The following is a 144,179-nucleotide window of genomic DNA, read 5'->3' as shown; positions in this document are numbered from 1 at the left end:
TTTCTAATTATTTAGCGTGATTTTGATGTAATATAACATAATATAATGCAATATAACCCAACCCTACACAAAAAAAATAAATCTTTTTTTTTTTTGGTCTGTTTTGGCTCAGCTCTGACCGCGTTGCATGCAAAATAAACATTATGCCAACATTATTTTTTCCATTGGAAGGAAAGAAGAAAGGACGAAGAAAAGTAAGGAAGGAAAAAAGGAAGAAAGGAAGGAAGGAAGGAAGGAAGGAAGGAAGGAAGGAGCGACATAAGGACAAAGAAAGGAAAGAAAAAACTAAAGAAGGAAGGAATTAAGGAAGGACAAAAGAAAGAAAGGAAGAAAAGAAGGAAGGAAGTACAGATGGGAAGGATGGATAGATAGAAGGAAATTAGGAAGGATGAAAAAGTAGAAAGGAAGGAAGGAAAGAAAGAAAGAAAGAAAGAAAGAAGGAAAGAAAGAAAGGAAAGAAAGAAAGAAAGAAAGAAAGAAAGATAAAAGGAAGGATATAAGGAAGGATTAAAGAAAGAAAGAAAGAAAGAAAGAAAGAAAGAAAGAAAGAAAGGTAAGAAACAAAGGAAGGACAATAAGAAAGAAGGAAGAAAGGAAAGACGAAAAAGAATAGAAGAAAAAATGAAGGAAAGAAATACAGATGGAAGGAAATCAGTAAGAACGGAAGACAATGAGGAAGGAAAGAACAAAAGAAAGGAAGGAAAGACAAAAAGACATAAGGGAGAATGAAAGAAAGGAAAGAAGGAAGGAAGGAAAAAAGCAGGTGAAAGAAAGAAGGAATGAAGGAAGGAAGGAAGGAAGGAAGGACAGATGGAAAAAAATAAAGACCGTCAAAAGAAAGAAAGGAAGGAAAGAAAGAAAGAAGAAAGGAAGAAAGGAAGGAAAAGACAGAAAGAAATAGGAATGTATGAAGGAAGGACCAAAGGAAATAAGGAAGGAAAGAAGGAAGGTGGGAAGGAAGGACAGGAAAAAGGAGGAAGAAAGGAAGGAAGGAAGGATGGAAGATGGAAGGTAAAAAGAATGAAATAAGGAATGAAGAAATTAAGGAAAGAAGGGAGGATGGAAGGTAGGGCTGAAGGAAATAAGAAAGGATCAAGGAAAGGAAGACAAATGGGTGGAGAGACTGACGGACAGATGGGTAAATAAACGCATAATTTTCCTGATCGTACAAATCTAAACAGTACAATACTCTGAGAATATATTCCCCTTTTTATTTGCTCATTTGTAGTAGCTTATTTGTAGAACGTCACTTGTTCAATAGGAAAAGAAAGGCAATTCAAGCTCAGAGGCTTCAGTCAAGCTGCATCTGCTATTTTTTTACAGCTTGGCATCCACAAATGAACTTGCAAACAAATCAGTGTCCATGAATTACAGAGGGAAAATTCCCAGACAACATCCAGTCAAGTTCTGGAGCGAATTACTGAGCGGTTTCAAGTCCAGTGTGAATTCTTACTCTACTGAATGAAAACGCAGACAAAAGGCACAACTTTTCCAAACGCACCGTTCTGTCAAAATCAATTTCAATAAAAAAGATTCACATTGAATTTAATGGCATGAACTTTCAAACAGGAGCGCTGCTATTTTTCCCTCACAGAAGCCCAGTCACTAAAATAAAGGATGTTTAGAGCTTGAACACGTTTAGCATTTCAGAAGCCCGTCTATAATGGTTTTACAGTCTGCACCAATCCTTCGGGATAGTTTGCGAGCGGAGCGGAGTGCTATTAAGGAGCAGAGATTATATTCTACACACGTTCAGCTGTTTTCGCTGGCACAGGACTGTGTTTACATAGTTGTGGGAATGGTGAGAGATGCCGTGCTCCGATGTGGAAATCCACTGTGCTCGTGGAAACTGAAAAGGCATCTACCTTAGCCCTGAGGTGACAAGCCACTTCCAAAACAGTCAACAAAGTTTAAAAAGGCAAAGCTTTTAAATCCAGATGTGCTTCTGGCATTGTCTCTGTTTAAAGTAAGTGTCATTGCAAATGTGCTTCGTTTCCCCTTAATCGGTGCGATCAGGCCATTGAAAATGACCAAGTGCCTTTGTCTGGACAATATGATTGATATAATTAGGAAAGATGCCATGGTTATTCATAGTGCTGTGTTAAGTTGAGAATCTACCCGTGTGTTTGGAAGTAAGCACTTGGAAGCCATCTGTCATGCCAAATATGGCATTGAGAAAGTATTGGGTTGGAGAAAGTGGGGAGGAGAAGGTCCTCTGTGATTAATTAGAGATCCTGATGGCAAGGACAGGTGCAGTCAGGAGAGAGAGAGAGAGAGAGAGAGAGAGAGAGAGAGAAAGAGAGAGAGTCTCTCTGACTGGGGTACCCTTTGGGAACAAAACACTCTAGTACATGCAAACACACACACAACATTCTGTCTGAGCACTTAGAAAGGGCACCTCGCTTTAATCGCCAACACTTCTGGAGACACACAGGCACTCATTTATCTTGATGCCATCACGTTTTGCTCACAGTGGGGAAAAACACAGCAGTTACGTACATCTGTGACTACTAATATGATTAGAAATATTATTCAGTTGTTCATCTATCTATGGATCTTTCAAAACTATGAACTATCAAAGCCATTTTGTCATTTATATGTGTTTTATTTTGTGTTATTTCTATTGTTCTATCTATTATTCCATTGATCATTTTTAGGGTGCTTTCACACCGAGACTTTTGTTTCAGAACCCGTTTCGTTTGCCCAGTTAGCACCGTTTGTTTGGCATATGTGAAACAAGCAAAGCGCTCGGATCTGAGCCAAATCAAAAGGTTCGAGATTGCCTAAATGAGGTGGTCTCGGCTCGAATAAAACAAACTCTGGAGTCAATCAATCAATCAATCTATCTATCTATCTATCTATCTATCTATCTATCTATCTATCTATCTATCTATCTATCTATCTATCTATCTATCTATCTATCTATCTATCTATCTATCTATCTATCTATCTATCTATCTATCTATCTATCTATCTATCTATCCATCCATCCATCCATCCATCCATCCATCCATCCATCCATCTATCCATCCATCCATCCATCCATCCATTTGTAATACTGGTATTTCTTATATTACTGGAATCTTTGAATAATTGTGGTTAAATTAGTCAGCACAACACATTTAATCGGGTATCTTACAGATAACCTGTAATGGAACACCGAATTATTCTGTAACCAATAATGTAAATGTGTTCATTTGTTTGTGTCCACAGGTGTTGCGCTCAAGGATCCTATGTAAAACAATGGCTGTCAGTCTAACGGGTGTTTTTGAACGCCTCTGGCCTGGCTGCACTTCAGTCAACAGTTACAGTGCTGAGCCTGCACTTGAGTTCTTGCAGGTTTGTTCAGTGTCAGTTCTTGTTTGTGGCAGAGAGAAAAATGGGAGAGGGAGATGACATGGAAGAACAGATAAGGTTAAGTGCACGTCTGAACAGATTGATGCATGCAGATAAAGATCAATTTCTGCAGAGAATCGCACACGCAAGTTTGAGACGGAAGATTGAGAATGAAGTAAAAAGTGAGAATGGATGGGGAAATCTTGGAGAGGGGGCCAGACAAAAGAAGAGGACGAAGAAAAGCAGAAGAGAGTGCTTGTAAATGATTTAGTGAGTGACGGGAAATCCAAAATTTCTGCTAAAAGGTTTCGGTCTGTATACAGAATGCATTTATAAAGAACTAGCTGATGTCTTGTGGATGAGATCGGAGTTTGGTCTCTTTTTGTTTTAAATGTTTAAACTTATGATATGTGAAATGTAAATGTATATATATATATATATATATATATATATATATATATATATATATATATATATATATATATATATATATATATATATATACATTTAAGATGTGTTTGTATTTGAAAGTATGTTTGGCAACGTTTTATTAATTATTTTTGGTATGTTCAGAAAAGTACTATTTATAAATGAAAGTTTTCTGTTTTCTATTTTAATTTATTTAAAAAATTGGAATTTTCTTTCTGAAATTTCTCCAGTCCTTAGTGTGACGTGATCAAAAGTAAAAACTCAAATAAAATATATTATTTTTATTCGGCAAGGATTCATTAAATAGATTGTGACAGTTAATAATGTGACTAAAGATTTCTATTTCGAATAAGCGCTTATATTTGTGCATTAAATAAGAATAGAATAAATACATTGCATAATATAATCAAAATGAATCTGCTTATTCATAAATGGAACACTGTAGACTTCATATTATTATGAAATTTAGGAGGAACATTAAAAAACTATATTATGTGTCATAATGTATTGAAGAAACCTTTGAATTGAAAGAAAACTACTGCAAATTTATTGTTGCTGTCCATGAATGAAACAATCACAGTTTTGTCATCACATAACTAAATCCCATTTTAAAATAATAATATTAAAAACATTTACATCTTGATACAGTTTCTGCAGCCTTGCAGAGAAGACGATGCTTCCTTTAAAACATTTAAACCATAGATATTTACACTAGATATCACATACGGACCCTTAGAATTCATCAATAGTGCCGCCACATTTGTACAGTGCTCCATGGACAAGCGTCTAGTCAAGACCAAAGCCAGTCTGAAGATGCTGGACTTTAGCGCTGCGTAGGGGTGTAGCAATGCCCAAACAAAGGAAACAAAGCACAAAGGCAAAACATTTCATAGGAAAGATCTTTTTTTACGAATTTTTGTGCTCAACAAGTATTGATGATAACACAGTCTCTTACTCTAATACAGTAGCACCAACTCACACTAAATACTAAGCTTATGCTAGAGTTGTTGAATAAAATAAGCGAACAATGTAAATGAAATATGACAGCAAGATGCTGCGGTGGCAGAAACTTGTATTATTGTCGTCGGCTAAGTGAACAAGTTGTACATTACGGAGATTCATTCACAAACGAATCACTCCTTTCATTAGAATAAGAAGTGAACGTAGGAGAGGTGGTGTGTTTCAGGACATGGATTAGATCAAATTTAACAGGTAGGGAGGAAAATACATTTCCATGCACACAAACACACACTCTTTATCAGGAATGCCCATGTAGTCACTATCCATCGATGTAGAAAAGTGATGTAAAATTATAATTTTTGTGATTTAAATGAATATTTGCACACTGACCACTGGGAAAACTCCTAATCGTATGTTTATATATCGCTGGCTCTGGATGGCCAGTCCTCCACTGCACATTGGTTCACATTCATTTTAAAGGAGCGCGACTCTGTACTAAAATAGCGGCTCTTGACGCATTCCTTCCAATAGAGAACAACCGTGTAGGTGACATCTAATGTAAATATCGATGCATTTTAACAATTAACAATGAACTTGAATGAGAACCAAAATATCCAACGCTATCTCTTGGCAATTCATAACTTTCTGGGTTAGTGGCTATTTCGAATGAATTGTTACGATCTCATTCGTACAATTTGCGTCAGTACGATTTGCTTATCCTCCAATGACGGTTGGGTTTAGGGGTGGGGTTTAGTGCCACACTACCTTTTTAAAATCGTACTGAACAAATTTGTATGAATTAGCCACCAAATTGACAAAATGTAAAATAGTTGCGTTTCCTCGTGAGACCAGGCTGAAATATCACAAGGTTTTAACAAAATAGTTTAAATCTAATATAATGTTAGCATAATATAATTGATTTCCAAAAAGGAGCCTAAAAAAGAGAAGGTCTTGGAGACGGTTCTCTTTCCAACATACTTTCCAAAACACTTTAGTTTAAAGGTCCCGTGAAGTGCTTTGAAATGTACATTTTTGTTCGATGTGTGACATAATTTGAACTGAAACACGAAGACAGGTTAGGATATAGAGTAACTCCTTCCCCTTTTTAAATGAGCCAATAGCATTTAGTTATTATCACAGCTCTGCCAATGAGATTGGTTGAACTCAGGCACATACAGCAATTGAGGAAGGGGCAGAGCAAATCAGATACTAGAGAGCATTTGATTTGTCAGGATTTTTTTATTAGAAACTGAAGAATGAAGTGACGCCAAAAAAAAAAATAGCTGATCCATTAAAAGGAAATTGACAACCTTTGGATGTTTATATCTTCCAAATGCACAATTTTAGCACTGTTTTTTGAGCAAACTAGCTTATTGATATCCTTGAGACTAACATACTGATACTATTATCTCATTTTTGAATTCCCAGGGACTTTAAGCAAAGTATGAAAATAAATAAGAAAAGCTTGAATCTGGAGAAATGCAGTGAGTAAAAAGTAACAAAAAGACTGACAGACGTGTGGGAAGAAGAAGAAGAGGAGGAGAGGAACTAGAGAAGAAAAGATAAAGCAGCAGAATTCCACAGAAAGCCAGACATACTGAGTGAGATAGATGAAGGAATGGTTATCACAGAGATTGAATGAGGGACAGACCAAAACAGAAAGCAAGGAGACAGAACGCTCTGACTGGATCTGTTTCAGGGACATGGTGAAAGGGCTTGGTTTCAGCAAGGCTCCATGTAGAGTGTTTTTCCCCGAGCAGTCGTTTCTCAAAGCCTCTCCTAGAGGTGAGGACAGAGGCCGTCTGGCACATGCTCAACAGATGTCTCTCCAGGAACTGCCTTTTAACTACAAGGACCAAACTATCTGTTTGCCAGCCTGGACACTCCAAAGGCTGAGAGCAATTAGCCTGGAAAACCTAGCAATGGATCAAAGACTTGTTTTGAATAGATATACTGCAAAAAAAGCTTTTCTTAGAGTTTTTAAAATTTCTTTTATTTTGAAGCATTTTATAATAGGGTAAAAAAATATTGTTTTATTTTCAGATATAATTTTTTATTTAATTGATTTTCTTAATAAATTAAAAAAAAATACACTAATGAATAAAATAAAATTACAAAAACAATTATATTAATTTAATAAAAAAATTAATAAAAAAATAAATAAATAAAAATGAAATCAATAATAAAGAAATAAAATACTTAAATAAATGAAATTGAAAGAAAAGAAAAAGAAAAAGAAAAGAAAAAAATGAAAACAATATATATAAATAAAGAAAAAATAAATAAAATAGATACAAATAAAAAAGAAAAAAATTATCAATTAATTAAAATAAAACAAAAATAAAAAAAATAAATACATATACATATATATATATATGTACTTTTATTTTATTTTTATAATATATATAGTTATTTATTTACATGTATAGAAAATGCTTCTTGAACTACTGCTTCTTTTTACATATTTGGTTAAGAAGCAAGCTTTTTTTTTTTTTTTTTTTTTGCAGTGTATAGAAATCAGCTGCCTGCTTTATTGCTTTATATTTAGAGAATCTGTTTTCTTTTACCTGTCATTCAGAGTCTACTTGTATATCCCTAATTAACTGGTGTTCATCCCTCCAGGCTTTTACTATTGGGTTCACAGACAATGACAATCTTGCTACAGAATGAACTATAAAACACAGAGTTCAACATCAGGCTGAGACGTGCGCATGAATGTGGACTGTGTTGTCACACATTCTTGAAGGAAATGAAAATGAAGTCATCGTTTATGGTGTTGCTCTAAAGGTATCTTGGGAAGTTTAAATTATTCCAGCATAAAAACATGCGGGAAAAGAACTGTTTTCTTTGCAAGTAGTGTGGGCATTGGGAGCTATGTATCGAATTAAGGTCTATTTTAAGTCTAATTGCGTTTTAGTAGACAGATAAATACAAAATGATGCAAAATAACGGACTTGATGGGTATCCTTGAAAACAGTGTGTCTTTTTTTATTTGATTTGATTTATTTTAAACAGAATAGCATACACTTTTCTTTAAACAAATTTTTATCATAATCATCAAAAATATTTACATATACAAATTAAGTTAGTTGTTTCAAAATGGAAGGAGGTTGAAGCATAAGCTTGTTATAGTCATTTAGAAAGACATTGTAAAATAACGGCTGTTAAATGTTAGACATTTACCATAAAATAAACAGATGGCAAATTACAGAAATTTATTAAAAAAAACATAAAATAACAGATTTTTTTTTCTGATGTTAATCAACTTGAATACCTTAAAAAATTGTCTATATTGAATTTAATTTGTTTATATTGAACTGCAAAAATTAAATTTTTCGAGTCCCGGCTGGGTCAGTTGGCATTTCTGTGTGAAGTTTGCATGTTCATTCTGTGTTGGGTTTCCTTCGGTGCTCCTTAGTCCTCACAGTCCAAAAGACATGCGCTATAGGTGAATTTATTAAACTAAATTGGCCGTAGTGTGTGAATGTGAGAGAGCATGGGTGTTTCCCAGTACTGCATTAAAGCTGGAAGGGCATCCGATGAGTAAAACATATGCTGGATAATTTGGTGGTTCATTCCGCTGTGGCAACCCCTGATGAATAAAGAGACTAAGCTGTAGCAAAATAAATGAATGAAATTTATGTTACATTTGATTTTTCAAGGTCTGTTCTAGAGTATTCTGTTAGATCTTCCTGAGAAACGTATGTCATGGTTAATTTCATTTGTATGTTTGTACTATTTTGTGGCCGAGCCAATGGCATTGAGCTATGCAAGTACTTAAAAAAAATCCTTCAACTTTCTTCTAGGAGATAAATATGCATGTTGTGTTTGTTGCAACAAGATATCGTGCTCATCTGTCAGCTTTCATTCTGACTTTCATCTGACAACAGGAGCTCTCTCCAGAAGATTTCCAAGAGGAAACAGCAAAGATACAGATTTGTTCGTTATAGTTGGTTAGATTCCTAAATGTGCAGCCGTGCGTGAGGACAAAATGCTATTAGGGCGCATTTCAGAATTAACTTTCTACCATATACCCCGTGACAGTCAAAAACAAGATGTCTAGGGGTTAATTAACCCAAAAAGCAACACATATCATATGGCGTTGCAAATGCAATTGACCTCAAACGATCCGTGACTCCTCTAGAGAGGCGAACTTACTCCAGAGAGAGCAAAGAAACAAACAAACTCCAAACTGACTAATTAAACAATTATCCTTTCAGCCAATCAAAACTCACCTATACTGGCACACTGGGATAAGGAGATAAAAGAAGATGTAGCTAAACAAGAAACTAGAAAGAAAGAAAGAAAGAAAGAAAGAAAGAAAGAAAGAAAGAAAGAAAGAAAGAAAGAAAGAAAGAAAGAAGTTTTTCCCTCCTCTATATCTTCAGATTGCGGGTGGTCACAGCAGGTAGAGAAGAAAGCTAGAGGTTCAGAGTTTCACGTCTGCCAGCTTTCATGCCAAAAGCCAAATCCGTCCCCCCTAAGAGTGTCCTGTGACCGCAGGGTCAGAGAGGGATCAGGAGAGGGCCAGAAACTCAAACCCAGAGAGGCTGAATGGCGAGAGCTAGACTTCCTCCTGATCTTCACCTCAGAGTAGGTGCAGACGGCCTATTAGAGGCGCTCATGGTCTCACAGGCCGTCTTATCTCAGAAACATGAGAAAAGCTGTTTGTCAGGGGAAAGGGGTGCAATCCTCCCCAAATCTGCTTTGGATTTTGGTTACAGCCTTCATTTCATTTTAGCTCTGAGTGCTTGCAGAAGCTTGATATAATTGAGGTGTGCTTTGCGTGGTTTGATCATAGTCACGTTGTTTTCTACTCCTTGAATAGAATGTTTAAATTATAAAGATGTGAATCGCTGCAGTTTGCATATTCGACTACTATGACTTGTGGTGTTTAAATATTACCTCTTAAGTTGAAGGCCATAAAATTTTTGTTTGCTCAACTGTTTAAATGCATAGTCAAAATATTGATTAAAAATGCAGGGGAAAATATGTACCCAAACTAATTCAAACTAAAAAATTGCTAAAATCAAAAACATAAAACCAACAAAACAAAAACAACTAAACCGAACAAAAACAAAAAAACTAAACACAAAACCAACAAAACAAACAAAAAAACTAAACCAAACATAAATACAAAATATAAAACCAACAAAAATACAAAACATGGGATATGAAAACAAAACAAATAAAACCAAACTAAATTCAAACTATGAAAACTAAAAAAATTAAAACTAAACCAGCAAAACAAAAACAACTAAACCAAACAACAACCCAAAACACAAAACCAACAAAACACAAAACATGGAATATAAGAGTTAAGCAAAAAATAAAAATTAAACCATGTAAAACCATAAACCATATGTATAAATAATATATAACAAATCAAAAACATAAAACCAGCAAAACAAAAACAACTAAACCAAATAGAAAAACAAAAATTCAAAACAAAAATTAAACCAAAGTAATTTGAACACCAAAAACAAAATACCAGCAAAAGAAAAATCAACTTAACAACAACAACAACAAAATTGAAAACAACAAAAATACAAAAACAACAAATCAAGGAACTCCAAAACCAAATAAACAACAACAACAACAACAACAAAATACAGACCAAAGGACAACAAAAAATAATAAAAAAATAAACCAAACAACAATTACACACAAAACAACAAAAACAAACCTAGCAAAAAAAAAAAAAACTTAACCAAACAAAAACAAAAACAAAAACAAAAACACAAATCAACAAAAACACAACACATGGATTATGAAAACAAAACAAAATAAACCAAACAAATTCAAACAATAAAACAAAACAACTTCAAAAACATAAAACCAGCAAAATAAAAACAACAAAAACCAAACAAAAATCCAAAACACAAAACCAACAAAAATACAAAACATGGAATATCAAAACAAAACAAAAATGGAATCAAACAAATTCAAACAATAAAACAAAACAACTTCAAAAACATAAAACCAGCTAAATAAAAACAACAAAAATCCAAAACACAAAACCAACAAAAATACAAAACATGGAATATCAAAACAAAACAAAAATGGAATCAAACAAATTCAAACAATAAAAACAAAACAAATCAAAAAACATAAAACCAGCAAAACAAAAACAACTTAACCCCCCCCCCCCCACACACAAAAAAACAAAAACAAAACAACAACTACAACAACAAAAAAACAACAACACAAGAAACACCAAACAATAAACAATATATATAAAAAACTAAATGTTTTAATCAAGAATAAACCAAACAACAGAACTTGAACGCAATACAACTAAAACAAAACAGCTAAACAAAAACAAAAGGGCTGTTAGAAGATCCAAGTTTGGTGTTCAACATCTCAGGTTCTAATTCCCCACATTTACATTCCCCCTTTCCCAACTCGCTGGCCTCAGCTTTGCCCTTGGCTCTCTTATACGACTGTGACATTCCACAGGACAACCTGGAGCCCTGTGACGCCCTTCACTTCCTCCGTACCGAGATGGGAAAACAACCTTCACTCCAAGAAGCCTTTGGGCTCTGCGTCCAAAACCAGAAAATCAAGATCAACCAACACATGCTGCAGATTAGCAGCTATTTTCAGAAATATGAAGTTTTTTTTTTTTTGCAAAGTTTGGAATAAAAAAACCTAATATTTTGAAATGCACATAGTCAGTAATGCATTCAAGACAGACGTTGAGGTGTTGTGTTGTGTAGTTGTCCTCCATTTTGTCCCCTTCTTAATCATTGTTTGTTATTTCAGTATTCCTGAGTAAACATCAACCCAGAAGATGAGACCTTTCCCTACCCCCATCCAACCCAAACACACTGTTCCACCACCAAATGCCAAGCAGGAAACAATTTAGATATTTGCTTGGTCCACAACCACCCACAATTTGTTTTACATTCCAATCAATGATCTCACACAATTACGATGAGTCCTTCAAGTAGGTAAATTAAGGTATATACAGTTAAAATCAGAATTATTAGCCCCACTTAGATTTTTTTTTCTTTTTTTAAATATTTCCCAAATGATGTTTAAATGAGCAAAGACATTTTCACAGTATGTCTGATAATATTTTTTCTTCTGGGGAAAGTCTTATTTGTTTTATTTCGGCAAGAATAAATGCAGTTTTTAATTATTTTAAAATCATTTAAGGTCAATTTTATTAGCCCCTTTAAGTTATTTTGTTCGATAGTCTACAGAACAAACCATCGTTATACAATAATAAAGAAATGCCTAATTATCCTAATCTGCCTAGTCAACCTAAATAACCTTGTTAAGCCTTTAAATGTCCCTTTAAGCTGTATAGAAGTGTCCTGAAAAACATCTAGTCAAATATTATTTACTGTCATCAAGCCAAAGATAAATTGAATCAGTTATTAAAAATAAATTATTAAAAATATTATGTTTAGAAACGTGTAGAAAAAATCTGCTCTCCATTTAACAGAAATTGGAAAAAATAAACAGGGGGCTAATAATTCTGACTTCAACTGTATATTCCCTGGCCAAAATGTGTTAAATACATTTTTTAAACTACTTATTTAAAATGAGCTTAAACAACACAATTGTGGAGATTTTGAGGTATAAACGCATTTTTTTTATGTTCAATTCACTTAATTTTGATGCGTTAACTTAATGCATTTGTGTTAGGACAACATGAATGAGTTGTGTGGGATCCTGCATCTTTTGCAGTGTAAATGTTGTATCTACAATTATATTTAATTTTAACCAAAATATATTTTAGGGTGAGGAAAACACATTTCCAACCTTACAGAGTGTGTATGGAGATTAAAGTACCTATTATTTAAAATGTATTTAATATAAGTAATAATTACAATAATAATAATAATAATAATAATAATAATAATAATAATAATAATAATAATAATAATAATAAATAACATTCTTGTTTTGTATATTTGCTAATATTTTTCATTATATATATATTACCAAATAGGAACATTGATGCTACACTGTTAAAAGAAATTGTACTGCCTTAACATTTTTAGTTGAATCAAATGATCTTTTTTAGTCATCTTAACTTACATCAGTCTAAATTACAAAAAAACATTAGGTTAAACTTAAAAAAAAAAAAGATTGAAACCTGATGAACTTATTAAAACAAGTGACAGTAACAAAAGCTGCTGTTGTGATAGCTTTTTGTAATATTATGTTTTAGAGTTTATGATGAACCCTATAGGTTTTGTTTGTTTAGATGGTTTCATAAGTACTGAACAGAAATCCTGTGGGTTAATATTGGTTTAAAGAGTGTCAAAAGAGATGATGATGTTAATGAGAGATCTGCCATTTACAGTCAAGAGTCGATGCTGTTGTTTTAGTCAGCAGGATGATGAACTGTAAAGAAGTGATGCAGAGCAAAAGTCAGAAAAGAACACAAATCAGGTGTAAAACCGCACTTGTCAAAATGCCAGATATTTCCCTTACTTGTGAAAGAAGGCAAACAATGTGTGACTATGAGCCATTAAGTCCCATAGCTCTGAAACAAACACCTTGAGCAGCACTAGGACTCAGAGTTCACTGGAAATAATACAAAAACTCAATTTGCACTCATATGGAAAGCTCCACAGCAGCTCAGTTGTACTCGACTGGAACCAGAAAAACAGAGAGAGAGAGAGAGAGAGAGAAAGAGAAATAATACTCTCATGCCTGGTCCTGCACAGACTGTCGCAACTCTATATAGATCATTATAATAATACTGATTGTTAAAACAAGCAGTTCTCATAAAACAATGTTGAAGTTAATGTGAAAACCGTCTGAAGCACTGTCACAATCATCAAAATATGATTATGTTAATTTTAAGTTTTAATATTATCTTAAAATAGGAGTTTTTATTTAAATTTTTAAAAATATGTATTCCTGCAATGACAAATATGCATTTTCACCTTCAAGAGCATATAGAATTAATGAATGAACGACAAACAAACGAATTAATCAACCAACCAACCAACAAAACAACAAACCAGCCAACCAACCAAACAACAAACCAACCAACAAACAAACAAACCAACCAACCAGCCGACAAACCAACCACCTAAAAACCAACCAACAAACCAAACAACAAATCAACCAACCAACCAACCAACAAACCAACCAACCAACCAACAAACCAAACAACAAAACAACCAACAAACAAACAAACCAACCAACCAGCCGACAAACCAACCACCTAAAAACCAACCAACAAACCAAACAACAAATCAACCAACCAACCAACCAACAAACCAACCAACCAACCAACAAACCAAACAACAAAACAACCAACAAACAAACAAACCAACCAACCAGCCGACAAACCAACCACCTAAAAACCAACCAACAAACCAAACAACAAATCAACCAACCAACCAACCAACAAACCAACCAACCAACCAACAAACCAAACAACAAAACAACCAACTAAAACCAACTAACAAACCAAATAACAAACCAACCAACTAAAACCAACTAACAAACCAAACAACAAACCAATCAAATAAAACCAACTAACAAACCAAACAACAAACCAATCAAATAAAACCAACTAACAAACCAAACAACAAACCAATCAAATAAAACCAACTAACAAACCAAACAACAAACCAATCAAATAAAACCAACTAACAAACCAAACAACAAACCAACCAACTAAAAACCAACCAACCAACCAGGGGAGAAGAAAATGAGCAAAACTGAATTATAAAAAAGTGACACCAAAGACAGGAGTTTTCCTTAGGATAATTCATAACAGGAATAAATTACACTTGAAAACACATTTTTTTGCTAATAATTCAAATTGAATACTGTAAAAAGCAATTAGTTAAGCAGCTTTAAAAAGTGAGTACGCCCATTGTCTTAAAAGTTGATTAATTTTCATAGCTATGCACATATTTTTTTTACTTAATAATTACAGGGCAACACGTTTACTTTTTATTTTAGATGAAGTCAGCTAATCACAATGTAAGTGTAATATTTAAATTCTAATGTCTATGTTTATATACATAAGAGAAAACTGAAGTCATTGCATTTGGGAACAGAGATGAGGTTCTTAAGGTGAATGTGTACCTTGGCTCTAGGGGTCCAAAAACTAAAAATAAGGTCACTTCAAAGAAGTAACTAAATCAGCATACTATCATCTCAAAAACATTGCAAGAATTAGATGCTTTGATTCAAGTGAGGACTTAGAGAAACTTGTTCATGCTTTTATCACCAGCAGGATGGATTACTGTAATGGACTCATCACCGGCCTTCCCAAAAAGATAGTCAGACAGTTGCAGCTCATCCAGAACACTTCTGCCAGGACTCTGACCAGAACTAGAAAATCAGAGCACATCACATCTGTCCTCAGGTCTTTACACTGGCTCCCAGTTACATCCAGAATAAATTTTAAACTACTATTACTGGTCTGAAAATCACTAAATGGACTTCAATACATTACAGATAGGCTCACTGAAAACAAATCTAACCGATCCCTCAGATCTTCAGCTACTACGCCACCCTGAAATGTACTATATAAATAAACTTGCCTTGCCTATATAAAGAGATACATGTGTTTAAAACTTTCTAATATATAATGGTGAACGAAGTAGAAAAACAGGATGCTGCTCAAGTTCTAAACAATTCCTCCGTTAAACAGGCTGTTCATTGACAAAAAGCATAATCTAACCTAATAGAAGAAGGTTTGCAAACCCTTGGCTCACATCTTAGTCTTTGACATTAAGTCCCCTGAAATCATCCGCATCCGGACCTCAAAAGAGCAGCTGACATCAGTATGTGCAGCAAACTTCCGTTCTGTCAATTATATCCAAAGACCAACGCTAATTAAAGCCTCGCTAATAGGGCAGAGAAGGGACCAGATTGACTTTATGTGATGGGCAGACCAGGCGGTGAGGGACTTAAGTGTGCTTGACCTGTTTTGAAAGCAAGCCTGGAAACTGCACCGAGAGTCTAATTAAGGTTAGATTGGAAGTGAACTCGGTAGGGATGAACTGCAGCAACAAGACTCCAAAAAAAAGGGATTAAGGAGGAACAGGAATAAGCAGACTTTCCATCACAGACCTGACAAATAACAAATGGCAGTGGCAGTTTGAGGTCATGTGTGTGTATTTGTGTTTTTAAGACCCCTAAAATAAATATTACACTTAAGTTGACAACGAACACTCAAAAATATCAAACTGTTGAGAGTCTTGAGACGATTAGACTCACACCTGGTCTATAATAATTATGCTAAATAAAGCATGAACAACCTAAAATCATTGTCGTCCACTAATCTAATCTGCATTATATTTATGCATACGTACTGTGCAATTTATTTTTAACAACTTTCATAAATGGTTTGTACATCAATATCATGTGCCTATTGATTGCTTCCCTTTAAACAACAGCAGTGGTGTTTATCTGGATTACAGTATCATTCTTTACTCAGGCGAAAAAAAAAAGGGGTTTGTGTATCGTCTGGCCATATAATAGTCGGATGATTTGGGTTTTCTTCACGGTGCAATGTGTGAGGACTTCCTATAAACAATCGCAAAATATAGCCCCTTTCACACAGTGATACCGGTAAATATCTGGAAAATTTCCGGAACGACTTTACCGTTATATTCAAAAAAGCGATGTTCACACAGGCGAGGACGTTACGGAATTTTTTTGTAAAAGAGCATTCACACATCCATTCCTAAAATACCGGTAAATTCTGACATCATTCACCACAAATGAGCTTTAAACGGCTGCGCTTGTATTTGTAAACATTTGACTAAATTACAAACTCTGTGGATGATCAATATTGTGAACAACTTTCGCAGGATCACTTTCGCATGTCGAGATGTACATGATATGTGCGTGTGCAGGCGCTCACAGGCTGTTTTTACAGGCACACGCAAAGCTTGAAGGTAAACAAACAACGGCTTATCATAAGCATCTCATCGATGATTATTTACACAGTTAGCATTAAGAAGAACATATAAACGAGATCTGACTAACTTCTAGCAGCTTAATGTGTCTGGAAAAATATTCAAAGGCTTTTATTCTCATAAACCGCGCGGACGTAAACGCGTCTGACTGTTGTGATTGGCTAAAGCAGACGTCTCACGTCAGCACGTTCTAGACGTGCACGCGCTTATTACGGCAATCTTCCTTCTGCATTTACACAGCGCAGCATTCCGGCAAATTGCCGGTAATGTTACAACTTCTCTTTCCGGAAAATAGCCAGAACGAATTTGCCGGTATTTTCAAAAAGGACCTGTTCACACATACAACCTTTGCGGAAAATTGCCGGCAATTTTCCGGAAAGGTCTGTATGTGTGAAAAGGGCTTATGACAGAGCTTGAGTTTTAATGATAGACAAAGATGTCTCAACCCAAGATCATTATATGTGTATGTAATTTACATTTGTGATGCAGTTTAGTATGTTTGATAATCTATGTACATTATTTGCTTGGATTTTTATTTCATTTGGTTTTCGGAAAATTTTGCATTTAGTATTTACTCAACATGAATAATTACTTGCAATAATAAATCATGATTTGTTATGTGAAAACATTATTCGTAGATTTTTTAATGCACATATTTGCGCGTACTTAATTTACGCAATTAATTAAAAAGACAGACTGACTTGTAACAACAACCTAATGCACTAGTAATACTTTACAATAAAGTTCCTTTGGTTAGTGTTAATTGTTAACATGAACAAATAATGAACAACAATATTAAAACATTTGTTCAACTTGGGAGGAAAATGTCATTCAATGTTTCTTGGTAACTCACGGTGAATTATCTAATGTTAACAAGCTCAAATTTTTAATAACATGTATAGTAAAATTTGAACTATTAACAAATGCTGTACAAGTAATCCAAGTCGTGTAATGTTAATAAATACATTAAAAGGCACTTATTATGAAAATCATCATTTCGAAGCTGTCATATTGGAGTGAAATAAACATAAGTCTTTTTTTAATTTCTCAACGTTGAAATAGGATGAAAATCCCTCCCATTTTGAGGCCGACAGCAACATGGCAAAGGAGTGCGGTTTTCCTGCCCATCGATTTGATTTACAGCAACGTATTAACATGTCTCTGTAGTAGGGTTGACGTGATACTATTAATTCATTACGTGACTATACCAGCTGAAGTATCGTGATACCAAGTCGTATTGCAATACTGTAATTCACAACTCAAATTTATGAAATAAAGAAAATTGTCAGAAATACTTTATTTTATATGCTATAAAAGGCCTACTTAAATTGAATTCATAATTCCCTAATTATTGAAAAAAATCACTTCACCTAAAATGCATTAGTTTTTTTTGTTTATTTTGTAAATAACTGACCAACAAAAAATACATTAAAATAAAGATACAAATTATACAGAACAAAATTCGTTACAAAAAGAGCAATAGGCTACCATAAAAGGTGTGAATTCTCCAGTTTTGCAACCTTAAAGTGCTCCACAAACTGTTAAAATAAAATGGTCTATTGTTGCACAAGCATGTGAGCATTTTTGTGAATTTTCCTCATGCAACATTATGCATTGTATATAGACAGCTAATGACGATACTACCATTGACAAAGTACAGTGGCACCGCCAGTATTTTGGAGCCAAAGTATCACAATACTACCAAAGTACCGGTAAACTGTGCAACCCTACTCTGTAGTAAGACGTATAATCTTATCCACAAGACAGTACGTGCGCAAAGCAACTGGGATTAAAAGATCTGTTCAGCTCTCTGTGACCATCAATCATCATCAAATGAGATCAGGAATGAGTTTTACGAGTTTAAAACATTTTTAAATCAGTGCATATTTGTAATGAATTCCATCGATTTCACAGTCTTTACTTTATCACCACAGCCGCATGTCAGCACAATTCTAAAAGAAGATGTTCAATGGCGGTTTGTGGACGTTAAATCAGGTTTATTTTGTAAATTAGCATGATGGATGTCCATACAGTAGTGGATATTAATGTGTATCCTTTCACATTTGCCGTGCAAAAACAGTGCAAAGTTAAACGTGCGCACAGTGTGTGTCTGTGTGTGTGTGTGTGTGTGTGTGTGTGTGTGTGTGTGTGTGTGTGTGTGCGCGTGAAATTTGTAACAACATAGTGTGTAACTCATCATTGCAGAAAGGCTTGAATTAACTCCACAACAAATACATCAAATAATCATTGGGAAAGTTCTCACTGCACTATCTCTCACAACGTTATATAAGATCTGTTTCCTTCATGTCTGTCACTGTGCTGTTTATCTGATGCACACAGCTAGAGATTGAGGTACATACTGATAGGCACATGGTAATGTTTGGTGGGGAGATCTAGCATTAAAGGCACAGGCAACAAAAACAGCTACATGTTGTTCAAAGCAGAAAAGTTCAATATTCTGAATTGGTATAATAAATAATCTGATGGGTGTTTTGAGCTGAAACTTTAAAGATGCATTCTGGAGACACTAAAGACTTATCCTAAATCTAGAAAAAGGGATAAAATAGGTGCCCTTTAACTAATGTAAACTTATTCTAAAGTCGTACCCAATGTAATATTAACCATTACAATACCTTCAAGGGCTCATTTTTACTTTCTCATTTACTTGTAAACCTTTATGAGTTCCTGTTTTCTGATAAACAAAAGAAGTTATTCTTAAAAATGCTGATTGATGGTGCGCACTGACTTCAACAGTATAGAAAAAAGACTATTGTCATAATATAAGTCAATGAGTGCCATTAACCAGCATTCTTCAGAACATTTGCTTTTGTTTTCAACAGATGAAAATGAAACTCAAACCGGTTTTGATCAAGCAAATAATTCCAGAGATATCATTTTTGTGTTCACAACACAAGTGAGCGCTCAGAAAAGCAGAACAACATGCAAAAATGACCTTGTGATTTAACATAGAATGAAGAATAAAGAAAAAAAGCTTCTTGCTAATAAAAAAATAGGATATTTTAGCTGACATAAAATGCAGACTAAAGAAAAGAGCTTCTTGCCACTTAGAAATTACGACCGTTTTAGCTGACTCAGACTGGATGTAAAGAGCAATGTGTTTTACCCAATGTAATAAGAGACCCTCTCTGCACATCAACGGGCTCTTTGTTTTGGTCAAAGGGCAGAGTTTAAGTGTGTAGGGTACACAGAAAGCAGGGTGCATATCTGGTGCTGGTCTGGCTTGCGAGTTAACACCCCCTCCCACCCCCTTTAATGAAACATTAATGACTTCTTGCGCATGCATTCTTGCCAGGGGCCGAATATGCGGGGAAGCAATGAAAAGAATCCATTGGCTTTAGCTTTACAGAGACGTGAGTCATATGAAATGTCTATAAACCTACTGACCCTCTCACATGCCACGAAATAGATTGCTCCGTCACAAGCCAAACCTCAGACTATCGATCCAGGAAGAGCGTGAAGGAGTGGTTTTCCTCGAATCGTCACGCTCACGATATATAACTCAGGTGATACGCGATACGTCATGGCTATGAGTGGATCGGTTTCTGAAATTCTAACACCCTGAATGTAATTAAATCTCTCGCTACTTTTGGCAAGAGTCTCAGCTAGATTGATTAAGACTTTAGGGTGGCACATGTGTGTTGTTCATTTGGCTTTGAAGCCATCTTAAACGATCTGTGAATCAACACGGACAAAGAAATCAATGCGGTGTCAGTGTCAGAAAGCCACCTCTGACCTGCAGTATTTAGAAACAAACTACCTGAGATTTGATCTCTCTTCAGGAGTGTTTCACTGCTCTGGGTCAGTAGCTATCCATAAACTGTTATGCACATTTGGAATATCGCATAAAAGATGCTAAAAGGAAATGCCATGGTGTGCATACATTTAAAAAATGTGCATAAAATGTTATCTGATAATAAATATATTTAAATAAACTACAATGGAAACGCATTTACTAAACAAATACCAGCATGCGATTTTGTTTTAACACATCATGTGATAACAAAAATGGGTTTGATAGGACGACATTAACAGACAAACCAGTGGACCGACCACATTGCACAAGATTTGAAATGTTATTTTGGTCATTTTTAAAAACTTTCAGTTAAAGTCCTTCAGCAAAGTGTTTTGTTGTTATACCTTCAAGCGTCAGAACTATCTGAGTGGTTGCACCTCCACAAGCCACTGCACAATCATTTCGATTTGAAGCGCAAATAATTTATTATATTGAAAAAAGGCCCTATGTGGCTTCCTCTACCCCAGCAAACTCCACTTTTCTTTTTGATATTTTGGCAGTTTATCAGGAAGTGACCATTTTGGTCTTTTTGACTCACTGGATGGAAACTGCACTTTATTCAGAAACTTTTACTGCAATGATTTTGCAAAAAAAAAAAAAATAATAATAATAATCTAATTTGCATGTTTGAATGAAAACATACAGCTGGGAAAATAAGTATTGAACACGTCTTTTTTTTTTTGAGAATAATATTTCTAAAGGAGCTGTTGACATGGAATTGAACCAGACTTCGGGTAAAATCCAAACAATACAGATATAAAAACAAAACAAACAACAACAAAAAAAGAGTTCTGTGTAAAAATTACACAAGGAGAAAGTACTGAATTGCTGAAACGCAGTTAATACTTTATGGCAGTTTAAAGACACTTCTCATATGGAGAATGAAGTGACAAGAATTGCTCAGGAGTGAGTTTTTCACAGACTTCAACAGAGTGTTAAAATCTTGACAGTTCTGAGGGATTTGTCTGTCAAATCTGATCTTTAAGTTGTATTTTATAATGGATTCAAGTCAGGTGATTAGCTGGAAAAATCTACAGCTTGATCTTTTTCTAAAAGCATTTGAAGCTGTGTTTTGGATCATTGTCTTGCTGATAATGTAGATGTTGGACTGAAGCAGCGGAGATTAATTTACAATCACGAAAAGGGCAGAGGTTTACAGAATGAGAGATTTCAGCGGCTGTCTGGGCTTTTACTACCTTATTACACCTTCCTTTCTTCATGTGTTCAACAGTTTTCCCGTGTCATTTCATTTTATTAAACTTAACTTAATTTGTAAACTAATTAGATTTGTTTTCTTTGCATATATGGATTTTTGGGTTGTTACCAACATCTAATTTCAAGTCAACAGCACCTTTAGAAATATGTTTTCTGAGAAAAATGGTGATGTGATCAATACTAATTTCCCAGACTATATCTAGTGATGGGATGCGATACTTGCTTTCTCTATTAAAATATTATAAAAACTCCATTATGCCATAATAAAATCGAATTCCAGATGTTTAATGATGAACATGTTTCACAATTCAGAATTCAAAATTTTATTACTCATTAATAAACAGTGATATGGTGAGCTACAGTTACTATATTTTAACATATAAATGTGCATATTAGTATAAACATAATATATCAATTATTAATCAATAATTAATAATAGAATACCTTTATGCAACTGTTAAAGGTGTAAAATTCCAATTTCTATGATTTTAGCACATAAACTAGATTATTTCATTTTCACGGTTTATTTTTTATATTTACTTTATTGCACAGACAGGCAAAATATTGAAATATACAACAGAGAACAACACATTGTCTGCCCTTTTCCTTTTTAAAGCCCAAGTTCGAACTATACTTTTCAAGTTATCCAAGTACCCACATCCACCCACAGACGTCTCAGGATGAATAAGGATCAAATGAGAAATCTTTCAAGACTCTTTTAAATGTACACAAAACAAACTATGACACTATATATTAAAGTGTAAATACATAAATACAATTCAGGGAGAACACTCGCACAACCAGATGGCACTGTACAACATAAAGACAAATTTACCCCTGAATCTAATGAGGTCAAAGACTCAAAAAAGGCAAGAAGCCCTGAATGGAATACTTCACTTTTTCTAGAGAAAGAAATGACAAAGCATGTAATAACTAATTATTAAGAGGAGGAGATGGACACTTCCACCAAAGCAAAATGTGTCTTCTCACAACCAAGTAAATGCATATAACATTGGATTGCTGTTTAGAGAGAAGGTAACATCATAGACTATTTTAATGTCATTAAGGCTCAAACATCTACGCTCATGAAGCCCGAAATGTCAGTTTGGGACAGACTGACCTCTCTCTCTCTCTATCTCTCTCGGTCAGATGTGAGTTAATCTGCACTACCCTTGTCTCCCAGCATGTGTATAGTCTTACCTTTTATGCCCCACTGTAAATAGGATTAGTGTTTCAGTTGTCTGTGGGATACATAAAGGCCTTAAAGCGCTGTTAGGGGTCCTTGTCTGTGAAGAGCAGGTGGAAAAAGGGAAAGAGAGAAAACGATCTACAAGCTGACTCTAGGTTTTCAATTGTGCGAGGTGTGCGCGTGTATGTGTGTCGGTTTGTGCGCAGACTTGAGATGAATAGGGGAGATAAGCCCATGAGATTAAAATGTATGGCAGAAAGGGGTTTCTGCTGTCATTGTGTACGTGTGTTTGGGGGCAGCTCTGTGAATTAGGTCAGGGGCCCAGGCTGTCTGCTGTCGAGAGTCGCGGAGCCGGTTCTGTCAAGGTGTCAGAAAAGTGATGTTTCTGTGCTTTAAAGCTGCAAAGTGAAAGTCTCAGTGCAAACACATCCAGTAACAAGGTATTGACGGACAGGACTGACTAGACGGCTGAGGAAAGTCAGCTGGGTAGCATTAGCCTGTCAGCGTTCAAGCTAATGCGTCCAACTAATTGCACTTTGAGTGTGGAATTCGGGATATGCAATAAGCCTTTGATTGATATGAATCAAAGTTCTGGTTCTTATTGTAAGTCTTTCCACCAAAAATGGTATAAGTGCACTTGAGCGAGCCAATTCACTTCTGGGAGCCTCAAGAGTGCAGTAAATCTCACTTTCCAGGCTTCACTTTTCTTTGCACATGGTGATAAACAACTGGGGTGCTCTTTGCCCCGAAAGAATGGTGTGTCAAGACTTGTCACATCAGGTTTGAAGTCACTGACATGAAGTGTAGTTGGTTTTTGAAAGTCTTGTCAGTAAAATCAGGCCTGGTGTGGTGGGTGTTAATAGTCTATATTTAAATATGGACAAGTGTACACGATATTTGTAAGAGCATCTTATTTGAAGTTAGCTCTTCTGTTTTTTCAGTTGTTCTGATAAATAAATTAAATACAAAAATTATTGGCTTGATTAATTTTTAAAAATTTAGATTTTTTTTTTTTTAAGTTTTAGCACTGTGCAGTAGTTTTTTTTAGCTAGTATTTTAGTATATAGAGTGACACCTGTGACCATTTAATCTATGTAAACTGGAAGTTGCTGAGACTTTTTTTTCAGTGTGTCAATGTACTTCCAACTGAAAAGCAATATTGAGTAAGGGGGCTTTCTTTTTATTGCACTATTCCACTGTAGAAAACTAACAGTAAGAGGGGCGTGGTTACGAATATTGTGGCTGAAGCCATCAAACTGACGTCAACAGAGAAGGACCGCCCCTGAATGCGATTCAATTCTCCAATATACTTGCTTTAAATATTTAGGTGAGTTTTTAAAAATGTGCTCTCAATAACAAAATAAATCCAGAGGAACAATGAAAAACAGCGGTTAAGAAAGCAACTGATCAGCGAGTTGGATGTGTTTATGGATAGTTTGTGATATTTTGGCAACTCAAGACAAACTATAGATAAAAACTAGAAATATTATCTGAAGTAAAATAAGTGTAACTTCTTATAAATATACAACTAATAGTTGCATGACTACATTTTATTAAAGATTTTCCAGGTGCTTTTCAGCGACAAGTAATTTTATGGAAAATATGTCTGTCAATAGTGGAAGGATGGACGGATATTGATTTAATTTGAATTGATTGTCATTGTCATTTCCAGTTTGACTTTCATTTTTGCTAGTATAAAACTAAATAACTATTTAATTATTTAGTTCAATTGTAGTTTAAACTACTTAAAACCTTATTTATATTCGTACTTGCATTAAAAATTCACATATATTTATGTAGACTTTGCTAGTCTTCAGCACTAATGTTAAAAACGGACGTCTGAACCAATAAAACAAACATGTTTATAGCGTATAACAAACAGAAAGAACATACACTGTAAAAAAATATGATCAGATACTGATGACAGCATGTTTAAGGTAATTGTAACTTATTGAACTGAGGTAATCACGTTCTTACTTAATTTTATAAGTTATGCAAGCTATTTTAAGTCAGCTTAACATAATATAAGTTTAATTGATTTATAAGGTTAATTTGATTCAGCTTAAAATTTTAAGGCAACCAAGGTTTTTTTTTTTTTTTACAGTGAATATTTTGTCCTTATTGTCCTTTTGTTAAAAGAAATTTAAATAAAATAAATCTTAACTACATGGCAATGAAACCAATCAATGATCGCGTTTGCGCGTTCATTCGTCCCCTGATGTGTAATTTACTTTGGCCCTCTGGAAGTGAGAGAGGAGCAGCAAGAATGTGAGTGAGTGGAGGGACCGGTGGGGGCCGCGCGTCTCAGCCAATCAGCGGAGAGAATCGCTCATGTCATTTCAGCGCACTGAACACACAGGCTCTTTAACTGACTGCACACTGCATGTTTACTCATCGCAGCTGGGATTCAAACTGGCTTTCTGCGTCTCCGCTATGCTGACCCATTGCTTCGCGATATTTGGATACTGAGCCCCTCCGCGTCCTTTACAAAGACCGCTGGTTTACTTTCTGACAGCTGTACGGGAGCAAATGACACCAGTTGTGAATATTTTCTAACAGCAACGGGAATAAAATACCTCACTTCGTCACCGTAAGTGTTTTTGCGCACTCTCTTTAAACATTTGATGATTTGTTTCTTTTTAAATAGTGCGATGGTAAAATATAAAGCATCATGGTGTTTAAAAAAAACCTGCATATTTTTTTCTACTGCGTAGACATGAATTAAAGATAAACAGCTACCATAGCCTAACAGAAAGACAACAAATTGGGTGAACTTGCGGGTGTGGGTCAATGCTTAATGGCAAAAAAAAAAAAATTCTTAACCACTCAACCAAAATGTTTTTAAATCAGTAACGACAGTGACCAAATTACGGGGTCTAAAGTTGTGCGCTATGTTTTATGGTTTTGATTTCACAAGAAAACTTTTTATGTTGGCTGTGCTACACTGACTTTTAAAAAAGATAGCAAAAAAGGTAAAAGGATAACAATATATTATAGACTATGCCAAAAAAGGTCAACAATTCCCCAGACAGCAAAACCACTCAGGACTCTACTTTACGCAACTGATAATTTAGAAACTGAAAATATTTCGTATGCATGCCATTTTCATTTATTGAATTGGACAACCCAATAGACTAGCCTGTGATATCTTTGAAAGCAGTCAGTGATATGATTGAATATTTCAAGAACTAGATCTAACTGCAATTAGGCAATATAAAAATTAACTCTATATGGGCATCACTTACACTGTAGTAGCCTGACACAGGACTTCTACCAACTAGTGCGTAAAAACGCACGATGGGTTCCAGCATATGGGTTTCTATAGTGTGCGCCCTGCGGGTCTCCAGATGTGTGTGTGTACACACACATACACACACACACTCAGCTGTTCCTTGTCACTCAGGTCACTGCCGACATTAAAGTTTCTCTCTTTCCTGTCAGTCAGGGCGCCGTTTGTCTCCTGACATACAGTTCACCAAACAGTGACCCAAAGACTCGCCTTTTCCGTAATAAAAAGCAAAGAATGTTAGTTACATGTTAAAGACTCGCCTTTGGGGACAATCTCCATATAAGGCAAACGAGACTTAACCTTCTCAAAACTTCCTGAAAGATTTCTAAGCGCTCACATTTGCCTGAATGACGCAATTACTCCTTGAATACCTTTCGCGAAAGTGAGTGTTTTAATAAAATGCACTCTTTGCCTGTAATTTATTTATGAGGAGAAGCTTGCTGTACATTAGGTGTGGGTGTCCCCTAGCGGTTGTTCTGATTTGTGAAGATTTGCCTGACCGTTGCTCAGCAACAGACACGAAGAAAACCTGTTAAATTATAAGATATGCCCAAATTTACATAGGCTACATTCTAGTATACACATTTGCAGGCCTATTTTGGATGAAGACAGGTTCAAAACTAGTTTAGTATTTTTTAAATAAATTATTTTATTAATTTATTAAATTTTGTAGAGTAAAATGTTGTATATAATCATGCAAATTATATATTAAAATATAGCTCTTGTGTCTGAAAAATATTTGAAATACTTAAAACAGAAGTGTCTCTGTGTAAGTTTAAGTTCTGATCAAATAGAGATTTTAGACTCAGCCCTGGAAGAAAAAACTCTTTGGAAAAACAGCTTTTAAAATATGTATTGCAAGTGAAATCTACAGACAAGCAATAAAAAAAAACACTTAAAAGTGTATTTTGGTGTGTTCCCTATTAAACTATATATATATATATATATATATATATATATATATATATATATATATATATATATATATATATATATATATATATATATATATATATATATAAACACATTTTAAATACATAAAACCCAAACAACATCTCAAAATAGACAGGTGTCCTGCAGGATCTTGCTTTAATTTCAGCAAATCATTTCATTAATAAAGCACATACATATTTACCTCCAAAATTAAATGTCTTTTTTTCATCCTCATGTTGTATTACACTGAAGTAACATGCAATAAATAAATAAATTTGGACTGTAGCAACATGAGGCTGGTTAAATAACATCAGAATTAGCTTGTTGGATGAACTACCCTTTCAGCAATGCCAGGTATTTTACAAAAGACTCCATGTGGGAGTCAATGACAAACCAGTTAACTAGACCCCTGGGGCTTCTCAGGTGACTCGAGTGGAAGTGGCAGATTTCCAAATGTGGCACCGAACAGAGATCTGAGATTGTTATGAAAAGACTCGGTTAATAGATGAGCCATTACGACCACATGTGAAGCTTGGTTTCAGCTGACTATTAGAGAGCGGAGTAGTGTTTATCCTCCTGGCTTAGTCTAAATATTTCTAAGGACTGTTTGAAGTTGTTGTGCAGCTGACAGTTATGGAAATGGTTGCAAAATGGGAGTGCAAGAGATCAGGACTGCATTAGAGTAACAAGAAATGAGAGTGAGCATATGTGAATTCCTATGGCTGTTTGCACAAGATATATAAGATTTCATCAATCAGATCACAAGAGGATGAAGCTAAATAAAGGTCTAATATATTTTGAGCTTGTCCAAGTTCGACCACCTCCAAAGGTAAATGCATTTAAATGAATGGTTTAAGATTAAATGCTCGTCTGGTTAAACAAATGATTGCAATTTTGATTTAATTTGCATTCCTGTTGACTTGTTAGCTTTATAACATTCTTTCAAAAGCTCTAATGAGCCACACTGACCAAGCATAATGTCAAATCTGAGGAAATATAAGGGATAGTTCACAAAACTGCTCAAAATAATTTAAAAAATAATGAAAGGTGGAAATATTAAATGATTGAATCACAGAAAATGCATTCCAGCAGGGAAACAAGTGGTTAAAGATGGAAAACTCTTTGTCTAGAACCAAAAAAGCTGCATTTTTTTAAGCAGTGTTGTTTAGAGCCGTGTTTGCAACTCGTATCATATGACAAATAAATTAGTCTAGAATGTGAAACAGAAGGATATTTGTGTGCGAACAAGTGTTCGTGTGTGCGTCTGGTCTAGCTGCAAGAGCGACAGAAAGAGCGTTTTTAACCCCTGGATCCTGGCCGACAGGATATGCTCAGAGGAGTGCTTGTATATGTATCTGTGTTGATTTACTAGCGGTCAGCAGAGGTGGCTCACAGTGGCCCGTTTATGCTGGGAGGCCCTGAAGTGTGCTAACCTATGCAAATCAGCCCACACCTCGCGCACACTTGGCAGCTTTCTATCTGCCGGCCTTTAAACGCTGCCAGGCATGGAGACGACGGCAGAGACAAGCTGCTCTTTAGTTGCGCTGAAAGAGTCAAGCAGTCAGAAGCTGATACAGGCCAGCTGCTATTTAAACTAGCAGACCACCTCTTAGACAACTGATATTTCTTTAGATAGCAATGAGAGAAACATTCAAGCGAAGCCAAACAGTCGAAAGCAGAGCCGAAAGTCAAAACTAGAAGCTCTTTGGTACAGTATACAATTAATGATACCAATGTTGGCTTTAGAGTTTGTTCATTCATGGCCACCCACTTTTAAAAGGCCCCGTGATATTAAAATACAATTTTTAGATGTTAGTTTCAGTCTTTCAGTTAGTTTCAGTGCTCCGAAATTTGCGTTTGGAATATATCAAACTGATATAAACATCCAAAGCTTTGCAGTTTGTCACTTTCACCTAAATGGATCAATATTGTTTTTTCATGCCACGTTTCCTACTTCAGTTTCTCATCAAATCCTGACCAATCAAAAGCTCTCTAGGATGACATGCCCTGCCCCCTTCAAGACGCCTCTCATTTGATGCTCTAAACCAGGGGTGTCAAACTCAATTCCTGGAGGGCCGAAGCCCTGCACAGTTTAGTTCCAACCCTGCTCCAACACACTTACCTGTAGGTTTCAAACAAGTATGAAGGACTCAATTAGTTTGATCGGGTGTGTTTAATTAGGGTTGAAACTAAACTGTGCAGAGCTGCGGCCCTTTTGGAACTGAGTTTGACACCTGTGCTCTAAACCATTAGCTAAGTCTCCATCCAAAAATGCTAAGTAAATTTATCCGCAAAAGTGGAATATCGCAATAAAGACGTGTGAATAAGTGAAGTTTCTTAAACTAATTTCGAGAGGAGCACGTGATAGGATCGACTACAACTGATCTCTATCCCTAATCACTAACTAGCCAATCAGATCACTCTAAATTCAATATAAATATTTAGCATAAACTTGATGAATGAATTCCTTCATTCCTCCTTCATCCACCCCCCCCCCCCCCTCCAGTGGCTAGCACTGTTGCCCCACAAGAAGGAAGTTGTTGGTACAACACTAGCTGAGCCAACCGATACTCTATGTGCGGAGTTTGCATGTTCTCCCCATGTTCGCGTGGGTTTTCCCCTGGTACTCCGGTTTCCTCCCACACTCAAAAACCATGCAACAAAAGTTAAAGTCACAAGCACTTAATACAAATAGCGCAAGTAGCGGTCTATTTTGGGAAGTATTTTGGGAAGTTATCGAGAACTACCTGATCTCATATCCCTCCTAATGCTTATTGACCAGGCCTTGGGCTCATCTATCTCCGAGCTCATGGTTCTCTCCCGGGACAGCATGCCAAACTTGCTTAAATAGTCAAGCATTATCTAAGCGTGAACTCTTGAAAGTATCGTTTTCATATATCGAGTCAAAGAGAACAAAATAGTCACTTCCTGATTAACTGTCGCCAAATATCAAAGTAAAAACAGAATTTGCTGCAGTAGGAGAAGCTGCGTGAATCTTTTCTTTATTTAATAAATAACTTGCATCTAAGAAGATGATGCCGACATGCTACAAACGATTGGTGCTGTTTGAAGCCTTGAGATGTGGAGCACAGACACTCTTGACAGTTCTGGAGGTCATTAATAATATAATAACACTAATACTGAAATGGTTAAGGCATTTTAGAATAACCAAAACAACATTTTAGACGTTTTACAGTGTGTTCAGCTTGCTGGTTTGTCCATTCACACACATTTTTATCATCACATGATCTTTTATAACAAAATCACATGACCTTTTCTTAATGAGCATAATATGGCATTTTAAAATACTTTCAAATAGAAAGTGTTTATTTTAAACAGGTAAAAAAACTTCAGAACGGATGTGCATTGTGGCATTTTTATGCAAGATCTTTAATAGCAATATGTTCTAAGCTTTAACAACCTCAATATAACAAATTTTGATCTGAACCAATGAGGTACATGAAAATATGACAGCAAGATATAATAAGCTTTAATGTGGCAAAGAACTACAATCTTATGAAGCACTATGAATGACAAAATAGAATTAAAACAGATGGAGAAATGTAAATTTAGATTGTTGGTTTTATCTATGGAAACAACATGTAATTTTTAAAAATATATATATTTTAGCTAAATATGCAGTCACACTTTGTTGAATTTAAGATACATTGCATCTACATGCCAACTAATTCTCATTAGATTATAAGTAGACTGTTAGGTTGGGGTTAGGGGTTAGTGTAAGACATGTACTCAAAAAGTAAGTTAAATGTTTGTTTAGCAGCAGTATCAACATATATTAAGCAGACAGTCTACTAATACTCAAATGGACCATCAAAATAAAGAGTTACCAAATAAGCAAATATATACCAAAACTTAAGTTTACTGAAAGCTAGTCAGACGGACTCAATTTCGGAATTTGCAGAGCTATATGGGAGTGGGGGGGCTAAATATATGTGGGGAACTTCACTTGCTAAGGGTGCACTCACACTATGTTATCCGGTTTAGTTGGCCAGCCCTGGCCCCGTTGGAAGAGGTGTGCCAAAGGGCTTTGGCGCAGTACGTTTGTAGAGTGAGTGCAAAGTGAGCCTGAAACCGTAAACACAACGTCACTTTTAAGGGACTGTTTCATATGGATTTATTAATCATTCTTACTTTTCAATTGACTCCAACTGTCGTAGTTTATTAAAGACGCAAACCCCTCAATGCACGTCAGCTACACTTTCCGAAAATCTCCTAATATACATACAGCACGAGGGCTTTTATGATCATCTATGAGAGTGAAAAGTTGTGGATCTACTTGGCAAAATATTTGACTGCGAGTCACTGCATGCCAAACGACTATAATGATATAACTAACGCAATTTCTACTGTACTGAGCGAGAGTACAGGCTTCTGTGCCTGTTAAACTTAACAGTCGCATCATCGATGATGTAATTGTGCTCAGGTTCAGATAGCAAAATGCAGTGTGAGTGCAGGCCATAAGGGGAGAGGGGAGGGGGGACCAATCACGCGACGGCATTGTTCAACTGTACCTAGAGTGAGTACTCCCTAATTGGCAGATATTTTTCTATAGCATCAAGGGTAATGCTGTTTTTCGTTATGAATTCTACTGTTAAAACATGATTGCTTAAAAATAAACAATGATAAAATAAAAAAAAGCCACCCAAAGTCCTGTTGAAAATGAAGGACAGCCAAACTGCACAGAAACTGAGAAAATGGAAATAATCCACCATGACTGACAGCTCGTAGGTCAACACTCTTGCCTGGCTCAGAGTGGGAGATGCTCGAATTGTTTCTAATTACTCGGTGCCTGAAAATGAAACACAAATGTCTGGCCTTGGCTTTGCGCACGAAACCACATCGTATTCACGAACATGTTGTGGAACAGCGCCTCGATATTAAAACACATCACATCCCCATGATCCAACTTGAAAGAATACACAAGGCAGGAGACAGAACATTGAGTAAGGAGGATGAGGAAAGAACAAGTCAATCTTTTGCAAAGCTAAAGGGATCAGAGAAAAATGATTCGATTTCCTTGTTTAGTTTTTTTGTAAATGCAAGTGAGAGCAAGTTGATTTGGCACCGCAGTAATAATTACCCACAACAGGCAGTATCAGAGCGCGAGATTAAAGGCAGGTAATGATTTGGCTCAGTCAGACAGACGGCTGCCGGCAGCTGCCTTATAATCAGAGTGTGAGGATGAGAGAAGGTAAACACGTGCGGCAGACGTTCAGCAGCCGGCCGCTTCCGACAGCGTGGAGATAAGGCCATCTCAACCGCTGCAGAGGTGAGCACACACTCATCCCGACAGCTGAAAGGCGGCACGCTGCTTCAATTACCGCCGTTTACATTAAGAAGTTAGCACAGATCAAGGCTCCCGCTGATATGATAAATTATTGGCATTGAGATTAAATATACATTTACATTTGCACAACTGTAACTGTTTTAGAAGCGCAGGTGTGATATTTCATATACAGATTTCTTGGCTTTTGCGCATTTGGATCTCCTGCTTCTGATTAGCTTACTCTCATGTCAGTGTTTTCACATTCCCAGGCCTTAAAAAGCCAACGCTGATCGAGTTGCTGAGCAAATTTAATCAAGATGTCTGCGTCTAAATTGCATAGTGAAATCAAATAGGCGAGATATGGCTTAACACATGTTTTCAGACACATCATGATGGCAATATGATTAAGCATGCAACATTCCACAATCCTGCTCATCCCATCGTCTATTGAGCCTTAAAAAATAAATTGTGGCACAATTTACAAATCCAAAGGAATTAAGAGTGTAATGGCACACACAACATGAGATTTCCGCATGTTCACTACCTGACAAAAGTCTTGTCACCTATGTAAGTTTTAGCAACAACAAATAATAACTTGACTTCTAGTTGATAATTTGGTATCAGAAGTGGTTTAAATGAAAGGCAAAGGCCTCTGTATTACGCTTTTTTTGCTTATTTTTTCTCCTTCCTCTTACCCCAGACATGCTCAATAATGTTCATGTCGGGTGACTGGGCTGGCCAATCCTGGAGCACCTTGACATTCTTTGGTTACAGGAACTTTGATGTAAAGGCAGATGTATGAGAAGGAGCACTATCCTGCTAAAGAATTTGCCCTCTCCTGTGGTTTGTAACGTAATGGGCAGAACAAATGTCTTATTACGTCAGGCTGCTAATGTTGCCATCCACTCTTGCGTGCCTCCATACTGAATGTAACCCCAAACCATGATTGTTCCTAACCAAACATGACTGATTTTTATGAGAATCTCGGGTCCACGTGGGTTTCAATAGGTCTTCCGCAGTATTTGTGATGATTGGGATGCAGTTCAACAGATGGTTCATCTGAAAAATCTACTTTCTGACACTTTTCCAAATGATCAGCTAGAAGTCAAGTTATTATTTTTTTTCTCCTAAAACTGGGATCATCGACGTTTACCAGGTAGTGTACACTGCTTTAACAATTGAAAGCAAGTTGTTTCATTGACATTTTTGTGTAGGTTGAAATCTGAGAGAGCATGCAAGACGTTCCTTTAGGTTTAGTTTGTGCTATAACTAGTGGTAAAGAGCATTCACTCGTTATCAACCTTTTGAACTGAAGCACCAATACAATGATCTGTCATTCCATATCAAAAAAGTGTCAGAACAGCCTTTATTTGATACATTTCTATGAAAAAATGGCCAGAAATTAAACAAGAAGACTTTGTTTCTGATTGAAAGTAATAACCAGAGATTCTTGAGATTCTTGGATGGAATCTATGCTATGTAATGTCCAGTTACTAGCTCATTAGTAGTGAATGAGCTGAAAGAGCATTGACTAAGAAAATTAGAAATAGTTATTGAATTAACAGAATTAAAATATGTAAAACGCTGAATGCTGAATTACACTCCAAATGTGAAATGGGTACTTAGGCATACCAAATCGTCACCTTAGAATTATAAAGTTATATCTGACATTTTTGTCAAAATTTAATTATTAACATATTCTTATTAAATGGCAACTTATATACATTATGGGATGCTTTTTTATAAGTTGTTTACATTTTAAAACTTAAAAAAAAACAAATGTTACACACATATACTCTTTGCAATGGAATGCAAAAACTTTGAAGCTCAATATCTCAAAATCCTTCAGAACTGAGATAGAACCTTATAATTCTAAGGTGACGAAACGTAGCTAAAAAATCAGAATATGATGTTTTCAACCTTAAATTTGCAATGAAACTATTTCCCTCACCACATTTTCATGTACATTCATGGTCAAAAGGTGTGGGAACCCTGTATACAGACATCTTTCTCTCTGCATATAAAAATTTACATTTAAAAAACAAAGAGATACATGTTTCTCCATTAGGATACTATAATAGCTTTTTCCGCATAGCATGGAAGAAGACATGCTTATAAATTTTCTGTGGTTTGCTAATGAATGCTCGGGGCTTTCCAGCACACCAAACAGAGATTTTATTGTGTGTGCTTGTTTGGGTAGTAAAGGTATGGGGGTTTAATAGCTAGCATTTGAATCAAGTTATAAAGAATCATTCTGTGTGCGAATACGAACCAACCTCGGAAACCAGATCGTTTGCTTTTCTTGGAAACGCAAAATGTCAGGACGAGATTCATTATCTAAACCAATTCAGCTGTGAAACGCAACATGCGAAGGCTTGTTTTGGAGTCTCATCCTTTCTGCTTGCATGATTTTCACGCTGTGCAGCTGCTGAAATTCACACTGTACTGTATACATGTATGCGTATGCATGCAGTTTGCTTTCCTGAGAAAATCCCCAAATCCCCTTCAGAGGTTTTTACCTTTCAATAACACTTGTTGCTCCTCAGAGAGGCTTGATGAAGATACTATCCAGTCCCATGATCCATTTTTTCCGTGCCTAATGAGCTGAAATCGGTTTCTCTCGAGTATCTGCACACAAAAAAAGAGGAACAGGTTCATTTAAGCATACATTAGGACCAAAGTAGAACAAATTATCATTATCAAGTGACAAAGATGTGCCGTATCACTTTACAATAACCACATGCCCACAAATATATTAGCCAACAGAGGAAGTAAAGCTTCAGCCTAGCTTTAAAGGACAGAATAGCATTACTTTGTCTGAGGGGCCCTTGACACAGACAGGCATTATGCGAGGATTACTATATCATCCCATGGTGTTCAATTACATGTCATCACCGCCACCCCAAAACAGCCCTATCCTAACAGGTTTAAATAACCTCGCAGTGACAGTAAAGTACAGCCTTGTTTGCGAGTAAGGTAGGATCTGTGATTAGCAACAGGCTTGTCATGTTACCAGTTTATGAATTATGTGGATTGAATAACAGCGTATGTGTGTTTTAAGCCCAAACAATCAACCTGCCCCGGGGGTCTAGTGTCATTACTGTTGCATACTCCCCTCTCTTTGAGTTCTTTTGGCTTGTATTTCCCTGTTGAGAGAGAGGAGTAATTACCTTCTAAATGGAGATGATGCAAGATAACATTAACAGTTGCACAATTTAACATTCGAATGACTGAGGCCTGTGTTTGGTAGGTGGCCTCCGCTACCCACATCGCTTAATTGACCATATATACAAAAAAAAGGATAGCTGGCCACACTTGATTTTATTTAAGACTACATTTAACGTTTAAATGAATGCATAGCGATATTCATTTACCTATTTTGACATACACTTGAGTACAGCCTAATGTATTATTCAGTTTTTATGCATGTACTAGGGTCTGTGTACTGTACACATAAATTCTGTCATCAGGAGAGTGTTTGCATACTGTACCCCAAACTTGGGTGCTTTTTGCGATCGTGCATGGAATGTGCACTTTCTTATTTGGCCACAAGGTGTCAACACACAGACTGTTCATTTATAGTCACAAAATCAATGAAGGCAGAACAAGAACTCTTTAAAAAAAACTATTGAAGATGGCAAAAACAAATCGAGATGTTTCACTTTTGAAGAGGAAAATAAGCATTAGATATGAATACAGCTTTGTAGAGTGCAAGTGTCGAGCGTTTGCACAAGGCTTTGCGTTCTTCTATGTATTTTAAAAACTATACTTTGGATTTAAAATAGCTTACAGAAAATGTAGACATGAGGATGGGGTTCTGTTAATCGGTATTGAATAAAAGCAGATATGAATGTGAGCTTTAAGTTGATTTTAAGAAACGGCGCAGGTTTTAAGTAAGCAAATTGATTGGGCACTGATTCATTTTTTATATATATATATATATATATATATATATATATATATATATATATATATATATATATATATAAAAGTTCATAAAAATGAAACAATATAAAAAAGATGAGGGTTAATCGTTGCAAAAGTTATTAATAATTTACATGAATGTCCATTTATTGCCAATTTTATCTATTAAAAATGTGTTTCTATGTGTTTTCTTGACATAAGTAGGCCCACACAGAATCTGCGCGTGCAGAATTCCACAGATTTTCCGCAGATTTTTAGCCCATCATTAATTCTGTTTATTTTCTTGAGTAAATGTGTGTAAATCTATATTTATTCACTTTTTAAATTAATTACAGTAATAATATTGACTAAAATGAAAATGTTCATCTGATTTATGTACAGTGCAGTGTGTACAGTAATATGTTCTGTCTTTTAGTAGATATATTATATGAGAGACTTTCTTTGTTTACCAAATAAAGTGAATCTAATTGGTTTTGCATTTTAAACATCAAATGAAAGTTAAAAAGATTTTTTTTTTCACATATTAAATAAAAGGTTTTATTTCACATATTAAGGTTAAAAATGTCTGCAGATTCCGTCTGGCCCTACATATAAGTTACCAGGTTTGTATAATTACATGAACATAACATATTACAAGGAGACTTAGGAGGACCTTGCCCCATGTTGACATGAATTTCCATTTCTTACAATTTTAACTATTAAAAATAAGTGTCTTGGTGCTTTTTGTGACATATAAGGACCTAAACTTGCATAATTATACAAACATGACAAAGATATTACGAAGAAAAGGTGACTTAGGAGGACATTGCCCCATATTTACACGAATTTCCATTTCTTGCCAATTTTAACTTTTAAAAAAAAATGTGTCACAGTGGGTCGCACAATTGGCTCACAGCAAGAAGGTCAATGATTCGAGCCTTGGCTCGGTCAATTGGCATTTCTGTGGGGAGTTTGCATGTTTCCTACAGGTGCTCCGTTTTCCCCCAGTCCAAAGACAAGCGCTATAGGTGAATTGAATAAGCTAAATTGTCCGTAGTGTATGTGTGTTAATGAGAGTGTATGGGTGTTTCCCAGTGATGGGTTGCAGCTGGAAAGGCATCCGCTGTGTAAAATATTCTGGATAAGTTTGCGGATTCATTCAGCTGTGGCGACCCCAGATTAATAAGGAAAAGAAAATGAATGAATCAATAAAAATGTGTGTCTGCATGTTTTTGTGACATAGAAGGACCTACATTTGTATAATTACATGAACATGACGTAGATATTACAAGGAGAAGGTGAGTTGGAGAAAGGTGGTGTGTATGTATATATATATATATATATATATATATATACACATACACACACACACACACACCTTCACTCAATCCACATCTAAGGTTTTTAAGTGATTAAAGAATGTAATAAATTGTTGCCATTTTTAAAAAAAAACCTTATCCCCTACCTCTGATATTGTATTTAATTTGTATTTAAAGTTTTAAAAAGAAGACCAAATCTTTGAGCCACAATGAAATAGAGGGGATTGTGGGGAGATCCCCGCTTAGCAAGAAGAGATGCAAAAGTCACAATGTCAGCGTTTCTCCAGTTTAAAGGTTGACACTGAGAGGGAACACCAAAGATAGTGATTAAAGGGCAAACAGTTAACTTGACCCCCAGAATATCAGAAACAATCTTAAAGAAAGTTATCCAGTTTTGCAACTTGGGACAAAATATAAACATATGACTAAGGTAACATAGTGAAAGTTTACATTTATCACACATATCTGAAACATTGGGATATATTTTAAAAAGTTTGGCCTTTGAGATATGAGCTCTGTGAATTGTTTTAAATTGTATAAAAATAAATAAAAAGAGTCTAGTGCACAAAGTGGAGGTGCGCACATTGTCTTGTTGTTTGTTTTAATGACAAACATATGGCATCAATAATCCATCCGAAACTACTATTATTTGTGCAAAGATTTTTTCAATTCTTTTTTAAATGAAAGAGTCAATAACATCCAAATCACCAGTCAGGGTGTGCAAAGATTTTACAGTATCTTAAAAACACAAAAATACAAGACACTGAAGTATTTCGATGCAAAATATTAAGCCATTTCCATCAGCTCTATCAAATACAATTTACAAAATACTATTTAGTTTTTAATATACATATTTGAAATACATGCATCAAAAATACTGCCTATCCCTGGGTATATGATTAGCATTAGTGTTGCAATGCAACTGGTTACATAAATGGTGTGTGTGTTTCTCGCATTCAACTTGACAATTACATTTTAAATCGAAACAAACATTGTTCATTTAAACCCTGTATATTACTGAAACGCACTGCTAAATATGCTGTGCTATTTTTATTACAACAGAGAGCTTCGTCAACACATTAAATCAATGATCTCTTCATCAGCACCTGGTTAAACTGCATGCCAGGTTTCGGAGCCAGGAAAAACCAACTAATGAACTAGCAAAACATATCGAGCTCATTGCTTCAACATGTTGCAGTGTATCCTCGCTAATAAAAACAAATCGCACGGACTTGTACCTCTCCATGTTATTCCTGTCTGTTGCGCTTCCTCTGTGTGTCGACCCGGGAGTAAAATCTCTTTAATAACCGCAGTCGGCAGCATTAGGAGCAGATGTTGTGTGTTCATTTGGTATGAGGCAAATGATTGTAATTAGGAGATGCAGAGGTTCGGGGACGTTGCGCTCCGTGGAGTTCCAGGAGGCCTGTTTTTTGGGCTGGGTGGTCTTCGGGGTTCTATACGAGTCCCTCAAGATATTTTTTTAGACCACCTGTAATTATACATGATTTTGTGGTCGCAGGACTTTGAAAGCATTACGGGTATCCTCATTATGAGTAATGAAGGCACAGATGTGTAGCATATACACATACATTTACATCTTGTGGGTCCACATGAGCAACTTGTAGTCCATTTAATTCTGGTTATACTCATTTCTCTCAGTATGACTGGGTGAATCTTAGACATAGAGAACGTGTTATTATTATTATTATTAATAATAATAATAATATAATTATTATTATTATTATTATTATTATTATTATTAATAATAATAACGTTAATAACGTGTTGTTATTATTATTATTAATAATATTAACGTGTTATTATTATTATTATTATTATTTTTACTTTTATTTTTATTTATTTATTTTTTTATAATTTAAAGCCTAACCAGGGACGAGGGCTGCAAATTAGCTTTATGCTATATGCCCTATGTACACAACATCGGTTATCTTTGTATAACAATGTCAAGTGTATTGTCCCTGTAAAATAAACAAGCAAATAAAAAAAAAGTGTAGGGGTCCAGTTCCACCTTCAAAAATCAATCATTCAATCAGTCTGTCTTTCTATCTATTAGTCTATGTATCTGTCTGTCTGTCTGTCTGTCAGTCTATCTATCTATCTATCCATCCATCCATCCATCCATCCATCCATCCATCCATCCATCCATCCATCCATCCATCCATCCATCCATCCATCCATGTATCTGTTTGTCTGCCTGTCTATCTATCTGTCTGTCAGTTGGTCTACCTGTCTGTCTGTCTGTCTGTCTGTCTGTCTGTCTTCTTTATAATAAAAAAAAATATTTAATTAATTTTAATTTTATAATCATTAAAAGAAATCCTAAAAATACAATCAAACATTGTTTATTTTTACAGTCAAACTAATTGGAAAGAAGAATAAAGATATTTTAATACTTTCAAGCACAAAAAGTGTCATCATTCATATAATAATACAATTAAATAATTGATACTAATAAAACAAGGTAATATTATGATTTTTATTGTAGTGTTTGAAATAATTATAATAATAATTTAGTGGAGCAAAGATTAAATGAGATGAATCACATCCAAGTTTGTTATAACATAATAAATACATGTAATACACACATTATATATTATGTCTATGTGATATAAGCACATACATAGAAAAACTATACAAAACAATTTTATTACAAAGATATTGAAATGTATATATAATTTGTATCATATATTTTTATTTAAATATATATATAAGCATTCTCAAATGTATGCATTTTTGGTGACAATATGGAGACAATCCATCAATAATGTCTATAAGAATTTATATTAAATGTCTTATTATCTTATATAACTATGTTGGAGTGAAATGAGACCCTGGGCATTATTGAAGCCAACAATAAAAACTAAAATTAATGGTTCTGTGCACATCTCTCATGCCATTGTTGAACTTGTAAGAGTGTATATGTCCCGCGGGTAAGCCCACCTGTGTCTGCAGAGGTTGGCGTGACCTCTTCTTTTTTTTTAAAAGTGGAATGTATCAGTTAACAATATCAAATTAGGCAGGTAAAAGAGGGCACAGAGGCCAGTCATAAAACAGGGCCCATTATAATCTAAATGCATGCACACACGCAGCTGGATGCTTCAAACGAACGCATATATCATCATCACCGCAGTTTCCAGCACGTTATTCGGTATCCTACAGTCACACCTAAATGCAATTACAGTAGTTCAAATTCTTAATTACAGTATTTTACAGTCAACACGGGTTCAGGTCAGGTTTCCAAACTGAATAGGACTTCATCTTCTGCAAAACACAAGATCTTTTTAGCCTACGGTGCTTGTTCTTTTCAGTCTGCTGCGATACATATAATTTGTGAGGCAATCATCTAGAATAAATGTTGTTTTTACTGCGCTATGGGTTGAGATCTATCAATAGTGGCTTATCTAACACAATATGCTAGAAATCCCTGAGAGATTAACATAGGAAGATGATGTTTTAGAAATTCTGGGACCGTGTTGGTCGTTTGAAACGGTGGCTGGTGTGTCTAAAGATTTTCAATTTGCTTGTGTGAAAAGCTTTTTATCACTCAACATGTCTGCACACATTACGGTGTGTTTGTAATTCCGGCTAATCTGGCCTCCTTTCCTCTTTGCAAACTATTCAGCGACATGACTAGCACCTTTTTATTGGGCTTTACAACCCTGTGAAGGTGTCTTGCAAACATTCACTGGCGGGCTGTAAAGATTTGGCACGTATAAGTTTTCCGTTTTCTTTTATGACCAGGTATCTCACACCAGCTTGTGTCTTTTAACTCGTACGCGAGTCTGAATATTAACACAGCGGTGAGAAAAGCAGTCGTTGATGGATGTATCGCTTTGACCGACAGGAATGGGCGAGACTTGAATCGCTTTCATTAGATTGCAATGCCTGTACAGCAGTTTCCAGGTGTGAAGAGTCGATTCAATTCAAATTCAGACTTCAGTGGAGAATTCAGTAGCGCTGAATGTGAATGGACTGATAAAGGGTGTGAAAAGGGAGTGTGTGATTGGAGGGAAGGTAAATGCTCGCTAATATGACCTGTGTGGAAAGAGGTTAAGACTTTGATAGTGTTAAAAGAGATAGTTCAACCCAAAATGAAAAAGCACCCATTTATTACTCACCCTCAAGTAAATCCAAACCTTGGGGAGTTTCTTTCTTCTACTGAACACAAAATATTATATTTTGAAGAAAGCTGGAAGCCGATAAACATTGACTTTCATAGTAGGAAAAGGTTTCCAGTTTTCTTTTTCATTTATGTTCAACTGAAAAAAGGTAAAGGGTGAGTAAATGATGACAGAATTTTCATTTCATTTTGCATTGTGAAAAATAGCAGCAAATTTACTGATCGCAAATTCTTGGGAAGTGTTTCTAAACCTTTAGGTCTGTCCCGTAAATACCCCTAAATCAGTGATGCTCAATGTAGTGTTCGCTTGCCAAAGTTGGCCCATGTTAACCTTTGGTTTGGCCTGTCATCCCATCTGAAAAGAGAGGGAGAAGGATGGGGAGTTGGTTGGGGTGAATGCCTTTGACAGAGATCATCATTTCGATTTTAATGTAACCTTTTGATTCTTTGTTTAATTGAGGAACTGCAAAAAAGCCAACTAAAATTAAATGTTTCATTTAGATGTGTAAATGAATCAGACTTTTAAAATGTAAATACTGTCACTTCACAGATAGAGGAGAATGCACAAGACACTGGCCAGCAAATCAAGACAAAGGCAGGAGCAGCTCGACTAGTGTATTCAGCGTTGAACTCCATTTTGTTATAAATGGGATTATGTTTTTACAATAATAAGTTCATTTTAAAATGTAAAAAGATTATACTGCATCATTATTTAATCTGCTTTAAAGCAATGTTTTCTGGTAATTTTAAAATAATACAGAAATAAATTGGCAAATTTAATGTGATACAGTTAGATATATTTAACTTCGGGCCTTAGCCCTCAATGAAGTTTGGTTTTTGGCCTTTTATAGGACAAAGTTTGGGCACCCCCCTGCACTAAATTGTGAAGAATTAAACAAATAAATGTTTGATTATGACATTTTGATGCAGTTTGAAAACAATCAAAGTTTCCTTTTCAAACCTCTTTCTATTTGTTTACAACAAAGATTCTTACAATGTTTAGAAACTTTTTAAACTTTTTACAATGTTTTTTTTTTTTTAGTCTTTTTATTACGTTAAACTTGATGACAAAGATATAGTTGACTTAAATCTGACTTGCATCTTTTCTCTCTCCATTTTTCCACCTTTTTAGCATTTTGGCCATCCATTTACACAATCATGGGCCTAAAAAAGCAAACTTTTGAAAAAGGTTTATAAAAACCCACAGAAAGGAATGCCGAACAAACCACCCAATTTAGATATACAAAGATATATAATAAAATAAAGATTCATTGAAGGGGTTCTTCAGTGTTTGGACTTTCAGCAGTGAAACTTAAACCACACTGACCTGAACTAAACTGAACTTTTAATTTACTAGACCTTCCATGTTAAGCTGCTTTGACAAAATATACATCACAAAAGATCTATATAAATAAACATGAAGTGAATTAAATTAAATAGGAAACATAACAAACTGTCAAGCGATTTGAGATAAATAATAAATTGACTGGTATTCTCTCAACAAAATAAAATGTCCTATGACACAAAAACATAAGACGGCAAAACAAAAGAGTTGGAACCAAATGACCTCTCTTGGGAATGATGGCCCACCAGAGGAAGTGCTGTTCTTCACAAACATTCAAATATAAATATCCTCCATCCATAAATGAACTAATTAACAGTGACTTCACACTGCAAGGCCATTGAAAGGGAAGAGAAGGGACGATAGGGTCATAACAAAATCTAGAAAATGGTCATTTGTTTTCTCCATGTAAACTGCTAAACCGGAATTTTTTGACATTGTGAAATCACACACATGTGCATTATGTTTTCATTCTATAGGCGCACAGATATTATTTGACAACCAAAAAAAAATCATGATGGTGTCCACTGGGGTGTAGTGTTTTTGTGCAGTGCTTGGCAATACAGCATTTTAAGTCATTTTCATTGACTTGTGCAAACAGTGATTGTTCTGACAGTTTTTGCATCACTTTTTAGTTTTAGCAATTGTAGTAAACACACCCTAGCTTTGAGTTACCAGCTCACTGCACAAACCATGCTGGGAGGAACTTATATAATGAACATTAATTACACTGTGACGTTTGCCCTAAACAATTTGTTTAAAAACAACGCTAGTAGGTGTTCATCCCACAGCAAAATTAACCATTCATCGGAAGCCTGTGCTTGATCTTAAAGTCATCATTTTTCACGGCCGACCACATTTCTGTGAAACATAATGCAATTGCATTGCAAAAATCCTCAGACAGGGAAAATATGTCAGAGCGAGTCTGTGTCAATTCACAGCTATGCCCTGAAAGAGTATCCCATGCATCATCGCTTCCTCCTCCGTAATCCTCAGTGCTACTCAAATCAAAATGACTGATCCAAAAAAATAAAAAGCCATCCAAGAAGCTGACTGGGGTTGTCAAGTGTAAACTGTCTGACATCAGAAACACTCTGATGTGTTGTTCTGACAGTGTGAATAAAAACGCATACGGCGTGAGACACTCAACATTGCATCATTAACAAATCAATAGCACAATCACCATTGTGGAGATACTTTGCCTCCCCCGAAGCCAAAAAACAAAAACATCAAATCAAAACCTGAATGCAGAGGAAATTTCCATTTAAAAAAAAATGTAGCTTAGCATTCAAAACCACTTCGATTAACACAAACATGACCATAGCTGTTTGCAAATGTAGTTCTTGCTGTAATTGGAGCAGCTGCGTGCAAACAATTGTGCCGTGATCCATTAGTTTGATGCCTTGTCATTAACACTGGAAGGAAAGAGCGAAGCTAAAGATGAGCAGAGGGAGCGGGGTGTGTGCAAGGGTTATAGGTCACCCAAAAAAAGTGTCATTAGTTAGGTAGCACTGACATGTGAATGCAGCAGAGCAGCATCCATTCTTAAACACTTGTCAATTGGCGTGGCAATGAGGTGAAATATGCGTTATCGCTTATAATGGCTGGCCAGGGGAAGGTTGACCCATTTTACAATGGGAAGAGGAGGATGTGAACCTTAGGTGTTTAGCACGTAGCTTCCCTTTCCTTTAAGATAGCACAGAGGTAACTGTGCAGAGTAATAGCAGGAAGGGTTGTGGTCTTCCACCAATCACCAACATGTTGAGGAACTTGCGCTAGGAAATGATGGGAAGAGTGTCTGCTAATTGCGGTCGGTTTCGGTCTACATCTGGACAAACATTCACAAGGACGTGTCACTTCTCCTGGAGACTAACGTTATTCTTTATGCAGCTCGCCAGTTGGTTTCATATTTCGCCTTTCCCTGGAATCAGCATGACATTTTCTGCCATTTCGGTGGTGTTCCTGATAAACATCTCACAAAAGTTTCGAACAAAGGTTATCTTTGTAGTTAAGTAGTTCTTCGCAATTTCTGCCAACAACAGATGAATCCATCTTGGTTGGCTTGTTCTCTCATCACTGTCTAAAATGACCTCTCGGCTCTGGAAGACGCTCAAACTCAAGTTCTAGGATGATTTGGCAATTGCTCAGTCTAGCCATTTCACAAAGGCTAAATGTGACATTTCAGCCAGATCGTGATGAAGTAGCTGTGACCAAACAGAGATGCGTGTGAGGAAGATCCAGCTTTTGTGTTTTAAGATGACAAAACCAGCACATTTATAATAAGATGTTTAGACAGAGTGGCATCTTAGAGCTCTCCAAGCAATTCTTAAAAGCACAATATTTGCATTAGGAGATTAAATACAATATTGTTTGCATGTTTTTTTGGAGGAAAGATGACTTTAAGTTTTTTTTAATTTGACATTTATAGGACTGTAAGAAAAACAACACAAGTTTATACTTTTTGCTAGATGTGTGAAGGGATGGTTCATAATATATATAAAATAAAATTAAAATGATATCACAAAATTGTCTGTAATTTATAATGATATTGACAATAATTCATAGACACAAAAAATAATGTATAATTGTCTAATTTTGTAAGCATAAAGTATATTTATAATACAATGCTAATTGACCTAGCCCATTTTGTCCTGTGGAATACTAGAAAATAGCATGATTTCTGTAGGAGCTTCCTAAATTGCATACTTATGCACTATTCTACGCCATTTTGTAGTATAAAAACTGTAAGTAGTGCGTTCACATTGAAAACTAAATATAATAAGTGCACTTTAAATACCTGGATAACACACTTATTCAACCGTTAAAATGAAGTGTGGAATAATGGACACTTCACGCACTCAACGACCACAGCTTCCCTCACGTAGCAAAAGGGGCGGAGCTTTTGGGTGCTCATGTAGGACTATTTATTTTGGGTTGTGTAAGCAAAATTCTCCTGATTATACCGTATCCCGATGGTGTGTGCAGACTTACTCATGACAGGTATTATTTGGTAAATTTATTTCACTAATTTGGCAAACGTCAAACATCATCTGGGAAACGGTTTAAATTACCTCTTAGTAAAAAAACTAAACAAAAAAAATAAAACATTAGTGTTCCATTTGGGACGACACAACATACATATACTATGCTGTTGAGTGTGTAAATGCATGAGTAGAGAGTACATAAGTGCACAGTGTGCCATTTGGGATGTAGCTACTGAAATGAAACCATTACCGGTTGTAGTCTTTGTATTTGTGATTTCAAAACACTCGACTGATGTAATGATGTGAAATTACAGAGAAAGTACTACAGTAAATCTTTTTGTAAACAGACTAAAATATGCAAAACTATTACGCAAACACTATTGTAATAATAAGTCATTTTATGGACTGACTATTTTTACCGACTAAGTTTTACCATTATTATTAGGATATCAATAGGAGGATATTTACTGGTATATTGCATATTTAAGATCCTTAGGTGAGAGATTACATTTATAGAAATGCCCTGTGAACTAACTTTCAGAACATTATTGCCTGGCAAGAGAACAAATGACTGTGATATAGTTATTACATAGATCTTATTACACAGATCTATGTAATAACTTTCTTTTAGCGAATTTATAAGACAGCTTAAAAAGTGTAGTCTGCTTTTCCTAAAGAAGAAGGCCAGAGACACACCAAGCCAATGGTATGCAGCTGTTAGACAATATATATTTTGTTTTGTTTGTTTGCTTGCATGAATTTGTGCATGTGTCAGCTGTTTTTTTCCATTGCTTATCCTTGTTGAATTGCTGGTGGAGCTTCATTTGTGAGAAAAGTGCAGAGAGAACATGTCAAGAGAGAACATCTGTCAAGGAATGCAGACTGCTGAATCATATGCTTTGTAAATCAAATAAAAACTAAGACAATAGTTTAGTATCGAAACCAATTCTCACTATTAACTAGTGGCGTATCATAAAGATATTGGCTGTTTAGTAGTGCTTATAAAGCACATATTCTGCTTGATCTTATTGTAGATCCTTACCCAAATTCCTCAATCCGACTTAATAACTATTTATAAGCAGCAAATTTTTGAAGTTTGATTGTTTATTGAGCTAAACGTCATAGTTAACGTTTTAATAGTGAGAATCGTACCTGACCAAAACGAATGTGCAACTGATCACAATCGTAGTCAAACGTACATCTTTCCCCCTCAAAAAGTAACAATAGTCACTCAACTTTACAACCACAATGCCTCGCTTTTGAAGACAAATAAGTATTGCAACAGATTGCACCTGAAATGTATTTTCTTTAAGGTACAGGCTTACGTAATTCACTATGCAAATCCTGTATCTGATTCTAAAATGCGAACATGTATTTCCTGAGCACTCCCCATTCTTCCTTCACATGACAAGAGTGGCTGAAATATCAGGAACACTTGGCCGCTGCTGGATCAAAACAAGCCCTTGATGTAACTTATGCAACATTCAATGTCAAATGAAGTCCTCCAGGATGTACTTGACTTTGAATGCTCAAGGAACAAAACAAATGGCTGGGTGGATTGAAGAGGGTTTTGCTGTGGGACACAGACGGCTCTCTTTACTGCAGGAATGTGGACCAGGGTTGTTTTGGGGTTGGGGGTGGATTGCAGTTTGAAGTGTAGGGGGAGGGATTGAGTGTGAAGGGGGCTGGTCCGAGACGGTGTGACTACAGGAGACATGCTACTTGGCACACACATTGATGCATTCATCTAAACGCGTTCAGAAGCACAGCATCATCCAAGCTACACTGGAATTTACCTGAGATCATTGTGGACATGCTGGATAGATTCTCTTTCCTCTGTTGTTTGCACTAATTTGAGGCTGTTTGTAAATGGTGCAGGATGCATTACGCAAAGGTAAGATGGAATCAAGTCTAAACTAGTCTCGGTCTAAGCTTTGGACTTTGCAGGGAGCACACAGTCAAATGCACTGAGTGACAAGTATTTGTTGACAGACAGGAAGCAGGAGTTGAAATAACATAGCACCAGGGTGGTGGGATCAAAATTGGTCATGTGGGAGAAGATGGGGTAGGCGTTTGGATTATCTAAGGCTCCATTTACACCTAATTTTGAGATTTGTTTTAGTGTACAGCTGTGAGATGCAACCATTTGAATCAGATTTGAAGATAGTCTAGATGTAAAATTGGGTAAATTTGGGATTTTTATTATTTGGTATCACTTTTTTTTTGCATATGTTTTAGCATTAGAAATCAACGATTGGTAACACTTTATTTTGATGGTCCAGTTGAGTATTAGTAGACTTTCTGTTTATTATCTGTTGATACTTCTCCTTCAACAGACATTTAACTGACTATAAGAAACTTTGCAAGTACATGTAAACTTACCCAACAGTCTACTTAAAACCTGATGAGAATAAGTTGGCATGTAGTTGCAATGTAACCTAAATTCAATAGATGGACCATCAAAATAGAGTGACTTAACATTTATAGTAATAACGTTTAGGATTTTTGTAAGATGTTGAGTTTTATGCAAATTTTGTAATTGAAACTTGCTAAATTAATCAATTTAAAAAGTAGAATTATAAAGAAATCTTATATAAATTTAAATGTAACATGAATTAAAAATCTATTATTATTAATTAATAAATCTAGATACAAGGAGACATGTCCCATTTCGTTAATACAATTACAATGGCAGGTGTATTAAAGATACAGCAGTTTTGTTACATCTCTATTTGTATCCAAGCATATATGACACAAAGCATGACTGAACATTTACAGCGCATGTTTTATTTTATTTAGTTAACAAAGAAATACTCTAGTATTTAAGACCAAATAAATATTTAAGACCAAAATAAATTAATAAAGCCTGAATTATCCCTATAAAAAGAGTTTTTTCAGCTCTGCTTAGTTTTTATACAGTCAAAATAATTATGTTTGTTCAAACTATTAATTTTAAATGAGCTGAAACAACACAATTCTTGTTTTTCGGGGCGTGAAAATTAAATAGCTTTATGTTCAATCCACTTAAATTTGTAAAAACTAATAAGTTAACTTAATCACTTTATGTTGTTCTAACATGTTTTGCTGCTTGTTTGAACTACTTATTTTAAAAGTTGAAACAACACATTTGTTAAGTTTTATTGGGACAACCAAATAATTTATGTTCAATCCACTTCAATTTGTAAAAAGGATTAAGTTATCTGTTAGTTGTGTGGAACCCAGCATCCTTAGTGTATTTTTTAATAAGCTGAAACACAATTCCTAACTTTTAAGGGGACAACTTAATTGTTTTATGTTCAATTCACTTAAATTAGTAAAAACTAAGTTAAGTTAAATCCTTCATGTCGTCCCAACACGAATCGATTGTACTGGATGTGTCAATTCTTGGCAGACCTGATGATTATAGCACATCAAACTCCGTTTACATTAGACCAGAGAAACTTTTACATCCTAAACTTGACAACCAGGCACTGTGACGCCCAGGCTTGTTGAATCCCAGCCTCAGGTGGAATGGTTGTAATGTAAGCCTCTGTTAATCCAGGCACCAGTCTGTGTTTATTTCATAAGTGTTTCATTTTTGACACAGTAACTCGTGGGCTGGTGCTGAGTGCTCACTTTTCCTGTATGAGGTGCCAGTCAGATCAGCGGCGTACATCTGGAGTGTGTTTACATTTCTCTGAGGTTGTGACTTTCTTTTAAAAAAAAAAAGCCCTTTCGAAGTACGTAGGTTCCTTTGAAAACAGGGCAGGGTAGATCCGTTCTGTTTTTGTTTTTGCCACAAAGCCACACATTGTGTCAGTGCCAAAGAGTGACAAGGTGTAACGCGAGTGCTTGTGTATGTTGGCCCTGGAAGCCACAGCAGGCATTTCCTACCCTGCAAGACATTTTTAAAGAAAGCTGGTGGAGTAAGCGCTAAGAGTTTGATTTGCATCCACATATGCTATATTATATTATAAAAAGAATGTTTTATTTGATTGGTTTTGACTCATTTTTGGGGGGAGGTAAACTATCCTGGACAAGTCTTAAGCCATCTATTCCTTTTTCCTCAGAAATCCATACATGGCGACTCTGTCTGACTGATCATTCACTCTCATTCAGGTTTGGTAATTATGTTGAGAGGTTACTGGGCACTGATGTGAGAAATGAATTCGCATTTTAATTTGACTGGGGTCATTGAAGGTGAGCTGGATTGTGATTGAGACAATACAAATCGCATTTTCCATTAAGAGAACAGGGAAAATGTTATCTGCCCCAAGATTTCCCTATCCATTGATGCCTCTTTGTATTGCAAATCAATTACCTTTGCTTCACAGGATAACTGAAATACACAGATGGAGCTCGTAATATGCGCAAAACAATAAAACCATCACCTACACCTACAACGGACATTCAAGACCTATGTTAAAACATTTAATCAAGGATCTATCTCATTACGGGATAAGATTGACTAGGACTTTCCCTGTGACTCGAGGGCAAGCTGAAAGGGGATCATAAAGCTTCAACCTCAACCCAAACAGGGGCGTTCACACACTATATTGGGCTCATTTGCAATTCAAAACAACTGAAGCAGGAGAGTTCTTTTCAACACCTTGGGACCAAAGGCATTTTATCTGACAGAAAAGTACTCTGAAGTGCTTCAGCATCAAGATAAAGTAGGCCTGGAGAAAGAGGCACAAGTGTTTAATCCTGCTTCATGTACACATTGACATCTTATCTGCCAGCTCAAGGGTTGGTCTGAAAGGCAAGACTCTGCTGAGATTTCAAAGCACGACTTCCCTTCCTTTTAAGATTCTTAAGACTTCTGAGTTGTTCTCGATTTTCAGATATTTCACGGACAATCTCACAAATAAAAAATATATTTTAAAAAATTACTTTCTTTTTGTCTGAACAGTGCCCCCATCCCATGAGTCTTGAGACTACATCTGGGATCTGGCCCATTACTCGGGCACCGGACATGGACTCGAGAGGAGCCAAGGCATTTGGGTTTCAGAGGAGTTCAACGTCTGATGACGACTCTGGATGTGCTCTTGAGGAGTACACATGGGTTCCTCCTGGACTACGGGCTGAGCAGGTAAACTATGACCATCACATCTACCTAATTGGATTTTTAGGCAGCCTTAACCATCCCATATTTCAGAATTCCACATAAGTAAAGCCACATTTATTGTGTCAAAGCAAAGATTGTGTGTGTGGAAAGTAAGAAACTTTACTTCAAGTTAAATTCTCAGCTAAATTAGGTTGATTTCTGAAACAGCTGCATATGAACTTGCACAGAGGGCAACAGCTCTTAATGAATCTATTCTTTGACTTCGTTTCTAAGTGGAGACTGAATCCTCTTAACCTTGACATTGAGCACACGTGCGCCTATATCTGACTGACATGGTGCTGATAGGCAGCACAAAGCCAACTTAAACTAGCAGAAAATGACAGAACATCTAGTAAGGAATGACAGAGAGAATTGATTTTAGTAATTGAAAATGATCCTCCCTGAAGTGTACAAATCGTTGCAAGCATTTAGTTCTTCTGAACACGCCCAACAAACAATTTAAACCAATAAACACTCTTGAAATCATTCGCTTTGATTTCAAGTTATCTAGTAAGCTATATCAAACTAACACTGATTCGAGTTTGTCAATGTTCAGTGACCTCCTATAATAGTCTGAAACCGTTGTACCGACTGACCAAAATGCATCTTAACACCAGGTATACACAGGGCCTTAGTGTGTTGGCTTAAACTGCCTGAATTGTACTTGTGTGGTTTAAGGACTAGTCTCAACAAAACAGCCATTTAGAAAACCTAGTTTCTTGCTCTGCTGTGTGCAGTAAGCAAACAGACCTGAGCTTGTGTCTAGGGGCTGGTTGGCACCTTCCTGAAACGAAGGCAATACACAAACACAGATGCAGAATCATTGGGATGGAGGTGGGACTAGAGTGAAGTCGAATGTGTTGTTTTAACCCCCACCTTCTCCTCGTTTTTCAAAATGTGGAGTGGGAGGCCTGACAGCCTCATGAAATCTCTTTCCCCAGTTCTGTGGAAAGCACTGCAATCAGCTTCAGAAAAAGTGTTACTTGAAGGCAGAACATAATTCCTGAGGTTTACAGAGAATTTAGGGCAATTTGTATGACAGCTCCCCATATCAAATCCCACATACACCCAACCCCACTGTTACAGAAATAACAATCTGTCTTCGTCTGGATAGCAACACTTAGGAACATTCCAGCAGGCATCTATCTTGGTGTCTTAAATGGCGTACCGCCCCATAAATAGTCTTCAGGGTCACCACTGACAGACACCACTGTTTAAATGCTTTGTCCTGGTCAATGATATACCCACTTCCCCCTTGTTGGGGGAGACAATCGGGAGAAGCCTTGTATGACAGGTTGAATGATGTAGCACCAATTGAGGCTGGTGTCTTGTTTCAGCTTTCAGCTGTTGAAAGCAAACCCTAATCCTCTCACTCCCCGTTTGCCTTTTCCCCCCATCAGGTTCAGATCTACTTTTCGTGCCTACCAGAAGAGAAGGTGCCATATGTCAACAGCCCTGGAGAGAAGCACAGGATCAGACAACTACTCTATCAGCTGCCACCCCACGACAATGAGGTACGAGGGAAAAACTAGACAATCAAAGTGATAGAGATGACATCTATGTTGCTAGAATACACAAGACTTTATCCTCGTACAAGTACAGTTGCATACAAGCATGCAAAAGTATTTAGAGCTATCACAGAGGGGCATCTTCTCCTTTGGCTAGCAGCAGTTCCTCTGTAATTTTTATGGTGCTTGCTGTAAGAACTAGAACTGTGTACTTTAGCGAATTCCTGGCATAACTGTGGGTTATAGATCTAAAGACTCTTCACATGTGGCATCATTGTTTATCCCTCCTGCAGGGCTAAACAGAGCAAATGGTTTCCCTTTATGTCATCTTGTATGAGTTCCACAAGTCCATTGTAAACTCAGAGGTTGATTTGTGTACTTTTCAACTTAGCGCCCCACAAAAAAGAGAGAAAAAAGGAACTTTTCTGTTTCCACCACTTCGAATGTGAATGAAGCCTTTGATAAAAAAAAAAAATTGAAGATATTCATCTGTTATTTCCTTTACCTTTGCTTCAACACAGATTCGATACTGCCAGTCCCTCAGTGATGAAGAGAGACGAGAACTCCACATGTTCAGCATGCAAAGAAAGAAAGAGGCACTTGGGAGGGGGACCCCAAAACTGCTTCCCAGAGCTCTGCAACATAATTGTGAGCATGTACGTATGAATGTTCCTGCTCTTTTTCTCACCATCTGTAAACATTTTAGTAAAATCTAACTTGCAAATATCAGAGTTCAAGGTAGGCCACATTCAAACTGTGCACTCATTTGATCAACTATTTCTAGTCATAGCAAATCTACTTACGGTTATGAAAATGAAGTTTCTGCTTCACGTTACATTCCCTTGGAAGCAGTGTTGACTTGTCATGGCAAATCAGACAACTTAGAATCAGGCAAATGGTCCAATTATGGCCTAAAGACAACCAAAGCACAGAGAAAATTCATGGAAAAGATTAAGCATTACAACACAATCTTTGGCTGAAGATCATCTCCTTCAGGGGCTGGAGTTTAGCACATGAGAGCCACTGCAGAGAGTCGCTTCCTGTTGGGTAGTCTTATAAACACAAACCAAAAAAAAAAATAAATTTGGCATCATAATACCTCTGAAAAACAGATGTATCCCTTCACCACAAATTGCCACATAACACACTGTAGAGCAGTGCTAATCTCGGGTCTCTGGTTTCTGCTGCCTAAAAAAAAAATTGCGCGACACTCAACACCCCTGTTTCCAAGGCCAACAGCCATGTAGTAATAATGGGAAGCAGCTGTGAAATGAATACTTTGGCAAAAGTACTTATAAAAAGACTTATGATCGTGCTTTTGGTCATGCTCAGTTGGTCTTTAGAAGAACATTTCAACATAGTTGGGGGTCCATTTTAATTAAATGTCTTTGTACCGAAAAAGAATCCAGAGCAAAATCCAGTACAATGACTTTGACTGTCATTTGTCAGCCACTGGTTCTCATAAAATATCATCTTTGAATTTTAGTGTAAAGAGAACATCAACGGTGGAGAGATGGCAGTGTTTGCTTCGAGAGCAGGCCCCGGCCCTTGCTGGCACCCAGCATGCTTTACTTGCTACACCTGTCATGAACTTCTGGTGGACCTCATCTATTTCTACCACAATGGCAATATCCACTGCGGCAGACATCATGCAGAGCTTCTGAAGCCACGTTGCTCAGCATGTGATGAGGTGAGAATGCATACACTTGTAATAACCAAAAAACAAAAAACAAACCCGTCCAAGAAAGAAAAATAATTTCACATCTTTTTACAGATTATCTTTGCTGACGAGTGTACCGAAGCTGAGGGTCGTCACTGGCACATGAAACATTTTTCATGCTTTGAGTGCGAGACTATTTTAGGAGGACAGAGGTACATCATGAAAGATGGCCGACCCTTCTGTTGTGGATGCTTTGAGTCATTGTATGCAGAGTACTGCGAGGCCTGTGGAGAGAATATTGGTGAGTTTCATTAAATAACACAGACACTAAGCAATCCATCTGAAAGGCCACTTTCTTGCAAGGTTTTGCTCCAATTTAGTCCTACATAAGAATATAGAGTAATCGCAAACACCTGGAGTAAAGTTGGACAAATATCTGCTAGAACAGTGTTTCTCAAACACGTTCCTGGAGGAACAACAGCTCTGCACATTTTCCTGATCGCCTTAAGCAGACACACCTGATTCAGATCATCAGCTCATTAGCAGAGACCGAATGACCTGAAATGGGTGTGACAGACAAAGGAGACATCCAAAACATGTACTGTTGGTGGTCCTCCAGGAATGTGGTTGAGAAACACCGTGCTAGAGGATGGTTTTCCAGTAGCAGTAATGAAAACCTGTTGCTTAAATATGAAGCTGATAAATTACAGCATTTCTCACTTGATTTACCTTCATACAGGAGTCGACCATGCTCAAATGACGTACGAGGGTGTACATTGGCACGCTACTGACAAATGCTTTTGTTGTGCACAATGTAAAACCTCTCTGCTGGGCTGTCCCTTCCTTCCAAAAGATGGTCGTATCTACTGCTCTAAGGACTGTAGCCTAGGTGAGGATGTCCAGGCTTCTGATTCTTCAGACTCCGCTTTTCAGTCCGCCAGATCACGGGAATCTCGACGCAGTATTCGAATGGGCAAGAGTAGTCGCCCCACAGAACAGTGCCAGCAGACAAAATTGTACTCAGCAACAGATTACAGGACCTCTAGTCTATGTGGCGACAACACAGAGACAATGTGTCATCAGCTGGAGAGAATCAACTTTACAGAAGACAACTACTGGAGAGAGCGAGATGAGCAGGAAGCCCCTGAGGACTCTGTGGAAGATTGGGCTGAGCATGAGGACTACATGACTCAGCTGCTCCTGAAATTTGGAGACCGTGGTGTCATCCACGCAGAGGACAGCAGGGCAGCAGAGCCATGGATGGTGAAAGACACCGAAACCAACCGAACCAAACCAGAGATAAAGATGAGCGGCCACAATTTGGCAAGTAAAAAGCACCACACTGACATGTATTGGGCCCAGTCTCAGGATGGACTTGGAGACTCTGCTTATGGTAGTCACCCTGGACCAGCTAGCGCTAGAAAGATTCAAGAGCTGGAGATGGATCAGGGAACAGTACCTGGATTTTGGTCTGAGCCAAGGCAATGGTATGAAGACTCATTAGAGTGCATTACAAGTGAACTCCGGAAGGCAGACCACAATATTGGAGATTCTATGGATTCTCTGGCTCTCTCAAATATTACAGGTAATAATGTCATCTTAAAACAGATTCTCCTAGAGTATCAAAACTTTTATTCCTTCTTCGTTTTAGATTACTCACAACATCTTTTCTATTTTCAGGAGCTTCAGTGGATGGGGACAGCAAGGACAGACAGACCATTTACTCCCTCCAAAACATGAAAGACCAAGAAAGAGAGATAGAAGAGTGTGATAACATTAGTAACGTAGGCACACTAAACTCCTCAATGCTCCACAGAAGTGCTAATTCCCTGAGGAGTTTAAACTCCGAGCTAGGTCATGAGGAGACACTGGGGCAGGGAGCAAGAGAAGACGATGAAGAGGACAGAATACCACCATATTTTGGAGCAGAACCACCATCTCCTCTGAATCTTCCAGTGCTGAGAAGGACCAAGTCACAATCTCAGCCGCAATCCAGATCTCAGCAAGTAAAGTTCTCTGATGATGTTCTGGAGAAAGGGTATTATGGTGCACTGGGCTTAAGGCAACCACCAATGAGTGAGAGGACACGCAGGAGGACCTTTCACATAGAGGAGGAGGCAGCGGCAGCAGCAGAGAGACGTCCTGCTAACAGACATCACCACAAACGCAGGCACAGTCGGAAAACGCGTTCAGAAAATGCATTGCACCTGCCTTCCAAAAATCGTGGGAAACTGCATGTTGTGCCTCAGGTAATCAGCTCAAACATGCCAGAGCCCAGGAATGGTATTCTACTAAATCACTCGGCGCACAGTCAGCACCCTTATCGTCAAACCACCTCAGACTTTCCTCAGCAAGGTATGGTCCGACTGGACCAATTCCAGGACTTTTGTGATGATGACGAAGAAGATGATTGGTGTTCAACATGCTCTTCTTCATCTTCAGAATCTGAGGAGGAGGGATTCTTTCTAGGTCAGCCAATCCCTAAGCCCCGATCCCAAAGTTTTCATTATTACACAGAGGACTATCCGACTCGGGTCACGGCTTTAACGCCTCCTTTTGGCTCAAGGACCAAACTGAAAAAGAAAGGTCACAAGGGCAAGAACTGCATAATTTCTTAGACTGAAGATTGCCTCTGTTTCAGCTGGAATATACTCATGCCTGATCCTACAGAAGATGGAAAGTTCTCTTTACAAACACTGAGAGCCAATTACGTTGCTGTTGTACAAACAAAGAAAGTAACATGTAAGATTTCCTTGTACATTGTATAGCAAAAGCATTATTCCCAAAAGCGAAATAAAAGTAGCATGTAGACTAACTAAATAATTATTTAATAGTGCAAGCGATGTATATTTGTTAAATTAAGATTGGAATACTGATATTTTTATATCCAATTATGTTAAATGAGTAATTACCACAATTTACTGACCTGATGGAGTTTTTATGATTATTAAATGAACTAATTGAGGTTTGCTGACCAGGGATTTGCAAATGCAAAATATATATGCACTATTCATGCGTGATGCCCTCGTTATGTTATTCTACAAGGTGTAATAAGTGCACCCTTTAAGATTTCTCTGTCCATAATGTGTTTATGCGCTTAAACAATGTTAGGGGAATCTTTCCTCTAGTATATACACAATACACCACAGGTAACCATGCTATCCTTTTTATCGTTGAGATGTCAATAAAATATTTCAAGAGAGATTTAAAACATTCCCTTGCAACTTGATCTTTTTTTCCCTATGGCTTCTTAAGAAAATAAGAGTAAAAGTGTAATAGCAAACAGCAATTTTATTTAATTACAAACATGAAACCACAAAACGGGCTCATCAAATCAAAAGGAAAACATGTACTGTAGTAGGTTCAGACTCTTTAATACTATACAAAGAAAAAAACTACATAAACACTTGTGTTGGGTTTTCATAATATGTTAATTGGAAAGTTTAATAATAAAAAAAATGTGTTCTACTGTCAGTTGCACAACTTAACATTACTACAAATAGCAGCAAATAGCTGAACCCATAAAGATCAGGTTTCATAATTCATCAAATTGTCATTGGTCGGACTTTAAGTGTCTTCATTGGCAACATCATAGAACCCTTTCGATTTAACCATACTTGATCATGACGACAGTCATCATTCAATAAATTTCCCCAACAGGTTAATAAACCTCTTTAGCTTCCGTAATGAACGAGAGACCCTCCTGTGTCATTACTTTATGCTTACCATCTCATTTCTTTACTTTATCCTACTGCTCAAAAGGTTACAAAGAGTTTATACAACCTAACAACTAGCCTCAGTGGATGAACGGGATTGCATGAAGGCAATATTTCAAGATGTTTTCGTTTGTTGTGTACCAGGAAGTGTGGACACAATGTACAGTGTACAATGGCTTTCACATAAATGACATCCTTTCACATAAATGAGATCCTTTATAAAAACAATAAAGGAGTACAGGTTTAGAAAAAAAAAAACTTCAGGAAAAACGAGGCCACCTTAGACAGCAGGTTCGGGCTGTCGTACCACCTCGTCGAGTTCAGCAATGAAGTGTTGCAAGTCCTCAAGACATCGCTCACGGATCTCGATCAGGTTCTCTTTCAGTGGGTTTTGCAGGTGCTTCTCTAAGCTAGGTTCCTTAGAAACCAGCATCTTCACCACCATGCCAAACGTCTCGCAGTCCTGACGATAGACCTATTGAACATACAGGGCAATGATAGAATTACAACTCAGCAATTTCCAACACGATGACTTAAGAACAGTCATAGTAAATGAACATATAACAGTATATGTTTATGTCTCAATGATCTTGGGGGATAATCAAGACTCAAAGTAGAGATCAAACTATGTCGGTTTTGTCAACATGTTGATTCCCATAACTTTTTTTTAGTCTATGTGTTATTGACTCTCAAAAGAGTTTTATGAATAACTAAGAACTACAATTTCAACAAAAATACTTCTTAATGTTCCACGGAATAAAAATACAGTCACCTACATCGTTGATAGCTCATTTTAATTCTGAATAACATGACTAGAGTTGTCAAAACTGTTGACTACTGACATTTAAAAAGCATCCATCAAACATTTAAGCACATTCTTAACATTGAGCACATTCTTAAACAGCTAATTGGCCACAGTCATATCTGTTGAGCATGTAAACACAATAGCCAATCAGCAGTGGTTAGAATATGCTCAAGAGCGCACAAATGCTAGGTTAAATTGGTTCCAAAGGCAATACTATTGACAACCCCAGACACCACCGAGCACAATGTTAAGTTTTATACATTTCATTGGCGCTACCCCAAGACAAAACATTAATCTAGCAATCTATTGAATCTAAGTGTTGCCAGAGATGACATAGGCCCAATCCCAATTCTATCTTTGTACCCCTACCCTTTCACCTTTGAAACAAAGTGCGAAGGGGAAGGGCTTTAAAATTTACCCCTAAGAAATGGGATAGCGCTACAACACCTGCACACATCATCATATGCAATCGTGATCTCTTGCTTCACATGAGATCAACAATCACGACTGCTGTAGTTATTCCAGTTGCGTTATTTGGTATTTATCTCCAGGAATTCACTGAAGGCCTATATCATGTTATAATTACCATATAATGTTGCAATAAGCTCGTAACTGTATTGTACATTTACACAGTAGCCATAATCATCTATGTAAACACACGAAAACAACATTTACTTTATACCAGACACTGTAAAAGGCTAATTCCCGGCCACTAGAAATTTCTGACAGGACATTTGAGTGTTATCGAGTGTCAGATGTAAATGGCCATGCTGCCATTGTAGATGGTGTATTGAGGGAAATTTTCTTACCCCTTGGTTTCGAGTGTGGTCCTGAAAAATCTCCCTTTCGAGGGTTATCTAGCACTTCCCCTTAGCCCTACGCCTCCAAGTTAAAAAGAATTATGACACCCCTACCCGTTCAAGTGAACACGCTAAACGAGGGGTTAGAGCAGTGGTCACCAAACTTGTTCCTGGAGGGCCGGTGTCCAGCAGATTTTAGCTCCAACCCTAATCAAACACACCTGAACAAGCTAATCAAGGTCTTACTAGGTGTACTTGAAACATGCAGGCAGGTGTGTTGAGGCAAGATGGTGCTAAACCCTGCAGGGACACCGGCCCTCCAGGACCAGGATTGGTGACCCCTGGGTTAGAGGGTAGAAAGGGCTAAGGGGTAGAATTAGGATTGGGCCGTAGTGTCAAAATCTCATAGAACCATTGATAAAACCCTTTTGAATAATTTGTTCGCAGAAGACACAAGGGTGGAGAACAGTTTTGCTGTATATTTAAGCGAAGGTTCTGTCTTTCTGATCTGCCATCCAGACGACAGAACAAAGCCCCAAACCAAAACTCTCAGAGCTCGGTTATGTTTACTGTGGTTGGATAATCAAACACTTCTGGACATCAAAGCCGTGCTTCAGACCCAGGGGAGTCTGCATAACCTCTGCAATTACCTTCACTCACACACAACCCTTAGGACATGTAACTTATAGCAGCAGATGATATCTTAAAATTTACTCTACAATTTACATTCAGGAGATGAAAATCCGACCATCACAACTTTACAATGGCATGGAGCAACACAAGATGGATAACTAATGAGAAACTCAAAAATAATCTGATGCTTTAAGTTCTCAACAGTTTCCGACAGATTGAATAGCCATGAAGTAACATCTGGAAGTGCTTAAATATTATAGGAACAGAAAACTTTACAAAGTATAACAATAACAATAAAAAGACAATTCATATCCTCTTTGATTTTTACTACCTGCCTCCACAAGCTTTTTTTTATCTGGAAAAAAAAATGTGCCCACCCAACTAATTGTGCTGACTAAGAATTTCTTTTTTTTTTCTCTTTCTTTTTTTTGCAGCAAGCTCCTCATTAGCTTTTCACATCAGGCCTCTTTCCCATGGCTGAGTCAGGTTCTAGTAAAAATGAGATCACCTGGTTCCAGGAATCACCAAAGCCCACACACAAAGCCCAGTTCTTGTGTGAGAACTGCCTCTAATAGTCATTAAGCTGAGGAGGTTCACTGAGAAGACTCTAATAGTCAATTAGAACATTCCAGAATAGAATGGATAAATGATGTAGAAAGGAAGCTCTTAGGAGCCCGAGGCTGCAGGTTAAGCAGACTGCATATAGTGTGTGATTTTTTAAACTGCATTAATGGGCAACCAATAAACATGGTTTCTAGAGCAAGAAACTTAATGGTAATGATGGAATAGTACAATATGATTTTGGATTTACAATGCAGATGATGTATTTTACAGTTGAAGACACAATTATTAGCCAAAATTATTAATTTAGAATTATTGAATTCTTTCAAAAACATTTCTCAAGTGCTTCTTAGCAAAGATCTAATAACTAATTCCTTTTGTCTTTGTCATGTTGACAGTATGTAATATTTTACTAGTTATTTCACAACTGATACTCAACCTAAATTGCAAATTTAAGGTTTAACTAGGTTAATTATGTTAACTAGGAAAGTTAGGTTAATTAGGCAATACAGTCATTGTACAACAGAGTTCTGTTTGCTGTTATATTGACTCTAAAGGTAAAAATATCATAAAAACAATAGTAATATTGACGTTGGAGGTTTTTAATATATAAATATGTATTTCAGCTAGGGCTGAACAATATTGGAAAAAACTTCCATTACAGTATTTTCATTCACTGCGGTACATATTGCAAAATAAATGCAATTTTACTAGACGACTTGAATAGCTGGTACAGAGTTCATAACTTTAGATCGCTTGGAATGATGTGTATTGATTGTGTTTTGAGCGTCTCACATAAAATATAATTTAAAAAATGACAAGCATAATTTAATACAACAGACAAAAGATGCAAAACAACAGTGATTTAAGGTTTTCTGGGGAGTCAAACTGTATTCAAAAGCAGAAATTAAATAATCACTGTATAATAATAACACTTTATCATTTTTGTTTCATTTTTGTCAAAATTCTTACAGTCCGGCCTTAAAAACACATGCAAATAAGCAACTTTTACTCGAAGGTTGAAATGTGAAATTACTTTACCATGTTGTTAACTGTAATGTCTGGTTAAATAATCCCAACTACATTGCAGACTCGCACATATGCAATATCGATGCTGAAATATATATATTGTGCAGCCCTAATTCCAGGCAAACTAAAAGGGCTTTCTCCAGGAGAAAAAAAAATAAGTCAAGAAACAACTGAAAATTAATCAAAACCTCCCAGGAGAGTTAATAATTTTGCTTCAACTGTATTATTACGAGTTTTAAAGTAGCATGCTAAAGGCGGTGGTAGTACAGAAATTGCAGCAAATATTTGCCAACATTCACCAGATATAGTGTAGTTATGCACAAAGCAATACTTAAAAATAAGTCACTGTAAAACCAAGCAGTATTCTGTTGCTCATTACAGTAAATTCATCTGAAAAACCATGTAAGGGAAATATTTTGTCCTTTTAACAGATTCCGATCAAAAACATGACTTCAACTATAAACACCGGTTTAGCTGGATTAAAATGAACTCTCTTTCATTTGTCTACCACAAACATCTCAAATTGTTGAGCGCTGACTGTATAAACAAGCAGAAACCCATACAATTTGAGGTGCCATTTAGGCCTGTAACACAAATTGTGCGGCATAAATACTGTGAGCTAAGAGTTTGGGGTAAGAGCAGAAACTAAAAGCTGCATATTCAAGAGAAAGTCGGGTAACACTTTAATCTGATCATCCATTTGAGTATTAGTAGACAGTCTGCTTAATATCCGCTGATACTGCTCCTTCAACAGACATTTAACTGACTATAAGGTACATGTCAACTTACACTAACCCTTACTGTCTACTTAAAATCTAATGAGAATTAGCTTACATGTAGATGAAATGGAACTTAAATTCAACAAACGGACTACCAAAACAAAGCAAGACCAAAAGTCGGTACATAAGACTACCCTGAACAACTGCCGGAGAGTCTGTGTTGGCGTTAACTGCATGTGTGGCCGAGAATTCAGTTCAGATTAGATGAGAAGCGGGGGTTATGGTATCGTTATCACAATGTCATCTGAGTTCAGTGAAAAAAAAACGCATCTAAGCTAAAAATAAACCACTGCTAAACTCCGTAAGCAGGGATGACTTGAAGCAGAGGTTTAAAGGAACTTCTCAAAGATTAAATTTGGCCCCTGCTGCTTTATAACAATTCGATTCATCGTTTTTTCAGCATTGGTTATAATTGATGAAGCTAATTTTAGGGAAAACGTTCACCCGCCGCTGTGTCCTGTTATGAAATGTTTTAAAAGCTTTGTGCACACAAATCCACTCAGTGATTTAATAATTCATAACAATGCCAAGAACGCTGGGAAGTTATTTCCTTGAGTTAGTTCTAGTTCCATTCGCTTCCTGCGAACCCCACCTCTGCTACCCTTTCCAACAGGAAGGCTGAATGGGACCTCGAGAGAGAGAGAAAGTGTGTGTGTTATTGTTAAGCCTTTCATGTGTCATTTTTGTACTCTGGGAGGCTGATTCTTCATCAAGATAGCAAAGAATTATTCAGGAAGGGTGGGACAAGGAGGGAAAACTGGGAAAGCATCTTTAAGCTAATAACTTGAAGAGTGGTTCTCCTAAAGTTCAATTCGAGTTTAGCATGACAAAAGTCAATTTTATTATTAAAAAACCTAAAAGTTATATTTTGGTGTATGAATTTCAAGATAATCAGCTGTGCTCAAAGCAAAATGGACTAAACTAATATTAGCTATAATAAACTATACACAAGCTAACTCAGCAAAAAAAATGTGTGTTTAATAGACGTATGATAGACATCTAAATTTAGACAGCTTGGTTAAAACAAAGCTACACTTGGGCAGTCAGTAAAAATCTAATAGACATCTAAGAATAGCCAAAAATTAGACTATAGTCATCAAATAGACAGACTGTATCTGTGTAGTCATTCATTTCTGTTTATGTCCCCACTAGTCTAATTTTGGCCTATTCTTAGACATCTATTAGATTATAACAGACAGCCCAAATTTAGCCTTGTTTTAGCCAAGACGACTATGTTTAAACGTCTATTAGACATCTATTAAACATCTAAAAATAGTCCAAAACTAGACTATAGCCATCAAATAGACAGACTTCATATGTGTAGTCATTCATTTCTGTTTATTTGATGACTTGTCTAGTTTTGGCCTATCGTTACACGTCTATTAGATTTTCACTGAAAGCCCAAATTTAGACTTAAGCAAAGATGACTATGTTTAGGTGTCTATTAGACATATAAGAATAGTCCAAAACTAGACTATAGCAGTCAAATAGACAGATTAGACAGATTTTATATGTGTTATCATTCATTTCTGTATATGTGCCCACTAGTCTAGTTTTGGCCTATTCTTAGACGTCTATTAGATTTTCACAGACAGCCCAAATTTAGCCTTGTTTTTGCTAAGACAACTATTATTTGATGTCTATTTTACATCTATTAGATATGTAAGAATAGTCGAAAACCAGACAAATACACAGATCAGACAGACTTTATATGTGTAGTCATTCTGTTTATTTGATGATTAGTCTAGTTTTGGCCTTTTGTTAGACATCTATTAGATTTTCACGGACAGCCCAAATTTAGCCTTGTTTTAGTCAAAACGACTATGTTTAGACGTCTATTAGACATCTTTTAAAAACAAAAAATGCTTGCTAGGATGCTAGCTATGGCTAAAACCAATAAAAACAATGCTATTTCCTAAATTAGACTGCATTCTATCAAATAATTGGCTGCACATCTATAAACCCAAAAGGCATTTATTTATAATTTGCAAGCATATACATTTAATTTAATGGGGAGAAATATGTCTTGGTAATGCCTGTAATCTGAAACAGGAGCATCTAAAACATAAGCATAAAAACACAGTCTTTGGGGATGACTGTGTATGAGTCTATTATTTTATTTGATCTGACATATTTAGATCAGAAACATCACATAGGATTAAAGAAGGAAGAAATCAAACATCCCTGACGGACCTGAAAGCTTTGCTACAGACCCAGATTAAGCCTCACCGTGGACTGCAGAACTATCACAACAAAGATGCCCTACTTACAGCTCTTTAGCAGTAAGGAATTCAGGCTTGTTAAAATCGCACGGGCTCATCTGTAAAATAAACGTCTTGCTGGTCGAAACAAAACATTCGAGAGCCAACTAGATTCCTCTTTGAGCATGAGTGGAACTCAACTTGTTTGAAGAATATGCTCACTGTTGGGTGGAAGTTCATCAAACAAATAAGAGCATACAAATGAATAGATAAAAACTATAAAAGCTCTTACTGTAATAGCTTAATAGATTTTAGTTAATAAAATGACACTTCATTGCAAATCTATATGACTATTTGAATAATATAACAAATTTGAAGAATTGTTAAACACTCTTTTCCATTTAATTAGTCCAAACGTGGATAAAAACTTGCAAATCTGACAGTTAAAATGATGCATATCGCATGTATTTAATATATTGGGAAAAAACGACATGCTGTATAATATCTACCCTTTTAGTCACTTTTTCATCTTTTTTCATCACTTCTACTGAAGTGTTTTGATTTGCCCTGAATGCACATACTTCAGTGGCAGTGTGTGGATGCCTTTCAGGCCAAAGCCTGTTATTTCAGTGTGTGTTTTTTTCTGTTTAAGTGTCCACCAGATGTTTAGCTTTTCCCTCAATCAGGTCTAGCCATCTCTGTACTCTGCACCTTTTTTCAACAAACATTTGCTGGCATTCACTAAGATATGTGAATAATTTCTGCACACTTTAAAAAATGCAGAGTTTTACACAATTCATGTTGTCCAAACACAAAGTAAACAAATTTAAGTGGATTGAACGTAAAACAATTAAGAAAGAAATCTCAAGAATTGAGTTGTCTCAGCTCATTTTAAATAAGTATCTTGAACAAGCAACAGAAATATATTTTTACAGTAGAAAAAGACGCTCAAGTTCAAATTCAAACCATGCATTCAAAACTCAAATTTGTTTTCAATATGTAAATAACCCAATAAAGCTCAAGGTTGTGTCAAAAGCCGACAGTTAAAATCATGCTGCGTCAGCAGCTATTGAGCCGAAGGCAAGAGCTCAATAGGAGGGCTGGTGCAGCGCTCCTGGGGGATCCCATCTCTCTTTTAATAGGGCCAGTAAAAAGACATAGGAGAGAGCAGGGACTTTATTACCATCATTCTGAACTTGTATAGAAAGCAGAGAGAGTTTTGCCTATTTATCACCTTAGTAAAAGCAATGGCCAAACAGAGGTCAAGAGCAAAAATACATGAAAGTAGTAGCACTCAAAAGTACTTTAAGTCCACGTGAAATTTTTTTACAGTATTTATTTTGCTAGAGCACAATGTTAGTCTTAAGGTGAATAAATAATCAGAGTTGTGCTTAATTTGTGAATTGCAAGGTCCCGAAACAGATCGGGGTAACGTATCCGGCATATTACCCAAGGATGGAGAGGTGTCGCGCACGAAAGTGGAGGGGTGTCGTGGATGAAAAACGAAAGTGAAGAGTGGGGGGTTTGTTGCGCAAGAAAGTGAAGTGGGTTGGAGAGTCACGGAAGAAAATGATAGTGAACACGGGACGGGGGAGGAGGGCAGCTGAGGAGGGGGATCGGTAAAATGAGCCCTGAATCAGAGCAAGATGACGTCAGTTTGACAAGTCGGGCAATATATGCTTAGCCATGCCCCTACAACCTCTAGTTTGCTGCCAGTGAAAGATGTGCGGAAAAAATTAAGTCACTCCATTCTCAATATTCAGTTTAATAGCTGCCGTTGTGTCATCCAGGTGGATGCAGCATATTGGCGATGGATGAGGAGATTTCCCCTAATGTGTAAAGCACTAAGTGTCCAGAAAAGCGCTATATAAATGTAAGGAAATATTATTATTATTTTTATTAACGATGTCTTCTATGTTAAAATCTCAGAAAGTGCCGTTTTTTTGTTTTATGACTCCCTAATTAGCCTGAAAATAAATCTGCTATTATTAGCTAACTATTTCTTTATCTCTGGCAGCCCTATTAATAACATACCACCACTAAAATAAATGATCATTTAAAACGAAAATGACAACACACTCTTCCCATTTACTTCAGACACTATGGAAATAAATTAATAAAAGGAAATAAGGTATTTCTCACACCTTTTCAATTTCGCGAGCCTTGGCAGCAATAGCTTGAGCTCGTCTCTCTTGAAAGTCGTCCATGACAGAGGAAGCTTCATCCACAGGGGCTGGGACTTCCTCTGTGGGCACTTCCACTGATGTTATGTCCTCCTGCAGTACACAAAAAAATTAAGCATTTTTAATGATCAGTTAAATACAGAAACACATTCAGACTCTGATTTTAAAAGGAACAGTTCATTGTATTATTGATATCAAACATCACCTGAAAATAGTCCCCATCACAAAACCCTCCACCAGTTAAAATCCACAAACTATGATTGTGACTGCTGCAGCCATGGTACGGCAGCAAAGTTCCTTGATTATTACGCCAGAATGAGAGTATAGATCCATCGGCCTTGATACATGATGTAGCCACAGAAGAGTAAAACATTAAATTGCTGAATTAATCAAAACTCTGGCCATTTTGAGCTATTTGCTAATGGTCTAATCCGATTCAATGATCTATGCTAAGCTACGCTAAATGTTCTCCCACTAGAAGATTGACTAAATGGACTCAAAGATGGTAAAACTCTACTTTTTAACTCTAGGGAAGTTGTAAAATGAGCCTATTTTCAAAAAAAAACAACAAAAAGGTGGAGTTTTCCTTTAAGAGACGTAGGAAAGAATGATGCTTTCTCCAGCTAAACAGAAAAGAGGCAGATTGTTTTCACTATGTGACAGAATGGAAACAAGGCTCTGTCTATTTTCATTCGCAATTTGGACCCCAAGATATTTGGCTCAGACTTATTAATCCAACAACAATCATTAGTTCTATTTGGGGAGAAAATATATATATATATATGCAAGATCTCCACAAGCATTATAAACAAATATGAAGCCACCACAGCGAAATGCACACACTGCATCTGTTCTTTGTTCTTCAAACAATGAATCTCCAAAACAAGCGTGTTTGTTGAACTTAAGAGACCGCCTATCAGGCCTAGTTTACACTGGCAAAGCCTTTTCATCTAAGGCACAAGGTTATGGCTTATGCCCCATGAACAGAGCGATGGAAGAAGATCAAAGGCTCAAAGACTGAGACGTCCACCAAGCAGAAACAACTTTCATCAGCACATGGTTCAGGGGTGAATCGAAGTGATCAAACAAATGAAAGACACGCAGGTTCTTTAATAAGGCATTTCATGCTGCTTTGACTTGGAACTGAAGTTTGATACATGCATTCAATCAAAACACTGATGACTGAAAACCGAGACAAAAGAAACAAATATATAGGGGTCTTCATATATAATGAAACTTGTTTTAATGTAACCTTCAGTGTTTGGCTGTTTCTGTTGCAAAATTTCTGTGAAACAGGCTGTTTAAATTTCTTTCTCAATAAAAAATGTTGACAAATAAGTATAAAATTATAAATATTTAATAATAAGTTGTTTAATATCCATTATACTTGTAATATTTTATTATACATTTTATTTGTAATTAAATAAATTTTTAAACATAAAACAACTATATTTATTAACATTGTGCAGATACAATATTATATACTTACAAAAACAAGTAATACACTGTTCTGCTCTTTTACAACTAACCAATGACCATAAAAACATAGTTATTAAATGACAGTAACTGTAAGAAAATAAAATAAATATATAAAAAACAAAACAAAAAACTAACAACAAAAGTAATAAATAATAATAATGACGATAATAATAATAATAATAATAATACTAATAATAATAATAATAAAAATAAAAGCTTTATTCCTCTTCTGCTTCAAGATCAATAGGGTCAACAGAATTGATCTTATTTATTTTGTTGTTGTCCGATTCCAGTTTTATTTGTTAATTTATCTTAACACGGTAATACACTAAATGCAATACTGGGTTTCTAATTAATTTATTAGAGATATCTAAGGGTGAAAATGCAAGTACAAAATCCCAATTTGCTTAAATCATAACTATGTGCAGTGATTTAAAATTAGAGGCAACCACAACACTATAATCATGATCCACACAAAGCTGCTACATTACCATGACTCTTTATTGATTTTAAAAAAGATGACTGATTTTAATTAAAACTGCTAATGGGCTATATGCACACAGACTTTTAATTTTCAGCCAGATAGCCCAAGGGATTTCGGTAAACTGCTTTTGCATTACAAAATTGTCACATTAAAGATCTGATTTCTTTAAAAATCAGCAATCTTCACTGCCTGTAAGATATATGAAATGAAATGGGACTTAGATCGGACAAGCAGCACTGCATTAAATATTATTTCCCCTTGCCATGACTTTAAAATATGACTATATACAAGTTAGAATATAAGTTTATTTTCCCCAGTATTTTCAATGGAATTTCTGTGCTAGCCTGTTGCTACTAATGTTGCTAGTGGTTATAATGTTTTCCTAACGGATAAAAGAATAAAAATGTGCTTTCACAGAAGAGACTGTAATTATTAATTTTTCTTTGTTTTTTGTTTTTTTTGTGGAAAAAAATATTTAGCATTGATTTTGTTCCTAAGATTCACTTCACCCGAGCCTAAAAATAGTAACAAGAGGGGAGCGCAAGAGAAAAACAGTGAAACAAATTTATTCTAGGCTCTCAAAGCTCCCTAGAGTACTTCCAGAGTGCTCAGAGCCTCCGATAAGATCTTATGATAGAGCAGAGAGTTGAGCTAATGGATTTCACCCTCTTTTTTTAGCTATGCGCGGCCTGGGTGGCCCCACGATGTCCACAAACTCTGCTTTAGCGACCCACTGTGCTTTGTGTCAGAACCGTGCTTACAGTCTGAATAAACACGGCACGGACGCCTGCCTTTTATACGCCAAACAGGACCCTTTAAAACCTATCATATGGAAGAAAAAAAAGAGCAAAGCGCAAGCCAACAGCTTTTCAAAATTACCAAAAAATCTCCGGTTACTAGTGGAAATATGAAGTGTGTTTTTTCACCATCAGCTGAAATGGCAGGCACGTCACACATATTATTATTTTACTGGATGAAAGGGAGTGTTCTGGTAGGCACATCTGTTTGAGAGCTCTGCAGTGTGTGTGAGTGTGTGTGGCTCACCTTAGTGGCAGATACGGAGCTATGGGGCGAACCATCTCGTGATGCACTCACGGAGGGGCCGGGGGGCCTTTCCTTGTCTGCAGGAGATGAAAGAGTAAAATCAGTAAGGAAGAAACAAAGCATCTGTTGTAGGACGCTAGCCAACAACGCAGCTATAGTTTGGACGTGGATCAACATCCCCCAGAAAGCCACAGAATACGGCCTTGCTTGACTCATTTGGTGCCGTAAACGTTTTCGCATGCTGGAACGGGTCCTGTTTGCTTTCCGAACATCCAGCTGGCGTGCAGAACCAGGTGGTTCCCTGACTGCCGATCAGGGCTCTTCCCTGCAGGCAAACCACAGCCAGGTGCCGGCAGTGTCACCCTATGACCCCCTCCGTGTGAAATGTGGGCTCGACACCTAAGGATTCGCTCGGCGAAGGATGAAGGAGAGCTGGCCAAATTGATTTGGAGCGGAGAGAAGCCTGGACCAGACCGTTTAGATTTAAAGAGACTCGAATCCAAATCTCCTCATACACATGAGGTGCTATCTAACATCTGGCAATGGGAAGTAAAAAGGAATGGAAGGAGGAAAGGTTTAACAATCAGACACTCGAACACACGCCTGTGGACGTTTTACGATCCCCAGCCAAAGGAAGTGAGAGAAAAGCAGACAAACAAAATGAGGCTCTACGATGGTGCGATTAGCAACGCTTTCTCTCAAGTTACTGTGACTGCAGGCTGACCTTTAACTCGTAAACCCAAGCGAAACAAAATCTCCTTGTGGTGAGCCGTAAAACTTCCTTTATCAGGATTCAAAAGGAGTTTGATTTTCCTCTTCTGTGTTTGGGTTTTTCTAAAAATATTAAATTGTGTCTTGGCCAAGAGTTCCCTACTAACTTTAAAAAGCTTGGGGGCCGTTTGTTATTTAAAGGATGATATAAAAACCCAATAACCCGATCAAAGGTGACAGTAAAGACAATCATAATACAAAAGTAACAAAGGGTTTCTATTTCAAATACAATTTGTTCGTTTGGACTCCATGTGCTTTAAAGTACAAAATTTGTAAGTCGCTTTGGATAAAAGCGTCTGCTAAATGACTAAATGTAAAAAAAATGTAAATGTAAAATAAGTTTTAAAACATATTAAGCAGACTGAAGACTGCAGTAATTCAATTCATGTTTATTTTTATAGTGATTCTACAATGTAGATTGTGTTAAAGCAGCTTAACATAGAAGTTCTAGTAAACTGAGGCCCCGTTTACACTAATTCATTTTAGTTTTAAAACAACGATTTAGAATGAAAACCATCCACGTCCACACTAGCGTTTCACCCAGCGTTTATGAACAACTCTTCGTCCACACTATCCCACTAAAATGGCACACCACGTGAACACACACACACTCTGGGATGCACTGCAGCAACGAGAGCTGTGGACGTCGGACTGCTCATTAAGGATCTACCTCTGGATCTAATCTCACTATAGTTGTTAAATGTGATATTTAAATGCATCTTGTTGTCTAGCGACATATTCCCCGACTTTAGTCTTTTGAATCTATTGTTCTCAGGTAACGCGTTTTGGCTGAGCGCACAGATAAGGTAATATATTATGTAACCACATACACAGATTCTACACATTTTACTGATTGCTTGCCTTTATTTCCTATAACATATGAAGTTATTGTTCGGTATACTTTTCTAATGGCCATCATTAATTATTAAAACTGATATTCAGCAAAAGAGAGGGTATGTTTCATATTTAAATGAAAATGAAAGGAGGCAGTGATGTTAGAGGCTCAGTTTTGTTATAAATATGCACGCAGTGAAGATGACGCTCATATAAATATGTAGCTACACGATGCCTCAGCAGTTTTGGTGTCTGTTAAGTTGCTAAAATCAAAATGAAAAATGGCAGTTCCTTATATCATGTTTTCATTTTATTGTTAAGAAAGTGAAACAGCATAGCCAGAGTGATGTGAATGAGGTTAAAAAATAAAGTGTGCTCTGGAGTTTGTTTTCCATATCAAACTTGCAAAGTCTGAACTTACAAGAAGAGAATGCAAGACTGAACTGTCTGTAGGCTACTTAATATTGAGGAAAAAGCCCCAATCAGATCAAGCCCCAATCGGCTCTGCAATCCTCCGTTTGCAGATGTCTTCGCTTTCCCCCATCCACATCGAGATGGAGCAGCAGCATTTTAAAATGAAAACGGCCCCTTCAGTGTTTTCAAAAAGTTCCAATTTCGGTGCCTGAAAACTCCCATTTAGTGTGGATGGAAGGCGTAACTGCAGCAAACCTTATACGTTTTAAAACTAAAATGTATTAGTCTAAATAGGGCTTGAAACTGTCAGTCTAGTTTTCAGAGCTGAAGTTCAGCTTAGTGCAGTTCAGTGGGGTTATTCATGGCTAAAGCCGCTTCAGCTTTGTCATCAAAGGGATTTATTACATTTTTGAAATGTATTATATTTATATATATATATTATATTTAAATCAAATTTTATGACGTTTTATGACGATAATTTTAAGACGTTTTTACAAAACAATTCTCAGGATTAATGCTTTATTTTTGAATAAAATTAATGAATTATTGGCAAGAATAACAAACATATTTCAATTACAAAAGAAAAAAAGTTAAATCTCAAACTTGTAGATGGTAGTGTAACTGTGTTAAGGATCACATCAAATTTTCTTTTACTTTTTTTGGCAGATACGCATGTAACATCCAGAAAAAAAGTCAGTGGTTGTGTTTACTCTGTGATCATGTCCAACTGTACATCAAGTTCAAAACATACATATTTATAATATTTTCTCCCAAACAAGGCATTCATACTTCACTGTACGGCATTATAACAAAAAAAAAAAAGAGCTTACCAATGACTACGTTTACATGGACATTAGTAATCAAATTATTTGCCTTAATCTGCATAAGATAATAATATGATTAAGGAGTTTCATATGATTTTGGGTGTTTAATTTTTCATTTGTTGAATTTATCTGCAGTTTGGCACTTTCAGATTCATTCAGGAACATTTCATGCATGCCTCCATGACAAACGAGATATTGGATGAGAGTATGATCTGCTGGAAGAGTGTTGTTTTTGGAATTTGATAGTGCACACTGTATAGGGTCCTTTGGTAGGTGCAGAGAATAGTGTCAAAAAACCGTGTGTGTAGACTATCCTGGCGCATAATGCGACGAAAATCAATGCTAAAAGCTTGATTAAGGTGTTCTCATGTCTGTACTGCACTTCAATAGTGCGACTAAAATTTAGCATAATCCAAGTGTCTTATTCGATCTCTATTTAGTTCGATTATGACCTTAACCACATTAAATCAATCAAAAATCACTGTTTACATGGAAGACTCTTAATCAGAGTATTGTCTTAATTGTATTAAAATTAGATTATTGGTCTCCATGCAAACATACCCGGTGATGTTATAATGCCAGGTGGAAACAGTTAAGCTTCATAGCTGACCACCTTCATAAGAATGCATGTCAATACCAGGTGGAAACACTGTCTTTTCGACTGTCAATCCATACATTTCAGCAAGCTCAAATTACATGTGGGCCTTCTAACACATAACAAATTTAACCAGGTCATTTGTCCAGCCAACAGGGCACTGTTTAACTTACCAGGTGCTCTGCCTGGCCCAAATGGCTCCTCGTATCCTGAAACAGGAGGAGAAAAAAGAAAATAAGCATTGTAATTTTCAGTGAGCAATAACTCTTGATGCACTTTCATCGGTAATAAAGGTTAGATCATATGATCTCATGCAAGCCTGCTCTGTCTTTTCAGGCCAGCATAATCTAAAGACAGCCCAAACATGTGCATCCAATATTGGCCGCTCGAAGCGCCTCTCTGGAGCTCATTGCTGAGGATCTCATTATAGAAACAGAGAACAGGGAAACAAACACAGATGGGAGTCTTTATTAGGACAGACTTTGAGTGACATCATCTGTGATCGGAGGTCTGTGGTGGACGCCTGGGTGCAGTCATGTCCAAGCCTGTCTATTTTCAAATACGACGACTCATATCAGACATGTCTGGGAAGCATTTAGGACATTTGTCTAGTTTATATGAGGAATAAAGCATCCAGGGAAAGTCTTTCCACTCCGCAGCTGCGTGCATTAAAATGCGCTCGCGTGCAAATTAGTCAGGAATGCCTTTAAATCAATCAGCACTTTTCAAATAGTCCACGTCAGGTCAAAAACTACACTGCAAGCTGTGCACTGACCCTTCGCACCATCTACAGTCGGTGTGTGTGGGGGATCCCGCCAATGCAAATTCTCCATAGGAAATGCAGAAAGGCTTGGCAGACTGTCTAGACCTGCAAACACCACTGCGTTAAATCATAACAGAAACTGGAAATTAAAAATAAACAAATAAATAAGTAAATAAATAAATAAATTCATTAATTAATTAAAAAAACAAAAAATTATGTATAGTTAAGATTAGTAAACATTTCATGCAATTAAAATCTTTCTGCATCTTTGTCATTTTAATTAATCAAAAGAATGCAGCACTGTTTTCATATACAAAGGTTTCTTGCTATAGAGTGGTTCACCTTTTGCGGTCTCGCAGCTTCGATTTTATTCGTGCAATTTGACATCCTTTTTTTTTTTTTTTTTTTTTACAGCGCATTGTGTTTTGCGTCCCGATTAGCGCATTGTGTTCTGCGTCCTGACTGGTAGTAGACCATTGTCAATCAATCTCCTCCATGCTGTGTCTCCTATACACAAATATACATAAATCTTCGATCGCTAGCAGTGTGACTCTAAAGTGTTGAACTGTATGTTTGCAAGTTTTCTCCACACAATGTCGACGAAACGTTCTGCACCCACAAAGACACCTGCGGTAGCATCCAAAAGGCAGAGGAAGATGCTAACCATTGCACAAAAAGTTGGACTTCTGGATCTGCTAACGGAAGGTAGAAGTTATCTTATTACGTAGAGGTGTGAAGCTACACTGGTCTCACAGTTTGGTTGTATCTCGGTGCATCATGGTGCATTGACGAAGCTTTCCATACACTGTGAAATACTTCACAGCACAATGTATAAATATATTTATATTCATATATTAATTGTAATTTTTTCCTTTAATAGAAACATTCGGGACTGTACCATTAAATACTCAAGTACATGCACAGAACAACAAGAGCATTTACAGCTAATGAACAAATGTAAATATCCTGCTTGGTTTCTAAACCTTGTTTAGCGAGTTCTTTCTTACATCCCTGTGATTGGTCACGTGCTCAACAAAAAGGGCTGCAATTGGCGCTAACTCTCTGGTGCGGTTCACCGATGAGTGACGCTTATAAACGGCAGCGGCGATCACAGCTGATCCATTAAGACACGGAGAAGAAAACTGGACCCACAAGCATCAATATAACAGCTGAGAGGAGAGGAAACATCACGTCAGCAGGTCAAATGGGCCACAATGAGAGAGAAATGGAGTTTACTAACATTTTCTCAATCACAGCGAAACAGCTTCTGCTGTATATCAGTGAAAGACTGTCCAGCAAACACACAGTGAATTGTGCACAGTTTCTGTGTTTTTATGTAGTCACAGTGTTTTAATTACTCACACTCGCCTCCCTCGCCATAGTAAACTACAGTGACAAAGCGCATATTAGATAAATGACGCCAGTAAGTAATAACCGGTTGTGTTTATTACTGAACAAATACCGAATTGTTCACGTCTGCATCACAGTGCACAGAAGAAACAATTAATTTTGACACCCCGATAATTTCAGAACAAATAAAACAAGATCAAATGCTAATATTGGACTTACTTTTCTACGAAGGTTTGAACTTTGAGAGTGTTTTAACGAGAGAGAAAAGTGAAAATGTTAAAATCTGTCTGAGAAAAGTGTATGAAGTGTGTAGTGAGGGGCTTTACAGCCTTTAAACATCTATAATAATTATGAAAAATAAGGCTGACTACTTTGCAAATTTCGCCTATTGCGGGTTATTTTTAGAACGTAACTCCTGCAAACAATAAGGGACCACTTTAACTATTAAGTAACAGCTGTTTTGAGCATTTACAATAAAAAAAATCTTAAATGCCAAATCAGCAACCTAGAATGATCATGTGAACAATACTGGAGTAATGAATGCTAAATTTGACATTTTTTAGATTACATTTTAAAACACACACAAAAACCTTTCAACTGTGCATAAGTGCAATAAAGCTAAATTAAAAGCCCCATTTACATCTAATATTGAGATATACTTTCGTCAATCTGATCAAATGTGAACACTAAATACAAGTGTAAATACAGTCTAAAACCTTTAGAGCTTGTCCACTTTCAATAGGTTTGACTGAACTGCATTCATAGTATAAATGCTCATGCGGCTGAATGCTTAGAAACAGCCACAAAAGATCCATAATCTTTCTCATTGTGCAAAAATGTGGTCCTTTATGTGACGTTTTGTGAGAAAAAGCACCAAAAAAACTACACACATACTTCGCTACTGGACCAAAACATAATTTCATTCGCTTGCTGTTCTGCTGGCTGCATTGAAGCTGTAGATGTGTTCATTCAAAAGTACTCAAGTGTCACACTAATGCTCCTGTGAAAGTGATTTAGAGCTTGACGAAATAAGAAAGAAGGGTCTAGATAAAAATCCAAAGACAAGTACAACAAGATGCATTTGAATGAGTGTTTACACAAGGCGGAAACAATTATGCATCTCTGTTAACAACATATGATCAGATATTAAACAAAGGTGAGGTGAAAAATAAGTTTCATACTTTTGCCCTGCTGTGGTGGGAAGGGATGCGCTTTGCTCCGCTCTGGAGAGTAGCTGCGGCTGCTTATGCTAGACCCCGACCGACTGTGAGGTGAAGGTGGGATGTCCCTTCGGGCAGGAGATCGTTCACGCACAGGAGGAAAAGGAGCCTTTCGTCTCACGTTTTCCCGTTCTTCCCTGCAGGACAGGAGACTTTGAGTTTCTGTTGCCTTTAATAAAGTAATATGGAGCATTTTAGATAAAAGAATACCAGTACAAACCCCCGGTCCAGGTTCATGATGGCCTGTATCAGTGTGTCGTCTCCTGCATCAGGGCCAGGCATAGACCTAGGCCCGGGGTAAGAACCCTGGACTCGAGCATTCGGTGGGGGACCAGGTCGATTACTGGGTCTAAAATGAAATAAGACAAATATTTACAATCACATAATAGTAAGATACTCGCATTAAACATTTTACATGAATATCAAACCAAACAGAACAAAATTAATAGAGCAAAACTAGGTCAAATTATTGGTATATAGTGAGCAAAAAATGCTTACTTGAATACTTTAATTGTAATTAATACTTTAAGTAAATTTTAGTAGTCTTTCCCTTTAATTTACTACAATTATTTCTATTTGTTTGTGTATTTTATATTTCTCTTGTAGTAATTTTGTATTATTAGCAGTTTCAATTCTTTTTATGTATGAAAATGTGGCGAAATTGACAATAAGACTTTAAAATAAGGTTAAATAATTTAATGTTAGTTAATGTCTTTACTAACATGAATACATTTCTTATTACATTAAAGTTGTTCATTGTTAGTTGTTAAGTCACAGTGCAGAGCTATGAATTTGTATTTTAATAACACATTAGTAAATGTTGAACTATGATGAACAAATACAAGTGCTGTTTATTCTTAGTTCATGTTAGTGAATACAATAACATTAATTAATAACACCTTATTGTAAAGTGTGACCAAGAATATTGGTGATACTACTTCTCAAACATTAATAAGCAGACAAACTTGAGACATAAAAAAGTTAAAGGACGCTTGTGTGGTTAAACTAGCTGTTCACTGTCCTCTGACAGGTTTAGAATGGGGTTAAGAAGGGGACGATGCATTAAATTCATGACACTTGTTTATATGAACCATGCCCTGTAGGGTCAGAGACTGAGTGTACTGGGATGAAGGGTCAGAAGAGAGCAGACGAGATGTTTCCACTGGCCTTAGGTCTGGTATGATCACTTCATTTGTCCTAGTACTATATAATTTATACTGCTTATAATCATCTGCTCACCTAATTAAATGCCAAGTTATTAAAAGTTTTTTTTTCTATATCACTTATCAGTCATATTGATTTTATGCTGTCATAAACCCAAAAACAAGAGGGCAGTGAATGTCGCAAAGCTGTAAGGGTTATCACTATTTTCTGTTGCTTTGAAAATAAAAATAACTTAAAATACATCAGTTTATGGAAATAGGATAAAGTATATGAAACTACCTAAACAATTTAATACATATGTATGCATAAATATTCAACATTTTCTAATTTAGATATTTTATAAACATTAAAATATGATAATACAAAATACTATTTTAAAAAGTGTGAGATAAACAATGTATAAATATATTATATCATGTAAAGAAAATAAACAAATACAAGTATATAAATACTCTGATTGTATTTAAAGCATAACAAAGAAAAAATTATATATATGTTTATATAGTTTAGTTGAAGTCAGAATTATATATATATATATATATATATATATATATATATATATATATATATATATATATATATATATATATATATATATATATATTTCCTTCTTAATGTTTTAATTCATGCACCAGTGAGTTTTTCATGATAATAATTAGGCCTGCACGATATTAGAAAAACCTAACAATGCAATTCTTTTTATTCTGCGATATATATAGCGATATGAATATAATTTAGATAGATTGGGATGATTCTGTAGGGGAATGCATGTGCATAAAAAATATAAGAAACAATCAACAAGTATACAGAAGCACAAAACAGAAAAAGATACTAATTAAATAATCAGTGTTTGACTGTTTTCAGAGGAGTCAAACTCTATTCAGATATACAGTAGCTGAATAATCAAATGTAAAATAACACTGCGTAGTCTTCATTATAGAAATTATTTGTATAATATAATTTGACAAAGTTAAAAATGGTACAGTTTCTTTGACCTTACTGCTTATAAAATTGTTCCTCCAAAAACAATTTTATTACTTTAGTATATATTTTATTATATTAAATAATTATAATCCAGACTCAACATTGCGCATGCTCGTGATGTGACTATTGCGAATGATCACATTGTGATATCGATGCTGAAACTATACATCGTGCAGCCTTAATAATAATGACACATATTATGTATCGTTATTATGGTACATGTGTGAATGTTCGAGTAACTGGCTCATTTAACATGAAGTCTTTAAAGACCTTTATGAAACTCATTGGTCACACAGGACACCTCTGGCCCTGATAACACAGAAGAGACTCATTTAAATTAGGCTCTGCATTGAGCTTCATTTAAGACTTTCCCTATTTGTGTAAGGACTCTGCCAGAGGCTTCACATCCTGCTTGTAAAGCGCAACTCAATATAAACTGCACAAAGAGGAGGGCAAAATGAGGCTTGTAAAAAGCTGCAGCGTTGCCTAACAGAACAGCACCGTGGCTTTGCCGAGTTCACCCGCCAACCAAGACATTCATTAACACACATCTGTTCTAAAGGCAGTAAAACCCCCTTCAGTTTACTCTGCTCGGTTTCCCTGCCGGGACCCTCCGGTCACGCAGGCCGATTACGTGCCACTTATATGGCGAGCGGGGAGGACGTAAAAGACTCACAGGCACCTGGTCTGAGTGACCCTGGCCTGAACCCCAGCCAGGTTCCCCTCTCTCACAAACACACGACTAGAAGTCCGCACACAGTGACCTCGCAAAACTTTAATGACCCTCACATCTGTTTGAAGTGCAGGTGACCCTGTCTGCCCTGGACTAACAGAGCAAATTACCACATGTCTGTCTTTACTGCCAATATGAAGCCAGGATATTACCCCAAGTGAAGAACAAAAAAAAGAAAGGTTAACCTCTCGTTCCCAATCACGGCAGATTAAAGCACAGAAAAGGTCACTACAGGTATTTTAAAAGCATGTTTGACATGCATGGTTATTCGAATTAGCAGGACAATGCTTTAAGTGGCCGTATAAAGGACATTCTTCAAAACTGAATCCTAGGAATGTCTGATTTTAATAACAAGAGAGGGCTTAGACGAGTGAGAGCCATAGACTAACCTCAAAAGCACCACCAAGTGGCAAAACTGTGTTCTTTTTTTAAGTCTACCCATGTAAATAAATAATTAATAATAAAATATACTGGTTGCAAACAACTTATATATTTATTTATTTAGTATTTATTTATTGCCACATCAGCAACTTATGGCTGGGCAAATAGGATATGCATAAAAATATTGCATGATAAAAACAAAATTGTTTTACAATAAAAAGTTAGACAAATATATAGGATAGAAATAAATAAACATCACACAAAAATTTATTTTAAGTTAAATATGATATACAGTCTGATTTGATAAATAATTTAAGATTCAATTTAAATTTAATTTAAGATTAAGATTTAAGGTGGTACCTTTTCAAAAAAATATCCATCAAAGTGCTCTCCTTATAATAAATTATCTAATGGTATTCAAATTTCCACATTCCAACAAAATATGTAAAGCATGGCAGCATTTACATTTAGGTGGTGCTTTGTTATTCAGTAAAAACAGTACAAATGAGTCAACCTAGAATGTCCAATTTGACATCTAGTATAGACAGTTTGTTCATGCCTGATCTCAAAATTATAATTTGCATTTATTTTCGGGTTAATTTCATGCAGTTGTCTTATTCCCTTTGCCATGTTTCCTTTTATATACACATTAATTGTAGGTTTCAAGTCCTCAGGAGGAATCAAACATCCTGTCACTTTCAAGTAGATTTTTTGCAAGGAGCCTGTTTTGCTGCTTCATCTAACAACTTATATATGCCGAGCACTGTAAGTACACCCCTCACAAATCTATCTTTTAAATTCATATTTTTAATAGAAAGCTATACAATATCATATTTGTACATATACATTAGTCAGCACTGAAGCCAAATTGGGAGCTTAGTACACCCAAATTTATGTTATAGAAAAATATTAAATACACATTTTAAAAAGAGGAAAAATCAAGAGATGCAAAAAAAAAAAAAAAAAAGAAAATAGAAAAATGTAGTTGACATTTTTTATGTTGTAATTTTCTTTTTTGCAATATTTTGCTTGAATTTAATTGTATTATTTCAATTTCTAAATATGTTTGGAGACTAAAATATTATTTGAATAAATATCTCTGTTAAATCTGTTTTGTTTAAATACACTAAAATACAATGCCTATATACACTAAGAAATGGATAAAAATATTAATTTCCCAAATGCGATGTATTCAGTTATGGTGAGCATTGTATTTTTTATTTTAGTTTATTTGTTTACAGGGTCAATGCACATTAATAAATATTACTGCAAAATATGCCAGAATTAGCCAAGAATGGCTATTTTTTTATCTGTAGACCCCTTACAGAATGTTAAAAAGTCACACCTAAAAACTAATCTAAGCACAATAACATAGAATACACTATCATATCCAATTAAAAAAAACAAAAACAGATTGAGGACAGAGAGGACCAAAAAGTCAAAGACAAACTAAGTGCCAAAAATACAGTACTAATGCCGACAATGCTGATTTGTCAATAACCAATTTTTAACATGAACCTGAAAGAATGAAAAGTGCACAATCTTCTAATTGTTGGTGGGATGGAGTTCAATTCTCTAGCAGCTTCCACTGAAAATACCGACTGACTGAATTTACTTTTTTTTTAGAGGAATAATACAGACCCCCCTTTTACCATCCCTAGTAGTTCGGTCAGCAGAAGTTCTAACTTTGATGAACTGATTTAGTGGTGAAGTCTGTTTATGTAAAGTTTTAAACAGTAAACAATTATGCACATGTTTAATTATTAATATTAGTATATGGGCTGAATTTAAACAAACACATTAAATTTAGCAATGTTTAACTTAATTTGTTTAAATCCAGCCTAACTAATGATAATATTTTGTCTTCTAGAGTAAATCTTTATTTTTTTTAATTCGGCTAGAGTAAAAGCAGTTTTTAATTTTTTAAAAACCATTTTAAGGTCAAAATTAAGGTCCTAACCTGCCTAGTTATCCTAATTAACCTAGTTAAGCCTTTAAATGTCACTTTAAGCTGTATAGAAGTGTCTTGAAAAATAGCTAGTAAAATATTATTTACTGTCATCAAGGCAAAGATGAAATAAATCAGTTACTAGAGATGAGTTATTAAAACTATTATGGTTGAAAATGTGTTGAAAAAAATGTCTCCAGCAAACAGAAAAATGGGGAAAAAAAATAAACAGGGGGGCTAATAATTCTGACTTCAACTGTATATCGCAAAATAAAAAAAATATTGCAATGCTACATTTTTAAAAAATATCATGCAGCCCTAGTGGATGCCATACATAAATGAGGGTCACTGTTTTTTGCTCATTCAAAAAAATAAATAAATAAATAACAGACAACACAAAGTTCATTCACTGGCCTCAAATGTCTGTGAAGAAATCTGAACCTCAAGCAAACCATCTTCTGTTTTGACTTTCCTGCAGTAAAAACAGACTCTCCATGTTTCATTAATTTGGCCAATTAAGAAAAGCATGAAGTCACTGTTAAAGTGTTTTAGTGACGCTCTCTCTGTAGGGGTGCACCAACACGAAGTTCATTTGGCTGCTCTCCATCCCTGCTGTGAACTGTTGCAATTAATTACCGGTGAGAGGCAGATTAAGAGATAAGGGAAAACCGCAGTTGGCAGGAGGACTGTCTGTGGGTATTTCCATACGAGCCGACAACACACAAACCAAACAGAAAACGTAAGACAACTCAAAGTTTGATTTATGCTCCTTCTTAAGCAACTTTGTTTCTTGGCGTCTGTTATTCTCTCGGTCAAAGTATAAAAACAAGACACTAAAGCTGGAGGGAACCGAATGTGTTTTCAAGGAACAATTCTGCCATCTGCTGGGGGAAATGACAAGACCTTCAATGAACATGCCTACTTTTTACCCTGCTTTCAATACATTTTAAGACCCAGAAGGGGTCAGCACTAAAGAAAAGTGTAAAAAGGATCCAAATGTTACGCTCAAAGCACATTTGAAGCTTATCTTACATGCATGTGACTCAGAGTAAGAACACATTTCCAGTAAGAAAGAATATTTATACCAATGGATACTGCAGAAAATCTAGGCCACATGAATTTCAGATATATATTTTCATCATTCTGTAAAAGCCTGGGCAATGCATTAGGCCAACTGAGACATGTTGTAGCACCGACATATTCTCAAGATTATGTTGATTTTGATTGCTGTTGTTCTACTGTTGGAGTTTCAAGTCAGCTTATCAATCAATGTCAGTCTTTATCAAGAATTGGCAAAAGGTGCATCTTTTTTTTATCAAATCTTCACCTGTATTCTATAGTTTATTTTTTTTATTAAAAACAAAAACCTTTCTCTGACTTTCTAATAGTACCACTCTTTTATATAATCTGTATTTTGTCTACAATATATATATATATATATATATATATATATATATATATATATATATATATATATATATATATATATATATATAAATATATATAGTCTAAAAAAATATAATAAAAAGGTAAAAATAACAATAAAGTTCCCAAAAATATTATTAAAGGCTAGAGGGTGTTGTTAGGCACAAAATACAGCAAGGCTCTGAGTTCTTTGATGCTACTAGCAGAATTAGACTATTAAGAACACAAATAAATAAAAAGCAGGCAAGTTTAATCACATATTTTGGGCTAGACATGACTGACAAGCTAAATCGGTACTACTTATTTTAACTAACGAGTAACCAGAACTTTAACTATTACAGTTTTAGCCTGTTGTGACTTCAATTGAAGTATAACAGTAAGACTGCTCAGTTAATGTTTGACTGGTTGGATTTAATAGACATTTGAATATGGCATTCAGCTTTAAGAAGATTTCTATGATGCTTAGTGCTACTGAAAGCATGGCGGTAACTATAGTAAGGTTAATTCACTGTGTAGTAAGGTTAATTCAATTTACAACAAACAAAAACTTTAGTAAAAAGTTTGTTTTGTTCAAATCCAAGTCATCATAATTGCTTGCTAAGAAGAAAACCCAGAACACACTCACAACCAAAACTTTTCTAATAGTAAAAATCCTATAAATAAATATATATATATATATATATATATATATATATAAACACCTTAATCTGACCATCTAACAATAATACTCTCTATTCTATTTATTATATCTATGGTTTTATTTGTATAAAATAACATACCAGCAGACAAAGCAGAAAATTTGTGTTATTTTGTGGTGTAATTTGCCACAAGCCCATGGCCATTTCTGATTCTGAAATTTCATGATACACCTATCACAACTGCAGGAAAACACCTTTATTCCTAAAATGGCAAGCTCAACTTAACAAATACCTAAAATCCATTTGGCGGCCACCATGGGGTTCTTCTCTTGGCCCTCTGTAGTATGGAAAGTCTTCTTGCTGAAACACATATACAATGACATTAGGGCTGCAAGATATTAAAGAAAAACCAGACATTGCAATATTTTGTTTATCTGTGATACATATAGCGATGATGAGTATACTTTCACTAGATCAAAATAACAGCAAATGATCTTTTAAACTTATAAAAAATAGATTCATCAGGATGATTTTGTAAGGCAGTGCATCTGCATAATGATAATAAAACAATCACAAGCATTGATAAATACAATAGAGCGAGGATACAAACTAAACAAACAGCATTTCCTGGTTTTGGGGAGTCAAGCAGTATTCAGGCACTAAAAGAATAATCAAATGTAACACTATAGTGAATCTTCATCGTATATGCACATAAATATAATCTTTCCTAAAGTTACAAACATAATTTACTGTGCCTAAATTCTTTGAAATGGCTTAAAAACAAAACACATGCAAATGATAAACTAATTGATAAATGGGTGGTTAAAACTGGCAATGACTCCACAAATCATGTCTTGAACTGTGGCTTCTGTTAACTATAATATCATCTTGACATTGCACATCCTGCAACGTGAGTATTGCGGATACACACATTGCGACATTGATGCTAAAAAGTTTTATTGTGCAGCCCTAAATGACATGATGCAATGTGACATGAGTGTTTTCCTTTTTTCCATTTAACTAATAGAAAATAATTCTAAGAAATCAACCCCGGACATACAAATAATAATAAAAATAATAATGAAGAAAATGAACATTATTAAATACAAAAACAGAAATCTGTATCTCTAAAGCTTACTCTTCGTCCAGGAGGTCCACCCCTGTGTTCATTTGGAAAGTTGTGATGGCCGTCTCCATGGTAGCCTCTCTGATCCTCTCCATGGTAGTTGCGAGGAGCACCGTTTGGGTAAAAGCGGGAATTATCATATTCAAAACCACGGCCGAATTCCTCATCAGGCCGCCCGAATGGAGGTCTTCTCTCACCTTGTCCTCCTCTCGGATATGGACCCTGAAACATAAAAAAAAAGCTCAAGCAAAACTGTTTGCATCCCAGCATGAACCAAATGTCTGACGGCAGACAAAAACGAAACTGATAAATGAGTAATTACCGCTCTATCTGGGGCAAATCTGTCTTCATAAACCTCTCTTAAATTTCGTTCTCTCCTAAAAGCCACTGGAATACACAAACAGATGACATATCAATACAACGTAAACATAAGAACATACATTAAGGCTCAAAGACAGGGTTTCCGCAGGTTTCAACAAATCAAATTTAAGACTTTTAAAGACCATCAAGGAAGACATTTCAGACTTGCATAGGGCTAAACGCTAAGGGTTTGTTGAAGGGCCCAGCAGAATACTTTCGCCATCAAAAGATGAATTCTAATTCATTATTTCTTACTCATATATTTTAAATAACGTGTCAAAACAAACAGACCCTCGTTGTAAACATACTATTTTTTTCAACATAACTTAAAAACTCTTTAAAAAAACTTCAATAAACGAAATGTATGCACAACAGTCTGTTATACGTAGCTTTAATTATAAATATATATTATGCTCAAAGTTTTATCGACATGCATTGTTGGTGATTAAATGTGTGTTGGATCAATTGGGTAGCTTTACATAAAGGAAAATTAGGATCTGTTAAAAATGATTCAAGACTTACAAGTCAATTTTTCAGTGAATCTAAGACTTTTTAAGGCCTGAAATTTAGTTTTTGAAACTGCAGACATTTTAACACCCCGCAGACACATTAATTTAATTTAAATTATACATACATTTTATAAACATAGCAAATGAGAGAATATTTTCTACTTTATTTGAAAATATTTTGGCTGATACTGAAATGGAAAAATATAGATATATTTTATCTATATTTCAATTATATGCTTCAAACATTTCGATTTTTAGTGTGTAACTAGGCATGGACCGTTGTGGTGAAAAATCTAGTCCCCCCTGCAATTGATGGTTATATTATTATAACACAATATTAACACTGCTATAAATGGGTTGTTGCTAGATCAGATATGGTTGCTGCCTGGAAGTTAACGAGAATTATTTATATTACTTATTAAATTTCCCGTTTATTGTATTTTATTAACGCCTACCCCCACCCCAACTCTAAACCCAACCGTCACAGCACAGTAAAAACAGTAGTTGTAAAGAGTATTATTTATGTTATCTATTAAATTACCCAGTTAATTGTATTTTTTAACACCTTCCCCCACCCCAACCGTCACAGTGCTGTTTAAATAAAAATTATTGTCATGCAGCGTCACAAAAAAATGCTGCTATATTAATGTGCATATCGCACTTATGGTCGGCCACATATCCGATCTAGACTTAACCACAATTGTGACCGCTTAGGACCCCAATGGATCGTCTGCGTTGAATGCCTCATCAAAAGCTATTCTACTTCTCCACAGTGCAATTATAATTATATTTGGTGCTTTTTATAGTCTATTCTTAGTCTATAGTCAGTCTCAGTCTTGAGATTTAAACAGGACTAATCATATTTGTAACATTATTATTGGTAATTACAAGTTAAAGACATGCATAGTTAAAAATATTGAGACATTTGTAAACATTAAATGATGTCTTTTTGATGTTTTTATGTATTTACATGTGACATTATATATTTACATAAGTCGTAGCATGTCGTAAGCACATCTAAAATAAAGAGAAATTCTCCATGCCACAACAAATGCATGTAGTTGTACATCAGTATAGGAAATACATAATTTAAAAGTTTTGTCATTACAACACTCTTTTAAATGACATAAATTTAAACGAGATTTCACTGCATTTATATATGTATTTTTTAATCAGGTGCTACAAACTGTACTTATTACAACTCTAGAGAACCAATAGGATCACCCAGTGTCCCAATTGTCAGGGGCACTTGATTTCTCATGACATTGGTATAAATTTCTGACGGTATGATAACCTTGGATAAAAATACCACGGTATCACTGTATTGTGATTACTACTCTAAAATGAGTTCTTTTTAAAGGTCTGGGTAAAACAAATAATAAAAAAACACTTTTTCCCTATTGAACGCAATTTATTTTATTTTAAGAAACATATATTATAAATGTTTTTTAAAATAAAATAATTTAATAATAATAATAATTGTGTGGAGCAGTAAACATGTCAGCCTAAATATTTAAAATAAATCATTCACTTCTCTCTTCATTAGTTTCAAAAACAGATTTTTTTACAACACATAATCATACATAAAAAAACGAACATATACCTTGAGAACTGTATAAGATAACATTTTCAGCAGTATTAATCCCTGACTTTTCCAAACCACGGTAAACCTTAAAACCGGCTATCGTCCCATGCCTATGTGTAACAGGTATATTTATGCTGAAATTAAACAACAAATATAAAAGTTTTTAAAAAATAAAGTACATATTCTGTGTATACATACATTTGATAAACATAGCAAATGAAAGCATGTTTTCTACTTTCTTTTTTTCAAATAATTTAGCAAAAACTAAAATAGAAAAAATAGGTACATTTTACCTAAATTTTAACTAAACTATGCCTCAAACTCTTTAGATTTTTAGTGTGTAACAGATATGTTTATGTCAGAATTAAACAACAAATAAAAGAGATAAGTAATCACAAAAGGTTGTATTGCATTTTAAATATTTTAAAAACAAAGTAAATGCTTCAAGCATAGCTACAAAATATAAGAAAATGCATTGATCTTTTATTATTATTTTATTCTAAACATTCCTGACAAAATTTCGGTATACAAATGATTGTTATACTGAATAACATTTCAGAATAAATCCTTAAAATAAAAAATAATTATCAAACATGACAAACTAATGTATGATGGACATAATAAGCCAATAAACACATTTCAAGACTCTATAGTAGACAAAAACAACTGATATAAACGATTCCTAATCACATTCATGTTTTGTAATCTTCTACATTACAATCAAACATAAAACAGAACACATTTCTTAAAACCACTTACTTTTAGTTTCTGAATTATTAATCTCTGTCTTCAGCTGTGTTGATCTAAAAAACAGATATAACAAACAGAAATACACAGTTTATATCGCATTGAAAACTTGTAACCAATAATTACTGCGGATTAATATGCACTGTTTGCATTTTAAACAACAAAAGTGAAGTAAAAGCAGAACTTGATAACATTTTAATGTATTGTAGAACACATTAGTCTTCTATACTAGTCTGGTGGTGAAGGGGATGATGGTTAAAACACACACTTGTTTATTGAAGTCTAGGGGTCGTTGTTAGGAACACAATTGTGTAAATAACATTGTAAATAAATAATAGAAAGCAAGCAAGTTAAACGCGTTTGAATGCTGCTAAAGTAAGAAACATAGCACCGTAAATAAGTAAACCAAAACAACTGACAAGCTAAACACTGCTGTTATTATAACCAATCAGTAACCAGAACTAAATCTATCCGCTTAATGGTTTACTTTAAACAATAATAGACTATTATAACACCGCATTTAACATTGTGTAACACAGAAAGCACACACACTTTTAACCTACAAACACTGATCTATTTGTTTAGTTCACAGTCCACTTAATAAGTCGTCAATATTGATTTATACATAGCCATGTGTATGAATTTCTATTGAATAAACTAATTTACTACCAAATAAACTCATTAAAATACGTGTAATGTTGTTTTCCACCAGCACATAGAGACTCCACATGTATAAACCTAAAGTCGGCGTTCACATACCGCTTATACGCTTTGCTCGACGTATCCCTATCAATCTAGCATACTTAAATCGGTTGCATACACTTAATTATCGTGAGGGAAAAACACATTTAGGAGCAAACGTGGAGAAAGGTTGAGCGCGCTGCCAAACAAAACTCCACTTCCACAAAAAACACGGTTTCCGGGTCTGATCTTAATTCAAAATACCAAACAATTCACTTCTTTAAAAAAATGGCTGCTAAATTAAAGTTGAAGCTATTATATTATATGTAAGAGGTTGGTTACCTTTTAAAGAGTGTTTGTAAATGATATACATGTAAGAATGTAAGTTGGGAATGTGTTTGCTGATGAAAGGTGTTTTATTTTGACAGCGGCAAGGCTTTATCTTCCGGGTTGCGGTGCGCTCATGTTTTGCGTCGGATTTATAAACATAAACGCAGTTTTTTTCTTTGTCATAAATAATGTCCTTTGTGCATAATACTTCAATTCATGCATAAAATTATTGTTGGTAAGTCTGAAATGTATATAACCTTGTAGTACTTTACTTTTTTGTACTTTAAGGATCATGTTTTGCATGTTGTGACATGTGATTTGGTCTTTTTCAGATTCCAGGGATAAAGATGAGTGGTGGTTTAGCGCCCAGCAAAAGCACTGTTTATGTGTCTAACATCCCATTCTCCTTGACAAACAGCGATATGCACAAGGTGCAAATTATGTTTACATTATCTCTTTAACTGCCAAGTGGATGATCATATTTTGATTGCTTTAAATTATGGCTGTTTTAAATAATGGTTTACACACACACACAGCATTGTTGGTTGACGAAATAATCAAACAAACAATCCTGTTTCATTACTATACTTGATTTTGGTTTTATGTAAAAGAAAAAAACAAGAAAACATGTTAAATGACAATCTGAAATATTTTATGGCATACGTCAAAAAATAAAGGTGATTTAGTATTCAAAAATGTTTTATTTAGATTTTTTTGTTTTTATAAATTGGTCTTACACTTCATATTTTCAGATTTTTTCCATAGTATATGTATTAATTCTGATACTTTTACCATAAACCGACATATCGACCATTTGGTAGTGGCTGATATTTTGGAAACTATTGGATGTGTTGAAATTTAAAAATGCATCGAGTGTGTTAACTGGCGACATTAGGAGTTAAGAAATGCAATCCAAACATTTTTTTAGTGACTGTTTTCATTAATAAATAAGATAACTAATAGCCAGTTTTGTAATTTCAGTTTATCTTAAAGGATAATTATTAAGCTAAGCAATCATAAAACCGTAGACAGTATACATTTTATTTAGTGCTGGATAAACTGTCAGGTAAATGAAAAACCTGAGCCCTTGTGGAATACCTGAGGAGTGTGCATTTAATCTAAAATAATATAAAGGAGTAAAAAAATAGCAATGATACATTCTACCATTGTTGATCTTATTAAATAAACATATTAATATAAAGCATACATTATTAACTTAAATATTATAAGTTTTAAATACAATAAGGCCTGTCATAATATCTATTTTTTATTGTAAGATATTTTGCACAAAATATTTTGTGATGAATGATTTACTGTCATTTTAATACCATTTTTGCCACTCATTATATAATGCCACAATGACAATATAATAGCATCACAATGCAAGCACACTCTTCCACAGAACACATAACATTTTATTCTTAAGAATATGTCATCTGATAGTCATTTTAACGGTTTAATAATGAGGCATTGGAATCAGAATGTGAAAACACATATCCTAAATAAATAATAATGGAGGTTAACAAAAAGTGCAAGGTAAAAAGTAACAGAGGATGCGATATCTGCCACCAGATCTATTTTCAGTTGTCAGGCACCCACATGAAAATAAACTAAAGTAATTTACAGTAAATACTGTAGTGTTTTTTTAATTATACTGACCCTGACACCTCCAGAAGAGATTTTTTTTTATGTATGGGCAATATATATTGCATCACCAGAAATGATTAAGGTCATTTTTATGTGTTGTACAATAAGTCGATATATTGATTATTGTGACAGGCCTAAAAATAACAAAGCATCACATATTATCTTATTATCTTTATATCAAATTTTTGTATACATATTTATGTATTTTTGCAGTAAACTCAGAGATAATGTTAATATTTATTGTCCCTTTCCGACAGTTATGCTCAAAATATGGCAAAGTAGTCAAGTAAGTACCCTATAAATGTAATTTCAGTTGTATTATACTTCTATATTTATGTCAATGCATGGCTTGATAATAGTGACAATGTTGTTTTTTAAAGGGTGACTATTGTCAAAGACAAGCATACGCGGATGAGTAAAGGAGTGGCGTTCGTGCTGTTTCTAGACAGGGAGTCTGCTTATAACTGTTCTCGCTCACTGAACAACAAACAGGTATGCTCATATTATGTAACAGCAATACTTACAAATGGTCTGTTTAAACCAGGGGTGTCCAAACTCGGTCCTGGAGGGCCGGTGTCCTGCATTGTTTAGCTCCTACTTCCTTCAACACACCTGCCTGGATGTTTCTAATATACCTGGAAAGACCTTGATTAGCTGGTTCAGGTGTGTTTGATTAGTGTTGGAACTAAAATATGCAGGACACCGGCCCTCTAGGACTGAGTTTGGACAACCCTAGTTTAAACTGTTCAAATTAACATGTTGGACTATTCCAGTTGTTTGGGAGAATGGTAAAGGCCAGCATTGCCATAGATAACGGGAGAGCTGCAGAATTCATCCGAAAGAGAAACTACACAGACAAATCCAAATGTTATGAATGTGGGGTAAGTTTGTGATTTAATTTACATATTATTATTATAGGAGATTATGAAAAAGTCCAAAGCACTCGAAAAATGTGGAAATAAATATTTAAAAACTTTATTTAACTATTCCCCAAAGAATAGTCGTGTCATTAAAGGCTTTTTAATATTTTTTCACATTTTTTTGTTTTTATTATTTTTTACAAGTGCCTTGGACTTACTTTTGCTGTTTATTCTGGTGAATCCCTTACCCAAAGAGCACCAACACATTAATTAAGATACCTTTGAGCACTTTTTGTTTGATTTTGGATTTTTATAGGATAGTATGCTTCACATGGTAATTTTTCTGATATTTAGGTTTTATTGTGATTGATAGATAGATAGATGGATAAAAGGATGGATGGATAGATGGATGGATGGATGGATAGATAGCATTTTCAGCAGATACTTGTATAATTGAAACTAAATGATATGGGAAGAGTTTTAATGTTTCTTACTATTTGCAATATTATTTGTCTCTATTAGGAAGAAGGGCATTTGAGTTATGCCTGTCCCAAAAATTTACTAGGAGAGAGAGAACCTCCACCTAAAAAAGAAAAGAAAAAAAAGAAAAAGGTCCAGCAGCCTGAAGAAGTGTAAGTACTACTTAATTCATTCATTTTCCTTTGGTTTAGTCTCTATTTCAGTGTTCCCCACAGCAGAATGAACCCCTAACCATTCCAGCACGTTCTATGCAGCAGGTGCCCTTCAAGCCGCAACCCAGTGTTGGGAAACATCCATACACTCTCATTCAAACACACTCATACACTACAGACAATTAAGCTCATGCAATTCACCTATGCTGTGGGGGAAACCGGAGGAAATCCACGCTAACACGAGGAGAACATGCAAACTCTACACAGAAATGCTAACTGGCCCTACCGGGACTCGAACCAGCGACCTTCTTGCTGTGAGGCAATAGTGCTAACCACTGTACAGTTTAATAGCATTTCAAGATTAAAACCTTCTACTCGTAGTATATTTGCCTATATCGTGTATGTTAAAGGGATCGTTCACCCCAAATATGAAAATGTACGTACAGTTAAGCGATTACAAACAACAAATAAATTTCTTTCTTCTATTGAATACAAAACAAGATATTTTGACGAATGTTAAAACAAAAAAATAGCCATTAACATCAATAGTAAGAACAAAAAATATCACGTCAGTGGCTCTTTTTCCCAACATTCTTCAGTTTATCTTCATTTGTGTTGAACAGAAGAAAACACTCGAATAAGTGAAGCATAAATAAACTACAATTTTCATTTTTGGGTGAACTACCGCTTTAATGCATTTTGTTAGTAAATATGTACTACTAAGCATAGTAATTACATAAGCTATATGCATAAATCTGCCCCTTAAACCAGCATTTCTCAATTACAGTCCTCACGCCACACATACTGTATGTTTCTCTTAACACCTCAGATGCTTGTCCTAATTCAACTGTCCAACAAATATTCCAACTCATGATTGTTTTTATTTGAATGGCATTTTAGAGTGTGAAATGTGAATTTATATTGTATTTATTTACAGAGGGATGGATAAAATGTCACTTCACACGTCTCTTAAGTGTTATCTGTGTGTGAAAATGTTGCAGGCCGTGATGTTATGCAAATCTGTGAAAGAACTAATTAGAATGATGTAAAGAAAAAAAACTGCTATGTGGGAAGCCATGAAGGAGGGATCAATGTACACTGTTGGCACCCTGTCAATCAGAACATGCTTCATGCATTCTTAAGAGTTAAATATCTGAATTAGGTGTATTAAATAAGAGAGAGACATGCTAAATATGATTGGAGGGCCACTGTATACAATTAAATGAAGACTGGGATTAAAGACCACTGCTTGAACCCAACCCTAAAGGGATATTTACTAGGCTTGGGCAATGTAGACCAATTTGGCATTGTACGATGTCTAATGTAAAACATTACGATGGACGATAGCATCATAGGTGGCGGTGAATTAATTATTTATGAATAATTAAGTCATAATGAATGAATTATTTGTAGCCTACTGTTTCAACTACTTGACCCGCATATTCTTTGTTTTACCCATAACCAAATCATAAATAAATAAAGATAAGCTACACACAAATTACCACCTGTCAATCACTTTTTCCTCAGGACTCTGGCATGTATAAGCAGAGTAATCGGTGTTGTTATAATGGCATTGACAAACTTGGTTCGTAAAAAATGTGCACAACCAACAGGAACCAACCAACAGTATGTAAGGTTTTCGCTAAAATTACTAAGTACAAGCGTGAAAGTGAAAGATTGAAGTAGTGTACTGAGGCTGTGGCACGTTACCTGATAGATTCAAAAGACTGAAGAGTCGTTAGATAGAGACGAGAATAAATAAATATCACGTTTAACAACTATAGTGAGACGAGATCAAGCAGTACATGTTTAATAAACTGTCCGACGTGCACTGCTCTCTGTGGTTTTGTGCTCAAAGCACCTGCTGACTGCTGGAGCTCAGACGTGCAGGTACACTGCAGCGCATGACAGAGTGTGTGTTTGTGTGTGTGTGTGTGTGGTCTTGTGATGTGCGGTATAGTGTGGAAGGAGGGCTTTTCAGAAATGCTAGATGAAACGTCAGTGTGAATTGTTTTCATTCTAAAATGCCTTTATAAAACTAGACGCAGTGTAAACAGGGCCTAAGTGTGTATTTTGCAAGCGGGTTGCTGCTACGATAGGGGTAGGGCGGAGGATTACGATGCTGGTTCAGCATCGTGATGTCAATCAGCATTCTGCGATGGATGATGGCATCGTCTATCGACCCAACTCTAATAGTTACACACAAAACTGAAAATTCTGCCATTCTTCCATTCTCACAGACTTGTGCGTTTCTTTCTTTTGTTAAACACAAAATAAGACATTCTGAAGAAAGATGAAAATCTGTAACCATTGACTTCCATTGTATTTGTGCTTCTTACTATGGAAGTCAATGGTTACGGATTTTCAGCTTTCTTGAAAATATCTTCTTTTTGGTTTAGCAGAGAAAAAAAAACTATCTGAAACCACTTAAGGCTGACTAAATAGTAAATACAATTACATTTTGGGGTGAACTATCCCTTTTAACATCTACAGTAGTTAGTTTATATAAACCTTTACTGTTTAGGTAAGTACATGCGTTCTACAATAAAGTGCAAGCATAAATTAAATGTAATTTTTTTTTTTTAGAGAACCAGAGGACAGTGAGGAAGAAGGAGAGGATCCAGCACTGGACAGTTTAAGTCAGGCAATTGCTTTCCAGGTAAGTTGAATTCATCAGTAATCATTAATGTAATCCTTAAGTAGGAATTGGGTTCAGTGATAAATATACCCGTTTGTAAATGATCATCAGCAAGCACGCATTGAGGAGGAGGAGAAGAGAAGGAAGCAGGCTGCAGAAGATGCGTCTCAAGCATCAACATCAGAGGACACCCACAAACCCAGGATCAAAAAGAGCGCATACTTCAGTGACGAGGAGGAGCTCAGTGACTGACTCACACTTTTATGTGCTAAGAACACATCGCCTCTTCTCAACCGCTTTTACCTGTTAGGAAAGCCACATATTGATCTAAATTTATAATTTTGTCAGACTTTGCTGCAGTACATTAAACTCTTGATCTGAATTTTTCACAAATATTTATTCAGATATATACATCTCTGATATTTCAGAATATAGTTTATTTAAACATCCCCCACCAAACTTCTGTAAAGTTTTTTTATTACATTTTGTAAATATAATTTAGGCTTGTTTATTTTAGTTACATGATTGCTGTTGTTCCAGGAAAATAAACTCTTTTGAATAACTTCCTGTCAACCTTTTCCTCCACTCTCGACAGTCATTTGAAAGCTTCCGAAATCATTTGACTCACTGACATAAGTGATGCATGTGGGTATGCAAGGTTTTCAATAGCAGTATGTGCATTCTCAATTAGAAAGACACCAAAAAGTGTAAACAGGTTAATTGAAATGAATTATATAACTTTATTTAATTGGCAAATATGAGTGTCTTTTTTATTTAGTGATAATTTTAGCGGCTTTAAAGGCAAATTCTGTCATCATTTACTCCCACTTGACTTGTTCCAAACCAGTTTGAACTGTTTTGTACTGTTGAACACAAAAGAAGATGAACTGAGGAATGTTAGATAACCGGTAACCAGTGGCATTCACAGTGCGGAAAAAATAAATATTGTAAAAGTCAGTGGTTACAGGTTTCCAACATTCTTCAGTTTATTTTCTTTTGTATTCAACTGAGCAAAAAGTGCATCATATTCAAAATGTAATATTTGACCCTCTTATTTTAATAGATTTTAAACTAGGTACAAAAACGCTTCCTCTCAAGACTTTTAGGACAAAAATGTCCCATCTGAAAACTGTTAAAGCTGCAATATCTTTCACAATTTAAAGGACATGTCATAAAATCTGTTAACAGGCTTCTATTCTATAAAGAATGTAGTTTTATGAAATGCTACATTTTTATTAAATGCAAAATGCACTTTTTTTCAGGGTCTGGCAAAAATAAATGCTATTAAATATTCAACTATTGAGCAGTAGAGGCCTAATTATTTAAAATGATAAAATTATGTACATATATTGGTGTGAATATCAAATTGTATCTATAATCAGGGTTTCTGCAGGTTTCATTAAGTCACATTTAAGACAATTATGAATAAAAGTTTAGACTTATACAGGGCTAAACACTAATGATTTTTTTTCTAATGGCCAATGGAAATTATGCTTGCCACAAAAATGTTTATATATTTATTAGCAACATACTTTGGTAACTTAGTTTAGGTCACAATTCACAGTATTAACTTACCATTAACTAACACTTCTAGCTTAATAAACTACTTATTAGCTGTTTGTTATTAGTAAGGTAGAAGTTGGCTTTAGGTTCAGAGTAGGATTAGGGATGCAGGATAAGATTATACTTTAGAACTACTAATGAGCATTAATGTCTTGATAGTAGGCAGGTGATTAGCCAGTAGTTAATACCATTAATTGTGATCTAAACTAAAAAAATAAACTCTAGTTGTATACACGATTTAGATTTTTTTTTTTTTAATGACAAGTTTAACATTGTAAAAAGTATATTTATTTTGGAGGCAATTACATAAATAATCAAAAATATATATTTGTTGGCTTTTGGTCCAAACTGATTGAGTACAACTATTCAACCTAATGCATTTCTGTTATAAAACATGCCTATTTATAAATATTATGTCTTGGGTAGCTTTACCTGGACAGAGGAAAATTAATTTAAACCTATTTAAAATGATTTGAGACCTACAACCCAATATTTCAGTGAACTTTTTAAGGCCTAAAAGTTTGTTTGAAGTAATAGCAGCAAATAATAAAATATGTACAAATGTATGTACAAATAAGTGGCATAAAGGTTACATAAACCAACAATTATACTTTATTTACTTAAAATAATAATGAAAATTGTTTTTACAGCATTTATTAATCATAGTTAAATGTTTACTAACCCATTAATAAAATCCAAAGGTCATGCTTGTAAACTTTATTTCAATGAACTAACATTAACATATAATGAATAAACAATAATAAATATGTTGTTTGCATTTATAATCGTGTAGTAATATATTAACTACGAGCCCCATATTTTAAAATGTTATCAACAATTTGTAATTTCAAGCATGTTTTTGGTAGTTGTCACGGGGTGGTTCTGGTAAAGTAAGTAAAAAGTGTAACATAATTAAAATATACTTTTGTCAGACTTTACAATAAGGTTTCATTAGTTAATGCTGGTTAAATGTATTTAATAAACAGTGATTTTTTCAAGAGGACAGAAAGACATTAAAATAAGTGGAAAAATTAAACAACAGATATATTTTATACTACGGAGCTAATAAAATGCTAAAACAATCTGAATTTGATCATTTTAATGCTTGACAATTGTAATTTAATAAATCTGAATTTTTATATGCTATTAAAAAACGTTTTGAATTAGGATTTTTAAATTTGAATTAGATTTTTTTATTAGAATTTCTCAATTTCAATTATATAACTTTAATATTAGAGATCTGATATTTAAGACGACTGAATTTTTTAAGTCAAATTTTATAGATGTATTTTCAAACGTGTTTGTTTGTGTTCTGAATTACTAGACTGCAGATTTCTAGTTTGTAAAAATACAGCTTCAAATTTTCAAGGTGAAGAAATTCAGAACATAAAATTCAATTTTCTAACATTCAAAACCAGAAATTCAGATCGTGAAATCCAGATTCAGCGCAGAAAGTAAGTCAGGGATCATCGACAGGGAATAGAAGACATCACCGAAAAGACCAGCATATTGGCCAGTAACAGAGCTGCATACTGGTGTATGAGCATGCAGAAGACACCATTCTTCTTCAAAATGACTATTGGGGGATCAGCTATTTTTAAATGTTTTTGTAATAAATATACATGCTTAAGTGAACCAAATTCATGTAATTCAATGACATCTCATTGGTTTTGAGGGTAAAAGAGCTGATCCTGACCTACACTAATACTTCTGACAAATTATTTCTAAAGATACATCGTTCTTACACCTCACCACAGTCAAATTCAAGGACTTTTCAGTGTATTTTTAAACAAAAACTTTGTTAACATTTAGAAAAAAATATTCATAAATAAATTCAAGCAATAAAAATGGTTTATGGCCTGTGGCTTACAGTAATTTGACTTATGTTATATTATTGATCTTTCAGAATGAGTCAGTTTTGTTATTTCATATAGTAATGTACAAAAATGAAAAACCGGCCTATTAAAAACGGATAAATCCCTGATGTAAAGACTAAAGAGACTTTGCAGTGTCATTGCAGTGACACAAGCAATATTAATAGCAGCAATAAAAAAATGTAGAAATAGACAAAACAATAAACAAAGATAACTGCAGAGAAGTATGTAATATGTTTTTATATAACATAATATAATAACTATATAATAACAAATAATAGATACAGTGAAATAATTGTGCAGTGCATGTGTATGTACAGTAGCTGGTGTGCAATTTTGTGTAATTAGTTTGTGTAATTATCAGCAACATGGGGTAAAGGGACAAATGTGAAAAGTCATAGAACATGTCCTGACATAGCTTAAAGCACAAAGATCAACAGCAAAGCAAGAAACTGAACGTAAACAACAACACATAAGGCAGATTTGGGGCAGTTGTGGAGAAATTTAAATGTTAGCCTCACTAATTGAACAAACAAAAACATTTTCCAGATTCATGGACAGAAGTTACCTGAAAGTGATGCTACACTGATTAAAATTGTCACATGTTTGTTTTTGCGTTCGTCATAAAATGATTTTTTAAAATGTATCTAACAACATATTATCAATATATATTTTATTTACACTCAGTTTATGTTAATATTATTAAATAAATGTTAATATTTTTTTAGAAACCGAGATGGTATTTATAAACACTGTTATAAATATATTGTTTGCGTTAATAACCGTGTAGTAATACATTAACTATGAGTGCCATATTGTAAAGTGTTACCAACAATTTGTAATTTCAATGTTTGAATGACTTAAAATTAAAGCAATTTTAGTAGTTATGCTGACTCTGATAAAGAAAAACGACAGAGTAAAAAAATAAATATGATAAGCCTACTTTTATTATGTTTTTTTTATTTTTTTACATTGACATTTTTGTCCTCTATCAACCTATATATAACTTTTTTATTGACCTACAAGGGTTATGAGTGGTGCAGTTAATGACCTCAACCACACAGTTGATTCGGGGTGAAGCAGAAGCACGACTCTTCTTATGTAAACCCCACGACCCCTACATTTGAGAAAATAAAGCCCGGCTTTTGATTGGTGGGGTGCGGTCACGTGGCCACCGCTGCGCTGTAGTTTTTCTACGACAGCTGGGAGCCGCGCGAGAGGAGGACAGAGCGCGAGAGGCGGCGGTGCCTGCAACGCTTCCCACAAAACTTTCTGCAGCATGGGAGACAAGAGGAGTCCGACGAGGTAAAAACAAACAGAAAGAAACTCCCACAGCCGTGGCTTCAAGAAGAGGTCGATTCAGGGCTCTCAAACAGACCATTAGGCAGCGCGCGTGAATGAGAAAGACGCAACAAGAGTGGCCACCATGGCGGACTGGCTGTTTTATCAACCTAAAGTGTCAGTTCATTAAAAAAAATCGCGTCGCTCGCGCGGCCGTCCGACTGACTTTGTGAATGGATAAGATCTGATATATGTGTCGGAGACTTCCACAGTCCGTGGTGTGATTTTCTCTCTGTTTGTTTTGCTTTTTGAAGGCCAAAAAGGCAAGCGAAGCCCTCCTCTGACGACGGCTATTGGGACTGCAGCGTGTGTACATTCAAGAACACCGCCGAAGCGTTCAAATGCATGATGTGCGATGTCAGGAAGGGCACGTCAACCCGGTGAGTGATAAAACATGCATGTATGCATACGAGCTGCTTTTCAAATCTTGTGATATAACTGCCTGGACAGTATGTTTAGACTTGACTAGATGCCTTTAAATGCTGTCCGGATAGCCAGCTCAGTAGGTTGCCAGAGTCAGCCATTTGTCTTGTGTGTATTAATAATTACACAGTTAATACAATGTTTATAACCCCGGGAGCAAGTGTGTGCAATCAGTATCGCATTACTGAACCGCTCTGTTGGTAAAACATCCATTACATTCAAAGCTATTTCAGGAGTCATTTAAAGTGCATTTCAGTTCATTTGTAGTTATAAACAAAGCATTGTTTATATGTACATTGGCAAGGCATCACATGACCTCCGAGCAGATCATTGTAATAGCATACGTTTTTCTGCATAGTTTCAATAAATTGTCCATCAATTTTGTCTCTCTACTGTTTTGATCTAAGGTCCTGTTTACACTTGGTATGTGTTTTCATCGAATTGAATCAAACCGATTAGAGCGAGACATTCCTGATAATACCTGATACTCTTTGTATTTTTTACTGAGATTTTGGATGGGTGGGTGTATGAACTGTTAAATAATATCCAGAAATAAGCAAGCACAATTATTTTTAGCATGTGAAAGGGGAAATGATTTAAAGAGGCAGGTTTCAATGCTGCAAAAACTACGCTGAATGTTTCCACTTGTGATTAGATTCATATTAACACATGAAAGCATTAGGAATGCACAGATAATATGTAATGTTATGGCACATACTGGAGGATAAACACCTTGAACTTGGTGTTTGTATCCTTATTTAATAGTTCCAAGTATATTGACATAATGGTGTGGTTACTAAATGCGAAAGTAATTTGGGAAAATTAAAAGCAGTTCATTATAATATGTAGACTTTAATGATTTTAAAAATATGATTTAGCAAGTATTCAAAGCCAAGTTGACAAGTTTGAGTAGGAAATTTGTAAAGCTAATGACGTTTTTTCAATGTGATGCATTCATGTTTACTGATGGTTGATGTTCAAAAGTCTATGTACTATAAATAGGAATCTCGGCAGATTGGAGTTTTGCATAATGGTGAATGATTTCCACACATAAATATCGCAACTGGTTCACGTTGGTCATGCTAATTTGGCATGTTGATAAACAGAAAGCAGATTGGCCTGAGGGACTTCTGCATGAGCTGTGTGCCTTGTGTGTGCTTTTTGCCTATTAATTTAATATTGACAATAGGGAAAAAAGAAAAATGTTACTGCAACACGGAGGGCATGTGGGCATTACACAGCATAGTTATCAACTATATACAGAAATTTTTGTCCACTTTGTTTACTATTTACACAAAACAATGTCTTTAGAGCCAAAAATAAAGTGTCAAAGTTTTAAAATGATAGTTATACTATGTGTTAAAGGCATTTGTGTGTACTTGAACATGAAAACGCCAATAGTGGACCAAAAGACTGTGTGTGTACAGGCGTACAGTGTTTCTAGATGAAGTGGCATCACCAACTACTGGCCTGGTATGCATGATACAGATTTTTAGTAATTTTCAAGGGTTGGGTTGAAGATCAGGAAATGTCTTTGAACACTAAGGGCCCTATCATACACCTGGCGCAATAAGGTGCAAGATGTGTTTTGCGCGATTTGTTGCTATTTTCAGACCAGCACAACTCTAATTTTCAAGTTTTGCACCACGTTTAAATAGCAAAGCCGTTTGCGCCATTTTGTGGACTCATGGCTTATTCGGTCTAAAAAGAAAGTGTGTTAAAGGGCATTGTTGGAGCGTTGCTATTTTGAGAAACTAAAATAGACCGCGCCATTTACCAACTAAAAGCTGGTCTAAAGTCCAGCACAGAGCACGTTAGTTATGCGCCTATGCAAGTCAAAATGCTTACACATTGTTTAATACACACAGGATGTTTAGCAATACACAAATATCTTTACATATATAAAAATAAAGGATTAAAATGTTATTATTTTTACATAATTATAAAAACCAATACTTAAAATGCCTTCTTCATGTCTGGGGCTTTTTTTCCAGATTATTCATGACAATTTGCATTTGTATAATGTTATTATTATTAGCTGTATTATTTATCATGTGCATACTTATATTTGTTTTAATAAAAACATGCATAAATTTTATGCATCACCACATGGGGCATAAGAAAAGGCTGTGTGTTTGGATATAATCTTTTTGACCACACTTTCTTATTATTGTTCATTTATATGTTTGCTGGGAAATAGAAGTGAATTTAGAAATAGTTTTGAAACAAATCTTTGCGCTTAACAAACGAAATGAATTATGTAGGCTAATGAATGCCTTAGTGGAGTGTGTACAACACTGTTTCCTTATCCACAAAATTAAAGTGGTAAAGAGTAAAAGTAAAGAGGCCGAATGGTGGAGGCTCATTCTTTATGCTTACTGCAGAGGGTCTGTTTAACGGTTTTCTCGCTAGTGAAGCATTCAGTTTTTCCACTTACAAAGTCCACCATGTAAATAGAAAATGGACCATGGCGTGACGCAACTAACTCTTAAAAGGAATGTGAGATAAGACTCTGATTGGTTGAATGTATGTTATGCTCAAAACACACCCATAACTCATTAAGAGAATAAGCACAACCCTGTTAGACCATGCGCCGGGGCGCAAACTATATTTTTCTGTCCTTAAAATAGCAAAAGTGGATTCGGATTTCCCCTAATGCTTTTGCGCCATGCGCTTTAGACTTTGCGTCTAAATCGTTAAGAGAGCCCTAAATGTTGCTTTAGTGCCCACAAAGCTATTTTTGCCAACATACTGGGATCTTTTTTTTTTTCCAAGCTTAGGTTACAAACAATTTACCTAAAATAGAAAAGGAAAACCATTCAGTTTTTTTTTTGGTGCATTTTTGTTAAATAATTTTACTCTTGTTGCAGCCATTGTATTAGAGAAATCTAGAATTTGAAGACAAATAAAATTTGAATAAAAAATAAAACAAATAAAAAAACAATTTTTTTTGTTCATAACCGTTAACGAAGGGTATATTAGTGCTTGTATGGGTCTTCAAGATAGCATCTATCCTGTCCCATGGCAGCGATCCAGAAGAAAGCGTTAATGACCTCATCAGAGAAGACATTTAATGGGCTCGTATTTCCTCACCTTCATCTCATCAGTCATAAAAACCCTGTTTTGGAACAGTCAGCGACTGAGTCGGCAGTCAGTTATTTCCCTTATGTCATTAAGATGAGATCAGGTCAGGAAGTAAAACATTCCTCATCTGCGTTTCAGAACATTACTGTACGCTCACTAAAAGCAGATGATGATGATGATGATGACAGACCTCAGCGCTCAACAACAGCACCAGATAATGATCATCTTTCTTTAGGGAGACTGTTTATAAAAGCTCAAGTCTCTTTCAAGTTTCATATCTCATTACCACGGCTGAATTAAAGTATTACAGCAGCTATTTGATGCTAACAAATGTTCATTTTCACTGCATAAGTGCGTGTGGGAAGGCGGAGGGCTTTTATGTGGGGGTGGGGTGCTGTCACTCGTCCAGGCCACCGCAGCAGCTGGCGTCCAGACGGCTTGAACTCATTTGCATTCAACGGCTTAATCAAGAATTCTGTCATCAGAGGAGGCATCATCACATCAGGATACACACACACACACACACGGACAGACACTCGTACCCATAAATAAACCCATGATTGCACATCTGCCCTGTGATAATACCACAGAGACGACCACAAATGATGGGTTTTAATGATAATGTCCGCTTGATTGCACGATACTTGCAGCTCATTCATTTATGATAAGAGGAGAGCTTTTCGACTCTTCTCACTTTTTTTTCTAATGGTGCTGTTTTTGTTTGACAAACAGTGCAGAAACGCTACAGCAATGCATGGGTGCTGATTGCAGTTTTCAGCTTGGTCATCTTCCACAGAAAGAGTCAAGTGTGAATGACAACGAGGTGTTTACTTAGATGGCAGTCATGTGCAGCGGATGGCAGATGAATGTTTTATACGCTATGGTTTAGCTGAGGGCAACTGATGCATGGTGGCTGTCGAGTTATTAAAATGTCTGATTTTAGTTTGTTTTATTTCTAATTATTTTTTAGTGGTGTGTGGTTTCATTAATCTGCACATTTATAAGGGAAAAATAAGCAAATAAAAACTATTATTTTTGTTTATAAACATTTTTATATGATATTTTTGTCCTGTTCACTACACATAGACCTGCACAATATATAGTTTCAGCATCATTATCACAATGTGTGCATCACTTGGGCTGCATTTCACCTTTGCAAGCTTTAAGTGAATGGGTTTTTAATGTTGCTTCAACACTGGCTATATTTGCTCCTGTTTGTCGAGTGATTTGTTTCTTTAGTTGTTACCTTTCGCTGACAGACTGACAGTTAATTGATGAAGCTCTGCTGTAGCTTCTTTCAGGCTGTTCCCCTGTTGACCTCCCGAACCCGCGAGCAATCTTCTAATTTTAGTGTACCGACATTTTTTGCCCCTCAGCAAAAGCATTCGCTCTGCAGGAGAGAGTATTATACCATTCAATTACCACAAACAGAGAGAACGTCCCCTCTGGACCAAGCCATTTTTGTTTCTTACGAAGACTTCGCACAATGAAATACTTTAGAAAAGGAAAGCTATATTATGTTTTGTTTCATGTTGAAGCTCTGTTTGACTAACGCATGTGTGTGCTGTCACAATGCAAGTGCAGTTGTTTATATTTGGTTGAAATTACCTGTGTGATCTATAAGGGTATCCCTGACAGAACTGGACTCATGACAAATGGAGGATTTAGAGGACGGATGATTACTGAGCCAAGCATAAATCTAACCTTTATATTTTCACTCAGAGTGATGCTTTTATGTTCAACGATGCAATAAAAGATGCATTAGAATTGTGCAAAACCAACTGTTCAAATGATTCTGGGAGCCAACAATGTGCATTTTACAAGCAAATATTATAATTAGTATTATATGTTATTAATATTATATATTATAAATACAATTGTTCCTTATTTTTTTTGGATAATTAATTAGTAATCTTTTTTTTTTTTTAATTTTAGGGGTTTACACCTTTATTGGGATAGGACAGTTGAGATTTTTACAGACAGGATAGTGGGAATGAGAGAAAGGGTAAGAATCAGCAAAGAACTGAGCTGCGAATCAAACTCTGTCACCATGACCACCTTGGTGCTTTGTGTCGTCATGCTAACCACTTGGCTTTTGAGCCAATGTTAATCTTTAATTTTTTTATGTTAATCTTTGATATATTTTTACCCTGGTAGTTTCATCACACATGCACATTTAATGTAAATATTTATTTATTTTTTTATTATATGGTATTTAAATGTGTGTATAACCATTTATAAATATTCTAAATAAACACACAAGATTGCTTTCAGCTTGTATATAATTCTAAATAAATTATACACAATGTTTTGTTATTGCAAAATCATATTCTTATTAGCAGAATGTTTTAGTTATGTTCTAGATAATTTGAATTTGATTGAAATTATACATAAGCTGGTACATTTTATTAGAATGTTTTATTTTATTGTATTCTATTTAATTTTATATGCATAGACATATGTACAATTAAGCTATTATTATTTTTAGTTAGAATAAGGTATATGCAGAATGACCTAATTTTCAGTAACCCAGTTAAAGCGCTTTTAATGAACTGTATGCAGTTACAAAACTGCTGCGTTTAAGGTCTTCTTTAAAAATCAATTATCTTCACTGCCTTATTGATAAACAGTACAATATAAAGTCGGTCTCCGAATGTACAAAAATCCCTACATTAAATTCTATTTATCCCTGACATGTCTTTAAAAAATGAACATGTATTTTACTCCAGTATTTCAATGGAGTTTGTGTGCTAACCTGCTGATCCTGATGGCGCATGCATGTATACAGTTTTTCATCTCGTTTTACATTTATACAACTAAATGAATGCTTAAGTCTATTTAACTGATTATATTTTAATTACATTACAACATTGATGCTAAAAGGAACCTTATAAAATTGAAAAGAAAGTCACATAACTGTTCACCAGATGTTTATCAGAAGGGAAAAAACACTAGCTGTACATATACCCTATTTCAAATAATATAATTTATGCCATTTAATAAATAATGCCAATTATATAATGTTTTTTTATTTTTATATGACAATATGTAAATGTTATTGAGTAAATCCTTAAATTTTGCATGTGTATAGCATCAGTTAAAGAGGACTAGTGGACTTGCAGGAGAGTCTAGCAGCATGTGAAATCTTCTCTAATTGCCTATGTGCAGAATCCCAGAGTACTGCACAGCGAGTTCTCATCTCTTTGCCCAAAAAGGCGAAGCTAATGCAGTCTTGCAGAAGCCTTCCCAGCATGCCTCTGCCAAATAAACCAAAAGCCACTGAAAACATCCACGTTATTCAGTAATTACTAGAGCCTGCTATCATTTATTAGCTATATTTTGCAAAGGCGCATGCTCATACCATCTCAAACGGGTTGACCTCATTTTGATTCAGACAGTTATGGGCCTCTGATGAAAAGAGGAGGAAGCTGAATACTGAAGCAGTGTGGGATTTTGCAAAGCAGCTAAAAGGAAATGCAAGCATTTGGAAAGAGGGACGTGTGGTGTGGAGAGGTGGGACGGTGGGAGGCAGAGGGCCATCTGTCAAACGGGGCTTGGCAGTGGAGCGAAGGAAGGAGAGCAGTATGGAGACTGCATGTTCACACAGTGTAGCGCATTAATCATGGCGTCCCTTCCCGTCACTCAAGCCCATGAGTACACATGCCTCCCCGGTACAGTCATTACGCCATTACACAAACATGCAGATATGAACACATCCGAGGGATTCTTGGCTTAGTGTAGAAAACGCAGCTTTTGTGTCTGGAGTTTATAAACTGTTATGTGCACTTCAGTAAGTCAAGACTGCTTTGTAGACGCATTTGGTCATTGTGTTTGATGCAGTAGCTGACATTGATGTTACTAAGAATAAATATTCAAAGAAATAGTTTTACTTGACTGATTATAGAAATCTAATTATAGATTGGCAAAAAAAAAAATGGAATGAAAGGCCAGATTATATTGTGAAAGACTTGGATTTATTTATTGATTTTTTTTAATAGGAATATACAGATTTTTTGATGGGAACACTTTTAAAGCATGTGATAATTATATTTAATATAATTTCTATATTATAATGTTGGGCTGCACAATATATCGTTTCAGCATCAAAACCGTAATGTGATCGTTCGCAATAGCCGCATCGTGAGTATACGCGATGTTGTACGCAAAGTGTTTTTGAGGCCCATTATCTAAGTTAGAGTTTTAAAAGCATTCAGGCCTAAGTAATGGTTCTGTTTGTAACTTTGAAAAATGAATAACTATTAATTTTATTGAGTTGTTTATCCAACAAAGACTACGAAGATTATTATTTTACATTTGATTATTCAATTACTACATACCTGAATACAAATAGACTCTTCTGAAAACAATAAAATGCTGTTTATTTAATTTGTATCTTTTTCTTTATCGAATTTCTCTATGCTTGTAGATAGTTTCTTATATTTTATGCATATGCAGAATCATTTAAATCAATTCTATCTCAATATGTATCGCAGAATAAAAAAAAATATTGCCATGTTAGATTTTTCCAGTATTGTGCAGCCCTGTTATAATGTATTATATATTTGAATCAGGCCACGATTAAAACCTTAAGCAGCCAATCAAATCTTTCAGGATCTCTAAATTACAGTCTTGCTAAACCTAATTGGACAAAATATTTGCAGGACAGACCTGTGCACTATATTAATTTCATATTTGTTATTTCTGATTTATTATTTATATTTTAAATATTAAAATATAGGGAGATAGATCTAGATCTAATGTATAGGCTATTCTGATAGTAGAATGAAAATCCATGTTTTACACTGTACAGCGAGTTAATAAAATGACTGATTTTTAAATTGTTTTGTGTTTGGAGTAGGGCTGCATGATATTGGAAAGATTTGGCATTGTGATATTTTTTTCTCTGTGATTAATATAATATAGTATAGTATAATATAATATAATATAATATAATATAATAATATAATATAATATAATATAATATATTTAGATATAATTTCATCAGATGACTTAAATAACTTTTTTTTGCAAAGACTTTAGATTTATTGGAATGATTTTATAGGAGAGTGTATATAAATGTATTTTATGCACATATATACAAAATAGTCATAAATAAACACAAAGCAAATATTAAAGTGCAAAAAACAGATTTACGTTTTTCTGCGGAGAGTCTAACAATATTCGGTTAAAAATGGAATAATCAAATATAAATTAACAATGCAAATAAATTGTTTAATAAAATGACATTTCTTTGTGCTCTAATGAAATACTTTAAAGATGCTTACAGTCACAGGCCTTAAAACACATGCACATGACTCTATTATGCTTAAATTGTGCCGAGTCTCCTCAAATCTCATGTGTTTTGACCTGTAGTCCCTGGTCATCTATAATCCTAACATTGCATATCTTGCGATGTGACTTGCAGACACACACATTGCAATATCAATGCTCAAACGATATACTTTGCAGCCCTAGTGTGGAGTACTTTCATTTGTTTGCTAATTTATAGGGAAAATAAGCCAATAAATACAATGATTAATTATTAATACAACTACTTGCAGGATAAATTCAATGTTGTTAATTTACTTTATCAAGAATGCCAGCTAAATAACTCCATTGCACCATTCATTTTTTTATTCTGCAAGTTGCCATATCATAAAGTGGATAATATACAGTCAGTGAGTCATTATTACCAAATAAACCCAATATTAACTGCTTTACTTTACATTTATGCATTACAATAGCTTAAGAACGCCAATTAATAGCTCTGTCTTTTTGTCTTTTAGGTTATTTTCTCATGCATTCAATTAGCAGCCATATAATAAAATGAATGATTTACAATCCATGAGTCAATTTTTGCTAAATAAACCCAGTATTAGTCTTACATTTATCCCTTTCAATAACACAAGGCGGCCAGCAAATAGCTCAGATTATACAAAGCGTAGTTGCAACACATATGCGTGAGACGGAGAGTGACTAATGACGGAGTAATTTCATGACCAAACATTCAGAACAAGCAGGATCAGCAACGTTGATGCCGATTTACTCCGTCTGAGATGGAGGAAATTCATCTCAAAGAAAATGATCGATTGCCTTACTTTGAACGGCACGGAGTGTGAAAGGTGTTAAGAGGCCACAGCAAGCAGCCAGGTCTTGACATGCAGCGCAGAGCGAGGAAGGCAGACAGCTAACAACAACAACTAATAATGGCCGTTTTCACTTGCCTTGGGCTCGGGATCAATGCTAATGACCGCTTCTTGGCTGCTTCGCTGTAAGGCTCTAGATGTCCTAATTTCACAATGTGTAACTTCATTAGCTATTCCCAAAGCACCCGGGGGTTATGGATGAAAGCGTAAACATTGCACCAGTGCACAGATACTGAGAAGCTGTTTTTAAAATCGCTCTGTATGTGTGTGTTGGTAAAGCAGACGGCCTTCATTCTGCTCGTTTGTAGACTGATTTTGGTGTAACAGCTGCTGTTCTTGTCATCAGAGCAATGGTCACGGTACATCTCTTTTGCTCTAAACGCCACACTATTGATGGGATTTGACCCTTAGATCAGTATGTTTAGATGAGCTCTTAAGCCTTGATATAATCTGTAATTACTGCAGCTGTCAGGTCGTTAATTAGGGGTGCAGCAACCGATGTGTTGAAATGATAACAGCGGTACAGCATCTGATTTAGAAGCATTCGCAGGGCTGTTTGGGCAGCTGCTGATTGGGAATCTGCATGTTATATCTTTATATTTTATACAGAGAAGCACGATATTGCTTCTATATCTTTATTATTTGACATTTTCTATTTAGTTGTTGTTAGTTGGTTATTATTCTTCAATGTAGTGTTAGCAAAGGCAATGTGTTAAGTAGTTTTGTTTTAAATTGATACTTCATTTTAAATATTTAAAGGTGCTGTATGTACCTTTTTGACTCTTCTAAAGCATAAAAATATCATAATATGTTTGCAGATATTTAAGAAACACGCTAGGTAAACATACTTGTTTATCTGAACAACCGAGGTCAGATATTCTCCTTTGAAAATGGGCGTTCTGTGCCGGAACGATGTCTTGTTTTTACTTTTTTTAACCTGCCCAATGCCAGCTTACCCAATTATAATTCAGCACCTCGGATTGCCTTGTTGGATAGCCACATATTTACTTTAGTCAGTCAGAAAGACTCTCTAAGCATGCATCCGTGACTGAAATGCGACCTCTGGTGGAAAGAAGCAGACTCCGAAATGAGACTCAGATTCAGAGTTCCACATGAGGTTATTAATTGGTAAATAATATAAATGTTATGAGCATAAACATCAGGTGAGCAGGTTACATTGTAACTCTGTGTCCCAACAACAAGCTACTTGATGAGATTTGCAGTGATAAGCAGTTTGGCCGTATGGACCAGTCGAAACACGAATTTAAATAGAGCCATTTATAAGCACAGAATATGCACTCACTCACGTGTTTGTGTTGTCAAGACTTTTGAAGAGTGAGGAGAGAATATATTAATATCAGCAGCAACACTCTCACACAATACCCAGCTGATCCAGTCGTTGCCTATTAGTGTTATAAAAAAACAAACGGCTCTTCTTTTTTTCTTGTTTTCTTGTCAACAAAAAAGGCGTTTTTGGAATGTGAAAGCGTGATTGGTGTGATCGGACCCTTAATATCTTTATTTGTAAATAATTTATTATGTTACATTTATTGGGCTGATTAATCATTGGCTAAGAGCATTGTTGTCAGATTGTACAGCCTACAGAGGCGTTTCTTATACAATTAACTTCACGTTTAAACACAACCACATTTAGGCAGGGAAAGCTATAAATTAGAGGACATTAGATCATATTAGGGAGTTAAATTATTGGCCTGATGTTTGAAGGAAAACCAATGAGTAAAACCGTGGCTGTTTCTCGACTGTTGAGAAAACACATTCTTCTCAGATTACTCTGTGTAGGCAGGATTTCTCAACTGGCTTCAACACTTTCCTGTTTTAACTTGCTTTTCCCACAGAGTCCTTTTCACCAGGCCCTAGTGAAAATTTCTCATTTGAAATCTCTCACTTTCTCGCCTCTCAGTCTTACCTTGTTTTTTTTTTTCTTGAAATCTACAGGAAACCTCGTCCTGTTTCCCAGCTGGTATCCCAGCAAGTCACACAGCAGTTTGCTTCAGCCACACTGCCCAAGAAAGAGAAGAAGGAGAAGACGGAGAAGGATAAGAATGAGAGAGAACCCACACTGAAAAAGAACAACCACAAGAAAATGAGGTGAAGCTGCAATACACTGCCTGTCCCCAAACAAATTAAGTGGCTGTGGTTTTTGTGCTTTACATAGCAGGTGCCTCACCCTACGGAAAGTGTGTAATGGATTGGTAGTCTCTATCTGTAAATTAGTTTAGTATAAATTATATTTTCTCTACTGCAATGCACCAGGAATTATAGAACACATTTCCCTCCTCTTTTAGTAGCCAAGATTTGATTAATATTTGTAACAAATAATAAATACAGTGTTTAAATTACACACACAACCTAAAGAGGACCAGTGATTGAAGTGTATGCTCCTCTGAAGGATTGTAAATGCAAATGCACAACCTTTAAAACATTAGGACTAAACAACATTTGTTTTTCAAGGGAATGCATGTGTGTTATTCAGCGATAATGTGATGGTAAAGGCATTTACAATGTTACAAACTCATTTAAACAAAATCTGAAGCAAATTTGTACTTTGCACCTTTCATAAAGGATTCACTGCCAATTTTATAGAAAGCGGCATGGCTCATTTTTAGACTTAAATATAATATAAATCACGTTATTTTGAGCACTTTATGCAATGCAGACTGCTTTACAGCAGAAATCTACAGGAAAATAAGTTGCAAAATTCTTAAATTGTCTACAATCTACAGATGACAATACTCGTTTCACTATCACAATAATCAATATATGGACTATATATGCACAACACATGGACATGACGTCAATCATTTTTGGTGATGCAAAACATATCGCCTATACATAAACTATTCTAGCAACATTTTACGATATAGATTGAACCTAGAATCCAGGAGGAACAATGTGGTTTTTGTCCAGGCAGTGGTACATTGAACCAGCTCTATAACCTCACCAGGTTGCTCGAGGATTCATGGGAGTATGCCCAACCAGTTCACATGTGTTTTGTGGACTTGGAAAAGGCATTCGACCGTGTCCCTTCTGTCATTCTGTGGATGTTGCTCTGGGAGTATGGGATCAGAGGCGCTCTGTTAAGAGCCATCTTATCCCTGTATGAACGGAGTAGAAGTCTGGTTCGCATTGCCGGCAATAAGTCAGTATTGTTTCTAGTGCATGTTGGACTCCGGCAGGGCTGCCCTGTCACCAATTCTGTTCATATTTTTTATGGACAGAACTTCAAAGTGCAGCCCTGGGCTGGAGGGAGTCTGGTTCGGGAACACAGGATTTCATCTCTGTTATTCGCACACAATGTTGATCTGTTGGCTTCATCGAATATGGACCTTCAGCATGCACTGGGGCGGTTTGCTGCTGAGTGTGACGCAGCACCTCCAAGTCCGAGGCCATGGTGCTCCACCGGAAAAAGGTGGTTTGCCATTTCCGGGTTGAAGTAAAGTCCTTAACCCAGGTGGAGGAGTTCAAGTATCTTGGGGTTTTGTTCACGAGTGAGGGAAGGATGAAACGAGAGATTGACAAGTGGATTGGTGCGGTGGCAGCAGTAATGTGGTTGATGTATTGGTCTATTGTAGTGAAGAAGGAACTGAGCCAAAAGGCAAAGCTCTCGATTTACCGGTCAATCTACGTTCCTACTCTCAACTATGGTCATGAGCTTTGGGTCATGACCGAAAGGACAAAATCTCGGATACAATCGGCTGAAATTAGTTTCCTTCACAAAGTGGCAGGGCGCTGCCTTATGGATAGGGTGAGGAGCTCTGTCACCCAGGACTCCTCCTCCACATCGAGAGAAGTCAGCTGAGGTGGCTAGGGGCATCTGTTTCGAATGCCTCCTTGACGCCTACCCAGGGAGGTGTTTCAGGCATCTCCCACCTCAGGGAAGACCCAGGACACGCTGGAGGCAGTATGTCTCTCCGCTGGCCTGGGAACACTTTGCGATCCCCCCGGAGGAGCTGGAGGAAGTGACTAGGGAGAGGGAAATCTGGAGTTTTCTCCTAAGACTGCTGCCCCCGCAACCCGGCCCCGGAAAAGCGGTAGAAAATGAATATCATACAACAGTTAAAACTGTTCAATTTATTTTATGTTAAGTGGCCTAATTTAGGTATTGCATGCATCATCTTTGATGCACAAGTAGTTCATGTAGATAAAAATAGAACTAGAGTGGTTTCCTAAGGTGCAGCAACTTCCATTTTAATCCATGATAATATGCATCAACTGGCTGGAAAGCAGGGATTTTTTTTTAGAAAACATGGAATTCCAGTTTTCATACAAGTTGAATTTGCAACATTGAATAGAAGCATTGCTCATCTTCCAAAGCTTATCAACTATTTAGGCAATTTAGCTGATCTATATTAGCAAATCTACAGAAGACTGCAACGTTATGCTTTTGCTTAAGTCAAGACTCCAAAGTTTAATCGATTTGCCCTCTATCCTGCAGGCCCAGGTTAAAAAATGTGGACCGAAGCAGCGCACAGCATTTGGAGGTGACGGTGGGAGATCTGACAGTTATCATAACAGACTATAAGGAGAAAACCAAGCCCTCGTCCAGTTCGTCCTCCAGCGCGACATCTGCAGATCACCACAGCCAGAGCGGGTCCAACTCAGACAACACAGAGAAGGGCATTTCCAGATCCTCGTCCCCTCGAGGAGAAGTTTCCTCACTCAACGGGGAATCTCACTAGAAAACCGTGGATTACTTCCGAAAATATATTCATTTTAAAAATCAACAGGACCACGCTTATGTATGCCAAGACTTACAGACTTAACCCAGCAATATAAGCCATCTCTCACTACTACCAACGTTATAGGATCTGGAGACATAGGATTTGACTTGTCCTCATTTGTTACTACACCTAGTAGGTCAGCTTGAGATGAGCTGTAGACTTTGTAAGCAATTTCGATAAGTGAATTCGATGACATTTTTGGCAATTTTATTAACATCGTAGTATTATGAGTCGAATAAGTGTTGTCTGTTTGGATTCAGACATCATCGACAGCCATTCTTGTTTGTTTTTACTGTCATGACTAAACTATTTCTTCAAACAACAATCTGTAATTGCTGCAACAGCACCTGAGGCTTACAAAACGTGTTGATTCAACTGGAACGCAAATGTATTTGCTTTTACATGAATGAAATGTCAGTTGCGGTTAATATACTTTAAAAGCATTACAGGGTGGGCATCAAAAGGGTTGTTTTACCCCAAAATGAACAATTTATACTTTAAAATACACAAGACTTTTGTTGATCTTTGAAACAGAAATGAAGATATTTTTAATAATTCTGTAACATTTCTTTTTATTCAAAGTCTATTCATCTAAAACTCTGATGCTACTATCATGAAGAGATCAAATTTATGATGAACACATTTAATTTAGGCTTTTATTCACTATAAACTTTGAACAGAGGGACCGAAGTCTTTCATATTTATTAAAAATATCTTCATTTTTTGTTCCAAAGATGAGCAAATGTGTTAGGAATATTTGTTTAGGGCCATCTATGAGTAACTGTGACCGAAACAGGATTTCTTTTTTCTTTTTTCTTTTTTGTTGTTGTTGCACCTGCTGGTACTTTGTACGGTTTTAAAAGAAAATCTTGAAATTGTTTGTTCATTTGTTCTCTTTCATGCCTTTTTTTTGACACTTGTCATGGTAGATTGCATCACTTGTTCAGCTAGTTGTTCTTCCAGCTGTTTTATGTTAGATTGTCTCTATAATTCTGTTAAATTCCACAAGAAACAAGGTTTATGACTAAAAAAGATGAAAGAAATGTATTTGTAATGATGATGATTCATCCCTTCCTTTATGATGGTAATGGTGGTATATAAATATATTGCAGTATAGGAAATATCTCTTAATAAAATTTAAGATTTAGACTCCCGTCCTCACCCAAACTATTTTATTTCAAAGCAAACAAAGAACAGAATGAATAATTCACCTAACTAAATATTGAATTTAATAACTATTTACCTAAAAGTGTATGAGTTTCTTTTTCTGTTGAGCTATTTTAAAGAATGTTGTGTACCAGGTTGTTGATATTAACCACTGACTTCTATTGTTGGGAAAACTAATCAACAACTAATGGTTCACTAATATTCTTCAAAAGAGTATATTTTGCATTCAAGAGAAGAAGGAAATTCATACATATTTGGAACCAGATGGAGAAAGAGTAAATAAAACAGTTGACTTCTTTGGGTGAACTGTCTCTTTAAGGTGATGGAATTTGTGTGGTTTAATGGGTCGGTTCAGTTTTGTGTGGAAATGCATATGAATCACATGAGGGTGATAATCACAGTGAGCCATCAAAGTTTTGTGGTTTTACGTCACCACCACAGGATATGACACAATGGCATACAGTTTCATTCGGAGACAAAAAAAAAGAGAGCGAGAGAGTATTGTTTCTTACTTGACAGCTAGTAGCGGTGTCTTAATTTAAGCTCTTTATTGACATCGCCTTATACAGCAGTAAACCGTTATTATTAATATTCAATCTATGTTAATGTTTCATCTAATTGGAATGCAAAGCTGACAGTTTTACTTATAGACAAGACCACAAAGACCAGTTCCTTTATTCTCCTTTTGGGTAATTTTAAAATATTAATCATGACACTGAAGCATTTCCACATGTATGGCTGTTATTTTTGATATTTGCTCTTCAAATTGTATTCAGACTTCATGTTTTTTATGGGTCTTAAAAAGGTCTTAATTCCTCCACATTTTAAGGCTTAAAATTAAAAATGACCCTCCTTGTTAATTTTGTTAATATCTAAACATATTTAAAATCAATATTTATTTATTTATTTCAGAAGAAATATGATAAAAGGGTCTTGTTTTATTTCATCGTCATCAAAGCATGTGACCTCATTGTTTGCCCCTTTAGTGTTTAACATTGTGCACAAGGAGGAGCAGTAACTGGATGTCATTCAGGGATGTATTTACCTACCTAGGCTACTATGTATATAACATAATGATATCCTGTAGTCCTATAATGTGCACATATGATGAAGCCGCTGACAATATGCAAGATTATGAAATCGTTTTAAATGCGTGCAGCTGTGCACAATTTTTCCGCTTTTACAATTGCATGTGACTACAACGTGTGCTTTATGTACATTATTACTAACGCCAGGATGCATATTTGTTATTATCCTCTGCAAGTTATCTGTTATGTCTTCATTTAATCAGCCTAGCACCTCATATTTAATACCTGAAAGATTCGTAATGTTTAGACGATATTACAAATGTATAAAAATATATAATTTAATTAATTAAAACTATTTAAATGCAGGGACTACGCTGAAGAGAAAGTGATAAACTCTTTTTAGCAATGTTTGATATTTTTTTCAGGGTGAAATATTAAAGTATATTAGGCTTAATATTTAAAGACCTTTAAACGATTTAATGCCTTAAAACAGTTCAAATTGCTGACTGACTAGTAGCTTATTTATCACGTTGAATAAAAAAAAGTCTGCTAAAGTACAGGAAAATGTATATTCTGTGGGCACAAGACCACTAAACCGAGTTAGTAGTGCTGTCTAGCGGCGTGTGTCGGGATCTGTTCCAACATTAAAGTACATAGTACTGTATAAACCTATTAAATACTACTTAGGTCACTATTAAACTGCTGGTCCAAATCACCTACCAACATCATTTTGCTTTTAGAGTAAATGTATATTGATTTAAAAATATTTTTACATATTCACTGAAAAAAACAGAAAAGGTCTAGTAGTCTTGAAATGTTTTTACAACCTGCAGAAAGCCTGTTACTATTTTAAAGATACTTGTATTAATAATGTATTAATAACTGATACCCTCCCATTATTACTTGATATATTACTAGAAGTTACTAAAAAATTCTGTTATTACTGTCCACCTAATGGTTAATAATACAAGTACAAATGCAGGCTGCAATATGGAAGTATACGAGAAGCAAAATGGCAATACATTTTTGTATTTCAGTTTACATTCTCTCTGACATGTTGCAAAATTTTAATTAAATCATGTCCTCTACATTTGGCATTTTCAAAAGCGGTTTTAAAATGTAAATTACATTCTAATTTTATTTTTTAATGCTATACAAGTTGCAAAATTAAACTGAAACCATAATAGACAGGTTTAATTTGATGCATGTACCGTCCAAAATGTATGCTTTAAATAATATTTGTCCTAATTATATTTTAGACACGTTTAAGAAACAAAGAAAATGTCATATGCAAAACGGCAATGCAGCATGGAAAGCAATGTATTTCTGGCTTTCAATTTGCATTTTGCAAGACGTGTGCAAAGTTTGGTGCAACATGAAAATGAAATTCTGTAATTTGCAACCATAATTTTAATATGTAAATTACATCCTAGTTTAAGTATGTAAATATAATTGGAAATTAAAATTTAACATTTAATCATACAATTTCTGCTTCCACATTTTACACACATTTAAATTTAAATCAATAAATTTTTGCAACTTATAAAATAAAAAAAATAGTATGGACTTTACATTTTAAAATTGTGGTTGTAAATTGCAAATGTAAATGCTACATTTTATTTTACAGCAAAGTTTGCACTTATATCATGGGGAATACAAACTGAAATACAGAAATGTTTTGTCTTTTTACATATTGGTAAAGGTATAATCATTTTTAAAGATAAAACCAGAAATATTGTAATAACGTTAAGATAATATATATATATATATATATATATATATATAAACATATATATATATATATATATATATATATATATATATATATATATATATATATATATATATATATATATATATATATATATAATAAATAATAAATAAATAACCTGAAAGGGTTTGTCTTAGCAAGCAGAGTCTTAGCAGAGTCTTTCCCACGCTTCTGGGGAAAGAACTTGTATCTGGGGGGATGGTGGTGGTCGTTAATGAGATGAATGCTGAATCATTTTGATGAGTCGATTCTTTCGAACAGCTCGTTTTGAGGTAAACACATCATCACCATAGACTCTTCTAGCATCTCTAAATGTTTTAGTGGTGATATATATTAGGTATGTTTTTTGAATAATGCATTTTTATTTATCATTATTTAATATAATAATGTTCAGTGCGTAACCTCCATGATTAAGCTCATAAATAATATAACCACGATTCAGATGTTGGCAACTCAGGATCTAAATATATTTAGCATCTAAATTGTAAAAGTACTAAATTATCTTTAAACTTATTAAATAAATTATGATAGAATTTGTAATATTGGACTATTAAAGTGTTTTTGTTCTGTAAATCACTTCAACTGATTCAAAGAAAACATTCGACTCAATAGAACGACTCGTTGAGGAAACGGACATCACTAGCGGACAGTAGTGGGCGAGTACACTTGTGTGCACTTTTCAACTTTTCACCTATAATGCGTATATATCTTAGGACATTTGGTTTGTGCATAGTTGTCGCTCTTTTATCTTTGGTATTTCTGTTCAGTAAACATGACGAAGGAAGTTTTTCAGCTGGATTTAAGCAAGTTCGAGCGCCGCTGCAACAGAAGAGCTTCAATGGAGCAAAAGCAAAACAACGACCCACCGCGACCACATCACACCGGTAAACTCATTTTGTTTGTAAAAAGGTCAGTTTAAAAGGTTAACTTTGTGTTTAAGAAGTCTGTACGATGTTTTATGCAAAACGAGGTTTGTAGTTCAATGACAAATAAATATACGCTGTGTTTGTATCACAGTATGGGGAAATAGGACATCCAAATGTTAATCCTGCAGCTGTATTGCATTTATCCAGAAACTATCCTAATTAATTCTTACAAAAGCAGTAGGAAGTTGCAAAAGGAAGCTCTTAAAATTCCCTTCAAAGGGAAGCTATGCTCATGACAACAGCCTGTGTAATTCCACACCGACTCGAGAAACTCTTGTTCTCTCTTACCTGGCCTGATTGGTTGTGAAGGAGTGTGTTGTTGAGATGTCGAGCAGTGAATGCAACACAACAAACACCACGAGCTGCGAGATCACGCCTCTATCACACACCTGTGTTTCAGCTGATCACGAGATTATATTATACAGGCAAACAGGTCACGCAGCTCTTGGTGAATTTGATCAGTTCATTCACTCAACTCCTGAACCTAAATAAGTAATAAAAACGAAATTTAAATGATAAATTAAAAATAAATGATTAAAAGTTGAACTAGATACAACACTTACAGATGGCACGTTCCATTTATTTGGAACATTGTTGTACCAATTAATAAATACACAAATAAATAAATAAACAAGAAATGCCACTTTTCCTTCTTAGGCATGTTTAATAACAGTTGTTTATTGTGTGTTTTGTTGAATAAACTGTTATAAAGGAAAATACTTCATTCTTTTATTTTTATTTTAATGTGTTAAGAAGATAACTGCAAAATTAAAACAGCTTATTTCCCAATATCTTATCAATGCACACACATTTAAAGACTCGTTACAGACATACAATCGTTTTATTTATGAGATTTGTTTTACATTTAGAACAAAATGTGTGTGATGTTTATCCAAAATAAATTAAAATTATTGGCAATTATTAATTTTCATTATTAAACATCTAATATGCTTTGCAAATGATTATAAACAGTTGCAAATCAAATAATAAAACACTTATTTTAATGTAGTTAAACATTTTGATTTCAAGTTAATTACAAGTTTAACTAAAAGTTTCAATTAGCAGTTTTAATTACAAAAAAATGTATATTGTTTGGAAATAATGTTTGCAACAAAAACAGAATTTAACAACCGATTACATCAAATTTTGGTTTCTTTTAGTTTTTCACACTTTTCACTGACCATTGTTGAAAAATGTCTCTTTTTCTTTTGTTCTGACAACTAAGTATTTCTATTTCTGAACATAAAATATTTGTATCACATTATTGATCAAATGAACATTTGAAAACTAAAAAGAAAACCACTGCAGATTATTAGAAGGTATAATAGTATTTCAAATATTTCCAGTTGTAGGAAACAAAGTTGTAGCCTTTATTGAGATCTCTGTGTGTGTCTGTGTGTACGTTCATCAATGCTTTCATTAGCTATTTATCACCAATCATTAGGGCCAGACACAATCTGCGGACATTTTGTCTTATTTTTGCGCAGAATTAAAAAAAAAATCTGCATATTTATGTGGAATGCTTTTGGTAGTATCATAACTAAAAACGTAATATGTGAAATAAAAAATACTACCTTTTAAACTTTTGTTTAATGTTTACAAAACAAATCAATAATAATGTAAATAAAGCAAGTCTCGTGTGATATATCTACTAAAAGACAGAAAATATTACTTTACAAACTGTATTTTAAACAAATCATTTGAACATTTTCATATTAGTCAATAATATTACTGATATTAATCTAAAAACTGAATAAATATAAATTTACACACTTTTACTCAAGTAATGTACTGTATGTATATTTTAGTGTACACATAAAAACATCTGGTGTTTACAGAGATGTTGTCCAGAATCCGAACTCACCTGTCCAGGAGGAGGTACTGATGCATCTGGCAGCGGTGGCCTGTGGAGAGAGACACGGAGAAGTGGTCAACATGCTGAAGACTGCAGTCACGCTCAGCCAAAGAGCCTTGAGATTTCACATCTTTGCAGAGCAACAGTTACAAACCAGCATTAAAGCAGATGTTAGTAGGAGCCACTGTCAATTCTGACATGCATACATTTACATTATCAGTCAAATATGTCAGATCCGCAAGCTTTTTTTTAATGGCTTTAAAAGAAGTCTATTCTGCTTGTTCTGTTTTGATTGAAAATACAGTAAAACTGTCAAATTGTGAATTATTATAACAATGTGTAATAATGTTTTTCTGACTGAATGTAGTTTAAATAGTGATGTATTGATGGCGCCATTGGTGTAGTGGGTAGTGTGTTGACACATGCACTCCGCTGCTCACAGTTCAATTCCCGTCTCAAGGTCCTATGCCGATCTTTCCCCTGTCTCTGCTGTCAATACTCTCTACTGTCCTATGCATTAAAAAGGTGGAAATCCTGGATACAAAATTATTAAAGTAATTTAATCCTGTGATTAAAAGCTGATCTTTATGCATTTTAGGATTCTTTGATGAAAAGAAAATTCAAAACAACAGCATTTATTTGAAATATAATATATTGTTTTCCATAATAAATGCTTTTACTTTCACTACGTTAAAGACAGAATTATTAGCCCCCCTGATTTATTAGCCCCGCTGTTTATTTTTTCCCCAACTTCTGTTTAACGGAGAGAATATTCTTTTACACCCCACTTCTAAACATAATAGTTTTAATAACTCGTTTCTAATAACTGATTTATTTGATATTTGCCATAATGACAGTTAATAATATTTAACTAGATATTCTTCAAGACACTTCTATACAGCTTAAAGTGACATTTAAAGGCTTAACTAGGTTAATTAGGGTAACTAGGCAGGTTAGGGTAATTAGGCAAGTTATTGTATAACAATGGTTTGTTCTGTAGACTATCGAAAAAAATATAGCTAACAGGGGCTTATAATTTTGACCTTAAATAAAACAAAGACTTTCTCCAAGAGAAAAATATTACCAGACATACTGTGAAAATCTCTTTGCTCTGTTGAACATCATTTGGGAAATATTTTAAAAAGAAAAATAATTCAAAGGGGGGCAGGAACACATTTTAGCAATGTTAAACGTGTCATTTCAGATGGTAAAAAGTTTCTCTGTGAACTCTGTGCACTGTAATCTGCTGCTAAGGCATTGAGAAACAGTAAGGAGATGAAAGATTTACCCTTTGCCAATCCATTTTTCCTCTTGTACAGCTGGATTCCTGGCCGGCTTTCATCCAAGGGAAATTCAGCTATGTTCTTCACCCCATTTCATTCCCCCATGAGCACCATGAAGAGTGGAGTCAGCTTTTCAAACCGTGTGCTTCACAGAGACTCTTCCTGCCCGTGAGTATTTCTGCAACTATTTAAGGAGACACACTGCAGGTAAAAACACTGGTTTTCATGCACCTGTCAAAGGTTTTCTTTGCATTACACAGAGAAAATAAAGAAATCTATTCAAATCACACTTTTTTGTGTCTGGACTTCATTTATAATGCAGATTTTTTTCTCATGCACTGAGCCATAAATCTCCACTTGAGTTTAACACACAAAACCTTATTTGTTTTATTAATATCTAAATTCTACAAAGCCCCTAAAGTGACATGTTCCAAATATTAATAATAATGAAGACCTTGTTTGTATGTACAGTGCTCAGCATAAATGAGTCCACCCCATTTTGATAAGAATTATTTTTATCCATTTCTCAGTGAATATGAGTAATATATATTGGTGCATTTAAACAAAACAGATTTATTAAACATATATTTATTAAAATAATATTTTAGCTTCAGAACATCTTTAGAACTAGAAGGATAATACATTTAAATTCATGCATAACATTGCAAAAAAAATTACAAACTACAACATTTTAACAAAATTGTATGTATTTTTGTTTCTCTTAATTTTTGCTATTTTTAAAGTTTTTATTTAATATTTTTACCTAACATATACATTTGGGTTACAAATTTTTGAACCATTATTGTAGGTTATTTTGTTAAATAAGGTCCAGATTTGGCTTCGGTACTGATCAAGCTAATAATTCGTGTTTTTTTTTGTTTTTGTTTTTTTTGAGGGACAAGTTAATACAAATAATGCATAATTAAAGCAAACATTTGATTTTACCAATAATTACATTTTCTATTTCCTCCATGGCTGTTTGGAATGTATTCTGAATTATGGAGTGAAGTGTATGCAAAGGATGCATCATTTGCTTATTTAAACATAACAATTTATAAAACTTGTAATACAAATAATGTATCGTGAAAACTTCTATGTCTTTTATTCACCCTGTAACTTTCTTTTGATTTAACTTCATGTTTAGATTATGCTGTGCAGCTATTTTCAGCGAAAGCTGTTTTTTGTCATCTTTATTTATATACATTAAAACCTAAAACAGTAGAAGGGAAAAAAACAAATTATATAATTATCTAATAATTAATACAACAATATAAAATATAAAGATAACAAAGCAAATATTATTACAATGGAAATATTTTAAAGCTTTAATATTATATATATATATATATATATATATATATATATATATATATATATATATATATATATATATATATATATATATATATATATATTATTAATATTATTATTCACATATAAATATATATTTTGCTTGATTAATCATTCAGTATATTTGAAAAGGTTACAGTTATTACATAATGTTTTGCTTTACTTTTTGAAAAGTAAAAAAAAACAATGCATAAATTGCTTACAACTCTTTTTTTAAGAAGTCATGGTCTCATTTTAAAAAGCAGAATCTTTCTGAAAATATTCAGATAATATGTCACCTTTTTTTCTGTGTACAGATGATTCTGAGGGAACTGGACTCCTTGCTGTATGTGGACACAGATGTGCTCTTCCTGCAGCCTGTAGAGCTGATCTGGGACATGCTGATGCTCTTTAACTCCACACAGTTAATAGCAATGGCTCCAGAACACGAGGAGCCCAGAATCGCCTGGTACAGTCGCTTCTCCTGGCATCCCTATTATGGGAAAATGGGCATCAACTCTGGCGTCATGCTGATGAACTTGACCCGGATGCGAATCACACAATTCAAGGTGAGATTTTAAGAGGGATTATGTGAGGTCTAGGGAAAAGCTGTTCTTTGTTTTAACAGCATTTTGCTTAATGGGCAATTGATTTTTTGACCAATCATTTAAATTCTATGCGACATCTTTTGTTACAATTTTAAACTTCATGGTGGCCAAAAATATCTAATAATATCTTGTGCTCATATAACCTAGTATATTTTAGATTAATAATTATTTGAGTATATTTTAAAATGTAAATTCTCTGGTGCAAAGCTGAATTTTCCCATCAGAATGACACATTTTTCCAGAAATCATTCTAACAGGATGATTTAGTGCCCATAAATCATTTCCTCTGATAGTTATAATCGCATTATTTATTAAATTACAATATTATTAGTGGAATTATTAGTAGTAGTATTTTTAAGTAATACACACACATACCAAATATTCAATGGGCAGGAAAGAAAGGAAAATACAGTGATAATAAAAATAACAATATGAAAGAGAACCATCTTTTTGAACTATTTTAATAGGATTTGAACATGTAATTCTAATTTAGTCCAGAAGAGGGAGGCAAAACTCCCTTTTTTTTTCTTGGCTTGTGAATGAAGTTCAGCTCTTTTTCCCTTTTCTCCATGTACAGAATGACATGACCCCTGTTGGTCTACATTGGGATGAGCTCCTGATGCCTTTATTACAAAAATACAAGCTTAACATCACCTGGGGTGACCAAGACCTCATTAACATCATCTTCCATTACAATCCAGGTACTTTTTTTTTCTGGATGTTCTTTTCTTGATCTGTAACTGCCATTTAAGTCTCAATAACAGACATGCGTCTTCATCCAGAAATGGTATATACATTGCCCTGCCACTGGAACTACCGTCCCGATCACTGCATCTATGGCAGCAACTGCGCTCCTGCTGAAGACGAGGGTGTTTTCGTGCTTCACGGAAACAGAGGAGTGTTTCACAGCGACAAACAGCCTGCCTTCAGAGCCGTGTATGAGGCTTTCGAACAGGTGATTAGTTTATTCAGAGGAGTACTGTTAGTAGCTATTAGTGTTGTCACAATGCTGGAATTTCTAATACTTAAAAAATACCGATAATCAATACAGTTTTCTGTACCATAGGGACATATAGCCTCCGCATTATTCAGTTTACAGTATTCATGCACATTTTTATTTCTTTCTATTTTCATTTTGAGTTAAAAGCTTAATAAAATGGCTCAGTGGTCTACTTTTTCAGTTTTTACTTTATAAATGAAAATTAATTATTTAAATATTTGTTGTTTTCTTTGTTTCGATAGGGCTGCACAAAAAAATGGAAAAATCTGACTTTGCGATATTTTATTTTTCTGCAAAAAATATTCAGGTTAATGCGGTCATGGAATACCTAGAGAAGTCATGGAATTCTGACATAGCATTTTCCAGGCCTCAAAGTTTTGTAGAAACAGAAAAACCCACAAAGTTTTGAAAAAGTCATGGAAAATACATATCTGTATACTTGAATATAGGTTATTTACTTCTATTCTGTCTTTGGCCAATCACATACTCTCACATTATTGGTGCGGTTAAAGCCTTATCTAATCATTTTTACATAGATATAAACATAAATCAAAACTAAATAGATTGTTCTGTTTTAAGATATTCTGTAATAAATTTGAACATGCATTGTTTTTCTTTTACCACATGTGTAGACATTGCATGAAACATTAGGTCATGAAAATTTACTTGAAAGTCTTGAAAAAGTCATGGAATTTTAGTAGCAAAAATGTGTATGAACCCGAAATATTGAGATATGAATACAGTTTCACAAGAGGGTTTGAATAGCACTATTTGATGGTTTTCTGGGAAGTCTAACAGTATTCAGGTAGAGAAATTGAATAATCACAAGGCAAAACATACTTTCATTACCTTGCTTTGTCTTGTTTCTAGTCCAAATATCTAAACATTCTTAGATCAAGTAAGAAGTTTTCAACTTCAGAAGAAAGTTCAGAAGAGTTTTTCCCGTAAAACAAGTAAAATTATCTACCAGTGGGGTTAGTGAAATATTCATTATTAAATTTTACATTATGTTTTTAATTTAAAATTTAGATATTTGAACTAGAAACAATACAAAATTCTATGTGAGAAAACATAGAAAGAACTTCTAAAATCGTATAAATTTAGTATAAAAACAGTAATTAAATACAATCCTGTAGCTCCCGATCAACTATAATTCAGATACAAAATGGCATATTTTGCAATGGGACAATTGCAGATGTGCACATTGCGATATCGATTCTGAAACAATATATTGTGCAGCCCTATTTTGAACCATGTAACATTCAAATAAGTTATGCCAATCAGCATTTTAATAAATTTCACAATTCTCTAACATTATAGAAGAAACTGCAACCCTAACTTATATAAAATGTAAAGCATCGTTGAAAACAAGTGAAATGTCAGTAATTAGCAAATTATAACACAAATGTCACTTTAACACAGCTGATTACTTTCACTTTTAGACAGAACAGACTTTCTGAATGATTCTGAACATGTGTTTTTTTACTTATTTGACATATTTAGTAATCCATTTAAGCAAATGATCATGTAGAGAATTCAGAATTTGTGTTTCTTTTCCTATCACATCAGGTGCTTGATCTTTAAACTGACGAAACATTAAAAATTAATGTATTTCGCAGCATAACCTGTAAAATGAGCCACAGAAATGAAGTTTAAATTATTTAATTTTATTCTATTTTATTAGTGGGAGCATGGGGAGGGGTTGACCCCCCCTAATTAACGCTTGATCCTCCCTGAAGAATGTCAAAACAAGATGTGTGGAGGGTCAGTTCTTTAATACTGAGAAATACTTCACTCTAATATGTATTTTAAATATTAATAATTAAAATAATAGATGATATAAAAATACATTTGACCACCAATCAGTATATTAGAGGAAAAAGTCTACAATTGGGAGATCTACAGGACTGATAGACTTTGTGTTCACGAGACTTCGTTTTCTAGAAAAATAGTTGTTTGGATCTACATTTAGCCTGAAAGTAAAGTCAAATTAGATGCTTAATAACGTTTGTAGTCTGACCTACAGTACCATCTGAAATAGCTAATCAGAGAATACTGTAGGTCAGAATACACTTAATATCCCTCAAAATGCTGTTAATTGCTAGAAGCAATTAAAAAATAAATCCATAAATGACTGAAGCATGTATTACAGAAACTAACCGAAATATGTTGATCCTTGATCGTCAATGTACAATTCACACACTGCATGTATCCATACTGCAAAAAAAGCAATATTCTATCATTTATTATCAATACTCACAAATATCAGCACTTTTTGACAACACTAGTAGCTATTTTTAGCCATTCGGCCTGTCCACAGCTAATAAATGACTGTTTTTGCAGTACACATTTGGCGAGGATCTCAGACAGTCACTGCTGTCACGGCTGGAAGTGGCGCTGAATGAAACGACACACACATACTGTGGTAAAGCGAGTCATTTCTTCACCACGGGACTCCAAAAGTCTGTCAGGAGGCTCCAGAGAGCGACTCCACCAGGTGACTGAGACGTGATTCTGTCATGGTAGGTGAATGATGGCTGAAATATAATCTCGGAAACTGGACATGAGCCGCTCTGCCGCAATGTGAGCTCTGAATGTTCAGTTGGAAAACTCAAAGATGATGAAGGACGGGGTTGAATGATGAAATGCACATCTACTGGGATTTTTCTCAAGGAAAATTATTTCTTCATTCAATTTTTTTACTTTGTTATAAGATCGCACATATTAAAAATGGAACTATTTATTAGCCTTAACATCATTCAAAGTCTGTATAGCTTCCTCTCCAGAAACAGGAGGCAAATTTTGTCTTATACAAAGGATGTCTAAAGACTTTTGATCCAAAAATACTGTTGCACACAAACCATATTGACTACTTTTATGATTGTTTCATAGTGTTATGGCATGAATCTGGAGATACTTGAAAATGTAAATATGTGTTTGTATATTTGTTTGTCACGTTATTTTCATATGAAATAAAAAACGTATCAGATTTAAACCCTATGAACATTGGCTAATCGTTTAAAACAGAAGGAGAAAAGCAGAAAAGTGTATTTGAGCGAGCTATGGAGGGGGAAAAAATAAAAATAGATACATTTTTAGATAAATGCTTAAGATTTAAATCTAATGACGTTGCTCTAATTTAATAAAAATATTTAATTTTACTTAAACCAAATATGTAAAACTATGTATACAATAAAAAGTAATAACAATTACAAATGCTACAAATTTAAATTGTGCAAATTGTGTTAAATGAAAAAGAAAAATGATATATAAACTAATTTCAAACTTCAAAACAAGTCATTTTCTTTAAGAAAATATATATATTCTTGATTGTATTTTTCCTGATTATACAGAATTTGTGTTTCTTTTTCTATCGCATCTTTAAACTAATAAAAAATTAACAAAATTTACAGCATAACCTGTCGAATGAGCCACTGAATAAATGGATAAATAAAGTAAAACTTAGTAAGAGCATTGCATGTATTCATACTGCCATTTAATACATTTAGTATCAATACGTATGGAATATGGAATCAATACAGTACTTTTGTCAACACTAGTAGCCATTTTTACCCATTCGGTCTGTCCAGAGAGTCTAATGTAAATATTCTTGATTGTATTGTATTTAGTACCTACTAAAATAAGTGTAATATACACATACAGCGGAGAAAATAAGTATTGAACACATCATGTTTTTTCCTGTGAGTAATATTTCTAAATGAGCTGTTGACATGGAATTGAACCAGAATTTGTATTGAAAACCCAAACAATACACACATAAAAATAAAACAAAACAAATCTGAAAAATGTGTTATGTGTAATAACAATGAAACGACACAAGGAGAAAGTACTGAACTCGTCTCGTCTATCAAATCTGATCTTTAATGTGTATTTTATATTGGATTCAAGTCAAGTGATTGGTTAGGCTATTCCACAGCTTGATTTTCTTTCTCTGAAAGCATTTGAGAGTTTACTGTGTTTTGGATCATCATCTTGCTGAAATGTCCACCCGGGTTTCATCTTCATCATCCTGATAATGTAGATGATGGACTAAAGCAGCTAATATTAATTTAAAATGACAAAGGGCAGAGAGTTGCTGAAGAACATACTGGAAGATTTCAGCTGTAGTCTGGGCTTTCACTGCCTTTCTACACCTTTCTTTCTTCATGTGTTCAATACTTTTTCCCTGCGTTATTTCATTTTCTTACACATAACTTCATTTGTCAACTAATCAGATCTGTTTTCTTTGCATATATAGATTCTTTTGGTTCCAGGGAAAGTTTCAAGTCAATGACACCTTTAGAAATATGCTTTCTGAGAAAAACGGTGATGTGTTCAATTCTTTTTTTTCCTGCTGTATATACTATAATAGTACATAATACAAATCTTTATTTTAATTTTATGAATATGCTGTTGTACTTAGAAATAGATTACATTATAACTGCATAATGCGTTTAAAGTTCAACTTCATTATATTTAAAATATGAAGCATTCAGTTAGAAATAAAACACTTGATATGAAGATGTAACTGAACGTTATAAAATAAATAAAGGGCACCTGATTCTAAACTTTCAATGCTATTAAATAAATGCATTTGAGGGTTAACTTATGTTAAATGGACAGCATTACAAAATCTAAATTGCACTTTTTTGTGTTAAACAAGTAACAGTTTTCCTCCAGCAGGGTGCAGCAATGATTCAGCCTTTTGATCACATCACACTCACAGACACACACCAGTAAATACTGAACCACTTGCCAATAATATCATCTCATTACAGGCTAACTCTTTCTTTATTCTCAAAGTGAACATTTTAGATAATTTATATCGCTACTTAAAGCTCTTGAACCACACAAAAAGGAGGAAATGACCCAAGGAAAATCTCTAATGGGATCATCGATTAAAATATCATTATATGTGAGCCATTAAAGCAGTAGTAGGTGTTAATAATGATAGAAAAAGGCTTTCACTTCTAATCCATGCAAAAACCTGCATACAGTCAGTCTGAAGGATCAGAAATCTGTGTCTTATAAGACACATTATGTAGATTAATGGCATGCTCATACTCACATCTCATGGATGAATGTGGCAGAAAATCCTCCTGTGTGAAGCAGATTTACAGGTCAAAGGCTAGACTTCATCCAGCGGTAATGAGGGTCTGCAGGTGGTCTTCTCTTGTCTGATCATCATGATATTTGGAATCGATATTCCAACATCTAAAGGAGAAATTAGTGAGGATTTATATATCTTTAAAGGTTCATTGATGCATTCATCTTGTTCATGAAAATAATCATTATGTACACAGACTCACTAGAGGATAATGCTGTTTATTTATGTATACACTCCCTCACCGGCCACTTTATTAGGTACACCTCACTAATACTGTGTTGGACCCGCTTTCGCCTTCAGAACTGCCTTAATCTTTTGTGGCATACATTCAACAAGGTACTGGAAATATTTCTTAGAGATTTTGGTCCATATTGACATGATAGCTTCACGCAGTTGCAGCAGATTTGTCGGCTGCACATTCATGATGCAAATCTCCCTTTATACCACATCCTAAAGGTGCACTACTGGATTGAGATGTGGTGACTGTGGAGGCCATTTGAGTACAGTGAACTCATTGTCATGTTCAGATTGTTTTCTTGAACATGACAATGAGTTCACTGTACTCAAATGGCCTCCACAGTCACCAGAACTCAATCTAATAGAGCAGCATTGGGATGTTGTGGATCATGGATGTGCAGGCAACAAATCTGCAGCAACTGCTTGATGCTATCATGTCAATTTGGGCCAAACTTTTGCAGGAATATTTCCAGTACCATGTTGCATCTATACCATAAAGAAATAAGGTAGTTATGTAGGCAAAAGGGGGTCCAACCCGGTACTAGTAAGGTATACCTAATAAAGTGGCAAGTGAGTAACTTATGCATTTATTTATTTTAACCATCAACTCGCAATAATGCAAACTTGCAAACATCTATTATATAATACATAATAGAGTGATATATAAAACTATAAAAATAAGTTCAATATATTGAACTTATTCCAAATATTTATTTATTTTAAGACCAGAAAAGTGCATTAAGTAAGCAAACATTAACTTATGCAAAGCATACTTCAGTAATAAACCATTCTACGCTTTTATCACAGCAGTTCACGGACAGGGCATGAACATAGAGGCTAAAACTAAAGAAATCATTCAGTCTATTGTCCATTTGCTCATCTTGTGTGTCCTCCATCAAACAGCGGCTCTCTGAATCGGCCCCTGGTTCACAATGGATCCTCTATCTTTGCTTTCCCTTCCATCATTTCTCCCTTGGACAATATTTACCTCAAGTGGCAACAAATAGATGTTTTTTTCAGCCACACAAAAAAAGCAGTGAAAAGGACCTTATCTCTCGCTTCTATTTCCCCCCAGTGAGCTTTTCAATTAGGTAATTACAGCCATGTGAAAGGAGACCCGGCACTGAGCCCCAATGCATTGTGGGAGCACCTGTCCCCCATAGACGCCAATTACCTGGCACACGAACCGTCTCCATTGTGCTGGCGCTCGAGGGGTCCGAGTCTGCAAACACAGCCAATGTGGCGTCTGATCAATGGAAGAGCGGCGTCTGTGAAAACAGGTACACACACCAAGAGGAATAAATGAGCCGCTGCTTTTCCCGCTTGCTTATTTATGCATTTGTGTTCAATTTGGAAGGCACAAAAACACTGTGAAGCTTGAAATGCTTTTTTCAGGACTGGTATCAACATTATGCTGGGAATTTACCCGTGCTATTTTCATAGTGTCACAGTTTTAAAAGAATGCTAAAATGAAAGCGTTGACAGCGGTTACTCGATTTCGTTCTGGTACAAACTAAATTGAAAATAGTCCATGTAATGTAAGTCAATGTGGCACAAAGTCGCTTCAAACTGTTTAACTGAAAAGTAATTTTGCTTTATAGATGTTAAAAGTATTGATCCTTTATATTGAGTCAAATTAAAGTTTACAGGGGCCTCTTGTTTGTTTGTTGTGTGTGTATATATATTTATATATATATACACACTATCTGACAAAAATCTTGTCGTCGATCCCAGTTGTAAGAGCAACAAATAATAACTCGACTTCTAGTTGATCATTTGGAAAAGTGGCAGAAGGTGGATTTTTTAGATGAATCATCTGTTGAACTGCATCACAATCATGACTAATATTGCAGAAGACCAATTGCAACCCGCATGGACCCAAGATTCTCACAGACTCAGTCAAGTTTTGTGAGGAAAAATCATGTTTTGGGGTTTCATTCAGTATGGGGGTCTGCGAGAGATCTGCAGAGTGGATGACAGCATTAACAGCCTGAGGTATAAGACATCTGTGCTGCCCATTACATTACAAACCACAGGAGAGGGCAAATTCCTCCCCAGGATAGCACTCCTCATACTTCAGCCTCCACATCAAAGTTCCTGAAAGTAAACAAGGTCAAGGTGCTCCAGGATTGGCCAGCCCAGTCACCAGATATGAACATTATTGAGCATGTCTGGGGTAACATGAAGGAGGAAACATTGAAGATGAATCCAAAGAATCTTGATGAACTCTGGGAGTCCTGCAAGAACACTTACTTTGCCATTCCAGATGACTTTATTAATAAGTTAATTGAGTCACAAAAGTGTGGATGCAGTCTTCCTAGCTCATGTGAGTCAATACACAATATTAATTCTTTGTCCACTACACCATGACTTAATATTCTATACTGTAAATTATTTCTGTTAGGTTTCAAGACTTTCGTCAAGGAATGATCATATTTTCTTTTGGTAAAATAATCAGAATCTGGAGGCCTTTGCCTTTTATATAAGCCACTTCTGATACTAAATGATCAACTAGAAGTCAAGTTATTGTTTGTCGTTCCTAAATACTGGAATTTACTGGAATACTGAAAATTTCCAACGAAACAGAACATTTTTATTGGCCTCTTTGGTTTATGTTAAGGTATTTCACTTTAAAGTAAATAAGAATAATTTATTCTCTGCCTTAAAAGTGACAAAAAACACTAATTTTGTTGATTCTTTATTTATGTAGTTTAAAGTTTGAGAAGATATAAAGGGTCACTAACTTTATCAATTCTTTCACAGCTTATATATATATAGTAGATAAAACAACTCCTAATAATACACAAATAGAGTGAACACGATGCACCATCTTTATTGTTGGACACTTCATATAATCCTATTCATTTTATTTAAAATTCTGAATAATATTGTTTTCGCCAAAAAATTTTTGTCCACCAATGGACATCAAAGAGTTGCAATTTTAGTAGTTCCAAAAAAGTTGCAAAAATATGTGAAAGATAAAAACTTCACAGTGGGATTCAGTCACATGATCTTAAATAGAGTCCTTCAACTTATTAAAGCTTTCAGTAAAGTTGCCGATTTAAAATCAGCATATAGCGTCACACCAGAGGTCATAGTTTCCAGTAACAAAATGTTCGTATATAGTAAAAAGGGGGCACTTAAGACATTTGTTAAGAAAATAAATAAAATTCAACCTTACAACTAACAATTGCAAAAAAAAAAATCCCAGGAACTATTTTAGTAAAAGTGACAAAGATACATGTGTAAACTTTTTAATAACAATAATATTTTACATTAAATAATTCTAAGGGATTTTAAAATAAAAACAAGGAGAAACAAGGATTTCCCAAACATCATGTGCATAAAAACAAGGATAAGTAATTATTAAAGACGCATCAGATTATTCAGTTAAACCAAACAAGACCCAGGTGGACACAATTATCATGGCGGAACAAGAAACAACAAACAGCGAAAAAGTAATTGGTAACACACAAACCTGCATCATACTGCAGAAAGCACTCTTATTCTACAAGAAACGCATCCGTGATGAAGCCATTTCCAGTGACGTGCCTCAGAAATGTCAGTATTCATCACCACGCTACTGAATGAATATATGCGCTTATAGTGACCTGAATAGTCGTCTATCCTTACTGTATGTGGAGCAAGAGACGGCTTCTGTCTCCCAAGTGAGCCAATTTAAGCTCAAGTCCACTTCATTGTGTGCTGTATCGATTCAGTTTGAACTCTTTTCCCTGATAAAGAAGCCCAGTGAGCTGGATGCAGATGTCCACAGGGGTGAGACTCCACAAAAATAAAATGAGAGAAAATCTCATTCAGGAAATGAAAGCAAAACCCAACCCATGGGCTTCAAAGTGGCAAAACATGTCAGTCAGCTGTCCTCGCACATAGAGCGATTCAAATCATTAGTTGAGTGGATGTCAATGAAGAGAACCTACTGTAATGAGATTAAAAGTCTGCAGGAAACCCGCCATCACTTTCATTTGGATATGTTAATGTTAATTATTTTAGGTTAAAAAAGACATTAGGGTCATTTTTTATGGCAAGGATCTCTTCAGATAAACACACTTTGATCTGAGTTATATAGGGCTGAGAGACAGTACGTCTGACAGGTTATATAACTTTTGCTTTGCTTCGTGACTGGCTGTAAGTTAGAGTTGGGAGAAAAAAAAAGGAAAGAAAAAGAGGAAAATGTCATATAAACAAGATTACAAGAAATCATTTATATATATATATATATATATATATATATATATATATATATATATATATATATATATATATATCTCACTCACTATCTTTCAGCTGAGTCCCTGAATCAATCAGGGGTCGCCACAGCGGAATAAACCACCAATTACTCGGGGAAATGTTTTATGCAACAGGGGTATTATATATTACAGTATTTAAATAATATAAAACATATACAAATATATTTCATGGAGTTTCCTAGGAAACAATTGTCATTTACTATGTCTTCCCTGAATGTACATTTACCTCTAATGCCTCATTCACACTAGCAGCCACTTTGTAGCTGCCTGTGCTCTGGGTGGTGATCTGCTGCAAACGCAGGTCTGTGGCCTTTTCAGAAGTTTAAAGAGGATCCTGTGAGCTCTACTGGTGCTCCTTTTAACTGTCGCTCAAGAAAGTCGACTAAAGTTGCATAAAGTTGAAGGATTTTTAACTTTGTTGCGTCGCTTGACATGCCCACCTGGTCATCAACGATCGATGTCGCTCACCTAGATGGAGGTTGCTGGAAGTCGCTCACTCTCTGATAAAATGAGCGGTCGCTTTCAGTGTTGCCAGACATACGACAATCATTGCATTTGTACGATCAATAATGAAAGAAATACTTCAATGTATGATCATTTCAGAATTTTATGCCATTTAAAATGATTTTCATTGTGATTTTAGGGCTTCTATAGCTATTGATCTAGTTACATCTTTTGTCCACTGTCTGGGAGGAGAACGTGGAGTTAAATATGTTTATATCTTACGTTACATTTTCTCAGCCAATCAACTTAGAGAATGGCTCTCTCTCACGAGTTAACATTCAGGCTGTGGATGGCTGTGCTTAGGTTAGTAGTTTTCAGGTTGAGGTTGATCGTTTAAGTAATAAAGTAAAAAAAATGAATGCTGAAAAGGAAGGTGAGAAGGACAGGGGAATTTGCACTTGTTCTCATTTTTCCCCTTTTAAATGTGTCATATGAATTTGTTTTTCCTATGTTAATCTTATCAAAACAAGGCCACGGCTCATTACAGGTACTCTAAATGAGCTTGTGCACACCTCAGAGTGTGGAAAAGAATTGGGAGGGTGCACTGCTATGTTGTGGTCCATGACGGCATCCAATTTGTACCGCTATATGAATCCCTCAACATTCGATGACAGCGACTCTTAAGGCAGGAGTGGCCAACCCTGTTCCCGAAGAGCCACCTTCCTGCAGATTTCAGTTGCTACCCATATCAAACACACCTGAACCAATTAATTAGGACCTGAACACCACGTGATAATTACAGGCAGGTGTGTTTGATATGGGTTGCAACTGAAATCTGCAGGAAGGTGGCTCTGCAGGAACAGGGTTGGCCACCCCTGCTTTAAGGTATGCCTATTTATTTATTTATTTTTTTAACGTATGGTGGTAATTTGTATGTTATGTCCGATATTTGTCTAAATAATAGCTGTTTGCTCTCTGTTTGACTCGTGTACAATAATTTTCCTCCAAATACTATAATTTTTAGGTTCCGGTATGATACTTTGACATTTCCAATCTGGCAACACTGGATTGCTTCTTGCTTTACCGCTGCGAGTCGCTCGTAGTGTGGCCGCAGTTTAAAGTGTGTAGTAGTTCCTTTAAAGCGATTCACCCATAATGGAAAGTTCTGTCATCATTAGCTCAACCTTCACTTGCCACAAACCTGTTTGTGTTTCTTTCTTCTGTTTATCACAAAAGTTATTTTGAAGAATGTTATAAACATGTAACCACTGACTTCCATAATGCTATTGTTTTTACCTTGGAAGTCATTGGTCTCAGTTTTTGAACATTTAAACAAATATAAATTTTGTGTTCATCATAAAAAGTGAACTCATAAAGGTTTGGAACCACTTGTGGATAAGTAAATAGGTATATAGTACAGCCTAATTTGAATATTTTATTATTAGAGAAGTCAAATTGTCTTCTGTGTATTACATATGTCGTTGGGTAATATGCACATGAGAGCTGTAACATAACTCTGAATCACATTGAAGGACACTGCTATCACCTTCACAAACATCAACTCCCCAACTGGTTTACAAACCATTAAACCTCGAAACGCACTTTGATAAAAGCAACATCATTTAAACACGAATAGTGTTGTGAACACAAAGTCTAATGATGCCTGATTTCGGCTGTGGATCCATGTGAGTGATGAGATTCAAAAAGTGCTGCGCTTGCCAAAACGGCGAGCCTTTGTTTGATTCATTTGATCATTTAAAAGAAAAAAACCTCACTGTAAACGGACACGTGCTCTCACAGCAGCTCAGACCCTTTCCATCTTCACGTTAGGCGAAGGTAATTAAACTGTCACGTTTGCTTTGCGGGGAAAAAAACGCAGCAGTCACCACTTTCCCCCGCAACGTCGAGGAATATCTGTCATTTGCAGATGACTTCTGAATGGTTCATTTCCTTATCTGAACCTTTGATTTGTGCAGGGACCCGTGTCAATAAAGCATCTCCGCTGATGTTGTCTCTAAATGAACATCTCCAATTAGACACAAGCAATAATTCATTTGATGACTTACTGTTTATGCTCTTTGTGGCAATCTGTGCAGACGCGTGCGAGATGATTCGTGGTACCTTGAGGGAAATCTAAACCTTAATCACTGTATGAGAATAATTACGCCTCCTTTGTTGTTATGCTGATAAACTTCATCATAATTTGGCACCAGGAACCACAGCTTCACCATATTTTAGACACGACAGATTACAAACAGATAAAGCCACAATAGTGGGAAAGAATGAACTCACTGCTGTTCCAAACTCTTCAGTTAGCGGTTAGCATTAGCGTAGTCTTTCGTTTCTCATTGTGGCTGCTTCTGTGCTTATGCTGATAAACTTTTTTATTTGATGGTGGAAACTTCAACTTCAGCTAATTTTAGACAAGTTAGGTAAAACTGATAAGACCTCAACTTGAGAAGTGAGAATTCACTAGTATTGAAACACTTGAGGTATTAGCTATCGTTGACTTAGCTTTCTATTTCCTGTAGATGACGAACCCACAATCTAGCAGCAGAATCACAGCTTCATGAAATTATAAACAGATAAAAAAGAAAAATCCTTGAATAAAAGTCTTGAATTAATAGCTAACACATAGCTTAGCTTCAAATATTCCAAAATTACAGATTAAAAACAGATAAAAATAAAAATCCTTGAGTCAAAAGTCTTGAATTAGCAGCTAACATGTAGCTTAGCTTCAACTGTTCCAAAAAATACAAATTATAAACAAATAAAAAGCTAAATCCTTGAGTCAATAGTCTTTAATAATAGCTAACACATAGTTTAGCATCAATTTGCCTAAAAAATACAGATTAAAAACAGATAAAAAGAAAAATCCTTGAATTAAAAGTCTTGAAGTAACAGCTAACACATATCTTAGCTTTGAATATTCCAAAAACACAGATTAAAAACAGATAAAAAGAAAAATCCTTAAATTAAAAGTCTTGAAGTAACAGCTAACACATATCTTAGCTTTAAATATTCCAAAAATACAGATTAAAAACAGATAAAAAGAAAAATCTTTAAGTCAAAAGTCTTGAATTAGCAGCTAACACAAAGCTTAGCTTCAAATCTCCAAAAATACAAATTATAAAGAGATAAAAAGCTAAATCCTTGAGTCAAAAGTCTTGAATAATGGCTAACACATAGTTTAGCTTCAATTTGTCTAAAACATACAGATTAAAAACAGATCAAATGAAAAATCCTTGAATTAAAAGTCTTGAATTAGCAGCTAACACACAGCTTAGCTTCAAATGTTCAAAGAATAATGAACTCACTGCCATTCAAAAGACTTAAGACCACTAGCATCAGCATTTACTGTAGCTCTTTTGTTCCCCAATGCGATTGACTCAAGCGCACAAACAATAAGTCTTGAGAAGCTTTCTGTGTTCACTTGTGCCAAGATACTAATACATAGTCCTTTGTTTCCATACTATGCACTACTATGCTAGCATCTCCACCCTCATTAAATTATAAATGAATAGGAAACAATTGAGCCATAATTGATAGGCCTCTCCGTTCGTTCTCCTCACAGACTCTCTTTATCAGCCATGCGGTGACAAAAAAAAAAAAAAATCACAATGGCTGTCGTCTCTGCCACCTTTTCAGCTCATTCAGATCCGGACTGGTTCCATTGTGCTTGCCGCGGGCCTGATAAGGCACCGATAATGTTAACCCCGTTATCACATTTGCAGAAAAGAGGGCAAAATAAAAGACCTGAGACAGCCGGCGAATTAGCGACTCTGATGAATCGTCGGTTTGAACACCAGAGATTAGCATACTGATTGGACTGATTATTTGTAATTGCGGTTGGAAGTGAAAGCAGGCCGCGCCAGATCGTGCCGCTTTCGGTTCCAACCACAGCTTTGTAATGATGTCGAATTAATCTTTAATTAATTAATTAATCTTTTCTTATCCTCCTCGCCGGGTTCATATTATTGCAAATAACAGATTTTCCTTTGAAAAATTGAATGGTGAAACGGCAGCAGACGGTTTTTCCCCAAGTACGTACTTCAGGGGTGGACACGCGACAGAATCGGAAGATGTGCGATCTGGGGAATCCACGCAAATTCTGCGCATCTCCTGAGGTAGAGCGAGTGTCCTTCAAAGCCATCTGCTAGCATTTGCACCAGCTAATTAATTTGTCCTTCGCAGGATGTGTTGCTACAAGCAGGGGAATACAGATCCTGACAGATGCCGAACACAAGACAGTCCTGACGCTCAAGGGGATGCTATCAACTGTCTAGAGGGCTTCGAGACACCTAGCAAGATTAATCAATCATGATAGTGCATGAAGTTGTTTTCAGAGACGCTCAAGCTGAGGTAAATCCCGGGCTTCAGCACTGGCTACATTAACATAATATTGCTATTTCTTTGGTATAGCAGCAATCATTTCTTTGTAAAATCTGAATGATTGATGTTCGGTTGAGGATGTCAATTGAAATCGCAGCCCTATCATCTCAGATACCACTAGGGAAACTGGCCAAGAACATTATCATATTTTACGTTCTGTAAACAAGCTCTGCCTGAAGCACAAACCGGTGCCGACTGTTTTCCAGAATCCATTTATAGACACTTCCACCTGCAGTACTTGAAAAAAGACCACGGTGGATGACACTAGAGACAACAGAGTGAGGGAAAAAAACATTGTCTGCCAACTGCAAAGTTGTTAGAGCAGGTTCAGTTCTCCACGGGATTTGGTAAGCATTCCTTTCTAAGGTGAAATTTAGGAATGGCTATATTTTCACATGTTTGCGCAGACACTGAAATTCACAAGTGACAACGTTCTGCAATACTCTTAATCAATGAAGGTCATTAAATGTGTTCAGCATGTTAGCTGCTAGCTCAAGCGTTTGGAATGATAGTGGGCTCATTATTCTTTAGACATGTCAATTTTTATGATTCAGGTTGTGGTTTTATGTGTTTGATTATGGCGAGTTTTAAATTACAATAATGAGTCGATCAGCATAAACGCAAAGGAGTTAATCATATTGAGGAACAAAGGATCTACGTTAAATAAATTAGTGTTCTGAATTACATAAATATATCGTTATTCCTTAAATGTATTTTTGTGTGTATCAGGTTGTAGTTTTATGTTGAACTATGATTAGCATAAATGCAAAAATGTCAGTTGCTTCGAGGAACAAAAGATGGAGTAAATACAACACTTAAGCTTATGTTAGGTGTTAACTCAAGGGTTTTAAATAGCAGTGAACTCTTTTATTTCTCATGTAAAAAACTTTATGAATCAAAGTGCAGTTTTATTTGTTTGATCACAGAAATAAAATGCGATAGATGTGAATGTTTTGTTTTTTTTTTTTTTTTTTGGTTTGAAGTGAAGTTTAATTCTATACTAATTTCCAGAGCAGCACGTGATTATGATTGATCACAGCTGGTCCTGCATTAGCTAACGCATGATTCACCAATCCGATGATTCCTAACTCACTATAAATAACCAGAGTTTCTTACTACAGTTATCTTCGCCGTTATCTTTCACCTATCTCTCTATAGGGTGGCACAATGGCCCAGTGGTTAGCACTGTTGCATCACTGCAAGAACGTCACTGGTTCAAATCCTCAACAGGCCTGCTGTCATGTCTGTGCAGAGTTTATATGTTCTTCCCGTGCTTGCCTGGGTTTCTCCTGGGTTCTCCCATTTCCTCCCACCATACAAAAACGTGTCATAAGTGAATTGATCAATCTAAATTAACACTATAGTCGAGCTCTTAACCAGCAGTATATCTCTTCGTAGCATATTATAATCTGTCATTAGCTCGAAATAAAGGGGGGTTAGAGTTCTCGAGACCTGCCTGAACTCAAACTCCCCTCTCGCCCTGCAAACAGAACAGAGCCTTGTGCTCCCGGATCCTTTAAAAGTGCGTAATCATTTGGGAATTTTACTAACTGGCTGAAATCATTTTAATATTATAATTATTACAATATGTTCCTACATGACAAATATAGTAAAAGTGGAATGCTAATATTATTTAGCAAATTCAGCTAATGTCCTGAAGGTGGTCACTATAGGGCATTTATTTTATATACGTAATAATTTACTTAATTTGTTCAACAAAAAAAGAAGAAAAAAAAGAAAAGATGATACATTTACCATAGTCAAACTATAAAACAAATCAAATTAGTTTTATTTAAAAAGCTAAATGTAGCAATGCAAGAATGAATTAAATTACCAAAGTCTAAACTTTAAAATAGGTATATGGTAGTGTTGGAATATCAAGCCAATTCCATGCTTGTTCAATAAAAAAGGTCAGGAGAGGATTTTCTTCAATGCCTAAATTTTGAGTTATTTATTAGATGAATGATTCGAGGACAGAGTTCTGGGTTACATTACACCAATACAAGAATTACATTCAGGAGATGCGCAACAAAACTGTATTTCCCTGACTCCAGTATTTATACACAACTGATATTAAAAGAGTTTTGGTAAAACGTCACTTGTCAGTCATTCTGCAGTCCTTTGGCGGTTGCACCCAAACATACCTTCTCTTTCTGCAACCCTTCTCTGCATACCAGAACTGAACAGTTAAGTGCACCTTCCAACACTTCTGTTTTTTCCAGGAGTCTCCCGTATTTAAGACCGATCTCCCGTGACCTTCCCAATTTGTTATTTTTTCCCGGAAACTATCGTAACTTAAACCCGCCCAAAACACGCTCCATAGTACAGTTACTAACACTACAGTACAAGGTACCCGGTTCTCAACAGTGTTATTCAGACACCTCATCCCCGAACCTAACCGCCCCCTACTTGGCTAGGTTTTCAACTAAAAATGAAAAAACTGAAAGCATTTTAACCGTTCATTAACACAACAACTCAGTTTTGTGGCTTTCAAAATGTTTTTGAATACCTGACAACAACAAAACAAAACCAATGGCGGATTATAGGGCTAAATGTCTGCAGTTTAATTACAAATTGATATCACCAACTATTATACATACCATATAATCATAACATATAATACTGTGTTTTTAGACATTTCTGGTGTCTATCAGTAAACAAATCTTTTTAAAAATCCTAAAAGAAAACATTTCATTGTTGTGGAGCAAACACCCTTAGATAGCAAGCAAGGATATTAATATTACACGTTAGACATGCAGACGTGTCCCTGTTTTGCTGCAATATATCATTATCACATTCAGAATATGGATTAACAGGATTAGTACGGTTAGCAATACACAAATCAGTAAAAAAAAATGTTCAAGTCTGTTCCCAGTAGGGCACTTTCATGCAGCTGCATACCCACACACACATATACGCTAGTTCTTCATCTCTGTATCTAGGTCTTGCTATATTTGCCCAGTTTTGCTTTCCACAGCACTTTCTCTGAATAATTACTTCCTTTCGAGTTATGAGCAATACTCTCAGCCAGCTCATGGCTTCTAGGAAAGAAACACTCAGCGTATTGAGGTCAGGGAAAGCCTGGAGATTAAAATCTATGCAGATGCATTCAGTTTTGGATAAATAATAGCTACAATTAGACTAAAACAAATGGAAAAGAAGAACACCTTCATACATTACTAGGCCTGGTTTTGTTTGAGTGAACAAAAGACACAATATCGCAGTGCATAATGCGTTTATTTAGTATAAAGTAAGATAATACTTTGAATTCATTCTAATAAATGAGCAAAAAGTGGAAAGGTAGTCAAAACATTGTACTTCAACCTTTAGTTCAATCAAAATCTGAAAGCCTGAGTTCATGAAATACAAGCAATATTGCTTTAAATATGTTATCTAAAATATAATGAGCATATGAATAGACTCATCTTGCCTCAGGACAATAATGAACCAACATCTTGTTTAAAACAAAATGTAAGTATCAATTATGGGGTGCATTTACTGGCTTCCCGGGAACCATTTATGTTTAAAAGACGTCTAATAGACATCCAAACACAGATGTCTTGGCTTTTACAAGGTTAAATTTAGTCTGTCAGTGAAAACGTAATAAATAAACTAACAATATCTTAAATATAGTCATCAAATACACAGGAATGAATCACTGTGTGGAAGTCTATCTATTTGTTGACTATATTTTTGGACTATTGTTAGATTTTTCACTGACAGTCCAAATTTAGCCTTGTTTTAACCAAGACTTCTATGTTTGGATGTCTATAAGATGCCTTTTAAGCACAAAATTGCTTGATGGGACTCCTGTTTGATCATGTAGTAAGTGAACAACTTAATTGGGGTAAGGTTTGCTTTATATTTGCACATTTCGATCTTAATATCTCCTTAATAATGTCATTTCATACTTTGGTAATTCTAAATAGGGGGATCATATCAGTAACCAATGAATATCATAGTACAACAGTCAATTAAATAGTGCTAATGTTGTTTTGAAGTCATAGTATTTCAGACTGAATTTTCAAATGCTTCAAAAATGAAGAAATGTGTGATTATAAAACCAACTTTACCCCAATATCACTCTACAAGAGTCTAGACAAGACGGTTCATGAAGCAATTTAGTAGGAGAAGCAACAAATTGTGTATAAACATTGGCCTTATCCAGTTAAACAAGTAGAATTAACTAAGAACCTACCTTTATATAAACTACATACACATAATGGAAGGTCTGCATCTCCTCCAAGATTTTTCCATTTCATTTACAGTCCAATATTGGAGCAGGTGGTGCAGCAACACACATGATTCTTCTGTGGCCTGAATCCTTCTCTTTTTGCTTGGTTTTCCTTTAAAAGAAAAAAAACAAATGCTATTTGCCTATGCCTATTCTCAAAACTTCTGTCAGTGCTTC

At 35.3% G+C, this 144,179-nt stretch overlaps 5 protein-coding genes and 1 long non-coding RNA gene across 19 annotated transcripts; 5 read left to right on the top strand and 1 right to left on the bottom strand.

Moving 5' to 3' along the window:
- Positions 1 to 25,221: 25,221 nt before the first annotated feature.
- prickle1b (prickle homolog 1b) lies at positions 25,222 to 57,520 on the top strand. Of its 3 annotated transcripts, none has more exons than XM_005164634.5 (8): positions 25,222 to 25,445; positions 50,945 to 51,124; positions 52,540 to 52,653; positions 53,169 to 53,303; positions 54,134 to 54,337; positions 54,422 to 54,608; positions 55,047 to 55,892; positions 55,988 to 57,520. In XM_005164634.5, exons 2-8 carry the CDS (start codon positions 50,957 to 50,959, stop codon positions 56,923 to 56,925), a joined length of 2,592 nt encoding a protein of 863 aa, XP_005164691.1. In that variant the 5' UTR covers positions 25,222 to 25,445; positions 50,945 to 50,956; the 3' UTR covers positions 56,926 to 57,520. The 3 variants fall into 3 exon arrangements, with proteins under 3 accessions (XP_005164691.1, NP_001025269.1, XP_073802184.1); NM_001030098.2 differs by lacking the exon at positions 25,222 to 25,445 and adding an exon at positions 47,806 to 47,947; XM_073946083.1 differs by lacking the exon at positions 25,222 to 25,445 and adding an exon at positions 50,103 to 50,232 and having other exon boundaries at positions 50,367 to 51,124.
- Positions 57,521 to 57,578: 58 nt separating this feature from the next.
- Positions 57,579 to 124,233, bottom strand: pphln1 (periphilin 1). Of its 7 annotated transcripts, XM_073946689.1 has the most exons (15): positions 124,012 to 124,205; positions 122,389 to 122,567; positions 121,110 to 121,149; positions 111,539 to 111,631; positions 88,405 to 88,448; positions 85,514 to 85,578; positions 85,204 to 85,413; positions 84,358 to 84,425; positions 77,013 to 77,141; positions 76,754 to 76,929; positions 74,235 to 74,327; positions 73,633 to 73,668; positions 70,022 to 70,098; positions 66,976 to 67,107; positions 57,581 to 58,498 (listed from the first exon to the last, which is right to left on the bottom strand). In XM_073946689.1, coding segments are annotated over exons 5-15 (1,182 nt in total). In that variant the 5' UTR covers positions 88,406 to 88,448; positions 111,539 to 111,631; positions 121,110 to 121,149; positions 122,389 to 122,567; positions 124,012 to 124,205; the 3' UTR covers positions 57,581 to 58,303.
- On the top strand, positions 89,514 to 95,742 carry zcrb1 (zinc finger CCHC-type and RNA binding motif 1). 2 transcript variants are annotated; one of them, NM_001017589.2, is made up of 8 exons: positions 89,514 to 89,638; positions 89,736 to 89,834; positions 91,308 to 91,336; positions 91,431 to 91,542; positions 91,824 to 91,931; positions 92,433 to 92,542; positions 95,129 to 95,201; positions 95,292 to 95,742. In NM_001017589.2, the coding sequence occupies exons 2-8, from the start codon at positions 89,751 to 89,753 to the stop codon at positions 95,430 to 95,432; spliced, it is 657 nt and encodes a 218-aa protein (NP_001017589.2). In that variant the 5' UTR covers positions 89,514 to 89,638; positions 89,736 to 89,750; the 3' UTR covers positions 95,433 to 95,742. The 2 variants fall into 2 exon arrangements, with proteins under 2 accessions (NP_001017589.2, XP_073802115.1); XM_073946014.1 differs by having other exon boundaries at positions 89,521 to 89,638; positions 91,431 to 91,609; positions 91,749 to 91,931.
- yaf2 (YY1 associated factor 2) lies at positions 99,831 to 115,507 on the top strand. Of its 2 annotated transcripts, none has more exon segments than NM_001045268.1 (4): positions 99,831 to 99,922; positions 100,213 to 100,338; positions 111,568 to 111,720; positions 114,068 to 115,507. In NM_001045268.1, coding segments are annotated over 4 exon segments (549 nt in total). In that variant the 5' UTR covers positions 99,831 to 99,896; the 3' UTR covers positions 114,312 to 115,507.
- gxylt1b (glucoside xylosyltransferase 1b) lies at positions 118,940 to 128,315 on the top strand. Of its 4 annotated transcripts, none has more exons than XM_073946086.1 (8): positions 118,940 to 118,987; positions 119,087 to 119,203; positions 121,084 to 121,270; positions 122,420 to 122,551; positions 124,030 to 124,281; positions 124,898 to 125,021; positions 125,103 to 125,275; positions 127,664 to 128,315. In XM_073946086.1, the coding sequence occupies exons 3-8, from the start codon at positions 121,130 to 121,132 to the stop codon at positions 127,823 to 127,825; spliced, it is 984 nt and encodes a 327-aa protein (XP_073802187.1). In that variant the 5' UTR covers positions 118,940 to 118,987; positions 119,087 to 119,203; positions 121,084 to 121,129; the 3' UTR covers positions 127,826 to 128,315. The 4 variants fall into 4 exon arrangements, with proteins under 4 accessions (XP_073802187.1, XP_073802186.1, XP_073802185.1 ...); XM_073946085.1 differs by having other exon boundaries at positions 119,087 to 119,228; XM_073946084.1 differs by having other exon boundaries at positions 118,940 to 119,228.
- A 2,713-nt stretch (positions 128,316 to 131,028) lies between these two features.
- On the top strand, positions 131,029 to 140,713 carry LOC103910423 (uncharacterized). The gene is made up of 4 exons (XR_012401991.1): positions 131,029 to 131,944; positions 139,367 to 139,503; positions 139,571 to 140,541; positions 140,599 to 140,713. It is a non-coding gene; the product is annotated as an uncharacterized lncRNA (long non-coding RNA).
- The last annotated feature ends 3,466 nt before the right edge of the window (positions 140,714 to 144,179 follow it).

This window comes from Danio rerio, chromosome 4 (assembly GCF_049306965.1).
Source record: "Danio rerio strain Tuebingen ecotype United States chromosome 4, GRCz12tu, whole genome shotgun sequence".
Classification (NCBI taxonomy): domain Eukaryota; kingdom Metazoa; phylum Chordata; class Actinopteri; order Cypriniformes; family Danionidae; genus Danio; species Danio rerio.
The sequence above is the reverse complement of the archived record's forward strand: the minus strand, read 5'-3'. Positions and strand labels throughout refer to the sequence as shown.

Excerpts from the sequence above, each read along its gene's own strand:
- gxylt1b (NM_001030099.1), top strand. The coding sequence starts at position 119,016 with ATGCGTATATATCTTAGGACATTTGGTTTGTGCATAGTTGTCGCTCTT. Across the intron at positions 122,552-124,029 it reads CACAGAGACTCTTCCTGCCC|ATGATTCTGAGGGAACTGGA; the intron begins GTGAGTATTTCT and ends TTCTGTGTACAG. Across the intron at positions 125,276-127,663 it reads TGTATGAGGCTTTCGAACAG|TACACATTTGGCGAGGATCT; the intron begins GTGATTAGTTTA and ends CTGTTTTTGCAG.
- pphln1 (XM_073946689.1), bottom strand. Across the intron at positions 73,669-74,234 it reads GACTGTAGATGGTGCGAAGG|GATACGAGGAGCCATTTGGG; the intron begins GTCAGTGCACAG and ends CTCCTGTTTCAG. Across the intron at positions 67,108-70,021 it reads GCTCCGTATCTGCCACTAAG|GAGGACATAACATCAGTGGA; the intron begins GTGAGCCACACA and ends TGTGTACTGCAG.
- zcrb1 (NM_001017589.2), top strand. The coding sequence starts at position 89,751 with ATGAGTGGTGGTTTAGCGCCCAGCAAAAGCACTGTTTATGTGTCTAAC. Across the intron at positions 89,835-91,307 it reads CAAACAGCGATATGCACAAG|TTATGCTCAAAATATGGCAA; the intron begins GTGCAAATTATG and ends CCTTTCCGACAG. Across the intron at positions 91,337-91,430 it reads AAATATGGCAAAGTAGTCAA|GGTGACTATTGTCAAAGACA; the intron begins GTAAGTACCCTA and ends TGTTTTTTAAAG.
- prickle1b (NM_001030098.2), top strand. Across the intron at positions 52,654-53,168 it reads TGCCACCCCACGACAATGAG|ATTCGATACTGCCAGTCCCT; the intron begins GTACGAGGGAAA and ends GCTTCAACACAG. Across the intron at positions 54,609-55,046 it reads GGCCTGTGGAGAGAATATTG|GAGTCGACCATGCTCAAATG; the intron begins GTGAGTTTCATT and ends ACCTTCATACAG.
- yaf2 (XM_017355102.3), top strand. The coding sequence starts at position 100,044 with ATGGCGGACTGGCTGTTTTATCAACCTAAAGT. Across the intron at positions 100,339-111,567 it reads AGGAAGGGCACGTCAACCCG|GAAACCTCGTCCTGTTTCCC; the intron begins GTGAGTGATAAA and ends TGAAATCTACAG. Across the intron at positions 111,721-114,067 it reads AACAACCACAAGAAAATGAG|GCCCAGGTTAAAAAATGTGG; the intron begins GTGAAGCTGCAA and ends TCTATCCTGCAG.